The sequence below is a fragment of the Carcharodon carcharias genome, chromosome 18 (assembly GCF_017639515.1).
Source record: "Carcharodon carcharias isolate sCarCar2 chromosome 18, sCarCar2.pri, whole genome shotgun sequence".
Lineage (NCBI taxonomy): Eukaryota > Metazoa > Chordata > Chondrichthyes > Lamniformes > Lamnidae > Carcharodon > Carcharodon carcharias.
This window is the reverse complement of record NC_054484.1, coordinates 83971241-84115419: the sequence shown is the minus strand read 5'-3', so window position 1 is coordinate 84115419 and position 144179 is coordinate 83971241. Positions and strand designations below refer to the sequence as shown.

The 144179-nt window shown below is 44.3% G+C and overlaps 1 protein-coding gene and 2 non-coding genes across 3 annotated transcripts; all 3 read right to left on the bottom strand.

The window, feature by feature from the left end:
• Positions 1–6403: 6403 nt before the first annotated feature.
• Positions 6404–6476, bottom strand: trnar-ccu. The gene has a single exon. It is a non-coding gene; the product is annotated as a tRNA-Arg (tRNA).
• Positions 6477–10786: 4310 nt separating this feature from the next.
• trnar-ccu lies at positions 10787–10859 on the bottom strand. Its single transcript has one exon. It is a non-coding gene; the product is annotated as a tRNA-Arg (tRNA).
• A 39735-nt stretch (positions 10860–50594) lies between these two features.
• On the bottom strand, positions 50595–138278 carry LOC121290471 (lysosome membrane protein 2-like). The gene is made up of 10 exons (XM_041210910.1): positions 138122–138278; positions 127086–127210; positions 119654–119811; positions 113945–114089; positions 93299–93499; positions 83843–83934; positions 77563–77682; positions 65214–65383; positions 54085–54203; positions 50595–50672 (listed from the first exon to the last, which is right to left on the bottom strand). Exons 1-10 carry the CDS (start codon positions 138276–138278, stop codon positions 50595–50597), a joined length of 1365 nt encoding a protein of 454 aa, XP_041066844.1.
• Between the last annotated feature and the right edge of the window lie 5901 nt (positions 138279–144179).

Here is a 144179-nt window from a genome sequence, read left to right as displayed (position 1 = left end):
TATACAGAGATCAATTAGCTTCAGACAGGGAAATGCCTTCTACAATCAGAGAAACTTCAATCAAGGAAACCTTTGTAAAGAAACTTGCTTTTTATACGCAATCAATTGCACCAATTCTTTCTGCACAGGAACCAGTCAGATCCAACCACACATTAACTCTGTCTTTTTCTCCACAGATGTTTCCAGACCTGTTGCGTATTTCCAGCATTTTCACTTTTTAATGCAAAGGGGTCAGTCAGATCCAATTGCACAATCATTAATGGGACCTTTGGAATCAATAAAATGCAGTTCTTTGTGAAAAGAAAGGGCTGATCCATAAAAGCATTAAATCCTCCAGTGATCACATGGAGACAAAGGAGCAAATTGCAAACTGCAAGTCTTAATATGTATATCCCCAATGGCCTAATAGATACGGCACTGGCCTCCAGAGCTAGGGGTTGTGAATTCAAGTCCCATCTGGGGTGAGGTGGATTTTGGGCCAAGGCAATCATCAAAAGACTCTCTTCAATCACCATTTTATGGCAGTCAGCTTCCCTCAGGGAACAATGTCACCTGCACTTTCCAGGCAAATGGAATCAGAGTAATTTATGTTACAGTGGGAGGCCATTCACCCCATTGTGTCTATACTGGTTGTTAGTGAGTGATCCAGCCTAATCCCACTTTCCTGCTCTGTGGTAATTCATTCCTAAGGAGATGAGAGGAGAGATGCTGAACTGCATCCGTGAAAGCCATTAAGGGATTGAATCGGGCCTGAGAAAGACAAGTGCTTTACTGGCCAAACATGAGCAATGAAATCAAAGGCCACATTGGCCTGTGCGGTGTTTGTATTGAGTACCAAGCTAAACAAGCTAGAGAGCTACTGATGATGCTTGACATCCCAAAGGGATATTGAATGAAGCCGTGAGTAAACCTCTTCACTCTAGCAGGAACTGATTATCTTGTCACTGTTATTCTGACTAATGGGAGTTAGACCAGTTGACTTCAATGACGACCAGAGAAATAGCAGAATGCCTGAAAGCATATTTCAGTCACTGTGGCATTCCAAACATTGTGGTGAGTGACAATGGCACTCAGTTCACAATTGAAGAATTCAGCTGCCTCTCACAGCATTGGGAGATTCAACACTATAGACCATCTCCACACTCTCCCCAGTCGAGTGGAAAAGCTGATGTGGCAGTGAAAATTGCCAAAGGAATCATCAGTAAATCGAGCAAATCCAGCACTTGCAAGGCAATCCTCGAGTGGAGAAGCACATCAACTGAATGCATGGAAAGTAGTTCTGTTCAGAGACCAATGTCACACTGCTCCAAAACTACTCTTCTAATAGCAATAAAGCTACTGAAACCAGAAGTAGTAACAGGTGTGAGTGAAAAAATCAAGGTGAAACAGCAGAAGGCCATATCATGTTTTGACAAGGCTGCCAAGCCATTTCCAGAACTGAGCATTGGACAGCCAGTCAGGGTACAGACCTTCAATGCTCTCAACAGGATTCAGCTCCCTGGGACATGTGTGAAGAAATTGTCACCTCGATCATACACAGTGGAAGTGAACGACCAAATATACCGGCGCAACTGCAGGCATATACACACAAGCTGTTCCTTCACAGCAATCGGGCAGTCAGGAAGAAGGCATCTCACCAGCTCTACTGAGTACAGAACAACCATCAATCCCAGAGGTCCAATTGTCCCCAACAACAGCAATGGAGCAACAATAGTTATCATGGCAACAAGTGCCATGGGAGCGACACCCCCTGGACAATGAACATCAGCTAGATGAATAGCCAATGACTATGAGCACACGTACCATTAAAGGACCTGCATGATTTAAAGGCTATGTATGCAATGCAGGTGCAGTGACTGACTTGAAAAAGAAACAGTTGTTAATGCATGAAAATAGTGGGTATATAGTTGGTAACTTAGGTAACTCAACATTACACATGATAGTGCATGCAAATTTGTCTTTTGTTCATTATGAAAAGGAGGATGTTTGGGATTTGAATGCAACATTCCTATATGCCCTACCTGGCTTGCTGTAGTCATGTGACCTCTGTCATGAGGGACTCTCTCTGCAGGCAGCCATTTTACAAATAGTTCAGTAAAGTCATTCCTCCAAGAAACACTGCAGTCTTTGAGCACAAAATAAATCCAAGAATGCCAACTTTCAAAGGAAGCAACAATTTAGACTGCAATAGAGAAAAGGGTGCTGATTGGGTGGCAAGTTGACTGTGATTGGTCAAGGCATTGACATGAAAAATGTATCAGGGAGCTATTACTGCTCATGTTTTTGTTTAATTCAAAAATTCAATGCCTGTACATGTTCCTTTTACCTGCAGAGGACAGGTCCCTGCCTATGAATATATATAGTTACTAGCAAACATCAGTGATCCAACCTGTGAGCCCAACTGACAATCTCAAATTGTTTGTTGGTGTAATTATCAGCACACACAGGATTGTTCAATAAGTGCTGTCCAATTGCTGAATCACAGCTAACATTAGACACTGTGCGCTGAGTTTTGCAAGCATTGGCGGTTGAATACAGTGAGTATTCTTTTTATCGTGAATGTCCAAAGGGATGTGCTGTTTGATTCATTCTGTCAGTCCTTGGCAGGCAGGCATCACACCAGCACTGAAATTCATATACTACTGTACTCATTTGTGTGGTAGGCAGAATGTCTTTTTAGCTTAATGGCAGGAGCCTGTTAGTGGAAAATACCACTCATGCTACTGCATAGTTTTTTTCAATTCATTCACAGGATGTGGGCTTCGCTGGCTGGGCCAGAATTTAATGCCCATCCCTAGTTGCCCTTGAGAGGGTGGTGGTGAGCTGCTTTCTTGAACCGCTGCAGCCCATGTGGTATAGGTACACTCACAGTGCTGTTAGGGAGGGAGTTTCAGGATTTTGACCCAGCGAGAATGAAGGAACGGAGATATATTTCCAAGTCAAGATGGTGAGTGGTTTGGAGGGGAGCTTCTAGGTGGTGGTGTTCCCATGTGTCTGCTGCACTTGTCCTTCTAGATGGTAGTGGTAATGGATTTGGAGGTGCTATTGAAGGAGCCTCGGTGAGTACCTACAGTGCATCTTGTTGATGGTACACACTGCTGCCAGTGTGCGTCGGTGGTGGAGGGAGTGAATGTTTGTGGATGTGGTGCCAATCAAATTGGCTCCTTTGTCCTGGATGATGTCAAGCTCCTTGAGTGTTGGGGGAGATGTACTCATCCAGGAAAGTGGAAAGTATTCCATCACACTCCTGACTTGTGCCTTGTAGATGGTGGACAAGTTTTGGGGAGTCAGTGAGTTACTGCTCACAGGATTCCTAGCCTCTGACCTGCTCTTGTAGCCATAGTATTTATATGGCTAGTCCAGTTCAGTTTCTGGCCGATGGTAACCCCCAGGATGTTAATGGTGGGGGATTCAGTGATGGTAATGCCATTGAATATCAAGGAGCGATTTTTAGATTCTCAGCATCAACCTTGCAAGTAGCAGTGTGAATCAGTTAGCTTCACTTGTTTCTCCAATCCTTGAGACACCTTACCCTTCCAGGGTAACCTGAGATAGACTGGGCACTTTTCAGGTCTAAAGATGGCGGCCTTAGGCAAACGTGAGTATGTGAGATACATAATGAGCAATGATCTGATCAGGGAAGTCATTATCCTGCAGGAGAGCTGTGATGCCCCCTATTTCAGCACCAAGCTTGCACAGTCAGCAAATGACATGGGCTTTATTTATGAGATTGCCGATAAAGCCAATCTTATAGCGAGTGGAGCTTGAGGAATCCCAACGTATGTATTGACCAGTAAACGTAGGCTTGCAGACAGTAGTAGTGAACCCGTTCATGTACTTCTCAACTAGCATGTCAAGCAAGGGGAGTTTGTTAGATAGCTCCATTTCAAAGGTGAATTTGAGTGTGGGATGGAGCACATTAAGGGGTGTACAAAAATGTTAGTGAGAGCAGGGCCTAAAGGAGAACCTAGGGCAACAGCATTTATTTGGGCATAGATGGTATTACCACCTTCTCAAGGGCAATTAGAGATGGGCAACAAATTCTGCACTTGCCAATGATGCCCGCATCCCCTGAAAGAATATATAAAAATTGAATAGTCTTGTCAGCAAAATTAAAGGTCATCGGATCAAAGAGACAGTGGCAATGTGAATATGAATGTGATTAAGGGATGGGGAGCAGACAGTGATGGTGAACAGCTGCTTTTCAGACTGGAGAGAAGTATACAGTGGTGATCCTCGGGAATCAATAACAGAGACTGGTCCAGGTGGATTTGAATCAGAATTTGGTAGACAAAGTAGTTATTGAACAATAGAAGCCCTTCCGAGAGGATATAGTTTGAGGACAGAGGAGACATGTTCCCATGATTGGGAAAGGAAGGAGATTCAAAGCTGGAGATCCCTAACTAAGAAATCTTGAATATAAAGCTAGTCTCAGTAATGGTGACCATGCAACTATCATTGATTGTCCTAAAAACCCATCTGGTTCACTAATTATGTTTGGGGAAGGAAATCTACCATCCTTACCTGGCCTGACCTACATGTGACTCCAGACCCAGAGAGCATTGTGGTTGACTCGTAACTGTCCTCTGAAAATGTCCTGGCAAGCCATTCAGTTCAAGGGTAATTAGGGATGGGCAACAAATGCTGGCCTTGCCAAAAAATTCCCACATCCCATGAAAAAGTAAAAAAAATTAAGGAGGGATATACTTGCATTGGCCAGTGAAGGTTGATTCCGGGTATGAAGGGATTGTAATATGAGTAAAGTTTGAGCAGATTACACTGATATTATTTGCAAATTAGAAGAATGAGAGGTTATTTTATTGTAAGATTCTAAGGGAGCTTGACAGTGTAAATGCAGAGATGATGTTTCACCTCCTGGGGGAATCTAGAACTAGTGGGCACATATTCAAAATAAGGGGTGTCCCATTGAAGACGGGGATGAGGAGGAATTGTCTCTCTCAGAGGGTCATTAATCTTTGGAATTCTCCTCCCCATAGAGCAGTGGATGTTGGGTCATTGAATATACTCAAGGCTGAGTTAGACAGATTCTTGATCTACAAGGGAGACAAGGGTTATGGTGGGGGGACAGGCATGAAAGTGGAGTTAAGGCCACAGTCAGATCAGCCATGATCTTATTGAATGGTGGAGCAGGTGTGATGGTCGGAATGGCCCACTCCTGTTCCTATTTCTTATGATCTTAGGACACCCTCCAATCAGAGAGTCAGGATCTCGAAAAGTTATAAAGAGAAGGGCCAGGTAGCATTTGAACCTTTGTATCTTCCAGCTTGGAGGAAGAGTGGTGTCTATTTCATCCCTGAATCTGGTAACATGAATGGTATGTGTATTGTAATTGGGTGTTGACATTTCAAATTAACAACTGTGCCTGGGGTGTTGGGTGAGCTGAAGACAGGAATGAAAAGGGGGAAAGTGCATTACTCCCTCACCGTCCAAGGGCCCAAACACTCCTTTCAAGTGAAGCAGCATTTCACTTGCACTTCCCTCAATTTAGTCTACTGCATTCGCTGCTCCCAATGCGGTTTCCTCTACATTGGGGAGACCAAACACAGACTGGGTGACCGCTTTGCAGAACACCTTCGGTTTGTCCGTAAGCATGACCCAGACCTCCCTGTCGCTTGCCATTTCAACACTCCACCCTGCTCTCATGCCCGCATGTCCGTCCTTGGCCTGCTGCAATGTTCCAGTGAAGCTTAACACAAACTGGAGGAACAGCACCTCATCTTCCGACTAGGCACTTTACAGCCTTCCTGACTTAATATTGAATTCAACAATTCCAAATCATGAACTCTCTCCTCCAATCCCACCCCTTTTGTGATCCCCCTTTTTTCAATAATTTATAATTTTCTAAAAATATATTTTTCTTTTCCCTATTTTTAAATTTATTTTGATCTATTGTTTTATCTCCACCTTTTAGCCCATTTCGATCCCTTCCCCCAACCTGGGCCATTTGCCACTAGCTTGTCCTTCCTTAGATAATATCACCACCGTCAACACCCCTTTGTCTCTGACATCTCTTCTTTGCCTCCACTTATCACTGGCCCCCTATTCAGCTCTACCTGTCCCACCCCCCTCTACCAGCTAACATTTCACCCAATCCCTTAGTTGTGATGAAGAGTTATACAGACTCGAAACGTTAACTGTGTTCCTCTCTGCAGATGCTGTCAGACCTGCTGAGTTTTTCCAGGTATTTTTGTTTTTACTCCCTGAATGTTGGGTGGCTCACAGTTTAATACAAACATTGCACTGGATTGTACCAATGAGAAACAAGTGACAGAGAAGGGTGCTGCACAGGAACAGTCAAGATTGGATGATAAATTGAAAGGAAATCAATCTACCAGAGTTTATGAAAGCTTCATTGATGTTTGTTTCTGGGCCAAAATCACTCCACCCCAGATGGGACTTGAACCCACAATCCCTGGCTTAGGAGGCCAGTGCCTTATCCATTAGGCCACTGGGGCTGTGTAGGAGTCAATGCTGCAGCTATTGGATTATCCGTCTGTCTCTAGAGTCATGATGGGGCAGAAGGTCAGTTCCTGTCAAGAGTTCCTGACAAATCTGAAGGTATTTTGTGGCCCAGCACTTTCTTTTCATTCACAACCAAATTCTATCAATTCCAAAGCTCCCAACAATGATGTAACAGGATGTGATTGTCTCTTGTACATTGACAATTGGTCCAGCTGAACCTCCTTCAGGGTCTATTGTAGTCAGGCTGATTGTGTGGAAATTTCGTGAAATGATAATTTGGTACAAAATTCACAGTCACTTGGGCAAATGCAGGTTACTTAAGGGGAATCATCATGGATTTGTTTAGTGAAAATCCTGTTTAAATAACTTGGTTGAGGTTTTGTTTTGGTGAGGTAACAGAGTGTGTTGATGAGAGCAATGGAGTTGGTGTGGGTACATGGATTTGCAAAAGGCATTTGATAAATTGCCTCACAACAGACTTGTCAGCAAAACTAGAGCTGATGGAATAAAAGGGACAGTAACAGCATGGATACAAAATTAGCTGAGTGACGGAAACAGAGAGTTGTTGTGAATGGTTGTTTTTCAGACTGGAGGAAGGTTTATAGTGGAGATCTCCAGGATTTGGTGTTAGGACACCTGATCTTGGCGATACATGTTAATGACCTAGACCTTGGTGTCCGCAATTTCAAACTTTGCTGCTGACAGAAAGCTCGCTGTATTGTGAACTGTGGATAATGTTCAGCTTCAAAAGACATAGACAGCTTGGAGGAATGGGTAGACAATTGACAGATTAAACTCAATTCAGATAACATGATTCAGAATTAAGGGTCTACATTTCAAATAGTAACAGTGCCTGGGGTGTTGGCTAACTGAAGATAGGAGTTAAAAAGAATGTATTTGCCTGGAAACTGTCAGTGATATTCTTTCCTGAATATTGGGATGGTGCACAACTGGAAGATTGTATTGGACTGTGATAGCAGAAAGTAAGGAAGACAGAACAGGAGCTGCTCAGATAAGAGAAACACTACCTGTCTGTTACAGAATGTGTTGTGATATTTGGTTCAGGCCCAAACCCTGCTCTACCTGAACCCACTATCCCTGGCTCCAAAGGCTGGTCTCTTGTCCTTTAGGCCCCTGGGGATACATATGAGATAAGCTTGTAACATGTCCCTTTGTCTCTATGTCATTGCTGTAAGATTAGATGCTTTTCGAGGGCCAACCCATTGAACCACATTGTATCAAATCCAAAGATCCCAGCAATGACGTGATAGGATCTGCTCTTGTGCATTTACAACTGGTGCAGTTAATTGTTGGGGAATTGTTAGTTGCAGATTTAATAACATAGTGCAATGGATGAGAGATTTTAGTTATGTGGAGAGGCTGGCTTTTCGATAAGAAAATACTGGTACCTAATCCATCAGGCCAGAAGATGTTCACTGATAATTTGTCCCTTTGTCTCTAGATAATCACTGAAAGATTTGAAGCCTTGTTGTGTCTTGCCCTTTCCTTTCATACACACCACATTTTAGCATTGCATCAGAATCCTGGAATTGTTGAATATTACAACACAGAAAAAGACTATTCAGCCCATCATGTTTGTACTGGTACTTACCAAGACCAATCTAATTAATCCCACTCTTTCCCCATTTCCCTACATTTTTCTTTCCATTGAGTATTTATCCAATTTTCTTTTGAAGGCTCCAATTGACCTCAATCTACCACTGGATCAAGCAATTCATTGCAAATCATGACCATTTGTCATATAAAAAAAATCTCTCCTCATGTCGCCTGAGGTTATTTTGACAATGAACTTAAATCTGTATCTTCTGGTTATTGATTCAACTGTTAATGAAGCAGTTTTTCTTTATTTTTTCTTTCTAAACCCTCCATGATTTTAAACACCACTATGAAATCTCCTCTTCGCTTCTTCTCTTCTCAAGTCTATCACCATAACTGTAATCTCACATTCCTAGAGCCATTCTAGTAAGCCTGTCTGACTTCCATTATAGATTGGTGCACACACAACTCCAGGTCTCTCTGAGCTTGAAGCCCCATTAAAATACCTCTTACCGTAATGTATCACCTCACATCTTTTTGCCTTGAATTTCAGCTGCAATGTGCTCACCCAATCCACCAGCCTCTCTATCTATCCTTCTAAACTCATCTGTTATCTTCCTAATTGTCTACTACACTTCTGAGTTTCATAACATTTGTGAGCTTCAAAATTGTGCCCAGTACCTCCAAGCCATTAACCTGTATCAAATCAGCAGTGGGTCCTAACACTGAACCTTAGAAACTCCGCTGTGTATCTCCCTCTGGCCCAAAAAGAAACAGCCATTCACTACAACATTCTGTTTTCTAACCCTTAGCTGATTTCATATTCATGTTGTTACTGCCCCTTGAATATCATGAATCTCAATCTTGTTAACCAAGTTAATATATTTGGCTTTACCAAACTTCTCTTGAAAGCCCCTGTGCACATCATGAAATGCAGTGTCCTCATCCACCATGCCTGTTACCTCATCAAAAGCCTCAATCATGAACACTGAACCTGACAGACGGTTATATTTTGAAACTTAGCTTTAAACCAAAGTACATCAGAGAGTTCCGAATGAATAACTCCACTCGGAGACACGCGCATGTGATCAGGTTGCCATGGGGAGAGAAATTCAAATAGAAACCCCTGGGGGGGGGGGGGGAGTGCGGGTGGAGGCTGCTGTTGTACTACCTCTTCATAGTATCTCACAGAGTATAGGACAACTGCTGTTTGAGAGGCAGAAAGAAAGCTACTACTTTTGTGGAAAGCAGGCGAACTGTTTTTGTGTTAGCAACCAAGCAAGATACTTGTGAGAGTGCTGGTTCTGTTCAAAAGAAAGGGAACAGAATAGATGGGAACTTTGAGGACTTCAGTAATGGGGAATTGTCGAGGTAATCAGATCTGGAAAGCTCAAACAGGGGGTGGAACGATTGTCGAAGAACACTGGAAATTTGGATCTGATGTGGCGGGGAGAAGTGAACCTCTGCAGGGGACCTGGGAGTAACTGTAGGACCATTCTTGTAATGCTACATATCTGCCAGACGCGTAGCATTGTGTGAAAGAATTTAATAAGATGTATTTTGTATTTTGGTTGCGTTCTTCGGTGAATGCGAAACTTAGGCCCATAGCTTTTCATCTTCAGGGGCTGATGCCAGGAGGTACCCCTTGGGCAGGACTGCATGGGGATTGCCCAGGAAGTTCAAACTTTTCATGGGCCATTACTCTGCACTGGCAACCATCCAATACTCTGATTCTCTTAGCAGAATCGTTACCGAGGAAAAGTTAGAAGAATTAAAATGACTTCTAGCTCCTTGGTAACTATAGTACTGACCCACCCCTATGGGAACCCCAAACTATCCCATCGCCCACGATTACATTCCCCACCTCCTAACTGCCCTCCTGAGCCCCCCAAATATCCCCCACCCCCAGCTAACCTCCCAACCCACTGACTACACCCTCACCTGACTACTTTTCTGAGTCCTCGACTACACTTCCAAGCCTTACTGACCACCCGTACCCTCCACTGACCACCTAACACCTCCCTGCACTGACTACCCGACCTCCCACTGACAACTTGACCCACCTGTCCCCTCCTACCACTCCACTGGCCACCCACCACCCCCAAACTGACCACCCAGCTCTCCCAGTCACCACCCGAGAATCCCCATTCACCTCCTGACCCCCACCCCCACTAACCACCAACGCCCCCAACCCATCTTACTCTCCACTGGCCACCCAACTTCCCACTGATGAGCCAACTCCCCAACCCACTGACCCCCTGACCGATCCTACCCCCCACTGACCTCCTGACAGCCTCCAGCCCATCTTACCCCCACACTGACCACCTGACCGCCCCAGTGACCACCTGCATCCCTCCCCCCCCATCATACCCCTCGCCATCTGACCATCCAATCTCATACCCCCATCCTACCCAATTACCTTACACCATCATGAATGGTGCGTGTATTGTAATTGGGTGTTGACATTTCAAATTAACAACTGTGCCTGGGGTGTTGGGTGAGCTGAAGACAGGAATGAAAGGGACAGTATTTGCCTGGAAAGTGCAGGTGACATTACCCCCTGAATGTTGGGTAGCTCACAGCTTAGTAGAAACATTGCACTGGATTGTACCAACGAGAACCAAGTGACAGAGAAGGTTGCTGCACAGGAACGGCCAAGATTGGATAATAATTTGAAAGGAAATCAATCTGCCAGTGTCGATGAAAGCTTCTTTGATGTCTGTTCCTGGGCCAAAAACACCAACTTCACCCCAGATGGGACTTGAACCCACAATCCCTGACTTAGGAGGCCAGTGCCTTATCCATTAGGCCACTGGGGCTGTATAAGTGCACTCCTTTTTTCTCCATTCCTGGTCCATTGTGGTCAGGAGGTGGCCTCCTGACTGATCCCTGCCATTGCTGGACTACAGCAGGCCACTAGGTGGCAGCGAAACATCACTCGGCAACAGCTTATCCCCTCTAATATTTGCCATGAAGACCTATTACATTGTGCTATCACCATGGAAACAGGCCAGCCAGCTAGCCCGACTGTGATAGTGTTTACCTCCCACATGAGCAGTATTGTAATCCTAATGAACCCATCTTTTCCCAAATCCCTTGAATCATTGCATATTCTCCACTGCATCACATGAATGTGAAACTGGCCATAGGGCCTTTCTAAGAGAGAAGATTAACCCTACAGTCCAGTGCTCCTGATATCACACACTGCTATTCTGGCCTGTTTCATCATCCTCCTGACCAAACAGAGAGGAGTTTAAGAGAGAGAGAGGGTAATAAATGGAAATAGCTCACTGATTGATTCACTCTAGGTAAGAATATCAGAGATTTAGGTCATCCGAGGTGGAGACATTCACTTCAAAGCTGGAGAAATTTTGCATTGAAATAATCAAACGTTTAGGAAATTTGAATTCCCTCCTTCAACTGCCCATACCCCCACCCCCCATCCCTCACCTCCGCTATTTCCATGTGCTGGTGCAGGATTTAGAAGCCCTAAAGATACCTGCCTTCCCAGTTGGAGAGTTCATGACCACTGTGGGAAGCCCGCTAAGGAGTCAGGAAGATTCTGACAGGTAAGTGTTAAATGTTTTGACAACTTCAAATGTGATTCTGTATTTTGATGTAGATTTGCTTGAACTGCAGTGGTTCATCATAGGACTCTGTCCTGAAAAGGTGAGTCGACCATTACATTGATCAGCATTCTTTAAGTGTTGAGATGCATTAGAAAGCATTTCCCCTTGGACAAAGTTTGAAACTGTCGAAAAATGTGCTGGAAAACTCAGCTGCAATGTTGTGTTCTGCTATTTAAATGTCCAGAGATCTTTACCTTTGAAAAAAGTCATCCTCCTGTTGAAAGTTAAAAGAAGTCCTACTACCTGTTCCACCCTTTGACTAACAGGCAATCTTCTTTGAAACAGAAAAGACGTGATCTGTAGCTTAGAAAAAAGGCCATCTGTTTTTCAGTTTCAACAGGCTCCATTGTTTATATTTCCAAGACTTTGCTTTGATAGCTAGGGCTATTATGAATGCTTGGTTGAGTTTCATAAGCTCAAGAAATAATCAGTTCAGCAGGGGCCTGTGTTCATGTTTTGATTGACAGTTTTAAGAAGAGATTCTTAAAAGGTTTTCCGTCTTTGATGTGGTAATTGAATAAATATTTGTTTTTACAACAGATTGACCACTTTAGGGGATATTTTTTGAATGGATTTTATTAATGAGAGGTTTTTTTCAACAATAAGTGTACTGAATTGCTGTCCTGGAAGTTTTTTTTAATGTCAATTTCAAAGACATGGCTCTTGAAGTCTTCCCATTGGGCAGAATTTTTAACTTGGTGGGAAGGCGTGTGCCCAACCCACTCAAGTGTAAAATGAAGTGCGTTGATGTTGGCCGAGCATCCTGATGTCAATGTGCAGTCGCGCGATATTTCAGTGGGTGGGCGTGCACGGGAATCAGCAGCTCGCCTGCCAACAATTAAAAGGCCTATTATGGCCATTAAAAAGATAATTAACTTAAATTTTCGCTGCCTGTCCAACCTTACAGTTGGCGGGCAGACAAAAAGGCCAAGTGGCTTTGGTACTTTTTTAGGAAACCTCATCAATGGGCGGGATGAGGTGTCCAAAGGCAAATAAAAATAAAATAAAACATTTTACATTTCATTTATAACATATCCCTGCTCACGTGACAGAGTCACATGGGGGGACATGTTTTATAACATTTTTAAAATTTTTATTTTATATTTTGAAAATTGTCCACCGCCCTGAGGCAGCTCTGTTTGCACTCGCTCTCCTCCCCACCCCCACACAGACTGCGCTGAACGCTGCCGCTTGCATTTCACGCTGGGTAGACCTTAATTGGCCCGCCAGCATGAAATGGCTGTCCAGCCCCGATCGAGGGTGGCGACTGGCTTCCGGACAGCTCCCGCTCGACCCCGCCGAGCCTGCCCGACAAGGGCAAAATTCTGTCCAGAGTGGACAATGTGTGAGTGGCAGTGGAGGACATACAGGGAGCACGAAGGGTAGTGGGGGGCGATGACGGTGGGTGAGGGGCAGTGTTTAGGGGGCATAAGAATGATGTGAGAAGCTATCCCCGAGAGCTGGCACTTGCACCCACACTCCTCCCGCACTCCTACAGCATTGCACCAGGACTCGCTAAACCCCAGCCCTCCCCCTTCACCTCTCTCACGGACATCAAAGGGCAGGAATGGGGTTCGGAGGCAGGCTTGGGGTTCGGAAGTCAGGAATAGGACTGACTCGTATTTCCAGAGCCTGAGATGTAACTGGGATCCCGGAACTTAACTGTTTTTCAATTGATCGGAAATTTTAAAACAGTGCTCATTACCCCGAAAAGGATTTTCCTTGTACTTTTGACACTGGCTCAAGAGCAGCATTAAGATGAGGCTCAGCCTCCTTTTTGGTCAGGAGCACCGTGTCCTTGAACCACGACTGTGCAGCCCCACACCAGTCAGCCCCTACAAGTTGCTGCACTTGTGCAAAACAATTTAAAGGGCCCACGCATTTAAATAAACCATCAGCGCACAGCTTAAAGACTTTACAGAGAAGGTTGGCCAACAAGCCTGCTTTCGCCCTGGAGATATGATATAGACAGTGACTGAATAAATAAGTGAAATCCCAAGGCAATGGTTTCCATGTTAAAAGTCTGACAAAGTCCATTGCTACCGTTAGCTTGGTACAGCAGAGCAAAACATAGGGCAGGATTTAACAGCCCGCAGGGCGGGTGCACGCCTGGTCTGATCGGGCGTACAATAGCGCACGATGATGTCGGGCGAGCGTCCTGATGTCATCGCACACTCGCGCAATATTTCAGTCAGCGGGCAGGCACAAGAGTTGGCCAAGCGCATACCGACAATTAAGGAGGTCCCTTAATCAATTAATTAAAAGCAATTTTCGGGCTGGGGGCTTTGGATATCTTTTATGAAGCCTCGCCCATGGGCGGGATGAGGTTTCCAACATTAATTAAAAAGAAGTAAACATTTTTAGACATCATTTTTAATATGGTCATGTGACTGAATCGCTTGTGGGGACATGTTTCTCTCCTTTTTAAAATTCGTATTTCCTTTTCTACAAATCCTCAGCTCCCTGCCTTCAGGGGGATTCAGCGCTTGATCCCTGGCGCACGCGCAGACTTTTATGCGCATGCTCACTCCCCTCCCGTCTCTCGCCCTGACAGCACTGAGCTTCTCGGCCTGAGTTTCCTGGCAGCAGGCCGTTAATTGGCCAGCCAGAGTGAAATTGCGGTCGGGGGCCGATTGCTGGCCATTTCCCGGCTGCTCCTGGGCCCGCCCACTACTCCCGCCCACCACTCCCGCCCGGTGACCGGAAAAATCCTGCCCATACAGTATTAAAACCAAAGGCATCGGCTGTGCAAACAGTGGAGAGTGTACAAAGGGAGCAACTAAAAATAAATATAAATGTTTAAAGTAGTTGGTTCTTGGGATAATCACAGCATCATCATTGTTTCAGAATGACTGGTGTGTTTTAACTCGTATTGTTCAAGAGATGAAGTTATTCTAACATGGTAGCAGGAATAGGATTGTCTGAAAATCTTAAAGGACCATGTTTATTGGTAATTGAGTCCTATTATTGTATAGTTGGTCAACCATTTTTATCAGTTTGACTGTAACATTCCTGTCGCTGTCAAAAACACAGGCTGGATGACTGAATGTACTAATTGCAGCAGTGCCTGTCAGTCTGCATCTCCTTCTTTACTTCAGATTGGGTTTCAAGCTTCCGCAGTTTTAAAATTACAGGCACAAAATCCTAAAGTAACAAAGGAACAAATTAGACACACAGCCTTTTAACACAATAAAAATGTAAAATTCTCAATATTTTAAAATGTTTTAGACCTTCAGATAAATGCTTTGAAAGCAATAATGTGACATTGAAATCTCAAGGTATGTGCTCTTTGCTTTTAATTGGAAATCTGCCAATAAACTGAAATACTGAATTAGCTTTATATCAAACTAAATTTTTGCTGTTCAATTGCAAGAAACACATCTTCAATTATATGACACGTAAATAATTTTTGGTAATAAACGTAAATGTACCTTATTCTCTATACGTCTCCACGCAACAAATGCTAGGATAAGAGAAATCAGGCAAAGCAAAATTCCAAGCCACAGGAAAATGTAAGGAATGTAAGTCACCACCTTCATTTTATGAAGCGCTGCTTTCAGTTTGGCTGCTGATTTGTCATCTATTACAACGTTCTGTTAGACAAATGGGAGAAAGTACAACACAAGATCACCAACACTCTTTTGTACATCATCCCTTTTACCAAGTGCCAACCTTGGCTTGCCTTAATTTCCGGTTTATACTTTGAGTTCTCCATCAGTGCCTGGCTGGGTCTAAAGTCTTGATCTTTCAATTTTAAATACTGACTGCAAATCATTGCGATTATAATCTGTCAAATATGAAGTCACCCTTAGGTAAATCCATTCAGATTCTCAGGCTCTTTACATGAGCTTTATGTGAACATTTAAGTTATGAAGAGAGGTTGGATAGACTTGGGTTGTTTTCGTTGGAGCAGAGAAGACTGAGGGGCGACCTGATCGAGGTGTGCAAGATTATGAGGGGCTTGGACAGGGTGGATAGGGAGGAGCTGTTCTCCTTAGTTGAAGGGTCAGTCACAAGGGGACATAAGTTCAAGGTGAGGGGCAGGAGGTTTAGGGGGGATGGTGAGAAAAACTTTTTAACCCAAAGGGTGATGACGGTGTGGAATGCGCTGCCTGGGAAGGTAGTGGAGGCGGGTTGCCTCACATCCTTTAAAAAGTACCTGGATGAGCACTTGGTACGTCATAACATTCAAGGCTATGGGCCAAGTGCTGGTAAATGGGATTAGGTAGGTAGGTCAGGTGTTTCTCACGTGTCGGTGCAGACTCGATGGGCCGAAGGGCCTCTTCTACACTGTGTGATTCTGTGTGAATGAGGTCGGCCATTTCAAATTGAGATGAGGAAAATTTTTCACTCAGGGTTGTGGTTTGGTGTCAGACTCTGTTCTATAATGCTCCTGTGCAGCACCTTGGGGTGTTTCATTACGTTAAAGGTGCTATATAAGTATAAATTATTGTTGTGATTGTGTACAATTTTCTTTGGTCTTTTCTACCCCAGACAGCTGTGGATGTTCAGGTTATGAGTACATTCAAGACAGAGTTTGATCGGGGATATGGGGATGGAGCGGGGAGATGTGGCTGAGGTTGCAGATTGGCCATGATGTTATTGCAAGGGGAGTGGACTCAAGGAGCCAAATGGCCTATTCTTGCTAATATTTCTTATCTTCTTACACCCTGACTGCTGGAGACATTTTGTTTTTCACTGTGCACAACATATATAGGGCAGAATTTTCCATTTGTTGGGCAGGCAGGCCCGACCCAATCAGCGGCAGGCACGGAGCCAATCGCCACCAATGAAGCAGGCCGCACCGCCATTTTGCGCGGGAGGGCCAATTAAGGCCCACCCACCGCATTGAGCACTCCCATGGATAGCAGGATTTTCAAATTTGTGGCGGGCGTGTACGTACCGCCAGATCCAATGGGGAACCAACAGTCTGTATAAAGAAAGGCCAGGCAGCCTCGCTTAGGCTGTTCACCATGGCCAGCAACAGGTGCAGGGTTGTCTGCACAGCGGGCTCCGGAGGAGGGCAGGCCAGAGGAGGAGGGCAGGCTGCAGGGTAGGCCAGGGGGGGCCAATGTGTCCCGCGCTTCTCTGATGCCTGCCTTGCTGCCCTTCTTGAAGAGGTGGCAGAACGTCGGGAGGTCCTGTTTCCTGGGGATGGGAGGAGGAGGGCCCCCCCACATCTCAAAGCGGGCCTGGCAGGAGGTGGCGGAGGTGGTCAGCTCCCAAGATGCTGTCCCTTGAACAGGGACCCAGTGCCGCAAGCGCTTCAATGATTTGTTGCGCTCTAGAAGGGTGAGTACCATGTCGGCCTTGGCCATTTAACCCAGCAGGTAGTCTTAACCTTTGAGGCCCCCCCGCCCCCCCAACCCACCCACCAACCCCCCCACCCCCCCCCCCCCCCCCCGCCCCCCGCCATCTTAGTGTTGTTACTGCATTGGGCATTTGTCACACGCTGGGTGGGCAAACAGATAGTGACCATGTTTACCATGTAACCATGTTAGTGTTTGTCGCATTTGAGTAGTCTGGGGGCAACCTGCAGGGGAGGCAGCTAGACACATACTCAGGACTCCAACACATGTCATATTGAGGGTGATAAGATGGTGGAAGGGGAGCCTCAAGGTTTTGTGGCCAATCTGCTGGCCTCGGTGCTGCACCTAGCTGCGCCTCCTTGCCATGGGCGCTAAGACCCGTGTGTTATTCAAAGTGATGGACGCTGAATGTGTCCAAGGTGTCCGTTGGGGGAGGGGGTTGGGAGCAGCCTTACTATCTTCTGGGGACTGATCACCAGTAGTGTGGACAGGAGCCGCTGGAGGCCTCAGATGGGCCACTGTGGTTGGGGTGCGGCGTGCGCGTGCAGAGTACATGAGCGATCAGCCTCAATAAATCCTCTTCTCTGTTCTGCAGGCGAGAACTGAACACAATAACTAAGAGTGTTTGTGCACTGGTGGTGGCCAGGCCATGCTGCACACCATCACCCACTTCGAGTAGCCGGCCATAGAGTTGGGAAGAAGCCAAAGTGGCCAGGGCAGCAGGTATCAGTGAGGCTGGGGTGCAGTGGCCAGGTATTTGAGGGCCACAGTCCCATCCACTCTGTCTTCCCACCATCCAAAGCACTGATGGTTGCTGCAATCGTTAATGCAGCAACACTGCTCATTCACAGACTGATACAGTCACACGTGTGGGTTATACACAAAGGTCCCTCCAAAGGCACCTTCCAAAGTCACCTTGTCCCATTTGTGACCACTATCCCGATGGCCTAACATTGCCATGGCATCGCTGCTGCACAGCCAAAGGCTTATTGCATCTTAGGAGGGTTTGTACCTCCACCACCCTTTCAGCCAGTGCGTCCCACATTACTCTGTCCAAAAGGTCCTCAGCACCTCACCTGTCAACCTCATGGCACTCAACTTAAATAAATGTCACCACATTATTCATCCCTGCGCCAAGGGGAAATGTCGCCTCCTTTCCACCCGTTCTATGCCCCTCATAACGGTATGAAGGTCAATAATGTGACCTGTCAACCTCCTGTGCTCCACAGCAAATTTCACAAGTGTTTGAAATGTTTCCTCATAACTCCAATTCTCCAGGCCAGCGTGCATCCACGTCAGGAACCTCTGCACTCTCCCCACTCCAATGCCATCCCTCCCATGAAGCGCAGGTCACAACTGAACGCAGAAGTGTAGATGTGGCCTCCACAGCGTTTTCTGCACTTGCAACATGACCTCCCTTTTCCTACATTCTATTCCTTGGCTAATGAAGGCAAGTCTGGCTTTGACCTTGTGAAACGCCTTATGTTCCTGTTCTGCTACCTTAACGGGTCTGCCCAGCAAGGTCCCTGTAATCGTCCTTACTTCCCACAGTCCTACCATTTCTCCTGTATTCCCGTACTTTGTTTGTCTTGCCCAAGTGCTTAACCAAACATTTATCCACATAACATTCCACGTGGCATTCCTTAGGCCATCTGACCAGCCTGTCTGTATGTGCGTGTAATGTTTGGGCTCCTCTTGACTATTTACCACCCCACCAATGTTCGTCCCCTTAGGTTCTTGAAGGTCGAGTGCATTATGAGGCTGGGGGCGAAAGGGATGAAAGGTGTTACTGACTGAACGCTAACTGATGCACTGACCTTGTTGTTAATTTCAGCATCACCACCGCATGGCCACCAGGAACAAGTCCAGAGCCCCCCCTCCACTCCTGAGAGCCAAGACTTGCAACTTGTGTCACATCATTTCAGCCAGCCAGGCACCAGCACAGCGACAAACACTTCGGTGGGGAATATAACATCAGGTAGTGTCCCAGGGACAGCGGAGAGGGCACTTCACAATCGCTGGAGGAGTTGGCAAGGACAGAGAGTGTCGATGGTGCCAGCAGCCGGAGGACTGCAGGGGACCAGGCACATGCTGAGTCCGACAGTGATGATGTGTCTCTGGAGATGTCAGTCATGCAGCAGCTGCAGGACAAGCGGCAGGGTGCATGGGAGCACCTGGCAGTGTTGCATGAGGGTGTGTTTCATGGTTTCTGTGGTGGAGGAATCCAGGCAGAGTGTCAGTGAAGCTATGAACCTCAGGACAGAGCTTCAGGCTTCCTCCATTGAGAGATTAACGACTCTCATGGAGAGGGACTTCAATCGGATTGAGAATCTTCTGATTGGGTTACACTCTGACCTGCAAGGCCTCACAACGCTAATGGCCACAGGTGGTCATTCCCAATGTGGGAGATGTTCTGGGCACCAGGTGTCACCACTCGGTGCCCATCCATCTGCGGTGAGCAGGGAGGTCTAAAGTGACTTCATGTTGGCGCAGCAGCTGCCTTTCGTTGCTGCGAGCTCCTCTCAGGGCGCTCCAGATGAGGGCAGCAGCTCCTCCTCCCCTCTGCCAGTGACCGTTGCATCCGTTGAGACTGCGACAACTGGGGAGGTGCCAGCTGTGGAACTGGCCACTCCCTCCCAGGCGGGGTCATCACAGGCTCCACGGGCCAGAGGACACCTGCCAAGGTCATCGAGGCCAACAGGACAGCAGAGTCAGCAGGCTGTCTCACAAGCCGCTCCGAGTGATGGGGCGGCACCTAGATGTAGCACCCACAAACGTAAGCATAAGGCACGTTAGGCACTCCACGGGTTTGTCACTGGTGATTTTGTGTTGGCCCTAGATTAGGGAATATATCATTATGTACATCAAAGTGATGTTTGTGTTTTATTTTGGTGGCAATGAAGTCCAATTTTCTGACCATGGCTGAGGGTGTTTCCTTTGTGCTGCATTTGTATGTTTCACAGGTATATCATGAGTGTTTGAATGGACATTGATGTTTCTGTACTAAGCCCTTAGTTGCAGCTGATGAGGTGGAAGATGTAGCACCTAAGTGCCATGTGTGGAAGCGCCAGGCAATGCTGGTCCTGCAGATCCACGTGTGTGGAGCTAGCTGAAGGTTCTTTGGATTAAAGTGTCCCGTGTGTCCCTGCCTCCTTGGTGTAGTAGTGGGTCGGTGTGCTGTCCCTCATCATCACCCTGTGCTTCCTCATCCTCTGAGCCACTGCTGGATTCATCATGTGCAGCCTCATCCACTGCGTCAAGGTCTTCATCATCAACTGCATCCCCCCTTTCCAGCGCAAGATTGTGCAGAGTGCAGCATGCTACCACTATCACAGAGACACGATTTGGGGGGTACTGGAGTGCGCCCCCTGAGTGGTCCTGGCATCAGAATCACATCTTGAGAAGACCAATGGCTCTCTCCACCCAGCCCTTGTGGAGCTGTGGCTCCTATTGTACCAATGCTCAGCTTCTGTTCTTGGATGGTGGAGAGGCATTATGAGCCACCTTCTGAGGGGTAGCCCTTGTCACCCACCAGACAACCATCCAGCCGGGTTGGAGCCCGGCACCTGGGAGTGTCTCAGGATGTAGATGTCGTGGGAGCTGCCTGGGTACCTTGCACAGACTTGCAGAATCTGCATCCTGTAGTCACACACTATCTGCACGTTCATGGAGTGGAAGCCCTTCCTGTTGATGAAGGCACTGGGCTCACCTGCTGGCGCCTTTATGGCCACATGTGTACAGTCTATTGCACCCTGGACGCAGGGGAAGCCAGCAATGGCCGCAGAGCCTCTGGCTCGCTGTGTCTGACTTGCCCAGTCACAGTGGAAGTGGATGAAGGTCAATGCCCGTCTGAACAGAGCTTCTGTAACCTGCTTGACACAAGTGTGGACAGCTGATTGGGAGACACCGCAAAGATCACTCCCCGAGCCCTGGAAGGAGCCAGAGGTATAGAGGTTGAGGGCAACTGTGACCTTCAGAGCCGCCAGCATGGAGTGTCCACCCACACAGTTAGGGGAGATTTCAGGGCCAATCATCTGACAGATATAGTTGACTGTTTCCCTTGACAGATGGAGCCTCCTTCAGCACTGCACCTCAGTCATATTGAGGTAGCTGCTTCGCCGCCTGTGTATCCTGGCAGTAGGATGGTGGTGTCTTCTGCAGCCCCTTCCACCTTGGACAACCTCTTGGCCCTGTGCCCCTTGTGCCTGCGCCTGGCCTCCCAAAGGTGGCTCCCCTGGAGGCTGATTGTCCACTGCTGCCTCCTCCTTATTCTATCCCTCCCTTCCCCCTCAGGGGAACTGCCTCCAGTGGAGAGGTCAGAACCCATATCCCCAGGCTAAATGGAGGCCTCCGGAAAGCTGCAGGCCCGATAAAGATTACTGTCTGCAGACTACTGAGCTGAAGCTTCAAAATACAGAGAAAGCTATTGGAATTCGATCTGAGCTGGTAACAATCACACAGGCAAGTTTAAAACACTTTCTGTAATAAATACTTCACATGAAACATTGACAACCCCTCTGAGCCCACGTATCCTGCCCGCGGATGAGGTTTGTTAAAAAGTCACTTACCCGCCTGCCCACTGGGCCCGTGCACGAGGTGAAGATCGCACGGACGCCTCAAAAATTGGCGTCGATTGCCAAGTTAAGGGCCTTAACAAGCCCTTTAATTAATGGCGGGCGAGCATTGCACTTCGTCGTGCGCCCACCCAGCTAGATATCGCGATGGCGTGCTGCGACATTGAAATGCTCTCCCGAAGTCAGCGCGCGCCATTTTATGCGCTGATGTGCGGGACCCGCCGCCCACATCTCATCCATAAAATTCTGCCCATAGTGTAAAGTGACAGTTAATACTGAGGGAGTACAGCGCTGTCAGGAGATCTACCAAATGAGATGCTGAATAAAGATGGATGTAAATGATTCCATGGGCCTATTCGAAGAAGAGCAAGGGTGCATGTTCCCATGTCCAGACCATATCCTATCCCTTAACCAGCGTCACAAAATATAGATTATCTCCATGCGGCTTATTGGAACTGCTTATTTCCTACATTACAACAGTGGCTACATTTCAAAATGCTCCATTGAGTGTGAAGTGCTTTGGGATGTCTAGAGGACATTAAAGGCGCTATGTAAATGCAAGTTTTCCATCTTACTGTAACAGCCTCAGCTTATCACTCCTTCCCACACTTATACAAAACAGTCGCTGAAAAGCAGCAATGGACCATCGCCCTGCACCCTGAGCTCAAACCATTCCTATGCCAATGACACCCACCAAAACTATCAAGGATGATACAGCCTCACACAAGTAGAAACACTGCATCATGAACATTATTTCCATATGGTGGGTCAATGACATTACATTTTTACCACCTCTTGAATATTCTTTTGTGAAATTTATGCTCCAAAAAGATGACCTGATGGTATTTCTGAGCAATGACAAACCTTCCCACTCCCTCTACCCAAGATGAAACTGAACACACCCAGATCGCTTACTGGTCGTCTGAAAGTTAACACAGGTTTCACCTGGTGTTATATGAGAAGAAAAGATGGAATTCATGGTGGGGGAGAGTTTTATTTTACTTCCAATATGTTTTAGCCATGGTGAACAATGGCAAATGACGTCCCCTGCAAGTCCATCATGTGATTTAAAGTGAAGGGTATTTGTATCTCATTATCCCAACATTGGAGAAAAATGTCTCCAATTCATTCACAAATGGCTTCTCAAATTCTGACCACCTCTTCTTTTGAACAACCACTTCTGATGACATTAATACCTCTGTTGATCCACCTTCAGTATCCTCTTGCCTTTCAGTTCAGTGATGATCCCTACCCCACCAATCACTCTGCTTTAAAACCACCTCCATGGCCTCACAGACAAGCACAGTTGGCTTTACCAATCAACCAGCTTGGTTGTGTATCTTCCAGTCTGGATCAGCGACCTTAATTAACATGTACCTTATCCTGAGCCAAAACTAACAACACTCCTACCCCCAGCTCAAACTCAAAATGTGGCCATGCCATACATTCAAGTCATCCACATAGCTGCCACTGCTTCAGTCATCTCCTCGTTCTGCATCATGCCATCCATCTAGGCATTAAAAACAGGTCAATAAAGCCATTAAAAATGGGAACTAAGCCCTGGTATTTATTTCTAATGGTATAGAATTCAATAGTAGTAATGTGATGTTAAACTTGATGTACAGAAGCCTAGTCAGGCCACAGTTTTAGTCTTCATACAGGACATAGAAGCACAAGAGTAAGATCAAAGAAAGGTGATATCAGAAATGAGAGATTACAGCTATGGGGAAAGATTGAACAGGTTGGGTTATGTCTTTAGAAAAGAGACGACTCAGGGATGAGCTGACAGAGATTTTTTTAAAATTGTGAATAACAGGGTAGATGTAGAGAGAATGTTTCCACTTGTTGGAAAATCCTAAACTAGGGGCCAGATATAAAAGATAGGGACAGAAGGAATCCATTTCTCCACTCAGAGAGTGGTTAGAATATGGAACTTGTTACCACAGGAAGCAGTTGAGACAAATAGCTTTTATGCTTTCAAAAGGAAACTAGGTGATTACATGAGAGAAAAGGGAGTTGAAAGATAAGCTGAATGGTAAAGATGAGGCAGGTGGAAGATGTGGCGATTCCTGTGAATAAAAACCATTAGCACTACTTGGGCTGAATAACCTATTTCTGTGTGGTATATTCTGTGTAATTCTATGCAACTCCTGATCTATCACAGCTATTACTGCCCCTCCACTCCCAACACATGAAGCTTATTGCCTGCTCCCTTGATCCCTTCTTATTACAGCTCCTGATATTCCAGTTTCACCACGCACTAGCTGACAACATCATCAGAAAATAAACTTCCATTATATAGCCCTCACATCTTCAGGCCTCCCCTATTTAACTGTTTTGAATTGTGGTGCCAAGGGAATCTTTTACACCTACCTGAGAGGGCAGATGGCATACCAATTAATTGTCTCAATGAAAAATGGCACCTCCAGCAATGCAGTACTCCTTCAGTGCTGCGCTGAAGCAGCAACCTGGATTTTGTGCTCAACCTATCTCTTCCTTCAGGCAGTGTCCATGTTTCCTTTATCATCATCATCTTCATCTTCATCACACTATTACTCAGGGAAATCATCTTTTGGCCCTCCCATTCTCTCTACGTCCCTACTTCCAATAATCTTTCCAATGTCGTAAGTAGGTTGATGTCTCACAATATGTTTGTACCATTCCTTATTCAACACTCATTATTCAATACCGATCCAGGGAAATAATGTGGAATCAGTGAAAATGAAAAATGACAGTAGTGTAGTGGTAATGTCGGTGGGCTAGTAATCCAGGGGCCTGTGTTAATGCCCTGGGGATGTGGATTGGAATCCCACCATGGCAGCTGGTAGATCTTAAATCCAGTTAAAAAAATCTTAATTGAAAGCCAATAATGATGACCATGACAACTGTGTTTATTGTTGTAAAAACACATCTGGTTCACTAATGTCCTTTAGAGAAGGAAATCTGCTATCTTTACCCAGTCTGGCCTACACATGACTCCAGACCCTCAGCAATATGGTTGACTCTTAAGTACCTTTGCAAGTCAAATTGTACCAAGCCACTATCATCAAAAAGGAGTGAAACTGAATGGACCACCTGTCATCAACTTAGGCATTATGAAATTCAGCCCTGTTGACCCTGTAAAGTCCTCCTTACAACATCTGGGGGCTCATGCCAAAATTGGAAGAGCTGTCTCACTGGCTAGTCAAGCATCAGCCTGACATGATCATATTCACTGAATCATTATCACCACCACCATCCCTGGGCTGCCAGTGGAACAGCACATACCCAGCAGGCACAGTGGTAATGCAGTTGGGAGGAAGTTGCCCTGGGAGTCCTCAACATTGACTTCTGATCCCCTGAAGTCGCGTGGTATCAGGTAAAACAGGGGTAGAAAAGCATCCTAATGATTATCACAACTGCACTCCCTCAGCTGATGAATCAGTACTCTTCCATATGGAGCACCATTTGGAGGAAGCACTAAGGGGGCACAGAATGTACTCTGGGTAGGGGATTCGAAGTCCACTATCAAGAGTGACTTGGTAGCACCAATATTGACCAAGCTGGCTGAGTCCTGAAGGACATATCTGCCAGACTGGGTCTGCAGCAGATGGTGAGGGAATCAACAAGAGAGAAAAACCTGCTTGACCTCATCCTCACCAATCTACCAGTCACAAATGCACCTCTCCATGATAAAATAGATAGGACTGACCACTGCATAGACCAAGCCCCAAGTTCATGCTGAGCACAACCTCCATCGTGTTGTGTGGCACTATCACTATACTAAATGGGATAGATTTTGAACAGATCTAGCAACTCAAATCTGGGCATCCATGAGGTGCTGTGGACCAGCAGCAGCAGCCACATTGTATTCAAACACAATATGTAACCTCATGGCCCTGCATATCCCCCACTCTACCATTATTATCAAGCCGGGGGATCCACTCTGGTTCAATGAAGAATGCAGGAGGGCATGCCAGGAGCAGCACCAGGCATACCTAAAAATGAGGTGTCAACCTGGTGAAGCTACAACACAGGACTACCTGCATTCCAAACAGTGGAAGCATCATGTGATAGTTGCAATTCCCTTAGAGAATGATAACTTGTGAAAAGATATTTGAGTTTCCAGTGACCAACTGGAAAGATCACACAACAAGATTTCAAGTTTTAAAATTTTTACTGTAACAAACAAACCAGAAGTAACATTGTTTAAACACTGAGATAAAAACAAAAAAACTGTGGATGCTGGAAATCCAAAACAAAAACAGAATTACCTGGAAAAACTCAGCAGGTCTGGCAGCATCAGCGGAGAAGAAAAGAGTTGACATTTTGAGTCCTCATGACCCTTCGACAGAACTTGAGTTCGACTCCAAGAAAGAGTTGAAATATAAGCTGGTTTAAGGTGTGTTTGGGGGGGGGGGCGGGGTGGAGAGAGAGAGAGAGAAGTGGAGGGGTGGGTGTGTTTGTAGGGACAAACAAGCAGTGATAGAAGCAGATCATCAAAAGATGTCAACAACAATAGAACAAAAGAACACATAGGTGTTAAAGTTGGTGATATTATCTAAACAAATGTGCTAATTAAGAATGGATGGTAGGGCACTCAAGGTATAGCTCTAGTGGGGGTGGAGGGAGCATAAAAGATTTTAAAATATTTAAAAATAATGGAAATAGGTGGGAAAAGAAAAATCTATATAATTTATTGGAAAAAAAAAAGGAAGGGGGAAACAGAAAGGGGGTGGGGATGGAGGAGGGAGCTCAAGACCTAAAGTTGTTGAATTCAATATTCAGTCCGGAAGGATGTAAAGTGCCTAGTCAGAAGATGAGGTGTTGTTCCTCCAGTTTGTGTTGGGCTTCACTGGAACAATGCAGCAAGCCAAGGACAGACATGTGGGCAAGAGAGCAGGGTGGAGTGTTAAAATGGCAAGCGACAGGGAGGTTTGGGTCATTCTTGCGGACAGACCGCAGGTGTTCTGCAAAGCGGTCGCCCAGTTAACGTTTGGTCTCTCCAATGTAGAGGACTTAGTTTCATACCCTTACGCCCTCACCTCAATGAATTTCGGGCTCGGCATGATGCTGAACTCTTCTTCCGCCGTCTTCGTCTCCGGGCTCACTTCTTCGGGCAGGAGTCCTCTCCCAGTTCAACGGATCCTTTTACCCATCTCCAATATTCTCCCTCCACCTGGACCCCTCCCTTTGGATTCTTACCTTCTCTTGATCTTTTCATTGAGAACTGTCGGCGCGACATTAGTCGTCTCAATTTCTCTGCTCCTCTCACCCATTCTAACCTGTCTTTCTCTGAACTTACTGCACTCCATTCTCTCAGGTCCAATCCTGACATTGTCATCAAACCTGCTGACAAGGGTGGTGCTGTTGTTGTCTGGCGCACTGACCTCTACCTCGCGGAGGTTGAGTGTCAACTCGCAGACACTTCCTCCTACCTCTCCCTGGACCATGACCCCACCACTGAACATCAAGCCATTGTTTCCAGGACTGTCACTGACCTCATCTCCTCTGGGGATCTTCCTCCCACAGCTTCCAACCTGATAGTCGCCCAACCTCGGACGGCCCGCTTCTATCTCCTACCCAAAATCCACAAACAGAACTGCCCCGTTAGACCGATCGTCTCAGCTTGCTCCTGCCCCACGGAACTCATTTCTTGTTATCTTGACTCCCTTCTCTCTCCCCTTGTCCAGTCCCTTCCCACCTACGTCCGTGATTCCTCTGACACCTTACGTCACATCAACAATTTCCAGTTCCCTGGCCCCAACCGCTTCCTCTTCACCATGGACGTCCAATCCCTCTACACCTCCATCCCCCACCAGGATGGTCTGAGGGCCCTTAGCTTCTTCCTCGAACAGAGGCCCGAACAATCCCCATCCACCATTACTCTCCTCTGTCTGGCTGAACTTGTTCTCACGCTGAACAATTTCTCCTTCAACTCCTCTCACTTCCTCCAAAAGAAGGTGTGGCTATGGGTACCCGCATGGGCCCCAGCTATGCCTGTCTCTTTATGGGGTATGTGGAACATTCCTTGTTCCAGTCCTACTCCGGCCCCCTTCCACAACTCTTTCTCCGGTACATCGATGATTACTTCGGTGCTGCTTCATGCTCTCGTCGGGACTTAGAAAAATTTATTAATTTTGCTTCCAATCTCCACCCCTCCTTCATTTTCATGTGGTCCGTCTCTGACACTTCCCTTCCCTTCCTTGACCTCTCTGTCTCAATCTCTGGTGATAGACTGTCCACCAATATCCATTACAAACCCACCGACTCCCACAGCTACCTCGACTACAGCTCCTCACACCCCGCTTCCTGTAAGGACTCCATCCCATTCTCTCAGTTCCTTCGCCTCCGTCGCATCTGTTCCGATGATGCTACCTTCAAAAACAGTTCCTCTGACATGTCCTCCTTCTTCCTTAACCGAGGTTTTCCACCCATGGTCGTTGACAGGGCCCTCAACCGTGTCCGGCCCATCTCCCGCTCATCCGCCCTCACGCCTTCTCCCTCCCAGAAACATGATAGGGTCCCCCTTGTCCTCACTTATCACCCCACCAGCCTCCGCATTCAAAGGATCATCCTCCGCCATTTCCGCCAACTCCAGCGTAATGCCACCACCAAACACATCTTCCCTTCACCCCCCCATCGGCATTCCGTAGGGATCGCTCCCTCCGGGACACCCTGGTCCACTCCTCCATCACTCCCTACTCCTCAAACCCCTCCTGTGGCACCACCCCAGGCCCACGCAAAAGATGCAACACCTGCCCCTTCACTTCCTCTCTCCTCACCGTCCAAGGGCCCAACCACTCCTTTCAAGTGAAGCAGCATTTCACTTGCATTTCCCCCAACTTAGTCTACTGCATTCGTTGCTCCCAATGTGGTCTCCTCTACATTGGAGAGACCAAACGTAAACTGGGCGACCGCTTTGCAGAACACCTGCGGTCTGTCCGCAAGAATGACCCAAACCTCCCTGTCGCTTGCCATTTTAACACTCCACCCTGCTCTCTTGCCCACATGTCTGTCCTTGGCTTGCTGCATTGTTCCAGTGAAGCCCAACACAAACTGGAGGAACAACACCTCATCTTCCAACTAGGCACTTTACAACCTTCCGGACTGAATATTGAATTCAACAACTTTAGGTCGTGAGCTCCCTCCTCCATCCCTAACCCCTTTCTGTTTCCCCCTTCCTTTTTTTTTCCAATAAATTATATAGATTTTTCTTTTCCCACCTATTTCCATTATTTTTAAATATTTTAAAATCTTTTATGCTCCCTCCACCCCCACTAGAGCTATACCTTGAGTGCCCTACCATCCATTCTTAATTAGCACATTCGTTTAGATAATATCACCAACTTTAACTTTAACACCTATGTGTTCTATTGTACTATTGTCGTTGACATCTTTTGATGATCTGCTTCTATCACTGCTTGTTTGTCCCTACAACCACACCGCCCCCACTTCTCTCTCTCTCTCTCTCCGCCCCCCCCCCCCCCCCCCGCCCCCGGCCCCGCCACCCCCCCCCCCCCCCCCCGCACACACACACACACACACCTTAAACCAGCGTATATTTCAACTCTTTCTTGGACTTGAACTCAAGTTCTGTCGAAGGGTCACGAGGACTCGAAACGTCAACTCTTTTCTTCTCCGCAGATGCTGCCAGACCTGCTGAGTTTTTCCAGGTAATTCTGTTTTTGTTTTGTTTAAACACTATTCAGTAGGCAACAGAAAAGTTACTCATTTAACTTTTAAAATGATTGAAAATCCCCCTCCAGGGTAAAGCTTTACTCTGTCCCTTAAGTGGACACTTCATTCTCCAGGAACCAGTTCAAAACTATTCTCAGCTTCCAACGGCTTGCTTCCTTTTCCCTTTCCCAGTTGGATAACTTCTAATTCATGGTGGGGGTTGCCCTGTAGAACCCTCACTCTAGCCAAACCTAGGCAAATCTTCCAGCCTCATTTGAATCCTCACGAACCTGGTCTCTTCAATCCGAGTGCAATTTCCCATCTGCATTCTGCGAACAATAGAGACTGGCAGTCTCTATTTCTCTGCTCGTTCTCTCCTCTCTCAGATTCTTGCAGACTGATCATGTTTGTGAAGCTCAGGGATATCTCAGGAAGACCTGAAACCTGATCCTGCAATGACTTTGTACAAATTATTCCCTTCTAAAGCACAACTGCACGGCAATGTGAATTACTTGGGCATTGTATCCAGGTAGAAATGGACATTAGCTATCCTTTAGAACCCCAATTCCATTCTGTCTTGAAATTAGATAGTTTAAATTATAATGTTTTATACAACCTGACATTCTTAGCAACTCCTTATGAGACTTGAAGACTAAGGGGAGAGTTTTCCCCATGTTGGGCTGACCGTGTGGGAACGGGCGTGGACTCGATCGCCACCTGCAATTAGGTCCGCGCCGCCATTTTATGCTGACGGGCCAATTAAGGCCCGCCCGGTATAGTTCACAACTCCTGTGGATAGCAGGAGTGGGCAGGCGGCAGCAGGCGTGCACAGATCACCAGGTCCAAGAGCAACCCAGTGGCCTGTTTAAATGAAGGCCTGGCGGCCTTGGAAAGGCTGCTCACAATGACCAGGGGAAGAGCACATCAGAGAGGCAATATGCCCGATGCAAGTCCGGAGGGCAGGCCAGGCCAGAGGGTAGGCCACCGGGGCTGGCCAGGCCGGAGGGTAGGCCAGCGGGGCAGGCCAGGCCGGAGAGTAGGCCATGGGCAGGCCAGGCCGGAGGGTAGGCCACCGGGGCAGGCCAGGCCGGAGGGTAGGCCAGCAGGGCAGTTTCTCCGACGAGTGTCTAGCTGCCCTCCTGGAGGAGGTGGCAGCGCGGCGGGAGGTCCTGCTTCTGAGGGACAGGGCGTGGAGGCCTCCTCACCTGACCAAACGTGCGTGGGAGGAGGTGGCCGAGAGTGTGAGTTTCCATGATGTGGTGCGGCGCATATGGCTCCAATGCCACAAGAGGTTCAATGATCTCCTGCCTTGGGAAGGGTGAGTACCATGTTGGCTCAGGTCATTCAATGCAGCCGGCACCCTTCCCCCCAATCCACCCCTGCCTCAACCTAACACCCTGCTCACCCCCGGCAACTCTGACTACAGTAATGGTATTGAATCCTTCACAGCATGTATCTCTCGCTGGGTGTGACAGCAGAGATTGCCCATGCCCAGTTCACCCTGAGAGGGTTGAGCCAGGACGTGTTCTGCACCTGCAGCATGTGTGACACTGACACCCAGAGTATAGAATGGGGGTGAAAGTCAAGGGTCTGCACCTAGGCAGAGAGTTGGGACTGGGAAGCATGTCGAAGTCAGGATGCTAACATGCTGGGAGGGGAGCTTCCAGCTGGCAGGGCACCAATCCATCTGCTGGGCTTTGCGCTCCACGAGTTTGTGCCTCTTTGCTTAGCAAAGTAACACCTTGTAGCGCCACATGTGAAGGACGCAGCATTTGGGCAATGGGGTGGGGGGGGGGGGTCAGCCCTGGCTTGTTTGTGTGAGTGTGCGGCAGCTGAGGGGTGATGAAGACCTGGAGTACTGTAATGTCCCACTCTGGCTGGCTTGGCAGGGATGTGATGGGAATCCAGGTGCAGGCTGGACTAATCAATGTGTCTCTCTCCTTTTCATGAAGAAGACTGTGCACAATGCAAAGGGATGAATGCGGACTGGCGGAGGGCAGGCCCAGTTGGCCATCCTAACAGCTTTTGAGCAGCAGGCCGTGGATCTGGAGAGGCACCAAGCCCCCCGGTCCACTGGTGGCAGTGTGGCTGGGGTGCCATGTGGAGGTATGTTTGGCGAGCACTCAGGTCACCATGTGTGTCTCAGAAGCCACAGCACTGCTGAATGCTCAGTGATTGAAGTTAACAACATGTGTTGACCATTGATTATGGAAGGATGAGCGCATAATGATCTAGGGGAGCAGCATGCACATTGACATTGTCTGCATTGTAACCAATCAAATGTCCTTGTTCTTCCTTTCAGCATCACTGGAGCAGGGCCGGGAGGAGGAGGCAGAGGGACCACCTCTCACTCCAGAGGAAATCCACTCACCAGCGTCACACCATCTCTGCCAGGCAGGCACCAGAGCAGATACTAGCACCTCGGTGGGAATTAGATATTCAGCTAGTGTCCCGGGGCACAGCGGTAAGGGCATTTCATACTCACTTGAGGTGCGGGCAGAGACAGAGAGTGCCCAGGGCACCAGCAATCCGAGGACTGCTGGGGACCAGGTACATGCTCGGTTGGTGGCTGATGATGTGCCTCTGAAGTTGTCCGTGAGGCAGCGAGCACTGGAAGTGCAGCAGAGTGTGTGGGACAATCTGGTGGAGATTCATGAGGCTATGTGTGGCATGGTGCCCGGGCTTGAGGAGTCCACGCGGAGCATCGCCGATGCAATCAGCCTCATGGCCAAGCGCCATTCTTCCTCCATGGAGAGGGTGGCAACTCCCGTGGAGAGACTCCTCCAGGAGACCAGTCAGGGCCTCCTGGGGTTGCACTCAGACCTGAAAGCCCTCACATCGGCATTGACCTCAGCTGGTCAGTGCCAGTGTGGGAGGCAGTCTGGGCACCAAGTTTCCCAGCTCGGTGCCCACCTATCCACGGTGAGCAGGGAGGTCCGAAGCGACCTCACTTCGGTGCAGCAGCTGCCTGTCGTCTCTGCGGGCTCCTCTCAGGGCGCTCCGGATGAGGGAACCAGCTCCTCCACCCCTCTGCCAGTGATCGTGGCATCCGATGAGGCTGCGGTGACTGGGGAGATGCCAACTGTGGAACTGGCCGCTCCTTCCCAGGCAGTGTCAGCACAGGCTCCATGGGCCAGAGGACGACCACCAAGGTCATCAAGGCCAACAGGACAGCAGAGTGAGCAGGCAGTCTCAGATGCCAGTGCCAGCGGGGGGGCAGCACCAAGACGTAGCACCTTTAAGTGCAAATTTAAGGCACCTTAAGCACACAGGTTTCTCACTGGTGCTTTTATGTTGGCCCATAGTAATTTATTGAAGACTTGGTGTGATTTCCAACACCTTTTTTTGGTTTATGAAGTTACATTTGTTCCCTCAATAAATTTTGACATGTAGCCATGTCTCAGGGTGATTCTTTACCTCTGCAGGTGGATGGTTACCCATGATATTATGAGTGAGTTGTGTCACATTGAGCTTTATTGACAAGAACCTCAGTTAATATTCCTATCCAGGCAGATTTAGCACTCAAGTATTGAGTATGGAGCCTGCAGCCCTGGCGTGTGTTGAAGGTCCATCTGTGGTGTTCTAGCTAAAGGTTCATTAGATTAAAGCCTCTCAGGTGTCCCTGCCTCCCTGGAGTATCCCGGGTCAGCATCAACCTCCTCAGCATTTCCCTGTGCCTGCTCATCCTCGGACTCACTGCTGGACTCAGCGTGTGCAGCCGCAGCCACTGTGTCTATGTCTTCCTTGTCCACTGTGTCCCCCCATTTCCAGCACCAGATTGTGGAGAGCGCAGCATGCAGCCACTATCAGCGACACACAATCTGGGGGGTAGGAGTGCGCCCCCTGAGTGGTCCAGGCATCTTGAGAAGACAGATTGTTCCCTCGACCACAGCCCTTGTGGAGCCGTGGCTCCTATTGTAGTGCTGCTCAGCTTCTGTTCTTGGATGGCGGAGAGGTATCATGAGCCACTTTCTGAGGGGATAGCCCTTGTCATCCAGCAGCCACCCATCAAGCTGAGCTGGAGCACTGAAGAGCCCCGACACCTGGGAGTGTCTGAGGATGTAGGAGTCGTGGGAGCTGCCTGGGTACCTTGCACTGACTTGTAGAATCAGCATCCTGTGATCACACACTATCTGCACATTCATGGAGTGGAAGCCCTTCCTGTTGACGAAGGCACCGGGCTCACCTGCTGGCGCCTTGATGTACAGTCTATAGCGCCCTGGACGCGGAGGAAGCCAGCAATGGCCGCGAAGCCTCTGACTCGCTGTGTCTGGCTTGCCTCATCCCAATGGTATGGATGAAGGTAAATGCACACCTGAACAGAGAATTTGTCATCTGCTTGACACAAGTGTGGACAGCTGATTGGGAGACACCGCAAAGATCACTCACTGAGCCCTAGAAGGAGCCAGAGGCATAGAAGTTGAGGGCCACTGTGACCTTCAGAGCCACTGGCATGGGGTGTCCACCCACACAGTCGGAGCTGATTTCAGGCCCAATCATCTGACAGATGGAGGTCACTGTCTCCCTTGAGAGGTGGAGCCTCCTTCAGCACTGCACCTCAGACATATTGAGGTAGCTGCTTCGCCGCCTGTAAACCCTGGCAGCAGGATAGTGGTGTCTTCTGTGGCCCCTTCCACCTTGGACTACCTGCTGGTCCTGCGTCCCTTGTGCCTGAGCCTCTCCTCCCACAGGTCGCTCCCCTGGAGGCTGAATGTGGACTCCTGCCCTCCTCCCCCTTCTGGCCCTCCCTTCCTCCTCAGAGGAGATGCCTCCAGTGGAGAGTACAACTCTCATTCCCAGGCTAAGGGAAGGCTTCCTGAAAGCTGCAGGCCCCAAAAATGATTTCTACTGTATAGTCCTGACCAAGGCTGTTATTCCTTTCCAAGCAGCTGGTATGAGTTTTGAATTATTCCTGCTCACACGGGCAAGTATCAGTAACTTGCACACTTAAATACCTGAAACATCACATTCACCACCCCATTCACCCCTCTTATCCCGCCCATGGATGAGGTTTATACAAATGCCTCCCACCTGCCTGCCCATTGTGCCTGTGCGATGTCCGGAAGATCTCATGGGCTGTGAAAAATGGAGATCAATTGCTGCCTCAAGGGCCTTAACTGACCCGTTAATTGATGGCGGGCGCACATCCGAACTTATAGCATGCCCACCTTCCCAAATATCGTGATGACGCGTGGTGACATCGGGACGCACGCCAGATGTCACTGCGTGTCATTTTACACGTTGGCATGAGGAGCCTGCACACCAACGGGAAAATTCTGCCCCTAAAAATTCTATCCCCTGTCCGTACGCTGCCCTGGTTACTGTTTACAGGTGTGAACACCTTGCACCTTTTTCCCAGTAAAACAATTTGGGCCCCCCTTTAACCTTAAACAACCAAGCCATCCAAGATTGTTGCTGGGCAGGAGTCAGAGCAGGTCACATGATCCCCTGCATCCTAAATTAAAGAGACAGTCCCAAAACATGGCAACATTACAAACTTGTAACAATAGACAGAGCTAAGCGATCCCACAACTCATGGATCAGATCTAAGCTCTGCAGTCCTGCCACATCCAGTCGTGAATGGTGGTGAACAATCAAACAACTCACTGGAGGAGGAGGCTCCACAAATATCTCCATCCTCAATGATGGAGGAGCCCAGCACATGAGTGTAAAAGATAAGGCTGAAGCATTTGCTGCAATCTTCAGCCAGAAATGCCAAGTGGATGATCCATCTCGGCCTCCTCCAGAGGCCCCAGCATCACAGATGCCAGTCTTCAGCCAATTTGATTCACTCCGCGTGATGTCAAGAAATGGCTGAAGGCACTGGATACTGCAAAGGCTATGGGCCCTGACAATAATTCGGTAATAGTACTGAAGACTTGTGCTCCATAACTTGCCACACCCCTAGCCAAGCTGTTCTAGTACAGCTACAACACTGGCATCTACCCAGAAATGTAGAAAATTGCCCATGTATGTCCTGTACACAAAAAGGACAAATCCAACCCGACCAATTATCCCCATCAGTCAACTCTCCAACATCAGTAAAGTAATGGAAGGGGTCATCAACAGTGCTATAAGCTGCACTTACTCAGCAATAACCTGCTCACTGATGCTCAGTTTGGGTTCTGCCAGGGCCACTTACTTCCTGACATCATGACAGCCTTGGTAGAAACTTAGACAAAAGAGCTGAATTCCAGAGGTGAGGTGACAGTGTGCTTGCACACAAACAGAGGAGAGAGTTCATCCTGAGTGAGACACAGCCAGAGTGAGTGTGGGTATTGACAATTTGGTGCGCAGTGGGAATTGAACAGGTAAGTCTTTCTATTTAATTTCTCTTTAATTTTTGTAAGTTCAGTAGTCTAGTTAAAACGTTGGTAAGGTAGCTGACTCAGCTGACTGTGTGACTGTTAACTGTCAATCACCTGAAGCATGATTAGGGCCTGAATAGGTGTTGATTACTGTTTGAAGCTTAACTAGTGTGAGTCATCTCAGCTCACTTCTTTTTAAGAAAGCAACTATTTAGAAGTACATTACACCCTGCTTCCACATGAACAGGGGAGAGACCTCATCCTGAGTGAGACACAGCCGGAGTGAGTGTGGGTATTGGCAATTTGGTTGGCAGTGGGAATTTGGTGCAGAGGGGAAGAGGTGCTCTTTGCATTTTTTCTTTGCTATCCAATTTCTTAAATCTTCAGAGAGTGGTCTTTCCCTGCTGCAGCAGTAGAGGCTACAAGGGAAAGGAATGACTGGTAAGTAGTGGGTAAAGTCAGGTAAGTATTTACTACTTTTATCGCTTATAGTTTAAGGTCTTCTTGTGGTTTATGGTTTGTATATTCTGTAGTAACAAGGATCAGGAAGGAAGGGCCCTAGAGTAATTGATTTAAAAGGTTTAATTTAAAGGGTTAAGTCATGGCAGGAGAGCTCAAAGCCGTGGTGTGTTCCTCATGCTCCATGTGGGGAACTGGGAACATTTGCAGTGCCTGGGACCAGCTTGTGTGCAAGAAGTGTGTTCAGCTGCAGATCCTGGAAGGGTTTCAGAGCCGGAACGGCAGCTGGGGACACTGTGGAGCATCCGCAAGTCTGAAAGCATCGTGGATAGCACGTTTAGAGAGGTGGTCACACCGCAGCTGAAGGGACTTGTGGAAGGAAGGGAATGGGTGACCACCAGGCAGTCCAAGAGAAACAGGCAGGTAGTTCAGGAGTCCCTTGGGGTCCCTTTCGCAAATCGGTATTCCATTTTGGAGGCTGATGAGGGCACTGGTTCCTCCAGGGAGTGCAGAGAGAGCAAAGCTTCTGGCACCACAAGCAGCCTGTCTGTACAGGAGGGGAGGAAGGGAGGAAGAGCAATAATAATAGGGGATTCTATAGTCAGGGGAACAGATAGGCGCCACTGTGGCTGTCAACATGACTCCAGGATGGTATGTTGCCTCCCTGGTGCCAGGGTCTGGGATGTCACTGAACAGCTGCAGGGCATTCTGAAGGGGAAGAGTGATAAGGCAGAGGTCACGGTACATGTTGGTACCAATGACATAGGTTGAAAGAGGGATGAGGTCTTGCATCAAGAATTCAGGGAACTAGGCAGTAGACTAAAAAGCAAGACCTCTCGGGCTGTAATCTCTGGATTACTCCCAGTGCCACAGGCTAGTGAGCTCAGAGAATAGCACAGATGAATACGTGGCTTAAGAGTTGGTGCAGGAGGGAGGGTTTTAGATTCCTGGATCACTGGGACCATTACTGGGGAAGATGGGACCTATACAAGCGGGACAGTCTACATCTGAACCAGAGCGGGACTAACATCCTTGCCGGCAGGTTTGCTAGTGCTGTTGGGAGGAGTTTAAACTAATTCGGCAGGGGGAGGGGACACAGAATGTTAGCAGAATAGGGACACATCATAATACAGTAAAACAATAAAATCAGAGGGAGTACAGTTACATTACGTTTCGAGGGATTAAGGCAAGGCTGGATGGCCTCTATTTTAATGCCAGGAGTATTACAGGTAAAACGGATGAGTTAATGGTGAAGATTGACACGTGGAATTGTGATATAGTAGTCATCACAGAGACATGGTTGAGGGAGGGCCAGAATTGGCAGCTCAACATTCCGGGATATAGAATCTTCAGGCGAGACAGGGGAGGGGGTAAAAGAGGAGGAGGCATTGCATTATTAGTTAAGGAGTCAGTTACTGCAGTAAGGAGAGCTGATATCTTGGAGGGAGCATTGAATTAAGCTTTGTGGGTAGAGCTTAGGAATAAAAAAGGGGCAGCCACATTGCTAGGTGTTTGTTATAAACCCCAGATAGTCAGCGGGAAATAGTACAATTTGCGGAGGTGTGTAAAAACAATAACAATAGGGTAATTATATTAGGTGATTTCAACTTTCCCAACATTAATTGGGATAGACATAGTGTTAAGGGCTTGGATGGTGTGGATTTCTTGAAATGTGTACAGGAGAACTTTTTAGGTCAATATGTAGAGGGTCCAACAAGGGACGGTGCATTGCTGGACCTAATTCTGGGGAATGAAACCAGACAGATGACTGAGATGGTGGTGCGGGAGCATTTTAGTGATAACTACCACAACATGGTACAGTTTAAGTTTGTTATGTACAAAGAAATAGACAAGTTGCAAAAAAATGTTTTGGATTGGGTGGGGGTGGTGGGGGGGTGGGGGGGAAGGGGGCAGGGGCTAGATTTTAGTAAAATAAGGCAGGATCTGGCCAAGGTAGACTGGGAACAGCTACTTGTGGCAAAATCTACAGAGGAGCAGTGGGGGGCATTCAAAAAGGAAATGGGGAGGGTACAGGCTCAACATGTTCCCTCTAGGGTGCTAGGAGGGAATAATAAGCCCAGAGAACCATGGATGACCAGAGGTATTCAGGATACAATGAGAAGGAGAAGTGAGGCTTTTAGCAGGTACAAGGGGAGCAAATCAGTGGAGGCATTAGTGGAGCACAGAAAGTACAGTGTGGAGCTTAAGAAAGCAATTAGGAGAGCAAAGAGGGGATATGAGAAAGCTCTGGCTGGTAAAAGTAGGGAAAATCTCAAGATATTCTATAAGTATATCAATGGGAAGAAGATAACCAGGGAAAGAGTAGGGCCCATTAGGGACCAAGGGGGCAATCTATGGGTGGAGCCAGAGGACATCACTAGAGTGTTGAATGAATACTTCACATCCGTCTTCACCCAAGAAAATGAGGATGAACATATCGAACTTGGGGAGAGAGACTGCGAGGGTCTTGAGCAATTTGATATAGGGAGTGACAAGGTATTGGAGGTGTTAGCAGGCTTAAAAGTGGACAGATCTCCAGGTCCGGATGATTTGTGTCCCAGACTGCTGAGGGAGGCAAGGGAGGAGATCACAGGGGCCCTGACCCAAATTTTTAATTCCTCTCTGGCCACGGGGGAGGTGCCAGAGGACTGAAAAACAGCTAATGTGGTTCCGCTATTTAAGAAGGGTCGTAGAGATAAGCCAAGGGAACTACAGGCCAGTGAGTCTCACGTCACTGGTAGGGAAGCTATTGGAGAAAATTCTGAAGGAGAGTATCTATCTCCACTTGGAGAGGCAAGGTTTGATCAGGGATAGTCAGCATGGCTTTGTCAGAGGGAGGTCATGCCTAACAAATTTGATTGAATTTTTTCAGGAGGTGACCAGGTGTGTAGATGAGGGTAGTGCAGCTGATGTAGTTTATGTGGATTTCAGCAAAGCCTTTGACAAGGTCCCACATGGGAGACTTATAAAGAGACTTGTAAAATGCATGTGGGATACAGGGTAATTTGATAAGGTGGATTCAAAATTGGCTTAGTTGTAGGAGACAGAGGGTGTTGACAGAAGGATGCTTTAGTGACTGGAAGCCAGTGTCCAGTGGCTTACCACAGGGATCTGTGCTGGGTCCCCTATTATTCGTCATTTATACAAACGACATAGATGACTATGTGGGGGGGAGGATTAGTAAGTTTGCACATGACACAAAGATTGGCCGGGTGGTTAACAGTGAGGTTAAGTGTCTTGGGCTACAGGAAGATATAGACAGGATGGTCAAATGGGCAGATAAGTGGCAGATGGAATTTAACCCTGAAAAGTGTGAGGTGATACACTTTGGAAGGAGTAATTTGACAAGGAAGTATTCAATGAACGGCATGGCACTAGGAAGTTCAGAGGAACAAAGGGATCTTGGCATGTGTGCACATAGATCTATGAAGGCGGAGGGGATTGTTAGTGGGGTGGTGAAAAGGCATATGGAGCACTTGGCACATCATAACATTCAAGGCTATGGGCCAAATGCTGGTAACTGGGATTTGGTAGGTAGGTCAGGTGTTTCTCATGTGTTGGTGCAGACTCGATGGGCTGAAGGGCCTCTTCTGCACTATATGATTCTGTGATTCTGTGAGGTGAGAATGACTGCCCTTGACATCAAGGCAGCATTTGACTGAGTGTGAGTGTGGCATTAAGGAGCCCTAGCAAAACTGGAGTTAATGGGAATCAAGGGGTAGGGTGGGGAGTCGGGTGGGTGGGGGGGCCGGGGGGGGTGGGGGGGGGGGAGGTGGGGTGGGGTGCGTGGAGCTCTCTGGCTGGAGTCATATCTAGCACAAAGGAAGATGGTTGTGGTTGTTGGAGGTCAGTCATCTCAGCCACAGGACATCACTGCAGGAGTTCCTCAGGGTAGTGTCCTGGGCCTAACCATCTTCAGCTGCTTCATCAATGACCTTCCTTCCATCATAAGGTCAGAAGTGGGAACAAAGATATTTGATACAATGCTGCAGAGTAGACTTGTGAGCAAAAATAGAACTCGTGGAATAAAAGGGACAATAGCAACATGGATATGAAATTGATTGAGTGACAGGAAACAGAGAGTCGGGGTTAATTTTTTAGATTTGTAGTGGATTTCCCAGGGGTCAGTGTTGAGACCCTTGCTTTTCCTGATATATATTAATGATCTAGATCTTGGTTTACAGGGCACAATTTCAAAATTTGCAGATGATATAAAACTCAGAAAGATTGTGAACTGTAAGGAGGATAATGTAGAACATCAAAAGGACATAGACAGGTTGATGGAATGGGTGGGCAGGTGGCAGAGGAAGCATGATGCAGAGAACTGTGCAGTGATTCACTTTTATAGGAAGAACATGGAGAGACAATATAAAAGAAAGGTACAACTCTAAAGAGGGTGCAGGAGCAGAGGGACCTGGGTGTATATGTGCATAAATCATTGAAGGTGGCAAGACAGGTTGGGAGAGTGGTAGTAAAGCACACAGTAACCTGGGCTTTATTAATAGGGGCAGAGTACAAGCATAAGGAGGTTTTTTTGAACTTATATAAGACACTAGTTTAGCCTCAGCTGGAGTATTGCGTCCAGTTCTGGGTATGTACTTTAGGAAGGATGTGAAGGCATTGGAGAGAGTACAGAAAAGATTCAGAGAATGGTTCCAGGAGTGAGGAACTTCAGTTACAAAGATAGATTGGAGAAGTTAGGATTGTTTTCCTTGGAGAAAAGGTGGAAAAGAGATTTGGTAGAGGTATTCAAAATCATGAGGGGTCTGGATAGAGCAGATAGGGAGAAATTGTTCCCGCTTGTGAAAGGGCCAAGGATGAGAGGAAATGGATTTAAAGTAATTGGCAAAAGAAGCAATATTGATATGAGAAGAAATTGTTTTACGCAGTGAGTGATTAGGGTTTGGGATGTGCTGGCTGAGTGTGGTGGAGGCAGGTTCAATTGAAGCTTCCAAATGGGAATCAGACTGTTATCTGAAAAGGAAGAATATGCAGGGTTATGGGGAGAAGGTGGGGGAGAGGCACTAAATGAATTACTCATTGGAGAGCCAGTGCAGGCATGCTGGGCCGAATGGCCTCCTTCTGTGCTGTAACAATTCTGTGATCCTGTGATGTTCACTGATGATTGCTCAATGTTTAGCATCATTTATGGCTCCTCAGACACTGAAGCAGTCCATGTCTGCAGGCAAGTAACATTCACGCCACACAAGTGCCAGGCAATGACCATCTCCAATAAGAGAGAATCCAACCATCTCTCTTTGATATTCAATGGCATTACCAACACTGAATCCCCTACTATCAACATCCTCGGGTCTACCATTGACCAGAAACTGAACTGGACTCGCCATATAAATACTGTGGCTACAAGAGCAGGTCAAAGGCTAGGAATCCTGTGGTGAGTAACTTACCTTCTGACTCTCCAAAACCTGTCCACCATCTACAAGGCAGAAGTCAGGAGTGTGATGGAATACTCCCCACTTGCCTGGATGAGTGCAGCTCCAACAACACTCAAGAAGCTTGACACCATCCAGGACAAAGTAGCCCACTTGATTGGCACCCCACCCACAAACATTTACTCCCTCCACCACTGACACACAGTAGCAGCAGTGTGTACCATCTATAAGATATACTGCAGGAATTCGGCAAGGCTCCTTAGGCAGCACTTTTCAAACCCATGATCACTACCATCTAGAAGGATGTGGGCAGCAGATTGATGGGGACACCCCCACCTGGAAGTTCCCCTCAAAGCCACACACCATCCTGACTTGGAAATATATCGCCGTTCCTTCAAAGTCGCTGGGGCAAAATCCTGGAACTCCCTACCTAACAGCACTGTGGGTGTGCCTACACCACATGGACTGCAGCAGTTCAAGAAGGCAGCTCATCACCACCTCCTCAAGGGCAATTAGGGATGCGCAATGAATGCTGGCCCCGCCAGCGATGCCCACATCCTGTGACTGCCTCCACCTAGACTGCCTCTCTTCATCTTCCTCAAGATTTTTTGCCACTTTTGAAGCCATTCAGAGGTCCAGAATGTTTCAACATCTCTCTTGTACTGTTTCACATTAATACCAGTCACAATACAATGGTTTCTGCTAGGTGCCAAAGTGGTCACCAGAGAGATACTAAGAAAATGCCCCGGAGACCAACCTTTGGTCCCCTCCTCTTCACTTTGACATGTGTCCTGTTGGTGTTGTCATTCAGAAGGATAGGCGTCAGTCTGCACACAGTGTGAGATGGAGTATGTTGGGAAGAGGTTCATGTGGAGTAGAAACACTGGCATAGATGAGTTGGGTTGAATGGTTTATGTCTGTGCTGTGAATTCATTGTAATTCTACATATCGTGACAACACTAAGTCCTCCCTCTGTGTCTCCATGTTGATTAAGAAAAAAGCTCTCATTACCTTTATCAGCCATACTCAATAAATCAGATTATGATTCAACTCAAACACCAATAAAAAAATAAGCTATTGTTTTTGGTTCCTGCCTTACCTCCAGCCTCCATCAGCTTCAAATTCTGTCACCTCAGAGTGAATCAGGACCAGTGGAATCTTGCTGTGCTGCTTGACGTTAGTCTTGGCTTTGTTTCCCACATTTGTTGTGCCACAAAGAATGTTTTGTTCCACTTTTGCAGCTGTACCTCATGTTACCTTCATGTTACCCCTTCTGCTGCCAAGTCCCATGCCTGAGCCTTTGTCACCTTGGTCAGAATTTTTCCGTCGGCGAGCTGGGGGGTGGGGCCCGCTCGCCAACGTGAAAATGACGTGGGATGATGTCGGGCGGAACCCCCAGCGTCATCCCACCCCATTTAAGTATTCAGGAAGGCGGGAGGACAGCACGATCAGCCAATTGAGGCCATTGACAGGGTAGTTAAACCAGTCAAAGACCCTGCCCGTCCAACCTTAAGGCTGGTGGGCAGGCTGGGAGCCCCAGCGGGCTTCTGAAAAAACATGGTAGGCTGAGCTTTCATGTCTGTTTTTAAAAAGTTTAATAAAGTTTTTGATATTTATTAACATGTCCCATCTTGTGTGACATTGTCACATGAGGGGGACATGTTAATAATTTATTTATTTTTCTATTTTTAAATTTCAAACACTGTCAGTGATCTCCCTGAGACAGCACTTAGTCTCTGGGAGATGTGCTCTCTTTCGTGCGCATGCGTGAAAAAGCGCACTCTGGCAGCTGGGGAATCCCTCCCCCCCTCCCCTCCCCCAGCACAGGAAGCACATAGCACTTCCCATCAGGCAGCCCGCTGGGCAGGCCTTAATTGGCCCGCCCACTTAAAATGGCGGCAGGGCCCATTTTGGCGGCGGCGATCGGCTGCCTACCCACCACCGAGCCGGTGGGGCCCACCCGCCCATCAAGGGCAAAATTCTGCTCCTTGAGTTTGACTTCTCCAACAACTTCTCTGTCTAAACCATTCAAAACTTTCAACTCATTCCTAATGCTTCATTCCTCAGCCTCGCCTGCACTAGCTCCTTCGTTCTTCAAGCTTCGTTGCTTTTCCCCATTTCCACCAAATGGCTCCAAAATTTCAAATCTCTTCATGGTCTCCCCACCCCCCATCCATATTTTTGCATGTGCCCCTTCCTCCTTCGCCACCAAACCTCTCCTTGTTTTCCACTTCTCATTGCCTCTGGTCATCCCGGCTCTTGCCCGCCTTCGTCCCCCATCGGCAAACTGCACGCCTAGTTCCCCCTGCCTTGCAGCTTCCTTCCCTCTTTTTAAAGTCCTTTTCAAAACTGTCCTTTGACCCCTCATCCTAGCACTCTCCATGTCTCCTGTTTACCTTCCTAATCAGCATCGTGCTATGTCCTCCTGACTCAGAGATTATGTGAGCTTTTCTGTAACATTAGGAGCGATCTACAAATGCAAATGATTGTTAAATTAATTATTGTGCAGTATTTAATAAGCTGCTCACAAATTGTAACCAGATTGACAATTGCGTTCATGGAGAATTGAATAGAATAGTTAGCTTGGGAAATGGAAGTGGAAGATGTCACATTAGTGCAATAATTATATGCTTAATATGCAACCAAAAAAAACATATAACATACCTCATTTAAAAAGATAACTGGTAAAATCATTGTCCTTATTTGACCAGTCTGGCTGTAAACAAATATATTGAAAATGATGCATTAGAAAAACTGTTGTTAAATATTTGTGCATTTGAATATATGATATAGGAGCAGGAATAGGCCACTCAGCCCCTCGAACCTGCTCTGCCATTCAATAAGATCACGGTTGACCTGATTGTAACCTTAGCCCTACATTCCTGCCTACCCCTGATAACCTTTCACCCCCTTGCTTATCAAGAATTTATCTAGCTCTGCCTTAAAAATATTCAAAGACTCTGCTTCTGCCATCTTTTGAGGGAGAGAGTTCCAAAGTCTCACGACCATCAGAGAAAAAATGTGCTTGCAAGAAGTTGTTCACAATTTATATTATCAATTTAGAATTTGGGAATCAAGAGCACATTTTTAAAATTTGCCAATGACACCAAATTGGGAGGGATAGTTAATACTGAGGAGGACTGCAACGAATTACAGGAAGACATAAATCAACTTGCAGAATGGGCAGATAATTGGCAAATGAATTTCAACACAGATAAATGTGAGATATTATATTTTGGTAAAAGAAGAATAAGGATGTTGGTGACTACTTGGAAAATAATAACCCAAATGAGCTAGAGGAACAGAACAATATTGGATTACAAATTATAAAAAGTTGCAATGCAGATAAGGCGATAAAAACCAAGCAAAGCACTAGGTGTCTATTACTAGAAGTAGAGCAATTATGTCAAATTGATATGGAGCCTTGGTTAGCCACACGGGGACTACTGTGCACAGTTCTGGTCACGATATTATAAAAAGGATACAGAGGCACTGGAAAGGGTGCAAAAATAATTATAACAATGATACCAGAACTTTGGGGGGGGGGAGGAAGACTAGAGAGCATCAATATTAGAAATCAAATAGGGATTTCAGAAGAATTGTGGTGATAATGTGGAACTCATACCACAGGGACTGGTTGAAAACTTGCTTTTATACAGCGCTTTTCACAACGATTGGATGTCTCAAAGCACTTTACAGTCAATGAAGAGTTTTCAAAGTGTAGTCAGTGTTGTAATGCAGGAAACTTGGGAGCCAATATGAGCTCAGTAAGATCCCACAAACAGTAATGTGACCATGACCAGATTTTTTTGTGATGTTGATTGAGGGATAAATATTGGTCAAGACACACAGCGGAAAATTTGCCTGCGCTTCTTAGAAATAGTGCCATGGGATCATTGACATCCACCTGAGCAGGCAGATAGAGCTTCAATTTAACATCTCACCCCAAAGACAGCACCTCTGACAGTGCAGTGCTCCCTCAGTACTGCACTGGAGGATCAACCTTGATTTTTGCACTCAAGCCCTGGGGTGGAACTGGAACTTGGAGCCATTGTCATTCAGAGGTGAGAGTGCCCCTAACTGAGCCATGACTTACACACAATTTGAAACAAATAGTAGATTAGGGGAGGCTGGATAAACATTTAAGGCAATGGGAATAGAGTTATGCTTACAGAGTTAGAAGAGACAGGATGGGAGGAGGCTTGAGTGGAGCATAGCCAGCTAGGCTCAGATGGCCTGTTTCCATTCTGAATATTCTATATAAACTCACTCACTTATAATTGCTCCTGCTCATCACACAAGTAGCTTTCAAGTTTGATTGAACTAGATGACTTCATCGTTCTGAATTGAGCTCCAATTCTAAGTACTCATGGATGGTCTTGCAGTGCAGTGGGCTGTATCCCTGACTCGCACCCAGAGGCTCTGAGTTCAAGTCCCATTCCAGAACTTAATGGCCATGGAAGGTGCTTTCATAGTGTGATTATCAACCTGAAAATCCATCCAACACGTGCCAATGGCAGGCAGTGAAAGACGGAGAGATTCCTGACAAAGGATGTTGCAGCCTCTACCATCGCTATCCATAACTCCAGAGTACAAAGGTGCATGCTGCCCCAGCAACTCGGACTCCCTATACCATGCACGGTAAATACCTGGCTGGCTGAATGTTATAAATTCAACAAAAGCTAAAACACGTCAGATGCTAGACATCTGAAATGAAAACAGAAAATGCTGGAAATACTCAGCAGGTCTGGCAGCATCTATGGAGATAAAAACAGAGTTAACGTTTCAGGACCTGAAATACAAACAATTTCTCTCCAAAGATGCTGCCTGACCATCTGAGTACTCCCAGCACTTTTTTATTTTTGTTTTATGTCCTTTAAATTTAAAGTGGGGCCAATTTTATTCTTTATTATTCTTATTATTTTGTATGAAAATTGAATAAATACTTATGAGGGGGGATTTTGCAGGGCTACAGAGAAAGCACAGGGAGTGACAGTAATGGGATAGTTCCTTCATAGAGCACTGGCACTGGTTCAATGGGATGAATGGCCTCTTTATGTGCTGTATCATTCTATAATTCATACCAAGTCCCAACCAACATTCAAATTTAGAAAGGATTGATCTCACTGTAAATACTGAGGTGAGCATCCCAAATATCTGTTAGCTTGCTGGCGCAGAACCAGTCTAAAACCTGGATTTAGGAAAAGAATAATCCAGAAGCTGGTCCTGTCATTGAGTGTCCGAGTACGATTCTATCTGAACTGGAATTTCCATTTACGCCAAACGTCTTCTGTTATAACAGAGGTAGCACGGTCATTGGAAGGTGTTTCCAGGATGGTGAGGAGGTGGGAGGGGGTGCGGTTGCCTGAGTTTCAGCCTGCGAGCAATGGCACAGGTGGTACTTTGGGTGAAAAGGGGCATATTGACCTATTGGGGCAGCGAGTTGCCAATTGAAGTGCAAAACAGGCTGAGGGGTGACCTGATTGAGCTGTACAAGATTATGAGGGGCCATCCACTCTACCATTACCACCAAGCCAGGGGATCAACCCTGGTTCAATGAAGAGTGCAGGAGGGCATGCCAGGAGCAGCACCAGGTACATCTAAAAATGAGCTGTCAACCTGGTGAAGCTACAACACAGGACTGCTTGCATGCCAAACACAATAAGCAGCAAGTGATAGAGCTAAGCGAACCCACAACCAACAGATCACAGCTAAGCTATGCAGTCCTGCCACATCCATTCGTGAATGGTGGTAGACAATTAAACAACTCACTGGAGGAGGAGGCTCCACAATTATTCCCATCCTCCATGATGGAGGAGCCCAGCACATCAGTGCAAAAGATAAGGCTGAAGCATTTGCAACCATCTTCAGCCAGAAGTGCCAAGTGAATGATCCACCTCAACCTCCTCCAGATGTCCCCAGCATCACAGTTGACAGTCTTCAGCCAAATCACTTCACTTCCATGTGATATCAAGAAATGGCTGAAGGCATTGGATAGTGCAAAGGCTATGAGCCCTGACAATATTCTGGTAATATTATTGAAGACTTGTGCTCCAGAACTTGCCGTGCTCCTAGCCAAGCTGTTCCAGTACAGCCACAACACTGGCATCTACCCAGCTATATGGAAAATTGCCTAGGTATGTTCTGAACACAAAAAGCAGGACAAATCCAACCCAGCCAATTACCACCCCATCAGTCTACTCTTGATTAAAGTAAAGTAATGGAAGGGGTCATTAACAACGCTATCAAGCAGCACTTGCTTAGCAATAACCTTCTCACTGACACCCAGTTTGAGTTCTGCCAAGGCCGCTCAGCTCTTGACCTCATTACAGCCTTAGTTCAAACATAGACAAAAGAGCTGAACTCCTGAGGTGAGGTAAGGGTGACTGCTCTTGACATCAAGGCTGCATTTGACTAAGTGTAGCATCAAGGAGCCCAAGAAAAACTGGAGTCAATGGAAGTCAGGGGAAAAACTCTCCATTGGTTGGAGTCATACCTAGCACAAAGGAAGATGGTTGTGATTGTTGGAGGTCAATCATCTCAGTCCCAGGACATCACTGCAGGAGTCCCTCAGGTTAGTGTCCTAGGCCCAACCATCTTCAGCTGATTCATCAATGACCTTCCTTCCATCATAAGGTCAGAAGTGGGGATGTTCGCTGATGATTGCACAATTTTCAGCACCATTCACGACTCATCAGATACTGAAGCAGTCCATGTCCAAATGCAGCAAGACTTGGACAATATCCAGGCTTGGGCTGACAACTGGCAAGCAACATTCATGCCACACAAGTGCCAGGCAACGACCATCTCCAACAAGAGAGAATCTAACCAGTGCCCCTTGACAATCGATGATATTACTATCGCTGTATCCCCCACTATCAACATGCTGCGGCTTACCATTGACCAGAAATTGAACTGGACTAGCCATATAAATACTGTAGCTATAAGATCAGGTCAGAGACTAGGAATCGTGTGGCATGTAACTCACCTCCTGACTCCCCAAAGCCTGTCCACCATCTACAAGGCATAAGTCAGGAGTGTGATGGAATATTCCCCACTTACCTGGATGGGTACAACTCCAGCAACACTCAAGAAGCTTGACACCATCCAGGACAAAGCAGCCCACTTGACTGGCACCCCATCCACAAACATTCATTCCCTCCAACACAAAAACTGCAAAAACTCACCAAGGCTCCTTAGACAGTACCTTCCAGAACCACGACCACTACCATTTAGAAGGACAAGGGCAGCAGATAGATGGGAACACCACCACCTGAAAGTTCCCCTCCAAGCCACACACCGTCCTAATTGGAAATATATCATTTTCTTTCACTGTTGCTGGGTCAAAATCCTGGAACTCCCTTCCTAACAGCACTGTGGGTGTACCTACACCACATGGACTGCAGCTGCTCAAGAAGGCAGCTCACCACCACCTTCTCAAGGGCAATTAGGGATGGGCAATACATGCTGGCCTGGTCAATGAAGCCCACATCCTGTAAAAGGAATAAAAAAAAGACAGAGTGGAGAGGAAACAACTGTTTCCCCTAGCTGAGGGCTCAATTACCAGGGGGCACAGATTTAAGGTTATTGGTAGAATGATTAGAGGGGACATGAGGAACGCTTTCTTCACCCAGAGGGTGGTGGGTGTTTGGAATTTGCCCCCTGGTTTGGTGATGGAGGCAGAAACACTCAACTCATTTAAAAGGCACCTGGATCTGCATCTGAAGTGCTGTAACCTGCAAGGATACAGACCGAGTGCTGAAAGGTGGGATCAGAATGGCAGCTAGTTTTTTATTTTTGCTTTTTTGGCCAGCATAGAGACAATGGGCTGAATGGCCTCTTTCTGTGCCATAACTTTTCTATGGTTCTAAATTGTCAACACAAGACCAACCTACCCATTAGACAGCTTCGAACAATCTCGTAGTAATAATCTCAGCGTCCACTGAGTGAACAGCAGTCTAGTCGATTATTAACGGTGCCCTTGACTGCTGTGGCCATGTCTGGCCCTAAAACCGGATGTAATTTATTATGTGCACCATTTACTGCCTATAAAATTATACAGGTTTGCATGTGCTTTGTATACTACACCACTGTCATGTGCTTACAGGACAAATCTTGCTGGAAGTTAAGGATGTGTTAATGTTATATGCATCATTCAAGAACAAATTGACCAGCAGGTTCGGACAATGAAGAAATAAAATGTCAGCTATAAATCTCCACAACTTGCTGGGCAATGGAAACAATCGATATCTCATTCCTAGCCTACCCGTTAATTTGAAGAACTCACTGGGTTTGCACATTTATTCCCCAATAAATTTGATACAGCAAGATAGGACTGCAATAATTGTTAGTGTAATGCCAATCAATCTCTTCAGCCCAGAAAAAGAACAATGTCAACTGTTCAGTCTCATTTCTACCAGTAGCAAATTTTTCTTACAAATTATTAAAAAGTCAAATATTAAAATTTTGAATATTTTGAATATTTTTCTTACCTTTCTTTCTGTCTCTTTCCCTTTCTATATTTGTCTTTCTGAACCTGATTTGACTCTAATTTGGTTCTTTGCCCAGGCGCTCCTATTTCTTTCTTAGTCCTTAAATCTCATTGGCAGAGATAGACTGTTGACCCTGTTTTTCACTGAAGTCCCATATGTCCTATTGCCCTCAATGCGTCAGCCCTCACACCCAGCAAGTTATTAGGGAAGAAAGATTTTAGCTGAAGGATGCAGATAATACTCTAACTAATGAGCCAATTATGTGATGTCCCACTCCAGAAAATTGACCTATTGCACTTGAAAAGTACTTCATTCTAAAGTACTACATTTGATAAATCTGGAATATAAAGCTGGTGTCAGTAATGGTGATCATGAAATTGTCATCGATTGTTGTAAAAACCCATCTCATTCACTAATGTCCTTTGGGGAAGGAAATCTGCTGTCCTTACCCAGTTTGGCCTACATGTGACTCCAGACCCACAGCAATGTGGTTGGCTCTTAAATGCTCTCTGAAATGGCCCATCAAGCCACTCAGTTCAAGGGCAATTGGGGACGGGCAACAAATGCTGGCCTTGCCCAGTGACACCCACATCCCATGAAAGAATAAAGAAATTGTTTGAAACATTTTGGGATCTTGTAATAAATATAGCTGGAGGTTTACTTAATATAAACTTTTGCAATTGAGTCTTAAAATTCAAACAGTTGTTTTCCTAGAGAGTAAAATGTGGCACTTACACAATGTACTTTATCGCCTCTACATGAATATTGACCTGCATCCTCTTGGCTGCTCTGACAGGTAGACCGGTCATCTATGAATCAAGGAATCGCAAGGTTATTTTCCGCTAGATTGGTTCCTTTATCATTCATCTCTTTGTGAGTCAAGGTTTATGGGCACACAGGGGCACTGGCTGCTGCCAGAGGAAACAATCTGAAGGGGTTGGCAATGGTAAGCTGCAAGAGTTGGTCAAAGAAAGGGCATGATGAGTTGGGAAATGTGAGGGCAGGCAGGAAAGAGAGAGGGGCATCAATGAAAAGTGGGCAAGAGAAGGGACAGAGTGGGAGGCTGCCAAGGGAATTAGGCAGCTGTCAATGAAAATGTGGATGGGGCATGTAAGGAAGAAAACTTGCATTTATGTAGCACCTATCATGATCTCAGGACATCCCAAATCACTTCATAGTCGATATTTTTTAAATTATAGTTACCGATGTAGGAAATGCAGCAGCCAGTTTGAACACTGCAAGCTCCCACAAACAATGTTGAGATCACCCCTTCACGGTGCTGATTGAGGGATACGTGTTTGCCAGGACACACATGAGAACTCTCCTGCTCTTCTTTGCAGTAGTGCCACGGAATCTTTTAAACCCACCTGAGAGAGCAGATGGGGTTTAACATCCCATCCAAAAGGGCCACACCTTCTCAGCATTCGCTTTGATGATGTGCTCAAGGCTCTGGAGGTGGACTTCAGCCCACAGCTTCCTGATGCAGAGGAGGTGGGAGTGCTACCCTGGAGCCACAGCTGACACCACAGAAGAGGAGTTGGAGACTGCCAGGGATGACAAAGGAAGAATGGGCAGCAGGCAGCCACAAGGGATCAGGAATATTAGCTACAGCTGGGAGGTGGAAACCAGAAGCTCCCACTGCCTTCCTACTGAAAGAGGGATCTCAGTATATCGGAGGTTGAAGTTTGCAAGACAGAACCGATTATACTTACTTCTGGAGCTATTCTCAATGTTAAATGATGACATAAAAACATGACAAAAACTTATGGAAACTGGAAGTAAAGCTTTCAGACTGGAAGTGGATGCAATATATTTGTGTCTGAGTAAATATCCGGTGGGAAATCGATACAATATATAATCCTTAGATGATAATCGCTTAGAGGACAAGGATAATAGGAGCAAGGTGCAAGATTACATCAATTCTCATTCAAAGACATACGTTTGATCTTTATTGTATATAATACAATAACAACTTCTATTTATATATAGCCTTTATGTAGTAAAGTGTCGCAAGGTGCTTCACTGCATTATCAAATAAAATTTGACACCAAGCCACATAAGCTGATATTATGGCAGAGATTGTCAAAGAGGCTGGTCTTAAGGGTTGTCTCAAAAGAGAAAAGAGAGGTAGAGAGGTGTAGGGAGGGAATTCCAGAGATCATAGCACAGCCACCAATGGTGGAATGATCAGGGATGCTCAAGAGGCCAAAATTAGAAGCCCAGAGATCTCAGAGGGTTATGAGGCTGCAGGCGAATAGAGAAAGAGGGAGGGGGCGCAGTCATGGAGGGATTGGTAAACATGGATGAGAATTTTAAAATCCCAAGATGCTGTTTAATCGAGAGCCAGTGTAGGTCAGCGAGCACAGAGGTGAAAGGTGAGTTTAGGCACGGGCAGCAGAGTTTTGGATGGCCTGAAGCAGGGTAGAATGTGGGAGAGCAGGCAGGAGTGCATTGGAATATCCAAGCCTACAGGAAAAAAGAGGCATGAATGGAGGTTTCAACAGCACATGAGCTGAGGAAGGGGTGAAGTCAGGTGGTGTTACAGAGGAGAAAACAAGCTGTGTTAGTGACGATGCAGTTATGAGGTCCGAAACTCATCTTGGGACATCAAGGTTGCAAATAGTCTGGTTTAGCCTCAGACTGTTGTCAGGAAAGGGGTGAAGTTGGTAGTGAGGGAGTGAATAAGGGAGGTGAAGACAATGCCCTCAATTTTCCTGTGGTAGTGACGGTGAAGCAGGGTTTACCAGCATTACCCCACTGAAACTGACCACATCTTTGGGCGTTCATAGACGTGCAATTAAATATAGAAGTCCAATCAGTAATTCCAGGTTCCTCCAGACTGTGCTGTGTAGAGTTTCCCACTGACTTCTATCACCCCTGTAATCATAAACTGACAAGAACCCACTCTAACACTATTTTATTCTCCCTGTAAAAACCCAGGAAAAAGATACAGCTTGTTGAATGAGAACGAGAACAGAGGGCAGAGACTTAAAATAATTAGTGAAAGAAGCAAAAGCGATATGTGGAAAAGTTTCTTCACACAGCGAGTGTTCAGGATCTGGAATGCATTGCCTGACAGTGTGGTGGAGACAGCATCAATCGAGTGGTTAGGATCTGGAATGCACTGTCTGAGAGTGTGGTGGAGACAGCATCAATCGACTGGTTAGGATCTGGAATGCACTGTCTGAGAGTGTGGTGGAGGCAGGGTTAATCGAGTAGTTAAGATCTGGAATGCACTGTCTGAGAGTGTGGTGGAGACAGGATCAATCGAGTGGTAAGGATCTGGAATGCACTGTCTGAGAGTGTGGTGGAGACAGGATCAATCGAATGGTTAGGATCTGGAATGCACTGCCTGAGAGTGTGATGGAGACAGCATCAATTGAGTGGTTAGGATCTGGAAAGCACTATCTGAGAGTGTGGTGGAGGCAGGGTCAATTGAGTGGTTAGGATCTGGAATGCACTGCCGAGAGTGTGGTGGAGGCAGGGTCAACTGAAGCATTCCAAAGGGAATTATTAGACTGTTATCTGAAAAGGAAGAAAGTGCAGGGTTATGAGGAAAAGGTGGGAGAATAGCAGTAAGTGACTTACTCATTCAGAGAACCGGCACAGACAAAATGGGCCAAATGGCCTCCTCCTGCACTGGAATAATTCTGTGATTCCGTGAATGAGGTGAAATTGGGCGTTAAAAGGCAAATGAACTTCATAATTACGGCTGTAAACCTTTACTGGCCCTGAAAAGCTAATTCTATTTGCTGAACGTTAAATTTCTCCACAAGAAATAAAAATTCCACATTTTTAAAAAGATGCCTATATTTTTAAAAAATCTTTAAAAACCACTGTAGAGATCTCAAGAAGAGTGAGGAGAGGGCTTTGGGGAGATTTCAGTACACAATGCATTGTTGGAAAATGGAATACTTCATCACAGCCTGTGGCTGGGGCAGAGATCACTGCATCACTTAAAGAAAAGCTGGATAAATGTTTGAAGCAGAGGAGGTGAGTGGTTAGTTTAGGACTGTTGAAGTGAGGGTCCAGCACAAACATGATGGGGCCTAAATGGTCTCCTTCTGTGCAAAATCTTCCAGTTTTCTACGATTGTAAAGCTAGAGAAATCATACAGTTATCTGGCTTTTCATCCGAGAGGGGTGGCTTCAGGAGCTTCAATGTCATCTTTAGAGAAGTTTATGTAAAACACATATCGTACAAACGGTCAATTCCACTTACTGGCTCTATGTCAAGGAACGTTTGATGAGTTTCCATATCAGGTTTCATTCCACCTATGGCACTCACTAACCTCTGATCCCCATTGTAAAAATGAGGAAACGATATGAAAATAGGGGCTCCTGGCATTTCAAAACAAAGAGAAAAGAAGGGTTTATTTTTCAAAGAGAGATCAGTGGGTTCATTTTCGGTGAACATTGAATGGTGCAACGTGGAAGAAGCATGGGCTTAGAATGAGTGACTATTATTGGGCCCTTTGTAAATTAAACTCTGCCCACTGTGACCTCTAGAGAGGATTACACACACATGCGATGGAATCTTCCAGTCCTGCCAGCATCGAGAAGTTTGGTGGGAGACCATAGATCAGTTTCTTGAGATAAAAGCAAAATACTGCAGATGCTGGAAATCTAGAAATAAAACAAAAGTACCTGGAAAAGCTCAGCAGGTCTGACAGCATCTGCGGATAGGGATACAGTTGACATTTCGAGTCCATATGACCCTTCATCAGAAAAAAATTATTTTTTAGTTCTGATGAAGTGTCAGATGGACTCAAAAAGTCAACTGTATCCCTCTCTGCAGATGCTGTCAGACCTGCTGAGTTTTTCCAGTTTCTTGAAATGTTGGGATGAACTGTTGGAATTCTGTTCTCGAGACTTTAACAGCAGATTATAGGTCGAGCAGGATGAACAATATCGGGAAGCCCTTTTGCATTCATTAGCATCTCGTGCTTACTCATTAAAAGGCCACCTCGCTGGGATTAAATTCCACCTCTAAGTTAACTACCCTGCCAATGAGAAATTAAAATGTTCACTTTTATGACTGTGGCGTGCACCTGGTGAGGAAGGCTTCTTCCATGATGAAGGGTGGGTTGCTGCTGCATTGTCCTCTTTGGGGGGTGTCTGGAAATGCTCAAGCCGATGTTTGAGAGCTGGTGGTGGCGGTGCACGTTGTATGGAGGGTGACCAAGGAAGGGAGGAAGGGTTAGTGGGGAAGGGTGGAGTAGTGACCGGGAAAAACATGGCACCCGGACCTCCAACCCCGTGAGGTAATGGTGGGCATGGCGACATCTGTGAGTGAGCTCCTTACATTTGCATATATAATCAGCTGATCAATGCTAGGTCATGTGTGATCAACTGTCCTGCTCCCCAGCGGAAATCACTCCCAGTTCCGCGCCCGCCATTGAGCTTGGGCAGAATCTTCCATTCTGAAGTCGATGTTTCCTGAGTCTGTTCAGTTGTATAGCCATTGACACAGGCATAGATGTAACAGCAGTGTAACATCGATATAAGCAGCTGAACTACCAGGAAATTACTGTGTACCGACAGACCTGGGCAACAGACATACAAGACAGCAACATTACCTGCATCACTAGCTTTACTGCTCAGTCTAAACAACATCCCTAGCATAATGATAAAATATGAAAGGCTTGCAATTATATAGCACTTTTCACAACCACCAGATGTCTCAAAGCACTTTACAGCCAGCAAAGTACTTTTTGAAGTGTAGCCCCTGTTGTAATGTGGGAAGTGCATTAGCCAATTTGCACACAGCAAGCTCCCACAACCTGCAAATTGATTATGACCAGATAATCTGTTTAGCGATATTGATTGAGGGATAAGTATTGGCCAGGACACCAGGACACCCTGCTCTACATCAAAATAATGCCACGGGGTCTTTTATGTCTACCCGAGCTAGTAGCTGGTGCCTGGGTTTAACATCTCACCCCCGTTACAGCACCATCAACAAAGCAGCACTCCCTCAGCACCGCACTGGAGTCTCAGCCTTGATTTTTGTGCTCAAGCCCTGGAGTGGGACCTGAAGCAGCACCTTGAGACTCAGAGGTGAGAGTGTGAGCACTAGCAGTGTTACAAACAGTTGAAGGAATCTGAAGCCAGTGGATAGCAGATGATTGTAGCGTCCCTGTTAAAGACTTAGAGGCTTTCTCAGTGACACATGAGGCAGGCAAAGCATGTGCTTATATTTGTATCCATGGATAGTTTTTCCTGGGACAGGTCACTAGCCTTTCACTAGAGGCTATAGCTCAAGGGGATGCCACTCTGCATCAAGCATTGGCTGACCAGGAAACTCTCCCACTCTTACTGCCTGCCATATTGGGAGGATTTACCAGCTGATACTCAAACTGTTTGGCCTCATTATGAACAAACTTTCCATGGCCATCAAGCCCTGGAGAGGGATTCGAACCCCGAAGCTCTGATTCAGAGGCAGGGACAATAGCCACTGCACCACAAGACCTCCCACTGAAAACATTAAAATTCACTCATTCGGACCTCAAAGTCTGCTGAAACACATTGGGGGCAGGAAGTGCAGAGGCCAGGCTCTGCAGGTCACTTGAATTATTAGAGTCATAGAGTTATACAGCACAGAAATAGGCCCTTCAGCCCATCATCTTTATGCTGGCCATCAAGCATCTATCTATTCTAATGCTATTTTCCAGCAGTTGGCCTGTAGCTCTGTATGCTATGGCATTTCAAGTGTTCATCTAAATTCTTCTTAAATGTTGTGAGGGTTCCTGCCTCTACCACCCCCTCAGGCAGGGTGTTCCAGAATCCAACCATTCTCCAGGTGAACAAACCTTTCCTCAAATCCCCTCTAAGTCTTCTGCCCCTTACCTTAAATCTAGGCCCCCTGGTTATGGACACCTCTGTTAAGGGAGAAGTTTCTTCCTATCTACCCCATCTATGCCCCTCATAATTTTGTAAACCTCTATCAGGTTCCCCCCTCAGCCTTCTCTGCTCCAGGGAAAATAACCCCAGCCTATCCAGTCTCTCCTCATCCTGGTGATCCCCTCTGCACCCTCTCCAGTGCAATCATATCCTTCCTATAATGTGGTGACCAGAACTGCGCACAGTACTCCAGCTCTGGCCTAACTAGCATTTTATACAGCTCCAACATAACCTCCCTGCTCTTATATTCTATGCCTCGACTAATAAAGGCAAGTATGCCATATGCCTTCTTAACCACCTTATCTACCTGTGCTGCTGCCTTCAGGGATCTATTGGCATGTACACCAAGGTATCTGATCCTCTGTACTTCCTAGGGTCCTACCAGTCATTGTGTATTCTCTTGCCATGTTAGTTCTCCCAAAATGCATCACCTCACACTTCTCAGGATTAAATTCCATTTTCCACTGTTCTGCCCACCTTACCAGCCCATCTGTAATCTAAAGCTTTCCTCCTCACTATTTACGACATCACCAATTTTCATGTTATCTGCAAACGTACTGATCGTACCCCCTATATTCATGTCTAAATCATTAATGTGCATTACAAACAGCAAGAATCCCAGCACTGATCCCTGTGATACACCACTCGTCACAGGCTTCCAATCTCAAAAACAACCTTCCACCATCACCCTCTGCATCCTGCCACTAAGCCAATTTTGGATCCAATTTGCCAAAATGCCCTGGATCCCATGGGCTCTTACCTTCTTGACCATTCCCCCATCTGGGACCTTGTCAAAAGCCTTACAGAAGTCCATGTAGACTACATCAACTGCACTACCCTCATCTACACAACTAGTCACCTCCTAGAAAAATTCAGTCAAATTTGTTAAATATGATCTCCCTCTGACAAAGCCATGCTGACTATCCCCAGTTAATCCCTGCCTCTCCAGTTGGAGGTTAATCCTTTCCCTCAGAAATTTTTCCAATAGTTTCCCTACCACTGGTATTAGACTCACTGGCCCGTAATTACCTGGTTTATCCCTACTACCCTTCTTGAATAATGGTACTACATTCGCTGTCCTCCAGTCCTCTGGCACCTCTCCTGTAGCCAGAGGGGATTTGAAAATTAGTGTCAGATTAGTGCAATCTCCTCCCTTGCCTCACATAGCAGCCTAGGATACATCTCATCTGGGCCTAGGGATTTATCCACTTTTAAACCCACTAAAGCCACTAATACCTCCTCCCTCTCAATGCTAATTTGTTCAAGTATATCACAGTCCCCCTCTCTGATTTCTAAACCTACATTGTCCTCCATGGTGAACACAGATGAAAAATAATTATTTAAAACCTCACCTACGTGCTCTGGCTCCACACATGGATCACCACTTTGGTCCCTAATGGGCCCTACTCTTTCCCTGGCTATTCTCTTATCCTTAATATATTTATAAAATGCCGTGGGATTTTCCTTTACCTTGCCTGCCAGTGTTTTTCTCATGCCCCCTCTTTGCTCTCCTGATTACTTTTTTAAGTACCTTCCTACACTTTCTATACTCCTCTCAGGCTTCTGCTGTTTTCAGCCCTCTGTATCTGCCATAAGCCTTCTATTTTTCCTTATCCACTCCTCTATATCCCTTGACATCTAGGGTTCCCAGGGCATATTGGTTCTACCTTCACCTTTACAGGAACATGTTGGCCCTGAACTCTCACTATTTTCTTTTTGAATGACTCCCACTGGTCAGATGTAGACTTTCCTACAAGTAGCTGCTCCCAGTCCATTTTGTCCAGATCCTGTCTTATCAAATCAAAATCGGCCTTTCTCCCAATTCAGGACCTTAATTTCCGGTCCATCTTCGTCCTTTTCCATAACTACCTTAAATCTTATAGAGTTATGCTCATTATCCCCAAAATGCTTCCCCACTGACACTTCTACCAGTTGCCCGGCTTAATTCCCTAAGATTAGGTCCAGTACCGCCCCTTATCTTGTAGGACTTTCTACATGCTGTCTCCTGGATGCATTTTAAGAATTCTGCCCCCTCTGAGTTAATATTGTGGAAGTTGAAATCCCCTATTATTACCCTATTATTTTTACACTTCTCTGAGGTTTGCCTACATATCTGCTCCAACTCCCCTGACTGTTTGAAGGCCTATAGTACACTCCCAGCAAAGTGCTTGTCCCCTTTTTGTTTTTAAGTTCTATCCGTATGGCCTCATTTGGGGAACCTTTTAAGATATCATCCCTCCTTACTTCAATAATTGACTCCTTGATCAATAGTGCAATGCCGCCTCCTCTCTTATACCTCCCTCCACCACCTGGAGATGCCTGAAGATTCTATACCCTGGAATATTGAGTTGCCAGTCCTGCCTTCCCTTAACCATGTCTCTGTGATAGCAACAATATCATATTCCCATGTGTTAATCAACACCCTCAATTCACCTGTCTTACTCCATGTGTTAAAATAGATGCAATCCAGCCTTGCATTATTGCCTTGTGCCTCAACAGGTCTATATTTGCTCCGCCTTCCAGGCTGACTTAGTTTCTCTTCTATATTTGGCTGTGTTTCACCCCCTACTGTACCTCCACTCCGTCACCTGGATGGAAGGTGTCACTGGACTGACTCACAACCCCCTCACCCGCAGGACTGGCCCCAACGTGATCCTTCACTCCCAGGCCTGACCCTGACACAACTCCATCATCCCCAGGACTGACCCCAACATGATGCCCTCACCCCCAGGATTGACCCGACACAATCCTCTCAACCCCAGGACTGACACCAGCACAGACAACCACAACCTGAGGACTGACCTCAACCTGATCACATCACCCTGAGGACTGACCTCAACCTGATCACCTCACCCAGGGGCTGCTGAGTGCTGAGGCAGGCTGGATAAAAGGCCTGCCTCAGTTCTCTGGGACTTCATTCCAGATATTTTCTTAAATATTAGGCCCTTGAGCCATCACCCCCTCACCTCCCCACCCAATCCCCATGCCCATACATGCCAACTCATGCCAACCTATGCCTCCCACCCTCACCATGGCCCCTTATAACATATATACCAACTTAGTGCCAATTCATGATGCCCAGCTAACCTCATGGCCCCTTGCAGTCTCGATGCCAACTCGTAGCCCCAAACCCACCACTAAATTCTCCTGTCAATTCGACAGGTCAGTGTTCAGCAAAAAAGACCAGTTTACAGTCTAATTTGACGTTATGTGACGTTAGACCAAGTCTCGATTTGAATAACCGATTGCAAATACTACATATGAAGTCAGTGTTGGAGGGATGGATGGAGGTATTGGCTTTGCACTGTGCTCCCTTGTCCTGAAGGCACTTGACTCTGTTCTCCTCAAATGTCAAAATCACTTGATAACAGAGACTTCTCCATTTGGGTCTGTCCAAGGTTGTTTTCTTTCCTGTGTATTGGGATCCAGTTTGCAAGCTCTGAGCTTGGCTTTCAGATTGTCTTTATATCTGAATTTGGGACATCCTATAGTGCTGGTTCCCATGCCCAGATGGCGGTAGAGTATTAGAGTATTAACTTTAGTATGTGGGAATCCTCCACTGAAAGCACATGACTGGCCCAGAGAAGCTGAGCTCTGATGAGCATGCTCCCAATGCTAAGATTGCAGCACTTTGAATGAGCCTCAGTGTTGGGGATTTTGTCCTGATGTCACAAATAGATCTCAGACAGTGAAGACGGAATGCTTCTAGTTGTTTTGTGTGATGCTGGTAGGTTGTCCAAGTCGCACACCCAAAAATGTAAGAGCCAATGGCTGGTAGACCGTGATCTTTGTTCTGAGACAAACTCCTTCCAAAGTCTGTGAGTGAACCTGCCAAACGCTGAGCTTGCTTTTGTCAGGCAATGATTGATTTTGTCATCTGCCGTAGTGTTATTGGGGAGGATACTCCCAAGATAGTAAAACTGTACTGAACAGAAGGGTGTGTTGATAATGACTGTGGGATCTTGAAGTACGTGACCAGAGGTGGGTTGATACAAGATCTCTGTCTTCTTCAGATGTATTGTCAGCCAAAGTGTTCTGAGGCTAGGTCAAAGTGATCAACAGGAGCTGAATGCCCTCTGGAGTACGTGCTATGAGCACACAGTCGTCTGCGAACAAGAGTTCACTCAGTAGTTGTTCAGTAACCTTTGTGCAAACTTAAGCCTTTGTAAGTTGAAGAGGTTGCTGTCTGTCCTATATTGAATGTGTACTTGTATGTCAAGATTTTTGAGTGTGTACCAGAGATGGGCGAGAAGTATATGGTAAACAGAGCTGGAGCCAATACACGGCCTTGCTTGGTGCTGTTGGTGACAGGAAAGGCATCTGATGATGTACCATTTAGTATCACACTGGTCATCGTACTATCGTGAAATGGGCGAATGACAATGGTCATCTTTTCAGGGCAGCTAAATTTGTACAGAACCTTCCACAGGTCTTCCCAGTTTACTATCAAAAGACTTGGACAGGCCAAAGAACTCCATATAGAGGTCCTTATTCTGTTCACGTGCTGCAAAGATCATGTCCACTGTTCCCCATCCTGCACAGAAGCTGCTCTGTAATTCTGGGTACACCGAGTCAATGAGGTGAGTGACGATCCTATTATGAATAACCCTCGCAAGAATTTTTCCTGCTCTTGACTGAAGTGACATTCCACGATGATTGTCAAGGATGGATTTGCTCCCTTCCTGTCTGTAGAGAAGAGTTATGGAGGCATCCTTGTAGTCTTAGGGCTCAGTGCCCTGCTTCCAGATGGGGCAGAAGAGACCAGTGAGTTCCCTAACCATCTGAGTCCCTCCGTACTTGGATACTTCAGGTGAAGTATCATTAGCTCCTGTGACTTGCCCATAGAAAGCTGCTTTGTGACCTTTGTGACTTCTGCTTAAGAAAGGTGGAGAGCAAGCTTTTCCAGAGTGTGGTGCTGTGGAAGTGACTCAATGGTACCATTGTACACTGTGGATTGTTGATTTGTGAGGTTGCTGAAGTGCTCTGCCCAATGAGAGAGAATCTCGTGCCTCTTTATTAGGAGCCGATTGTCATCTGCTGAAGGGATGGGCGTTCATTGGTTTTGGGGTCATAGACCGATCGCAGACTTTCATGTAGAGCCTCCAGGTCATTTTTATCAGCAGCTGCTCAAAGCTCATCAGCCTTGTTTTCCCATCATCGGTTCTTCATCTCTCTCAGTTTGGCTGCAGCATGTGTTTAGCACGATGGTATCTGGGTTTCTTGCTGCTGATTTCTTGTCAGGGATGGAAGATCTGTGAGTGTCGTCCACTTTGTCTGCAAGTCTTGGTCGATGCTGAGGAACAGTCTTGGTGCTTCTGTTTAATGAATTCTAGCACCTCAGATGCTGCACTGTAAGTAACATCCTTTAACTTTTTCCAAGAATCTTCAATGACAATATTGTCCTCGGGGACATCAGCTACTCCTGTGGCTAGTTTGTGTTCCAGTTTCTTATCTCTTGGCCGTGTCTTTAAGAACAGTTACATCAAGCTTCCTTTGTGGCTTGACTCTGTGCCAAAGCATCTTAGATTTTATCTTCAAAGACACAATACACCTGACAATACTCAGACCAGCATTCTGCTCCTCTTAAGGAGCGGGTAGAATGAACATCCTTGCGATCTCTCTGTTGTTCCATAATATGGTCCAACATGTATCAGTGTTTGGATCTGCTTTTGGATCTGCAGTTTGCCTGCTTACTAGAAAACTGTGTTTGCAAGGGTTAGGGCAAACTCACTGCGCTCAGAGAGAAGGAGCTGGCCATTGGAGTTGGCTCTGCCAGTACGGTGTTGTCCGAGTACTCCTCACCCTGTATTACAGTCTGTACCCACACAGGCACTGAAATCACCAAGGGTAATGAGTTTGTCTTGGTGGGTACCCTCCTAATTATCTTGCTGAGGTCATTATAGAATGCTCATTTGACTTCGTCTGTATGTATCTTTGTTGGAGCATTGGCACAAAGGAGTGTTACATGTTGGTTATTGGCAAGATTTAAACAAAGAACCATGAGTTGACCACTGATCCCCACAGGAGGTGAATCGATCTTGTTTGCCAGTTTAGGTCAAATGGAAAAGCCCACATCTGAGTGTTGACGCTGGTCCTTGGACTGGCCAGTCCAGTAGAATGTGTAGCCTGCACCAACCTCCTCAAGTTGAGACTCCTCAGTGAGCCTTGTTTCACTCAGGGCAGCGAGGTTGATGTTGTACTTGCCCAGCATTCTGGCTATGAGGGACATCCTGCACTCTGATCTCATAATGTTGGCTAGAAGTGTTCTGACGTTCCATGGACTGAGCTTCATATGATGACTTGTTTTTTATATTTCAATCGCGGTGAATGGATGACCAGCCAGGAGCGGTAACCTGTTAGGTGCAGGGAGAACAGGCTGTGTTTAGGGTTCCTTCTCTTCCCCTTCCCTGGATTGGGGACAGCATCACTGTACCTGAAAAGATCTGCTCTGTCACCTCAGGAGGATACGAGCGCCACATCTGCCCTGATCTGTGGAGAGAGACCATTACCCTGAAACTACCTGTGTGCAGGATTATGACTGAAAACCACCAGCAGCATCCTCTACCTGTCTCCATTGTCACAGGGCTTGGTGTGTCTGATGTTTTGGTTGAGAACTCGCTGAACAACCTGTACGTTGAGTATATTGAAGCGGGTGGGGTTTGTCAGAGCCTCCTCCACTCCCTCGTCCGAGGCAGCTGATACTACACTGGTACAATGTACGCCACAAGCATAGCAGCTGAAAGGATGCAGGTTTGATTTTGGAGTTATCATTATCCTAGATGAGCAGCTGAGAGGCTGAAGAGCCTCATCTACCCTTGACATTGCTGCCCTGTCCATTGGCAGTATTTGTGACCTACCGCACTGTCAGCTGACGTGTACCTCACTAGTTAACCCATAGCTGGGAGCTTGGAAATCAGAGTTACCTTCTCCTAGGCAGACTGTTAATTAAGGCTGATGAACCCTACCAACCTGGAGCTGTCTGGCTTAGACGTGCAAACACCCACCTGCCCACAATTATAAACAGGGATCAGAGCATGAAGCCGGGCAGTAGGAGTTTGATTAGGAGAGACCATTTGAGACACTGACCATATGGGATTTTTTGTGGATGAAAAGTATCTCGACTCTAATCATCATCCCGATCCTTCCTAACACTTTGGTACCCCACCCGCCACCCTTTGCCCTTATACCTAATATCCATCATGGCAGACCTCAGGTGACATGCTGAGATGAAATAAAATAAAGATCTAAATATCTATTACATAGTTAACTATATATTAAAAAAAACACTCTAACCCATTCAATATAATTAAATTCCCTCAAGTACCTCAGTCCCTATAAAAATAAACATTTGTATTCGTAACCCCACATCAAAGACAGCTCTTTAATAACCTCTTTGAGTTGTCAATCAAACTGTGAACTTACATCCTCCAATGCTATAATGATAACACTTTTGGTTATGCCAACAAATAGTTATTGAAACTGTGAGAACAGAGTTTTCTCAATTCACACGCAGGCAAACAGCTTTTTTTCAATTTTTAAAGGGAAGGATATTTAAATAACTTGACAGCTTGACAATTCTACATACCTCATCCAATACCCAGTTCAGGGCTGCTGCAGGAAACTCCACATCCTCAGCAAGACATCACACTGCTCAGCACACTGCTTACAGCTCGTCACTTATCCTTCCCATTTCATCTCTGCCCCCCATTGGGCATCAGCACAATCCTCATTCTCTGAACCTAAGTCTCTCTCACTAGGCTTTCACTACATACTCTGGTGAAGGGACTCTTCAATAGGATACCTTACACTATAGATCGCCAGCTGCCCACACCCCCCCCCCCCCCCACCCCCAGTAATTACCTACATGCACATCTTGAAAACGCCATCCTTCCATTTAGCAACCTAGATTTCTCCATTTGAAAAAAACATATGAGCCTGTAGGCACACAGCAAGATCCCACAAACAGCAATATGAAAATGACCGGATAATCCATTTTAGTTGGTTGGTTGGTAATGTTGGTTGAAGAATACATATCAGCCAGGGCATTAGGTTAACTCCACTGCTCATCTTCAAAGGAAGACTATGGGATCTTTTACAACTACCTGAGCGAGCAGACAAGGTTTATGTCTCACCTGAAAGACAGCACCTCTGACAGCACAGCACTCTCTCAGAGCTGCACTGGGACTGCCAGTCTTGATTTTTATGGGACTTGAACCCATAATCTTTTAACCCAGGGGTGTGCTACTAATTAAGCCACAGCTGTCACAACTTCGCCTCTCCACGCTTGACCACTTGGGCCAGATGGCTTGTTTCTGTATAATGCTCTGTCAGTGCTAAGGGAACAATTATGTGCTTGTGGGAATTCCTAAACCATTCAATCTTTAGAAGGTGTAAAAAGCAGATTGTGGTGCCAGTGCCCTGGAGTGGAAGAGAATTCCAATGCTCCACCTTGTCTGCAGATGCTGATGTTTAGAACCCCTGACATAGGGCAGATTCCCCCTGGACAACATCCTTGATTACTCGGATGGTCATTTTCAAAAGCCTCTTTTGGAAGGAGAAATCGATATGCGCTGATTCCTTGCACTTCCAGCTCCTTTTCAAACAACAGATAGAATGACCTGGATGAAGCAAGAACAGTTAAAAGTCATTTTTTTGTTCAAAGCTGTTAAGTTGCCTCCCACTCTTCTCCACTTCTCCCTTCCCTCTGCCCCTCCCCTCCACTCCACCTGATCCGCTCGTCCCCTCCCCTCCCTCCTCCTGACCCTCTCCCCTCTCTCCCTCCACTCTATCTGCTCTCCCTCTCCTTCCTCAAAACCCCCTCCATTTTACTCTGACTGCTCTTCCTTTACATCCTCCCCTGCCTCAGGTATGTAATATCCTGAAGAATTCAGGATATTGCTCTGCAGCCTTGCAGTGTTCTGACCAGTGCAGCCTAATCGGGTAAATTGTGCTGTTAAAGGAGGGAGGGGAGGGGAACGAGAAGATCAGGTGGAGTGGAGGGGAAGGGCAGGGGGTGGAGGGGAGAAGTGGAGGAGAGGGGGTGGCAACTTAACAATGCCTTGGAGGGTGGTTAGTATATATGGCACTCAGAGGTGTGAGATGCATAGTGCGAAATGGCACAAGTCCCTGCACCTACCAAGGGTGGGAGATGTGTCCAGGTACCTTTGTGTACCTCAAGCTGGCTCTCCTTGGGGTGTGTTGCGAGGCTGGAATGGTGCAGCAGGTAGAGGATGTTCGAATGAATGCACTTGTGTCCTGTGAAGATTGATGTGTTTTTTATATTTTGGGAATATGGTGGTATTCTGAAAAGAAGGGTCTGAGTGTGTGTGTGTGTGTGTGTGTGTGCGTGTGTATATAAGAGTGTGTGTGTATGTGCGTGTATATGTGCATGTGTGCGTGCATGAGTGATTAATTAAACTGGGGAAGGTTAGTAAAGACAGCTTGTCTCTGGGAACTGAGGGATGAAAGGTAAAGGGGCTAGATGCACGCATTTGTAATGCAAGTCCATGGTGAAGTTGGATTTTCACGTAAATAAGTTGGGTTTTAAAATTTGCATTAGGTGATAAGTCGGGACTTGACTTTCAGCTGTTAAATTTCAAAGGCGAGTTTGAGAGACTTTTACAACTTTCAAAGGTTTCATAAGTAAAAAAGGGAAGATTATTACATTTTATTTGATCCAAAAGTGGAGACAATAGGAAAACATGAAAGATTTCTATATATGGAAAAGTTGAGTTAAAAGAGGTGATTGAGACAATGGAATCTAAAATGAAAGGGGAAAAGGATATTTAAGGAAGGATGTTTGTTGTGTTGTTGTCACTGTGCGGAGGAGATGTCCTGAGACCAGATCTGTGCTGGGAGAAGATGAGAAAAGTTATAAATTTGAAGCAGCCATCAGGTTTTCAAGCCAGAGAAATCTTTGTTTCCAGAAAGCAGCCTCTTCCTGAACCTTGCTTTTGGGTTTCCACAGCAGAGACTGAGAAATCATGTGGTGTACCTTTGCTAAAGGATAAGAGTCTTTGCCTTTGATTTTTATAGTTAAAAATCTATAAGGGAGCTATTGTCAAGTAGTTCACTTGTGCATTCTGACCAAGTGGGTTTTTTAGGGGACACTTCTTAAAAATGTTTCAACTGTGTAACTTTAATTTTCTGTGCCAAAGTTTTTTTTCTTCTTGTTAATAATTCTTTTAATTTTAAAATCCTAAAAATGTTGCTGGGATTTGATACTTTTGGGTTCAGTAGTTCTTTCCCTCATTTTCAAAGTACAAAAGAAAGAGTTATGATCAGTAAAACAAGTTTCCCTCTGAGATTTGGCTTGCTCAGTGAATAACATCAGCTGTGGCTGTAACAGTCCATACAGAAGAGAAGCCATAATGTGCTGGAGCACACACACACAGGTGATGGGGTGCCCAACATCCTGATCCTCTCCAGATATCCTGGACATGAAATGCGAGGAGCAAGGTCCACAGGGCTCAGAGAGGCTGGGGTCTCAGAGGGCAGTAAGAGTGCAGTGGGCAGATGAGAGATTGGGAGAGTGTGCAAGAAGGACAGGGTCATGGCATCTCCAATGTGAATTTCAAATCCAGAGTACTTATTGCCTGTCTGATCACGATGCCTCAGTGAGGCATATGTCCATTGTGGAAAGCAACCATCATACTTGCACCGTCACTTAGTGATGATGTCCCTAACTGACATATTCTGTTCCTTTCTCAGAAGCACCATCCTCACGACACACCGCTGACCCCAAGATCCCCCACTTTGACACCCAAGGAGGAGCGACTGATGCACCCGGGTCACATCTGCACCCTGCACCAAGAATCAGCACAGATGTGGGTGTGTTGGTGGGCAATAGTGTGTTGGCTCAGTTTGTGATGCACTGTGGTGAGGGCACCAAGATGCAGCACTCGCCAGCGGGAATTTACGGCACAAAAACACAAGAGGTGTTGTCATGGGTGATATTACTTCAGTTGAAAATATGTTCTATGTTCAAATTGTGTAAACATGACCACCAGTTAAAGATGTTATGATGTTTCATGGTCTGAATGTGTTTTATGTTTCTCATAGGTATTGGGTATGGCAGTGGTTTGTGAAAGAGGGCAAGGGCTGCAAACTTTATTTCTGAGCTAGTTAGTTGACATAAGGCTTACAGGACAGCCTCAACAGGAATGTTCAGAAAGGAGGCGTCACCCTTGCCCTCACTTTCAAACCATGCCTTGGATGCCGAGCTGAATGAACGGAGAATCAAAGCCTCCCTGGTCTCCTGCCTCCCACAAGGTTCATCACTTCTGCAGCCACATCGTCTCCCGGGGCCTCCTCCAGCTCCTCATCAGACCCATCAGTTGACTTATCCTCTGTGGCCTGTGGATCTGCCTCACTGTCTTCATCCTCCAAAAGGATCCCCTGGTCAGAGTCAAATTGTGCAGAGTGCAGCACACAGCGATAATACGTGAGACGTGCTCTGGAGGATATTGCAGTGCTGCCCCTGATTGGTCCAGACAGCGGAACCTCATCTTGAGCAGCCTCTCGATTACTGCCTTGTGGAGGCCTGACTCCTACTGTACCTTTCCTCCGCTTCTGTCCTTGAGCGGCGCGATGGGCCACCTTTTCAGGGGATAGCCTTTGTCATCCAGGAGCCAACCATCCAACCGAGCTGGAGCATCAAAGAGCCTTGGCACCTGGGAGCGCCGCAGGATGTAGGCATTATGAGAGCTGCCTGGACACCTGGTGTGTACCTGCAAAATCTGTGTCCTGTGGTCGCACACAATTTGGATGTTGATGGAGTGGAAATCCTTTCTGTTGACAAAGACACCCGGCTCACCCACTGGAGTCTTTATGGCCATATGCCTGCAATCTATGGTACCCTGGATGTGGGGAACCCCAGCAATTGTAGCGAAGCTTGGCTGGCTTCATCGGTCTGGAAATGAATGAAGCTTGTCACCTGTCTGAACAGAGTGTCAGTGACCAGCTTCACGCAGCTGTGGGCAGCAGGGTCGAGCGACACCACATAGATCACCCGCTGACCCTGGAAAGGAACCAGAGGCGAGAAAGTTCAGGGCCACTGTCACCTTCTGAGCCAATGGCATCGGGTGGCAACTGACACAGTTTGAAGTGCTCTCCGGGGCAATCTTGTGGCAAATGGAGGTCACAGTCTCCCTAAAGGGGCGGACCCTCCTTTGGCACTGGACCTCCGACCTGTCCAGGTAGCTGGAGCGCTGCCTGTAGACTCTCGCTGCAGGAAAGCGGTGTTTTCTGTGGGCCCTTCTGCCTTGGACTTCCTGCTGGCCCTACACCCCGTGAGGCTGCGCCTCTCTTCCCACAGGTCGCTCTCTGGGACTCTGCCTGCAGACACCAGCCCTCCTCTCCCTCTGGCCCTCTCCTCCTCAGATGAGGAGGAGATAGTCCCTCCAGTGGAGTAGACAATCCTCATTAGCTAGAGTGCAGGTGGTACAGGTTAATGCCCTGAAGGGTGCATTCGGCAGAAAGCCTCTAAGAAAGCTTGTGAACAAAGAGTCCTCCAGAAAACACAGAAATTGCAAATAACTCAGAAAAGCAGCTGGAACTAACTCTCACCCAAGCTCCTACATACTCACAGAGCCAGGCCACTGGTCACCTTATAGTTCACCCGAGGTTGAGTATGCATGAAAAACAAGATGGCTGCCTGCCCATGTGGCCCACGTGCCAACCCCAAAATCGCACGGGCCGCGTAAAATTCTAAACAATTGGTTTGTCAATGGCCTTAATTGCCCTTTTAATTGTTGGCGGGTGGTGCTTCTGACTCCCGTGCACACCTGCTGACTGTGGTGCAATGGCACGATGACATCAGGAAGTGTGGCCGACGCCTTGTCGCGCGATTTCACAGGAGTTTGGGTTGTCCACGTGCCCCATCAGGCCACATAAAATTCCCGCCCATGTCTCGGCCATCATCCATTCAGCTCACAAGACCCAGCCAATCGAGTCGCTGCTGACTCGAGGAGAAACATGCTGGGATCCCCGCACTCTGGTGTACGTCCATATTCAGCACACTGCCCAGCCAGGAGATACCCGATATTCATCTGAGGCAGTGCAGGTAGAAGCTGTGCAGTGGCTTATCTTGGTTTGCATAAGTTCTCCATGCTTCACTCCTGTAAGGGTGGGAGCTGAGAACAAAGCCTGGCGCACACAGAGCTTTGTATTTTCAGTAAGTTTGTTGTTCGGTCCATACTCGACTTCTCAACTTTGACATGCCAGCTGGGGCCTTGGCAATCCTGGTGCTGATTTCGGCATTGAGGGACAGGTGTTGATCCAAAGCATGTGAAGCTGTTGACAACCCCCAGAGTGAGGTTGTCAGTGTTGATGGAAGGTGGAGTCTGTGCCTTGTGGCCCAAGTCTTCCTGACACTGATTGTCAGTACATGCTCCTTGTAGGCTGGGAGAACAGATCTACAAGCTGCTGCAGGTGAGCGTCAGTGTAGGATGCCAGTGCAGCGTCATCAGCAAACAGTAACTCACCGACTAGGTCATTATGCACTTTGGACTAGGCACGCAGTCTTCCCAAGTTGAACAGCTATCTGTCGGCTATGGTTTATAGGTGGGACCCATATTTGAGTCACTGAGAGCATCCAGTAACAGCATAGAGAGAAATATACCAAAGAGAGTTGGCACCAGGACACAGCCCTGCTTTGCCCCACCGCTGACCTTGAAAGCCTCTGATGTTGCTCCATTGTAACTGATGAAGCTGTGAATGTTCTCATAGAATGAAGAAATGATGCCCAGGAGTCCAGGCAGGCAGCCTATTTTCCACAGCAGCTTAAAGAGCTTGATTGTGCTGATGTGATCGAAGGTCCTGATAGGGTCCATGAAGACAATGTAGAGTGGTCTGTGCTGTTCGTCACACTCAACCTGCAACTGCCAAAGTGAGAAAATTATGTCAACTGTCGACCTGCCAGCTCTGAAGCCACACTGAGAGTCAGGGCGTGATGCCAGGGTCGGCAATCTGGTCAGAGCATTGCGAGCAAAGACCTTCCCCACAAAGCATAACAAGATGTCTCGGTAATTGGTGCAGTCACTGTGATCCACTTTCTTTTTGCACAGGTGACTGTGTTTGCAGCATACCTGCCTTGAGGCACAAATCTTCCCTCCCAAGTTCCTGGAGATATTGCAGTAGTGCTAGTTTTCCACTTTTGATGATTTCAGGCGGAGTGCCATCATTTCCAGGGGATTTACCACTGGCAGGACAGCCAATGGCCTTGTTGAACTGTCTATGGTGAGCTCGCTGTCCAGCTCCAGGAAAGTCTGGAATAGCCTGAGAGCCTCTTCAGTGACAATGTTCTCCATTGTGTAGAGTTCGAGATAGTGCTGCACCCACCTTTCCATCTGCTTTCTCAGTTCAGTGATGATCATCCCTGTCTTTGTCTTCATGGAGGCTGATTTGGTTGCTGCTGGGCCTGTTGCTTTTTAATTCCTTCATACATCCTTCGAGTATCCTTGGGTTCAGCAGCAAATTGTTTGGTGCTGCAGAGTTTCACCAGTGCTGACTGCAGCAGCGCTGAGCAGGCTGCTTGGACTTGTCCCTGGCAGCTCTGATAACATTCAGGTTTTCGTTGCTGGGGACTTGTTTGTAGTTCATGAGGGCTCTCTCAGCTGCAGTAACTGGCTCCATTTCAGTCCAATAAACTTCAAAATAGTCAGCATTCCTTCAATCTCTCTTCCCGTAAGCAGCGAGTGCAGAGTTATAGATGGTATTGCACTAATGATCCCACTTTGACACCCACTCTGGCCTTGGGCCTAGTTGACTGAAGGAGCCTGTTGAGGGATGTTGAGGAGCTGCTGGGTCCATTTTGGGTCAGTAGTTCAGCAAGTGTGGATCCAAGGATGCCCTTTCTTCTCCGAGTATACTTTCCTTGGCTGAAGCCTGATCTTGTTGCACACCAGGGAGTGGCCAGTGTCACAGTCAGCACTGTGTTAGATACGAGTGATGAGGGCGCTGCTGAGGGCGGTGTGTCTGGTGATGGTGAGATTGAGCTGGTGCTAGTGGTGTGACCTTGGATGTCACCAGGACATCTTGTGACACAGCTTGGTTTGGAAGCAGCTATTTCTCACACTGAATCCATGGTAACAGCATAACCCCAGCAACCTCTGTCTATTTTCATTCATCTTCCCAATTCCCTGGTCCCAGCTGTGTAGTTGGCAGCTGTCCTTGCACTGCAGTCCCTGAGAAGGTACGGTCCCTCAGTGCTGGGAATCCTGCTGATGGCTGCCTAACATGTCTTAAAGAATTGACCTTTGACATCTGGCATGGAGGTGATGGTCAGGACGAGACACACACGAGGTTAACTGGGCTGTTAACAAGCGAGGAATAAGAAGTCTCTCAGAGCCTTCTGTGGGGACAGTTTAATCATTGCGAGCAGAGTGCTTTTCACTGCGAACCCCACTCCAGGCTCACATCTGGTCTCTGGAGTTTTCCCTTGCCAGAAGAACGTGTAGTGTTTCTCTTTAAGGAATCCACTTTGGTTAAGACTAGTTTTTTTTGCAGTGCAGCAACGTCAAGAGATAACTCTCTAAGCTCCAAGCACCCACTGAACCAAGCAGGCCCTGGTGGAACAACACCTAAATTGACTGGAGCTGTCCAGCTTGCGTAGTAGCTACCCAGTGAGCCATGATAATCTCTCCCATCATTGGAAGTAATCCCTGGTGCTCATGCTCTACACCAATTGAGTGAGAGCTTTTAACCGGTGACTGTTTCTTACCGTGTTGTGGAATGGAAACCGTGAAGCTGGAGACGCAGACCTGGGCAAATAGCGTGGAGACCCTCAGTTACCCAAGCATCAGGGCTCCCCTGTTAGCATTGCTAGTATTGGCCAAAGGAAAGGATGAAACCAGTGCTGTTTGGTACCAGCTGTGCTGCAGGAGTTGCCGGAAAGGTGCCTGAGAGGTGACAGATTACCGTCCATAAGGCTCCACTCAGAATTTTCTGTCAGGTCTAATCCCTTAGCCTTCTTCTCTCCCAAAACGCCCACAAGGCATTCGGGGTATTTACCCTTAGCTGGGGGTCTGGTTTGTGGGCACCAGGGTGTAACCACATGCCAGTATGGGGTCCAAGACTCCTCCGAGGAGCCACGAGGTACCCAGTTTACCACAAGGAGATGCTACATAGGACTTGCTAATGAAGAGACTTAAGCCAGGATTTTATGTCCTGCAGCGAGTCTGCGCCCAACCTGAATGGGCGTGAAATCACGTGAGGTGACGTTGGGCGAGCGTCCCGATGTCAAAGCGCACTTCTGCGATTTTTCGCTCAGTGGACAACAGTCAGAAGAGCGCTTGCTGACAATTAAAAGGGCAATTGAGCCCATTCACGGCCCAGTTGTCAGCGATTTTTCAAGGCCCTTCCAACCATACGGTTGGCGTGTGGGCCAATCGGCCAGGAGGGCTTTACATTTTTGATGAAACCTCATCCAAGGCCGGGATGAAATTTCCATTGGGATTTAAAATGTAAAAATATCTGGAGCTGTGTTTTTTATGAGATCTGCTTTCAGGTGCTTGATTGTGCTGCACTGACATTTTTTGCAGCTTTTGTGCTTTCTTTTATTATTTGGAGGTCTGCAGCTCCCTGGGGCAGCTGTCTGTCTTCAGGGAGCTCACTGGAAACTCTCACCAGCACTCGCGATGATGTCGGTGCCCACCCTCTTCCTGCCCCCACCAGCAGTGCTGAGCCTTTCTCCGGACGTGTTTCATGCTGACTGGCTAATGAGGAATCATGGTTGGGGGCCGTTCACAAGCAGAAGCACATTGCGCATCTGCTTCCAGGCCCACCGATCATGCTCCCGATGAGGGAAAAATTCAGGCCTATGCACTGGCGGGAGAGGTTTCTGTGCTCAACTCTCTTCTCAAATTGTACTTCTAACCAGCGGTGAGAGCTGAAAGCAAGAGGCGACAAGCAGACTGACCAGTGCGCACCACGCGCTATGCTAACACACTGACACATGTCATCAACCGGAGATACACATCTCCTCTATGTTTTACTGATCAAACCATTTAATACAGAGTCACCGGAGGGGGTGAATGGGTCACCGATTAGGTCACCTCACAGCCTTCTTATTTCTAGAAAAAAGAGCCCCATCTGTTCATCCTTTCCTGATAGATATAATCTCCCTGTTCTGGTGTTATCCCTGTAAATCAGCTTTTGCTCCTTATCTGGTGTCTCAATGTCCTTTTTGTTGTATGGATACTCGAATTGTATACCCTCCTCACCCTATGGAGACTTGACTTGTACACACTCCTCACCCTATGGAGACTCGACTTGTATGCACTCCTCACCCTATGGAGACTCGACTTGTACACTCTCCTCACCCTATGGAGACTTGACTTGTACAACCTCCTCACCTTATGGAGACTCGACTTGTACAACCTCCTCACCTTATGGAGACTCGACTTGTACAGACTCCTCACCTTATGGAGACTCAACTTGTACACTCTCCTCCCCCAATGGAGACTTGACTAGTACACCCTCCTCACCCTATGGAGACTCGACTTGTACACACTCCTCACCCTATGGAGACTTGACTTGTACACACTCCTCACCCAATGGAGACTCGACTTGTACACTCTCTTCACCCTATGGAGTCTTGACTTGTACACTCTCCTTACCCTATGGAGACTTGACTTGTACACCCTCCTCACCTTATGGAGACTCGACTTGTACAGACTCCTCACCCTATGGAGAGTCGACTTGTACACACTCCTCATCCTATGGAGACTCGACTTGTACACCCTCCTCACCCTATGGAGACGCGACTTGTACGCACTCCTCACCCTATGGAGACTTGACTTGTACAACCTCCTCACCTTATGGAGACTCGACTTGTACACCCTCCTCACCCTATGGAGACTTGACTTGTACACCCTCACCTTATGGAGACTCGACTTGTACACCCTCCTCACCCTATGGAGACTCGACTTGTACACCCTCCTCACCCTATGGAGACTTGACTTGTACACCCTCCTCACCTTATGGAGACTCGACTTGTACACACTCCTCACTCTATGGAGACTCGACTTCTACACACTCCTCATCCTATGGAGACTTGACTTGTACATACTCCTCATCCTATGGAGAATCAACTTGTACACACAGGAAAAGAAATGGTTGTTCAAACTGTGACAGTGGTACAGGTGAAATGTGTTCTGTCAGAACATACAGGAAAAGGGGATATGGTTCAGGATAGTCCAGAGAATCCTGATGAAGGAAGTCAGACTAACAGATGTTTTGTGTCAAAGGGAGGAGTGTTCCCTTACTCCCCAATAAAATAAGTAAGCAGATCAAAATTTTGAGAGATACAGGGGCAGATCAATCATTGATAGTGGATAATGAGACAATTTGTGTTCCAGGTAGTTTTATGAAGGAAAGAATATTAACAAGGAGTATTAATGGAATTTATGAACCTCATTTCGATTTAGCAAAGTAAAAGTGACATTTTTGTGCATTAACACCTCATTTCTTCTCTGGCCAAAATCTCTTTTTGCCATTTCAAGGATGTTGTTGAGATGCTTCATATGTTCATACAAAAACGTTTCATATTCTGCTTGGCTCGATCTTTGAGCTTTTTATGATATTGTTGTTTTTCCAGATTCCATTTCAAACAAGTCTTTTCCACTTCTTTTTGAGCAACATCAATTATATTCTCCCTGTAGAGTTTCATAGTTCATTCCAACCCTTCAATTCTTTTACATAGTCTGCGAACTATTTCATTCCACTCCTTTACAAGCTTTTCATGGTCTTTTGCAAACTGTCCACTTTGCCTGGATATTTTGAGTAATAGCACTGATGAGCACTTCTCCAGGTCATTTCGCGCTTTCAGTCATTTTTGTTGACAATTCTTGATTTCCAATTCTGCATGCCTTTTAGTTGTTTTCATAGTGTTTCCTCCAAAGGGAAGATGTTATGAAATAGAAATAGGTTAAGTAAGTTATATTTGTAGTTGTGGGTGTTAGAAATGAGTTTTAGCTTCAATTTTTAAGTTTGATTTGTATTTCTGCATCTGTTTGTTAAGAAAAGGTCATGTTGAGTTTTACTTTCACTTTAAAAGGTTCCTGCATTTCTAATGAGAGTTTTATGACTGTTGCAGTAAGGTAAACAAACAAGAGTAGAGAAACTGAGCTATTGCCTAGCAACAGGGGTCCCCGCAGGGACACACAGAAAAGACTAGAAACAGCAGCTTGCGTTGGAAGCTGTGAAGTTCTGTTGGTTTTGAAAGTAGCTGCCAGGAGACTCTGGAGCAAAGGGGACAGATAGCCAGTCCCAAGCTAAAGAAAATACACCGAAATCCAGGGGAGTGGGACAGGAGAAGTCCCAAGCAGACCTTCTAGTCAAAGGAAGGACATGAACCTGAAAAAGGCCCTGTTAAGTGAAGTTAAGAATAAGAGACAGAGAGAAAGGCTCCAAGCATCAGATTTAAAGAGACAAAATCTGCATAAAGCAGATTTAAAGCGAGAACAGCGTGCAAGAAGTCAGAGGGTCCAAAAAGACAACTGAGGGTCTGTAACTCTTTGCTGTGGGCATGTGAAGCAGTGGTGTACCGTTGACCATTGAGTCAGTGAGAGAGAGTGTGTGGAAGAAAGCTTGAATGTATGCGGTAACTCAAGTAGAGGAACATCAGAAGGAGAGTTCGAAACCATGGAGGTAAACCCTTGCGGAAGGCATCTGAGAAAAAGGGTCAGTTTGGGAGAAGATTCCAAGGCGAATACTTGGAAAGTGGAGATTGGGAACCCTCGTGTGAAAGACAGAGTTCAGTGTGATGAGTTGACTCACGGTGTAACAAGCATCTGGGGGGTATTGGGTAGAGGTCCATAGTATCTGTCTGGGGTGGCATTTGTCTCTAGGTTTCAGAGTGTGGTGTGTCTGACCATAGGTTTACTTACTGCTTTACTTACTGTGTACTTACTGCGAACATTAAAGTATAAGATAACTTTTGTAACTTGTGTTATCCTTATAAATCTGTATACTTCTGTAAAGGTATAGCTGTAGATGAAGGAATATTGTAATATATTTCATCTTTTTTTGTTTAATAAATGTTTTATGCTTGTTTAAAAGTTCATTAGCTGACTCTAGTGACTCTGTTCAGTAGCCCTTCTCCATGTATCTAAACAAACAAGTAAATTTAGGATCTATTAAGCTGGGTTCCACCCTGGTACCAGGCTTGTTCAGTAGTAACCTCTGATGTGGATCATAACAATACACACTCCTCATCCTATGGAGACACGACTTGTACACACTCCTTATCCTGTGCAGACTCGACTTGTACACACTCCTCACCCAATGGAGATTCGACTTATACACACTCCCCACCCAATGGAGACCCGACTTTTACACACTCCTCATCCTGTGCAGACTTGACTTGTACACACTCCTCACCCAATGGAGACCCAACTTGTACACACTCCTCACCCAATGGAGATTCGACTTATACACACTCCCCACCCAATGGAGACCCGACTTTTACACACTCCTCATCCTGTGCAGACTTGACTTGTACACACTCCTCACCCAATGGAGACCCAACTTGTACACGCTCCTAACCCTATGGAGACCCGACTTGTACACACTCCTAACTCTATGGAGACCCAACTTGTACGCACTCCTCACCCAATGGAGACACGACTTGTACACACTCCTAACCCTGTGGAGACCCGACTTGTACGCACTCCTCACCCAATGGAGACTCAACTTGTACACACTCCTCACCCGATGGAGACTCGACTTGTACACCCTCCTCACCCTATGGAGGTCCGACTTGTACACACTCCCCACCTTCCATTCATGCAATTACCTGCAAATATCAGATGCGAAAATGTAAAGCTTTTCATTCTTTTTTATTAAAGGGTGGAAGCTTGTTCCATCAGTTCCATTGATCATGTTGCAAAACTTTGATGGCCACCAGTTTACAGACCTGTTCAAAAGAAAATATTCAACATATGTCAATCATTCAGTCGTTTGTCTTGACTAATTCTCAAGGTGAGTGGCATTCTGACTGTAGACTGGAAGATTGCTCCCACCACAACAAATGTTAACATGAAGAACACCCAGGGAGAATTGAGGTTGCATCTAGGCTTAAAGTTTCTCCACACAATTCCACCGATACGAGTTAATCTCAAAAACAGTATGGTACCTACGTACCTATGTGCAAGAAATGAGGGGTGCATCACAACATTAAGTCCACTTCAAAAAAGACTTCATAGCTGGGAATGAACTTTGAGGCATCCCAAGATCATGAAAAGGTGCTTTGTATCTTTGGTGCACAGTTGGCTGAAATGTTGCACATTTTTTCTTTGTGATCATAGATTTATAGAATGGTTACTGTATAGAAGGAGCCCATTCTGCCCATCATGTCTGCCCTAGCTCTCTGCAAGAGCAACTTTCGATTTGAAGCCCACAGTTGAACCAGCCTCCACCACACTGTCAGGCAGTGCATTCTGGAATCTAACCACTTACTCCGTAAAAACATATTTTCTCATGTTGCTTTTGGCTCTTTTGCCAAACACCTTATACCGGGGCTGGATTTTACCGTCGGTGAGCGGGGGCAGGCGGAACTCCCGACGTCACCACACTCCACTTACATTTTCAGGTAGGCAGGGGCTCAGCAAAATCAGCAGTGCACCCGCCGACCTGTCAATGGCCAATTGAGGCCATTGACAGAGTCAATTAAGTAATTAAAGGACCTGCCCATCCAACCGAGGCAGGCCAGGAGCCCCAGCGCAAACTAGAAAAAGCATGGAACCTCATCCATGGGCGGGATTTGGTTTCATGTCGGGTTTTAAAAATTTTAATATAGTTTTTTTGGAAATTATGACGGTTATTTTCAGAACTCAGAAGGCCCTTCCCTCCCTTGGTACAATTGCTAAGCAGTTATTTGAGCCAGTCCCATTATTTTTTGCCTTGCTTGTGTGAAAGCACTTTTTCAGGCCTATGAAATGTGTGGTGCTTTGGCTATGCACCAGCTATTATTCATTGAATAGATTAGTCAAGTCAAGTGCAACTTATGTGACAATGTCCTACAGAACAGCAAGATTGAAACACACCTGAGCTGCATACATCAGGTCACATCAGTGCTGCAGGTATTTTAAGAAGCTGGTGATCCAGACTGCAATGGTAATCTCCATAAGCTTTATGCAGGCGTTGCAATTTTCCACTCTGCTTGCTTTCTACATCAGGGGCTTTGCCGTACATTATTGGGTCTAGAAATGCTGGTTTTATACAAAATGAAATAGCGGCAAATACCTTTCAAAGGACAGCGAGTTCATAAAAATATTTGCCACGTCTTTTTCATTTATCTACAGAATCATAATGCAATGTCAAGACCACTGCACTATTTTCTGTGATTTGTTGATGAAAAGTCATGGCCCTTTCCTCTTGCCATAACAACTATTGTTGAAGATGATCCCTCTTGAATGGGTGCATCCAATCGCACTTCAGATAACACTCATAGGCCTGAAATTTTAAGGATGGAGTGAGCTCAGCCTCTGCCTCCGGAGAATCCCCGCTGATTGCAACAGCCCTGCTGGCATTTTACACTCCAATGGGTGTTGATTGCGTTGGGCAGGTCTTCTACCCCACACTCGAGAGGAAGTGCCACCTTGGGGAGGTGCCAGCCAATCTCCAGTCCCTGCAGCAACAGCGCCGCAGTGGCTGGAAGAGGAACTACACAGAGCAGCCTGAGACTGAGGCCTGGATTCTCTGTGCCCTCGGGCGTTGGGTGTGTTCGGTGGCTTGAGCAGACAATATGGCGTGACAGTTTCATGATGGCGTGAAACCAGTTCGTGATCATCAGCTCAGCCCGCTGATGGCAGAGCATGTTCTCAGCCATGGGACATCGGGAACCTCACTGCAATACATCAGCATATCATTATTAGGCCTGTCCGCTGGAATCGTTCCCCACCCGCTGGATCGGCCGCCCACATCAGTGGGAAAACACGCCATTGTAGAACATGTCCAGACAGCTGTGACGTGCAGAATTCGGGACTTACCCACCAGAGCTTTTCTCACATTGTCTGAGGAGAAGAAGATGGAGCCTGACATCACTGGCACACTGGAAGAATGTCCATGGCATGCTGGGTGGATTCTCATGGATATGGCTCTGCTGCGAAGCAGCTCACGGAAATTGGAAAGTCACCGTTGATGCTCACAACGGATGATGGTTGAAGAGGTGGGAGAGGAAGGGCTAGGATTGGCTGGGAGAGGAAGAAGTGTCAGTGGGGGATGGGGGCTGAGGTTGGCAAGGGGGGGAATGAAAGTGTCAGGATGGGGTGAGGTTGGGAGGAGGGAATTAAGGTGTCAGAGCGGGGTTGGGAGGGGAGGGAGAATGGGGAGGAGGGGGTAACAGGGGAGAAGATGGCACTGGGGTGGTAGGTGTAAGGGGGGGGTGGTGGAACATGCAAGGGAAGGGGTGCAGAGAGTGGAAGGTGTCTGGGGGGAATGAAGGGATGTGGAAAGGGGAGGGTGTCCAGGGGAAGGAAGGGGTGCTTGGAGGGGAGGAACTAAGGATAGTGGAAGAGGTAAGGGTGGAGGAAGGAGTCAAGAAGGGGGAGGGACTAAGCGGGGGATGGGAGTAGTCCGGAGGGGTTGGGAGGATTGGGGGGGGCAAGGGTTCTGGGGTGAAGAGGTGCAAAGGGGAGAAGAGGTCTGGAGGGGGGTGTGCAGGCGAATGTGCACAGGAGGGGTCTGATGGGTCCATGTCTGCCTCCTGGGGAGCGAACTGAAGGGAGGCGTGGTATGGAGGAAGGGTGAGAATGACCGAGGGCAGCGTGAGGTGGTTGGGTGGGAGGATACGAGATTGACAGCAGTGATAGAAGGGATGGCGAGAGTGGTTGGTGGGGACCCAGGGGCAGACATGGACTCTGGGGATGGGTAGGAGGAGGTCGAGGTGGTGAATGTGGATGGGGGTGGGATTTTTCGGGAGGAAGGGAATGTGCACATTCACTTGGACATCCCCGAAAGAAAGGGTTGTGGCTGGAAGGTCAGGGAGGGGAGGTGGAAGGTAATGCCGGGGGGAGGTGGGGCGTATGTCAACTGTGATGGGGGAAAGGAAATGGGTGACCGGGGGAGGGTAAAAGACGGGGGAGCACACCATGCAGTAAAACCAGGCCATGAGGCCATGCTGTCCAAATCAAAAGTGAAACGAGCCCATGGTGGGCGATATGATGTGCGGCATAGGAGTGTGATCAGTCATTGGGTAGAGATGCAGGTCAGCTCAGATGGATTACTGAAAGCGAACCCCAGCAGCCGGCGTTCAAAATGCTCAGGACATTGGGATGAGCGTGAAATGTGAAGGATCTGCGTACGTGGGAGAGTGCTTGTACGAGGCTCTGAAAGGCCCTGCCACACACACACTGTTCCTTCCAGAATCACTCATGGACTGGCTGCTCCCTCTGCTGTGACAGGTCTTCCTGGCTGCTTATTTCTACCTCTTCACTGGAGGAGGAGTCCTCTTCGCTGCAGGTGATGACACGGATGGAGCTTAGGGTGAGGGTGTTGGTCCCTTGGCAGAGCTTCCTGTGAACCAAAGTAGAAATAATTAGTGCATGGCAGCAGAATCAAAAGCAGGAGAGAGAGCACTCACAGTTGCGTTGAGAGAGGGATGATGTGGTGCAGGATCTTCAGGTGGGTGTTCGCTGCTGACCTCACCGTCACCACAGGCAGGGTCCACATCCTCACCAGTCAGCACGATGGCACACTCCTCCGAGTGAGTGAGGGGCCTAATGTGGGCCATTCCACCCCCAGTCTGGGACCTCTCCCTGCTGAGGTGAGCGGGCTTCTCCTGCAAAGAAACAAAGAGAGAGTGTGAGCAGGATGCATGGCTCTGCCTGGAATGTTTGTGTGGTGAGCAGAGCCATGAACAGGATGAGGGTGCGAGCTCCAGAGGATATGAGCCTGATGGAGATGTGAGGGTGTGTGTGAGAGTTAATGTGTTGCCCGAGGTGTGAGATCCCTATGGATGTGTGATGTGTTTGTGAGTGTGTGAGTTGAGAGTGATGAGAGGAGTGAATTATCCTGAATGAGATCATTCATCCTGTAGTGGCACTGGGTGGCTGTCCTCTTTTTCAGGGCATTGGCACTGACCACTGCTGCCAACGCCTCCCTAGCCTGGTTGGTCATGCTGCGGCCCATCCTGTGGCCAGACCGGAGGTAGAGGACTTTGCCGCGGACATCCACGGTGTCCAAAAGGTGCTCCGGTGACACGTGGCTGAACCTGGGGGATTTGCTGCAGTCTTTCTGTCTTTCAGGGCCTTGTCTTCCCTGCAGCAGTCGTGGGTTGGAAGCTCTGAGATGTGTGTGCGGCTGGACTTTAAATATGGTGGGGAGGAGACAGCTGGCAGGGGAATGAAAGCCCGCTCGCCATGGAAACGACGTGTTTCCCGGGAATGCATAAATAATGAGGCAGGATTGGGACGATACAGTGTGAAAACCCATCATCGCGGTCGACGGGTAAAACATTATTTTACCCATCTGCTACCGCACTGAGTGCAAATCTGGGGCGATTGTGCCTCAGTCCCAGGAACCGAATATCCAGGTAAATGTCAGGGGTCGCAGGGCAGGGAGGGTAGAAAAGGCCTGGGGGGGTCGCGAGGGGGGCATAGGCTGGGGTGGGGGGAGGCAGGTCCAGAAGTCATTGGGCCTTAAGGGGAAGGCTTCCCCAATCAGAAGGAGGCTTCTGATGGAGATGCCCACCCCCCCGTACTTTCCCCTCCCCCCTCCCAGCTGAGATCTAACTTTCTTTATTTTCAGGTTTCCCTAGCAAAGCCTCAATCATCCTGCCAGCCTAAGAATTGAGGACACGGCTCTTAAGTGGCCAATTGAGGCAAGGGCGGGTTTCCTGCCTGAGGCCTTGCCCGCCCTAGCATAAAACTGATGTGCGACCAGGGTGGGCAGGAACCTGGGGGGAAACCAGTCCCTACAATTTCACGGTCCCCCCCACCAAACCCCGGCCCCATAAAGATTCACCGGGGGTTGGGGGCGGGGGGGGGGGGTGGAGGCGGTGGTGGGTGGCAGGGTGGGGGGCTGCGAAATTCTGGCCATAGGTTATTGGTTTATGGTCCTACCTGAATCCTTTGAATGTTACCTGGTGTCGGTGATCTTGTGTTTCCGACACTAGACTGGCCGCAGGTCAAATCCCGCTACGATAATTTAGAAGTTTAAATACTGGCAATTTGTGTGTTAGCATCCAAAAAAATACCTGTAGGCGTTACTGTAGATGCCCAACTGGTTGACTAATGTCCTCTGGGGATGCTAACCCACCCATACTGAGTCTGGTCTGCATATGACTCCAGTCTTACACTAAGTGGTCGACTTTAATGCCCTCAGGATAACTAAGGTTGAACAATAACAACCACTTTGGTGATGACAGCCACAGCCAAGAACATTTAAAAGCAGGTGCTGATGGCCTGACAACAAGGGACACCCCCCAACTCCCCCACCACCCGGAGCCCGCAAGCAAACACGACAGTGGTGGCGGAATGAGGCCCTTAAGCGGGCATGAGTTGCTCAGTTAAAGGGCCCTATTGGCGTCGGGGTGGGAATGGCCTTCCATAAACCCTTCCTGCCCCTGACTTAATTGGGGCAGAAGCAGGAAGTTGGTGGGGTCTCCATCCTGCACCTGCTAGCCCAATTAAACGCCCTCTTGCTTCCAAACTTGCCTTGGGGGGGAAAACATTAAGATCCGCCCGTTAACTCTGTTTCTCTCCCCACAGAAGCTGAGAGAGTATTTCCAGCATTTTCTGTTTTTATTTTGATCCACAGTATTGTGATTTTGTATCTGATCACCTGGCCATTTACTTCATTCATGGTTACATTTACTGTGTGATACGTTTCAAAAAGTAATTCATCAGCTTTAAAGCATTTTGAGAGATCTTGAGATCATGAATATTAATACAAGTCTACAAGGTGGTGGGTTTTGGATTTTGTTAACAACAGTATAATAGTGTGAGGCAAATAGCAACAAGAATTAACAGTACATCAAATATAAACTGGATTTGCATAGACAAACCCGCCCTCAGTTCATTCACACTGAATTAAGATTTTAGTTCTGAATATTGTGATAATGAGCAGTTGCTTACTTTTGGCCATTCCACGTTATTATTTCGGTGAATTTCATGTAGTCATTTTTGCCTGCGTTGAGTAAATATTTTCCATTATTTGTTCCATTCTTCTGAAAATGTATTAAATGCTGTTATAGAAAGTGCCTTGTGTAGATGCGCCTCATCATTTATATCCCCCCTCTTTGACCCAATCTAATGTGCTTGTATTTAAAGTTGAAACTAGGTACAGAATAATAAATGCAGCTATTTTTAAATGTTCTTGGGTGTAGCTGACAATGATTACAATGATTATTTATATCTCAGCTACAGTTCTAGAATTTTATGACTCACTCTGTGAGACCTGTCTTTCAAATTAGAAAGGAATCAATATGTTTGATTGTTTCCAATTGTGGGTGAGTCCACAACAAAAGAGTATGAACATAAAATACCTCCTAAAGATCAAATAAGGAATTTGAAAGTGGAACACATTACCACATTGACTGCTTGATGCACAGAGCGTCAATGCATTTCAGGGGGGGGTTGATGTATACATGAGGAATAATAAGAATCAGGATATTTGGAGGAAGGGTAATTAGAGTTGGAGGAGGCAGGTGTAAACTACAAACACCAGCATACGATCACTTCAGCTGAATGGCCTATTTCTGGGCTGTAAATTCTACACAATTTTCTGACTATGTCTGAAATGGCTTGAATGGTTTCAATGAGAAACGGATAAACTTTATCACAGAGAGCTTTTCAGGCGCTAGATGCTCGATCAGAATTCTCATCAGGAAGTCCCACACCACAGATTGTCCCTGCTTAGGGCTCATTGGTCAGAGCCTCCCAGAACATTACGTGACCCCTGATAGACAGCAGGAGAGGCTACACCTTCATTTATTACATTTCTTCCCCCTTTAGTATTTTTACAATTTGTATTTACAGGGAAACATTTGAATACCCAACAACATATGCATATATATAACTTCAGGTGATAAAAAATCAAGTCTCTGAGTTCCTCTCCTTATACGGCTAGAGCGGCGTGGCTCTACCACTTGAGGTTCCTCAACAGGGTCAACAGGATCTGGAACTGCAACATGAGATACATCATTAGAAAAGTGGCAGCTCAGGGTTTGGAAACTCCACAGAGACATCGGGCATGTCTACTCTAGGCCGATCTGTCACCTCAGGAATTGACGGTTCAACATTAATCACAAGCGGGATGGTTGGTTGTTGGAATGCCTCTCTAGCACGAATACGATCTATGTGCTTACAAACGATTCTATCTTCCACGTACTTGGAAGGCAAAGGGACCAGTCTCTGAAACAATGGGTCCAGGAACCCAACAGGCTCCACTTCCGAAATTTTGCACGAATACCGTGTCATCTACACTGAATGTGCGAGCTTTGCTGTGTATATCATGATTCAACTTTTGATTACTCTGATTCTGATCTACCTTCCCCTCTAAATTTGGAAGCACCAGACTTAACCATTATGTAGCCAACGTTTCATCAATAATTCAGACAGTGTTGAACCAGTAGTCAAATGTGGCATTATATAATGACTGAGAAGAAAGTGGAAAGTCAAGATTCTAGACCTTCAGAAACCTCTTCATTCCACACTTGAAAATTTGTAAAGCTCTCTTGGCTAAACCATTCGATGAGGGATGTAAGGGGCTGTTTTAATTTGTCTGATTCCATTCAGATTCATGAATTCCTGAAACTTTGTGCTGGTAAAGACTGTACCATTATCAGAAACAATGGTTTCCGGTAGGCCTTGTATACTAAACAGTGATGCAGCTTTTCAATAATTGTGCTCGATGTTGGTGTTCTGGCTTCATATACATCCATCCATTTAGAATGTGCATCTACAACCAACAAAAACATGGTACCTAAGAATGGTCCTACATAATCGATATGTAGTCTAAGCCAGAGTCAACCAGGCTACTCCCACAGGTGCAGGGGAGCGGAAAAGGCAACCTCTGTTGTTGACAGTGGAGACAGTGCCTGACCAGGCATTCAATTCACTGTCAATGCCTGGCCACCAGACATAGCTTCACGTAAGCATCTTCATCTTCGGTATGCCTGGATGCGCACTGTGAATCTCTGTCAAGAGTGGTTTTCTTCCTTGTGAAGGGGTGACAACTGTTGATCCTCACAAGAAGATTCCACCTTGACAGCTTAACTCTGAGTTTCCAGCCTGGAATGGTCCCAAACCTTCAGATACAGGTGAATTTGACCATCCTTGCAAAACAAAGTCTCTGACTATCGACAATATTAGATCTCTGTGCGTCCAATTTCTAATTTGCTTCACAGGCGAAGAATCCAAGAAATTCAGCACAAGCACAACTTCTTGTGGAACAGGTGCATATACAATGCTATCTGGTAATGGGAGACGAGTGAATGCATCTGCATTTGCAATATGTAAGGCAGGACAGTACATAAAGGTTGTATTTTATCCTCACTGAATAAACCCATTAATGGTTTACGGTCTGACACAATGGTGATATGTCGTCCATGTGGGTACTGGTGGAGTTTCTTCATCCCGAATACCACCGATAAACCTTCCCTTTCAAGCTGGGAATAACCCTTCTCGGCTGTGGAGAGGGTTCTCGAGACATAGACAATTGGTCTTTCTGATCCATTTTCCATTCTATGTGTAACCTGGCTCCTACACCATTAGGAGAGGCATCATGTGTTAATACCAGCTCTTTCGATGGGTCAGAGTGTACCAATAAACACAATGAATGCAACAGTTTCTTTACTTTCACAAAGGCTTCTTCCTGTTGCGAATTCCATGACCAACGGTGATTCTTTTTTAACAACAAGTGTAATGGTGCCAACACAGCTGATAAGTTTGGCATTAAGTGGCTATAGTAGTTGATCATATCCAGGAAGGACCTGAGTTTGGTTACATTGGATAGTGAGGGTGCATCTTTTATTGCCCAAACTTTTTTTTCTACCGAATGCAAACACATGGTGTCCACCCTGTGATCCAGGTAAGTAAATTCTGGTGCTTGAAATGTGCATTTTTCCTTCTTTAACCGTACACTGACTTCCCTGAACCTTTTTAGCCTCCTCCAGGTTGGCCAGATGTTCAGTCTTCTAATTAACTTAGATTGTGACAGTGATAGGTTTGATTTTTACAGCAGTTATGTTATACAGGGAATAAATGTTGGTATCGGCAGCTTCAGGTTCTGCTGTATTTTTTAATTCAGTCATGTTGGTTTGCTGCTTTACGGGCTGTTTTGATTTTGCTCTCCAATGCCTTACTATGTGACCTTTCTTATGGCAGAAATGGTGTTCTGCCTCCTTGAGTTTACAGGTGTCCGCGCCGTGGTCACCTCCACATCGATAACAACTTAACCTTGGAGTCGCTGCTCAAGTATTTCTACTCGGCCATTTCATGTTTCTAACAGCGGACATTGCCTCTCGCTTCAATGCTCTGGGTCTGGTTTTTGTGCCACACTCAGCGGTAGGTTTCCACCCCACATGAAGAACAGCGCCATGTTGTACGTGCTGCAAAGCCTGCGAGTATCTCACAGCACTTTCCATGGCGGGGGAGGTTTCCAGGGTGTGCTTAAAGTCGATGTTGACCTCTGTGAGTAAACGGCACTGATTAGAATCATCCTGAACTCCACAAACCAATCAGTCCCGCAGCATCTCATTTAATGTGTCCCTGAAGTCACAGTGCTTGTCAACTGCTGAAGGTTTGCTAAACAGGTTGCGATAGACTCTTCCAGTGCCCTAACTCTGGAATTAAATTTAAAACGCTGCATCATTACGGATAGCATTGGCTAGAAATGTGTTTTCACAAGGCTCACTTACTCTTTATAGGACTTAGAATTGGGCACGTTCAGGGCTGTCAGGCTGTATGTCTTACTGCCACATACACTCAAAAGGATGGCTTTCTGCTTCTCCTCCGCAGTAATTTCGTCTGCTACGAAATAAAATCAGAGGCTGTCTACATATTGGCTCCAGTCTTCCATAGTCACATCATAAGGATTGATTCTGCTGAAGAGTGGCATGACTGGTGAGTCGTCTTTTCATTTTCTTAAGGTTTGATATACTCACGGTAACAAGGCAAGGTGCAGCGTTGGATCTATTTTACCCTCGTTGCCAAATGTAATGACTCAATGGATTGGACAGGTTTCAACAAGAAACAGATAAACTTTATTACAGAGAGCTTTTCAGATGCTATATGCTCGATCAGGAATCTTGTCAGAAAGCTCCATCCCCTGGATTCCCTGTGTTTAGGGCTCATTTGTTGGAGCCTCCCAGGACATCACGTGATCCCTGATAGACAGCAGGAGAAGCTATACCTTGTATTATCTTCTATACCTTCTGTTACTACAGTGACTGACTATAAGAACATAGGAACAGGAGGAGGCCATTCAGCCCCTTGGGCTTCTGTTACACAGGAATAGCCTCTCAAGCATGATACCCCATTCAATAGGCTCAAAGCTGATTTGTAACTGGACTCCAAAAGTAACTGGATTCTGTAATCCTGTTTTTACCCCATATCCCTTAATACCATTGGAAAACAGCATTTATCAATCTCAGACTTAAAATTAACAATTGATTCTACCACTGTGTGTGCTGAAGCATTTCCTAGTTTCACCCCTGCTAGGCCCAGCTCTAATTTTTACACTATGCCTCAAGTTCTAGGCTCCCCAACCAGTATCCTGTCCCCTTATTAGCTTGAAAACTTCACCTATATCACCCCTTAATCATCAATATTTAAAGATCTAGTTTAGTTAATCTCTTCTAGTAGTTTAACCCTTGGAGTCTAGGTATCGTTCTGGTAAATCAACACTGCACTGACCATACCATCCTCCTACAATAGCCCTCATGTCCAGCTCAGCAGGAGTACCCTGGCCCGGTTCCATTGAGGCCTATCTGATGGTAGCCGTAGCATCTCCCTCAATGGCTTCTTTTCCCATTCCCATAGCTGCACTGTTACATTTGGAGTTCTCCCAGGATCTATCCTTGTCCCTCTCCTCTTCCTTATCCATATCCCGCCCCTTGGGAGCATTATCTTTAGAGACGGGCTCAGGTTCCACATGGGCACAGGTGTCAGCCAGCTCTACCTCGTCACCAGCTCTCTCTCAACTCTTCCATCGCAGCAGTGTTGTTAGGCGACCTGTCCCGTTTATAACTTTAGAAGGGCTAGCTGCTCCTTCAGGGAAGGCTGAACAAATTGGGTTGAAATTCTCTGGAGTTTAGAAGAATGAGAGGTGATCTATTTGAAACATTCAAGATTCTGCAGGGTCTTGACAGGGGAAATGCTGAGAGGTTGTCTCCGCTGGTCAGGGAATCTAAAACACGGGGGCACATTCTCAGGATAAGTGGCCAATCATTTAGGACTGAGATGAGGGGAAATTTCTTCACTCAAAGGGCTGTGAATCTTTGGAATTCTCTACCCCAGAGGGTTGTGGATGCACTGTCAGGATTTTGGTCTCTCAGGGAATCAAAAGATATGAGGAACGGGCGGGAAATTGGATTTAAAGCCCAAGATTGTATTGAATGGTGGAGCAGGCTGGGCCTAACATTCTCCTGTTCCTATTTCTTGTGCTCCTTGAGAAGCTGGATGATCAAAGTCATTGGATCTGTGGTTCACCTTGAAACACCATCCTATCTTAAAAGTGCAAGATAAATGTAAATTATTGATAAAAATTACAATCAAAATGAAAATCAAATAGGATCCAGTTAGTGTTTGGCCATTTACTGTCAAAGATGGATTTTGTCCAAAGGTAATATACAGAAACATCAAGATAAAAGCAAAAAACTGTGGATGCTGGAAATCCAAAACAAAAATAAAAATACCTGGAAAAACTCAGCAGGTCTGGCAGCATCTGCGGAGAGGAACACAGTTAATGTTTCGAGTCCGTATGACTCTTCAACAGAACTAAGTAAAAGTAGAAAAGAGGTGAAATATAAGCTAGTTTAAAGGTTTGGGGGGGGTGGGGTAGAGCTGGATATAGGGCCAGTGAAAGGTGGAGATAACCAAAGGATGCCATAGACAAAAGGACAAAGAGGTGTTGAAGGTGGTGATATTATCTAAGGTATGTGCTATCTAAGGGTAGAAAGCAGGACAAGCAAGGTACAGATAGCCCTAGTGGGGGTGGGGTAGGGTGAAGGGAAGGGATCGAAATAGGCTAAAAGGTAGAGATAAAACAATGGATGGAAATACATTTAAAAATAATGGAAATAGGTGGGAAAAGAAAAATCTATATAAATTATTGGAAAAAAGAGGGGGATAATCGGAAAGGGTGTGGGGATGGAGGAGAGAGTTTAAGATCTAAAATTGTTGAACTCGATATTCAGTCCGGAAGGCTGTAAAGTGCCTAGTCGGAAGATGAGGTGCTGTTCCCCCCAGTTTACGTTGAGTTTCACTGGAAATGCAGCAGGCCAAGGACGGACATGTGGGCATGAAAGCAGAATGGTGTGTTGAAATGGCAAGTGACAGGGAGGTCTGGGTCATGCATGCGGACAGACTGAAGGTGTTCTGCAAAGCAGTCACCCAGTCTGCGTTTGGTCTCTCCAATGTAGAGGAAACCGTATTGGGAGCAGCGAATGCAGTAGACTAAATTGAGGGAAGTGCAAGTGAAATGCTGCTTCACTTGAAAGGAATGTTTGGGCCCTTGGATGGTGAGGAGAGGGGAAGTAAAGGGGCAGGTGTTGCACTTTCTGCGGTTGCATGGGAAGGTGCTGTGGGAGGGGGTTGAGGTGTAGGGGGTGATGGAGGAGTGGACCAGGGTGTCCCGGAGGGAACAATCCCTGTGGAATGCTGCAGGGGGTGGTCGGTTGGGGGGAGGTGGGGGTGAAGGGAAGATGTGTTTGGTGGTGGCATCATGCTGGAGTTGGCGGAAATGGCAGAGGATGATCCTTTGAATGGGGAGGCTGGTGGGGTGATAAGTAAGGACAAGGGGGATCCTATCATGGTTCTGGGAGGGAGAGGAAGGTGTAAGGGCGGATGCGCGGGAGATGGGCCGGACATGGTTGAGGGTCCTGTCAACCACTGTGGGTGGAAAACATTGGTTAAGGAAGAAGGAAGACGTGTCAGGGGAACCGTTTTTGTAAGTGGCATCATCAGAACAGATGCAACAGAGGCGAAGGAATTGAGAGAATGGGATGGAGTCCTTACAGGAAGTGGGGTGTGAGGAGCTGTAGTCGAGGTAGCTGTGGGAGTCGGTAGACTTGTAGTGGATATTGGTGGACAGTCTATCAGCAGAAATTGAGACAGAGAGGTCAAGGAAGGGAAGGGAAGTGTCAGAGATGGACCATGTGAAAATGATGGAGGGGTGGAAATTGGAAGCAAAATTAATAAATTTTTCCAGGTCCAGACGAGATCATGAAGCAGCACCAAAGCAATCATCGGTGTACTGGAGAAAGGGTTGTGGGAGGGGGCTGGAGTAGGACTGGAACAAGGAATGTTCCACACACCCCATAACGAGACAGGCATAACTGGGGCCCATGCGGGTACCCATAGCCACACCTTTTATTTGGAGGAGGTGAGAGGAGTTTAAGGAGAAATTGTTCAGTGTGAGAACAAGTTCAGCCAGACGGAGGAGAGCAGTGGTGGATGGGGATTGTTCGAACCTCTGTTTGAGGAAGAAACGGAGAGCCCTCAGACCATGTGTAGAGGGATTGGACGTCCATGGTGAAGAGGAGGCGGTTGGGGCCAGGGAACTGGATATTGTTGATATGATGTAGGATGTCAGAGGAATCACGGATGTAGGTGGGAAGGGACTGGACAAGGGGAGAGAGAAGGGAGTCAAGATAGCAAGAAATGAGTTCCATGGGGCAGGAACAGGCTGACACAATCGGTCTGCCGGGACAGTCCTGTTTGTGGATTTTGGGTAGGAGGTAGGAGCGTGCCGTCCGAGGTTGGAGGACTATGAGGTTGGAAGCTGTGGAAGGAAGATCCCCAGAGGAGATGAGGTCAGTGACAGTCCTGGAAACAATAGCTTGATGTTCAGTGGTGGGGTCATGGCCCAGGGAGAGGTAGGAGGAAGTGTCTGCGAATTGACGCTCAGCCTCTGCGAGGTAGAGGTCAGTGCGCCAGACAGCAATAGCACCTCCCTTGTCAGCAGGATTGACCCTTGTCCTCACTTATCACCCCACCAGCCTCTGCATTCAAAGGATCATCCTCCGCCATTTCCGCCAACTCCAGCATGATGCCACCACCAAACACATCTTCCCTCCATCCCCCCAGGCAGCATTCCGCAGGGATTGTTCCCTCCCGGACACTCTGGTCCACTCCTGCATCACCCCCTACACCTCAACCCCCTCCCACGGCACCTTCCCATGCAACCGCAGAAGGTGCAACACCTGCCCCTTTACTTCCCTCTCCTCACTCTCCAAGGGCCCAAACACTCCTTTCAAGTGAAGCAGCATTTCACTTGCACTTCCCTCAATCTAATCTACTGCATTCGTTGCTCCCAATGCGGCTTCCTCTACATTGAAGAGACCAAACACAGACTGGGCGACCGCTTTGCAGAACACCTTCGGTCTGTCCGCAAGCATGACCCAGACCTCCCTGTCACTTGCCATTTCAACACTCCACCCTGTTCTCATGCCCACATGTCCATCCTTGGCCTGCTGCAATGTTCCAGTGAAGCTCAACGCAAACTGGAGGAACAGCACCTCATCTTCCGACTAGACACTTTACAGCCTTCCGGACTGAATATCGAGTTCAACAATTTTAGATTATGAACTCCCTCCTCCATCCCACCCCCTTTCCGATCCCCCCCCTTTTTTTTTCCAATAATTTATATAGATTTTTCTTTTCCCACCTATTTCCATTATTTTTAAATGTATTTCCATCCATTGTTTTATCTCTACCTTTTAGCCTATTTTGATCCCTTCCCTTCACCCCACTAGGGCTATCTGTACCTTGCTTGTCCTGCTTTCTACCCTTAAATAGCACATACCTTAGGTAATATCACCACCTTCAACATCTCTTTGTCCTTTTGTCTATGGCATCTTTTGGCTATCTCCACCTATTACTGCCCCTTTATCCAGCTCTACCCCCCCACCCCCCCCCCCCCCACACACACACACACACAAACCAGCTTATATTTCACCTCTTTTCTATCTTTACTTAGTTCTGTTGAAGAGTCATAAGGACTAGAAGCGTTAACTCTGTTCCTCTCCGCAGATGCTGCCAAACCTGCTGAGTTTTTCCAGGTATTTTTATTTTCATACAGAAACATCATTCTGCTCCAGGCCTTTAGGATCCTGAATGCACAGAACAAGGTATTGTTTCATTAAATGTGTTGTGGAATGGTAATTGAACGACCATGGCTATATCTAGACTACAGCAAGATACCCACTCCCCACATCCCACAACACACAAGAGCAATGCCATGGCTGCTCGACTAGTGATTATTACATTCCCTGTAAGGGCAAATGTGGCACTTTGCTTTTTTAAATTCCAATTAACCCGATTTATCCGGGGTTGTTTGAAACCCATTGCAATGCACAGATTACTCACATCATGGAAAAGTCCGAAACGGCTACCCGGGAACATGCTCGGCAACAGTTTGTGACCAAGTTTCAGTATGGGATCCTCGTAACCCCACAGCCACTCATCCACAGTGTGGGTCTGAAAGAGCGTGTTTCTCTTCAAGGTAAGTAACATTGACAGAATGACTTTGTTGACCATCCCACTGTGTTTTAGCATTTGCAGCATAGTCTGGGGAAGGAAATGAAGTGGGAAAGATTAGTCTCCTTCTCAGAAAGCCTCGCTGAAGTGAATGCAAACTGAACCCCCGTCAGCAACTAACAATCACAAGGCGTCTGCAATTATCTGAAAAAGAAAGCGTTTAACCCTGCTAAAAAGACACCAATGGTTTTATTGTGACCTGATCAAACAGAAAAGTGAATGTAAATCCAGCCAGGGTTTATCACAATGAGGGAAGTGGAGCCTTACTGAGCAGCGGATAGAAACCAGTGCCAAAGCAGCGTTACAGGAAAAGTCCCATTACTGCATGATCGCAGTGCTCTGGAACTAACCTTGCCAATAGGTTCATTAAATCGGGATCGCTTGAGAATGTTGTTATTTGCGTTTATTAATTGCAGCCCTCAAATAAAGATAAAACACCAATCACCCCCAGCAGTGTGTCCCAAATAAATAAATTTGAGAAAAAATAAGTCTGAGAAAATGAATCTTCTGGCGCCAACCCCCACTGGTGCAGGGTTATGGGGAACTGAAATGTGATAGTCTTCCACTGATGGTTAATAGAGAGGGGTTTTTCTGCCAAGAATGGTTTTTGTGGGGCTGAAACAGATGCAACGCTATCGACTGAGTGGCATACTGGTGTTTATTGCAAGGAGATTGGAGTACAAGAATAAGGAAGCTTCTGCAATTGTACAGGGCCTTGGTGAGAGCACACCTAAGGTATTGTGTACAACTTCCAGTCACCATGCCTAAGGAAGGATATAGTTACCCTAAAGGCAATGCAGTGAAAGTTCATTGGATTGATTTCCTGGGATAAGAATGGTATCATATGATGAGAGATTGAGTAAATTGGGACCAAACTCTCTGGAGTTTAGAAGGTTGAGAGGTGATCCTGTTGAAGCAGAGAGGATTTGGAGGGGGCTTGTCAGAGAAGATACTGAGAGGTGTTTCCCCTGGCTGGAGAAGGTGGAACAAGGGGCCATAGTCTCAGGATAGGAGGACAGACATTTAGGACTGAGATGAGGAGGAATGTTTTCACTCAGGGCGTTGGTGAATATTTGGAATTCACTACCCCAGAGGGTTCTGGATGCTCAGTTGTTGAGTATGTTCAAGACTGAGATCGACAGGTTTTTAAACACTAAGGGTGCTGAGGGATAGGGAGATTGGGAAGGGAAAAGGAACTGAGGTTGATGATGAGCCATAACTTGTTGAAAGGTGGAGCAGACTCGAAGGGCCAAATGGCCTCCTCCTGTTTCTTATGTCCTTGTGGATGTTGTACTCTTTCAAACATATATTTCCTTTTTAGTCCTTTCTGGGATGTGGGCATCGCTTGCCAGGCTTCCATTTATTGTCCATCACTAATTGCCCTTGAGAAGGTGGTGATGAGCTGCCATCTTGAACTGCTGCAGTCCATGTGGTGTAGGTACACCCGCAGTGCTGTTAGGGAAGGAGTTCCAGGATTTTGACCCAGCGACAGTGAAGGAATGGTGATATATTTCCAAGTCAGGATGGTGAGTGGCATGGAGGGGAACTTCCAGGTGGTGGTGTTCTTATGTGTCTGCTGCCCTTGTCCTTCTAGATGGTCGTGGGTTTGGAAGGTGCTATCTAACGAGTCTTGGTGAATTTCTGCAGTGCATCTTGTAGATGGTACACACTGCTGCTACTGTGTGTCGGTTGTGGAGGGAGTGAATGTTTGTGGATGGGGTGCCAATCAAGCGGGTTGCTTTGTCCTGGATGGTGTCAAGCTTCTTGAGTGTTATTGGAGCTGCACACAATCATTAGTTTCATGGTTTATATTAATATTTTAGAAGTAACTTAGTAAGGGAAATTAAATTTGCAAGCGTGAAATAATTAAGATTCTAGACTTTAGCAATTTCCAGTAAAGTAATGATGATTCAAAAGCTGACCTGTATTTATTTAATAAAGTTGGAATAGGGAGAGGAAGAGCTTTCAAATAGCAGGTGGCTTTGTTTAGGTAGGAAACTGGAGAGAGTGTGTGTTAACTGCATCATCTGTCTTTGTTAAAGGGATGAGCTATTCATGCAGATCTCAGGGGCAAAAGGTTTGGTTTTGAAGCTAAATGTTAATTAATTTAAATATCTAACGAACATCCCAACTACCACTGTTGCCAAGGAAATACTTAATTCAATGTGGAGCTTTGGTTGGAATTCTGGGTGTTGTTTGTGGGATTTGTCCAGAAGCTTTTGGGGTCAGAATTCTGGAAGCAACCAAGTTGGTGGGTGTAAGCCACGAAGTAAGGAAGCAGAGAAAATGAACTTGTCCAGATCTGTGGACCAGGAGGATGGAGTTATTAGAATAGAGTTATTAAAACAGAGTTATTAGAACAGATATATTAAAATAGAGCTGTTGGGACAGGGTTATTACAACAGAGTTACTAGAACAGCGTTATTAAAACAGAATTATTAGAACAGAGTTAGAACAGTGTTATTAGAATAGAGCTATTAGAATAGAGCTGTTAGAATAGAGTTATTAGAATAGAGTTAGAACAGAGTTATTAGAATAGAGATATTAGACTATAGTAATTAGAATAGAGTTCTTGGAATAGAGTTATCATAACAGAGTTTTTAGAATAGAGCTGTTAGAACAGAGTTATTAGAACAGAGTTATTAGACTAGAGTTATTAGAATAGAGTTAGCAGAATAGAATTATTAGAACATAGTTATTAAAACAGAGTTATTAGAAAAGAGTTATTAGAATAGAGATGTTAGAACAGAGTTATTAGAATAGATTTATTAGACTAGAGTTAGAACAGAGTTATTAGAACAGAGTTGATTGAACAGAGTTGTCAGAACAGAGTTATTCGACTTGAGTTATTCGATTGGAGTTATTAAAATAGAGTTATTAGAACAGAGTTATTAGAACAGAATAATTAGAATAGAGTTATTAGAATAGGGTTATTAAAATAGAGTTCTTTGAACGGAGGTATTAGAATGGAGTTATTTGAATAGAGTTATTAGTATAGAGTTATTAGAACACAGTTATTGGAATAGAGTTATTAGAACAGGGATATTAGAAGAGAGTTATTAGAATAGAGTTATTTGAACAGTGGTATTAGAATGGAGTTATTAGGATAGAGTAAAATCAGTGGAGTTATCAGAACAGAGTCAGTAGAGCAGAGTAATTAGAATAGAGTTATTAGAACATAGTTATCAAAACAGAGTTATTAGAATAGAGTTATTAGAACAGAGTTGTTAGAAGACAGTTATTAAACCAGAGTTATTGGAATAGAGCTATTAGAAAAGAGTTATTACAATGGAGTTATTAGAATACAGTTATTAGAGCGGACTAATTAGAATACAGTTTTTAGAACAAAGTAACTAGAACAGAGATATTAGAATAGTTATTTGAACACAGTTATTAGAACAGTTATTAGAATAGAGTTATTAGAACAGAGCTATTCGATTAGATTTATTAGACAAGAGTTAAAAGAGAGTTATGAGAATTATTGGAGAAGATTTGTTGGACTAAAGTTATCAGAACAGAGTTAATAGACTAGAGTTAGAACAGAGCTATTAGAACAGAGTTATTTGAATAGAGCTTTTAGAATGGAGTTATTAGAACAGAGTCCTTGGACAAGAGTTATCAAAACAGAGTCATTAGACTAGAGTTATTTGACTAGATTTATTAGAAGAGAGTTATTAGAACAGAGTAATTAGAATATAGTTATTTGAACACAGTTATTCGAACAGAGTTATTGGAATAGAGTTGTTAGAAAAGAGTTATTAGAATAGAGATATTAGAATGGAGTTATTAGAATAGAGGTATGAGAACAGAGCTATTAGACTAGAGTTATTAGACTAGACTTAATAGAATAGGGTTATTAGAATAGCGTTATTAGAACAGAGTTATTAGACTAGAGTTATTAATACAGAGTTATTAGAACTGAGTTATTAGAATACAGTTATTAGAACAGGCTAATCAGAAAACAGTTATTAGAACAGAGTAACTAGAATGGAGATATTAGTATATAGTTATTAGAACGGTGTAATTAGAATACAATTATTAGAATAAAGTTATGAGAACATAGTTATTAAAACAGAGTAACTAGAATGGAGATATTAGAATAGAGTTATTAGAACGGTATTATTAGAATACAATTATTAGAATAGAGATATGAGAACATAGTTATTAAAACAGAGCTATTGGACTAGAGTTATTAGAACAGAGTCATGAGAACAGACTTGTTAGAATAGAGTTATTGCAACAGAGTTATTAGAACAGAGTTATCAGAATAGAGATTTTAGAACATAGTTATTAGACTAGGGATAGAACAGAGTTATTAGAACAGAGTTATTAGAACAAAGTTATTAGAACAGAGGTATTAGAACAGATTTATAAGACTAGAGTTCTTAGAACAGAGTTATTAGACCAGACTCATCAGAATAGAGTTAATAGAATAGTTTTATTAGAAAAGAGTTATTACGCTAGAGTTATTAGTACAGAGTTACTTGAACGCAGTTATTAGAAAGCAGTTATTAGAACAAACTAATAAGAATACAGTTATTAGAACAGAGAAACTAGAACAGAGATATTAGAATAGAGTTATGAGAATGGTGTTATTAGAATACAATTATTAGAATAGAGTTATGAGAACATAGTTATTAAAACAGAGTTATTAGACTAGAGCTTTTAGAACAGAGTCATGAGAACAGAGCAGTTCGAGTAGAGTTATTAGAACAGAGGTATTAGAACATAGTTATTAGACTAGACTTATCAGAATAGATTAAATAGAATAGCTTTATTAGAAAAGATTTTTTAGAGTTATTAGAACAGAGTCATGAGAACAGAGTAGTTAGAATAGAATTATTAGAACAGAGTTATTAGAATAGAGTTATCAGAATAGAATTATTAGAACATAGTTATTAGAATACAGTTATTAGAATACAGTTATTAGAATACAGTTATTAGAATAGAGTTATTAGAATTGAGTGCTTCAAATAGAGTAAATAGAACAGAGTTATTGGACTAGAGTTATTAGGACACAGTTGTTGGGACAGAGTTATGAGAGTATAGTTTTAGGATAGAGTTACTGGAACAGTGTTATTAGAACAGCGGTATTAGACTAGAGCTGTCAGAACAAAGTTATTAGAATGGAGTTATTAGAACAGAGTTACTAGAACTAAGTCATTAGAACAGAGTTATTAGAACGGTTATTAGAACAGAGTAACTAGAATGGAGATATTAGAATAGAGTTATTAGAACGGTGTTATTAGAATACAATTATTAGAATAGAGTTATTAGAATAGAGCTATTAGATCAGAGTTAGTAGACTAGAGTTATTAGACAAGACTTATTAGAATAGAGTTATTAGTCTAGAGTTATTAGAACAGAGTCATGAGAACAGAATAGTTAGAATAGAGTTATTAAAACAGAGTCATTAGATTAGAATTATTAGAATGGAGTTATTAGAATAGCGTTATTAGATTATTCTATTAGAATAGATTTATTGGACTAGAGGTAGGACAGAGTTATTAGAACAGAGTTATTAGAACAGAGTTATTAGAAAAGAGTTGTTGGAATAGAGTTATTAGAATAGAGTAATTCGAATATAGTTATTAGAATAGAGTTACAAGAACAGAGCTATTAGAAGAGAGTTTTTAGAACAGGGTTATAAGAATAGAGTTATTAGAATAGAGCTATTAGAACAGAGTTTTTAGAATAGAGTTATGAGAGCAGAGTTATTAGAATACAGTTATTAGAATAGAGTTATTAGAACAGAGCTGTTTTAACAGAATTATTAGAATGGAGTTATTAGAATAGTTACAAGAACAGAGTTATTAGAAGAGAGTTATAGAATAGAGTTATGAGAGCAGAGTTATTAGAATAGAGTTATTAGAATAGAGTTATTAGAACAGAGTTCTTAGAACAGAGTTATTAGAAAAGAGTTATAAGAATAAAGTTATTAGAATGGAATTGTTGGAACAGTTATTAGAATACAGTTATTCGAACATATTTGATTGAACAGAGTTGTTAGAACAGATTGGTTAGAATAGAGTTATTAGACTAGAGTTATTCGACGAGGGTTATTCAGCTAGAGCTATTACAACAGAGAAATGAGACGAAAGTTATTAGAGTAAAGTTATTAGAACAGAATTATTAGAATAATGTTGGTAGAACAAAGTTATTAGAGTAGATTTATTAGATAAGAGTTAGAAGAGAGTTATTACAACAGAGTTATTAGAATAGAGTTATTAGGCTAGGGTTATTAGAACAGAGTTATTAGAACACAGTTGTTGGAATAGAGTTATTAGAATAGTGTAATTCGAATAGAGTTATTAGAATAGAGTTACTAGAACAGAGATATTAGAATACAGTTATTAGAACAGAGTTGTTGGAACAGAGTTATTAGAGTAGAGTCATTAGAATAGATTTATAAGAATAGAATTATTAGAACAGAGCTATTACAATAGAGTTATTAGAACAGAGCTATTAGAGTAGAGTCATTAGAATAGAATTATTGGAATAGAGTTACTAGAACAGAGTTATTAGCATAGAATTATTAGAATCAAGTTATTGGAATAGAGCTATTAGAACAGCATTATTAGACATGAGTTATCAGAATAGATTTATTAGACTAGAGATAGAACAGAGTTATTAGAATAGAGTTATTCGAATAGAGTTATTAGAACAGAGTTATTAGGATAGAGTTATTAGAACAGAGCTAATGGAATACAGCTATCAGAACAGAGTTATTCGAATAGAGTTACTAGAACAGAGTTGTTAGAACAGAGTTATTAGTTTAGAATTATTAGAATAGAGTTATTAGAATACAGTTATTATAATAGATTAATTACAGCAGAGTTGTTGGAACAGAGTTATTAGAATAGAGAAATTAGAACAGTGTTACTGAGTAGAGTTATTAGAACGGAGTTATGAGAATTGAGTATTCTAATAGAGTTACTGGAACAGAGTTATTGAAATAGAGTTATTAGAATAGAGTTATTAGAACAGAGCTATAAGAATAGAGTTATTAGAATAGAGTTGTTGGAACAGATTTATTAGAATACAGTCATGAGAACAGACTCGTTAGAATAGAGTAGTTGGAACAGAATTATTAGATAAGAGTTACTAGAACAGAGATATTAGAAGAGAGTTAGAGCAGAGTTACTCAAATAGATTTTTAGACTAGATTTATACAACAGAGCTATTTGAACAGAGTTATTAGACTAGAGTTGTTAGAACAGAGTAATTAGAATAGAGTTATTAGAATGGAGTTACTAGAACAGATTTGTTAGAACAGAGTAATTAGAATAGATTTATTGAAAAGAGTTATTAGAATACAGTTCTTAGAACAGACTTATAAGAGCAGAGTGATTAGAACAGCGTTATCAGAATAGAATTATTAGAGTAGAGTTATTACAATAGATTTATTAGAATTGAGTTATTAGAACAGTTATTACAATAGAGTTATTAGAACACAGCTATTAGAACAGAGTTATTAGAAGAAAGATATTAGAAAAGAGTTATTAGAACAGAGTTGTTGGGACAGAATTATTAGAATAGAGTTGTTAGAGCAGAGTTATTAGAATAGAGTTGTTAGAACAGGGTCATTAGAAGAAATTTATTAGACAAGAGTTAGAAGAGAGTTATTAGAAAAGCGTAATTAGAATAGAGTTATTTGACTACTATTATTAAAACTGAGTTCTTCAACTAGAGTTCTTAAAAAATAATTATTCGACTAGAGTGAGAACATAACTTTTAGAATAGAGTTACGAGAACATAGTTATTAGAACAGAGATATTAGAACAGAGATATTGGAACAAAGATATTAGAACACAGTTATTGGAACAGAGTTATTAGAATAGAGTTGTTAGAACAGAGTACTTACAACAGGAATAGTAGAATAGAGTTCTTAGAACATAGTTATTAGAACAGAATCATTAGAATAGAGTTGTTAGAACAGAGTTATTAGAATAGAGTTATTAGAATGGAGTTATTAGAATAGATTTATTCAAACAGACAAGTTAGAATACAGTTATTGGAACAGAGTTATTAGAACAAAGTTATTAGAATAGGGTTATTAGAATACATTTATTAGAATAGTATTATGAGACTAGAGTAATTAGAATAGAGCTCTAAAGCTAGAGCTAGAACAGAGCTATAAGAACAGTGTTATTAAAATAGAGTAATTAGAACAGAGTTCTTTGATGAGTGTTATTAAAACCGAGATATTAGAGTAGAGTTACTTGACTAGAGTTTTCAGAATAGAGTTATTGGAACAGAGTAATTAGAATAGAGTTATTAGAACAAAGTAATTTGAACAGCGATGGAAGAATAGAGTTATTAGAACAGAGTTATTAGAATAGAGTTGTTAGAACAAAGTTATTTGAACAGAGTTATTAGAGAAGAGTTATTAGAGCAGAGTTATTAGAAAAGAGTTATTAGAATAGAGTTATTAGAGTGGAGTTATTAGAGTGGAGTTATTAGAATAGAGCTATTCGAACAGACTAATTAGAATACAGTTAGTAGAACAGAGTTATTCGAATACATTTACTGGACAAATGTTAGAAGAGAATTATTAGACCAGAGTTGTTAGAATAGAGTTATTTGACTAGAGTTATTGGAACGGAGTTCGGAGGCTAGAACTGCTAGAAAAGAGTTATTCAACTAGAGTTAGAACAGAGCTATTAGAACAGCGATAGGAGAATAGGGTTATTAGATCAGAGTTATTAGAATGGAGTTATTAGAATACCGTTATTAGAAGTTATTAGAACAGAGTTATTAAAACAGAGATATTAGAACAGAGTTGTTAGAATAGAGTTATTAAAATACAGTTATTAGAACCATTATTAGATTAGCGTTATTAGAATAGAGTTGTTAGAATAGAGTTATTAGAATACAGTTATTAGAACAGTTAATAGATTAGCGTTATTAGAATAGAGTTGTTAGAATAGAGATGTTAGAACAGAGTAATTAGAAAAGCTTTATTAGACTAGAGTAATGAGAATAGTGTTATAAGGTGACAGAACAGAACTATTAGAACAGTTATTAGAATAGAGTTAATAGAATAGAGTAATTAGAACAGAGTTATTTGTCTAGAGTTAGTAGAAGACAGTTATTTGAACAGAGTTATTAGAACAGAGTTATTAGAACAGATGTATTAGCACAGAGTTATTAGCACAAAGTTATTAATACAAAGTTATTAGAACGGAGTTATTAGAACAGAATTATTACAACAGAGTTTTTAGATAGATTTAATAGAGATGAGTTAGAAGAGAGTTATTAGAAAAGAGTTATTAGACTAGAGTTAGAACCTAGCCATTAGAAAAGAGTTAAGAGAATGGAGTCATTAGAACTGAGTCATTGGAACAGTGAAATTAGAATAGTTTTAATACAACAGAGTTATTAGAATAGTTATCAGATTAAAGTTATTAGACCAAAGTTATTAGAATAGAATAATTTGAACTGAGTAAGTAGAACAGAGATATTAGAATAGAGTTACTAGAACACTGCTATTGGAACAGAGTTATTAGAATAGAGTTGTTAGAACAGAGTTATTAGAATATATGTATTGGACAAGAGTTAGAAGAGAGTTATTAGAACAGAGTAAGTAGAATAGAGTTATTTGACTGGTATTATTAGAACTGAGTTCTTCGACTAGAGTTCTTAGAAAGCAGTTATTCGACTAGAGTTAGAACAGAACTTTTAGAACAGAGTTACGAGAACATAGTTATTAGAACAGAGTTATGAGAACTGAGTTATTAAAACAGAGATATTAAAACAGAGATATTAGAACACAGTTATTGGAACAGAGTTATTAGAATAGAGTTGTTAGAACAGAGTACTTACAACAGGGATAGTAGAATAAAGTAATTAGAACATAGTTGTTAGAACAGAATTATTAGAATAGAGTTGTTAGAACAGAGTTATTAGAATAGAGTTATTAGAACGGAGTTATTTGTCTAGAGTTAGTAGAATACAGTTATTAGATCAGAGTTATTTGGACAGAGTTATTTGAAAAGAGTTATTAGAACAGAGATATTAGAACAGAGTTATTAGAACGGAGTATTAGAATGGAGTTATTAGAATGGAGTTATTAGAATAGATTTATTTGAACAGACAAATTAGAATACAGTTATTGGAACAGAGTTATTAGAACAATGTTATTAGAATAGAGTTATTAGAATACAGTTATTAGAGTATAGTTATTAGAATAGTATTATGAGACTAGAGTAATTAGAATAGGGCTCTAAAGCTAGAGCTAGAACAGAGCTAGAAGAACAGTGTTATTAAAATAGCGTACTTAGAACAGAGTTATTTGAATAGAGTTATTAGAACGGAGTTATTTGTCTAGAGTTAGTAGAATACAGTTATTAGATCAGAGTTATTTGAACAGAGTTATTTGAACAGAGTTATTAGAACAGAGATATTAGAACAGAGATATTAGAACAGAGATATTGGAACAGGGATATTAGAACACAGTTATTGGAACAAAGTTATTAGAATAGAGTTGTTAGAACAGAGTACTTACAACAGGAATAGTAGAATAGAGTTATTAGAACATAGTTAGTAGAACAGAATTATTAGAATAGAGTTGTTAGAAGGCAGATATTTGTCTAGAGTTAGTAGAATACAGTTATTAGATCAGAGTTATTTGAGCAGAGATATTTGAACAGAGTTATTAGAACAAAGATATTAGAATAGAGTTATTAAAACAGAGCATTAGAATGGAGTTATTAGAATAGATTTATTCGAACAAACAAATTAGAATACAGTTATTGGAACAGAGTTATTAGAACAATGTTATTAGAATAGAGATATTAGAATACAGTTATTAGAATAGTATTATGAGACTAGAGTAATTAGAATAGAGCTCTAAAACTAGAGCTAGAACAGAGCTAGAAGAACAGTGTTATTAAAATAGCGTACTTAGAACAGAGTTATTTGAATAGAGTTATTAGAACGGAGTTATTTGTCTAGAGTTAGTAGAATACAGTTATTAGATCAGAGTTATTTGAACAGAGTTATTTGAACAGAGTTATTAGAACAGAGATATTAGAACAGAGTTGTTAGAATAGAGTTATTAGAATACAGTTATTAGAACAGTTATTAGATTAGCGTTATTAGAATAGAGTTGTTAGAATAGAGATGTTAGAACAGAGTAATTAGAAAAGCTTTATTAGACTAGAGTAATGAGAATAGTGTTATAAGGTGACAGAACAGAACTATTAGAACAGAGTTGTTAGAACAGAGTTATTAGAATAGAGTTATTAGAATGGAGTTATTTGTCTAGAGTTAGTAGAATACAGTTATTAGATCAGAGTTATTTGAACAGAGTTATTTGAACAGAGTTATTAGAACAGAGATATTAGAACAGAGATATTAGAACAGAGTTGTTAGAATAGAGTTATTAGAATACAGTTATTAGAACAGTTATTAGATTAGCGTTATTAGAATAGAGTTGTTAGAATAGAGTTATTAGAAGACAGTTATTAGAACAGTTAATAGAATAGCGTTATTAGAATAGAGTTGTTAGAATAGAGATGTTAGAACAGAGTAATTAGAAAAGCTTTATTAGACTTGAGTAATGAGAATAGTGTTATAAGGTGACAGAACAGAACTATTAGAACAGAGTTATTAGAATAGGGTTAATAGAATAGAGTTATTAGAACAGAGTTATTTGTCTAGAGTTAGTAGAAGACAGTTATTTGAACAGAGTTATTAGAACAGAGTTATTAGACTAGAGTTAGAACAGAGCCATTAGAAAAGAGTTAAGAGAATGGAGTCATTAGAACTGAGTCATTGGAACAGTGAAATTAGAATAGTTTTAATACAACAGAGTTATTAGAATAGTTATCAGTTTAAAGTTATTAGACCAAAGTTATTAGAATAGAATAATTTGACCAGAGTAAGTAGAACAGAGATATTAGAATAGAGTTATTAGAACACTGCTATTGGAACAGAGTTATTAGAATAGAGTTGTTAGAACAGAGTTATTAGAATATATGTATTGGACAAGAGTTTGAAGAGAGTTATTAGACCAGAGCTATTAGATTATAGTTATTTGACTAGCGTTATTAGGACAGAGTTAATAGACTAGATTTATTAGAAAAGAGTTATTAGAATAGAGTTATTCAAACAGACTAATTAGAATACAGCTAATGGAACAGGGTCATTAGAAGAAATTTATTAGACAAGAGTTAGAAGAGAGTTATTAGAAAAGAGTAAGTAGAATAAAGTTATTTGACTAGTATTATTAGAACTGAGTTCTTCGACTAGAGTTCTTAGAAAACGGTTATTCGACTAGAGTTAGAACAGAACTTTTAGAACAGAGTTACGAAAACATGGTTATTAGAGCAGATTTATGAGAACAGTTATTAAAACAGAGATATTAGAACAGAGATATTAGAACACAGTTATTGGATCAGAGTTATTAGAACAGAGTTGTTAGAACAGAGTACTTACAACAGGGATAGTAGAATAGAGTAATTAGAACATAGTTATTAGAACAGAATTATTAGAATAGAGTTGTTAGAACAGAGTTATTAGAATAGAGTTATTAGAACGGAGTTATTTGTCTAGAGTTAGTAGAATACAGTTATTAGATCAGAATTATTTGAACAGTTATTTGAACAGAGTTATTAGAACAGAGTTATTAGAACAGAGTATTATAATGGAGTTATTAGAATGAAGTTATTAGAACAGACAAATTAGAATACAGTTATTGGAACAGAGTTATTAGAACAATGTTATTAGAATAGAGATATTAGAATACAGTTATTAGAATAGTATTATGAGACTAGAGTAATTAGAATAGGGCTCTAAAGCTAGAGCTAGAACAGAGCTATAAGAACAGTGTTATTAAAATAGAGTAATTAGAACAGAGTTCTTTGAACAGAGTTATTAGAACAGAGATAATAGAACAGAGTTATTAGAACAGAGTTATTAGAATAGAGTTATTAGAACAGAGTTATTAAAATGTAGTTATTAGAATGGAGTTATTAGAATAGATTTATTCAAACAGACAAATTAGAATACAGTTATTGGAACAGAGTTATTAGAACAAAGTTATTAGAATAGGATTATTAGAATACATTTATTAGAATAGTATTATGAGACTAGAGTAATTAGAATAGAGCTCTAAAGCTAGAGCTAGAACCGAGCTATAAGAACAGTGTTATTAAAATAGAGTAATTAGAACAGAGTTCTTTGATGAGTGTTATTAAAACCGAGGTATTAGAGTTACTTGACTAGAGTTTTCAGAATAGAGTTATTGGAACAGAGTAATTAGAATAGAGTTATTAGAATAAAGTAATTTGAACAGCGATGGAAGAATAGAGTTATTAGAACAGAGTTATTAGAATAGAGTTGTTAGAACAAAGTTATTTGAACAGAGTTATTAGAGAAGAGTTATTAGAGCAGAGTTATTAGAAAAGAGTTATTAGAATAGAGTTATTAGAATTGAGTTATTAGAGTGGAGTTATTAGAATAGATTTATTCGAACAGACAAATTAGAATACAGTTATTGGAACAGAGTTATTAGAACAAAGTTATTAGAATAGGATTATTAGAATACATTTATTAGAATAGTATTATGAGACTAGAGTAATTAGAATAGAGCTCTAAAGCTAGAGCTAGAACCGAGCTATAAGAACAGTGTTATTAAAATAGAGTAATTAGAACAGAGTTCTTTGATGAGTGTTATTAAAACCGAGGTATTAGAGTTACTTGACTAGAGTTTTCAGAATAGAGTTATTGGAACAGAGTAATTAGAATAGAGTTATTAGAATAAAGTAATTTGAACAGCGATGGAAGAATAGAGTTATTAGAACAGAGTTATTAGAATAGAGTTGTTAGAACAAAGTTATTTGAACAGAGTTATTAGAGAAGAGTTATTAGAGCAGAGTTATTAGAAAAGAGTTATTAGAATAGAGTTATTAGAATGGAGTTATTAGAGTGGAGTTATTAGAATAGATTTATTCGAACAGACAAATTAGAATACAGTTATTGGAACAGAGTTATTAGAACAAAGTTATTAGAATAGGGTTATTAGAATACATTTATTAGAATAGTATTATGAGACTAGAGTAATTAGAATAGAGCTCTAAAGCTAGAGCTAGAACAGAGCTATAAGAACAGTGTTATTAAAATAGAGTAATTAGAACAGAGTTCTTTGATGAGTGTTATTAAAACGAGATATTAGAGTAGAGTTACTTGACTAGAGTTTTCAGAATAGAGTTATTGGAACAGAGTAATTAGAACAGAGTTATTAGAACAAAGTAATTTGAACAGCGATGGAAGAATAGAGATATTAGAACAGAGTTATTAGAATAGAGTTGTTAGAACAAAGTTATTTGAACAGAGTTATTAGAGCAGAGTTATTAGAGCAGAGTTATTAGAATAGAGTTATTAGAATAGAGTTATTAGAATAGAGTTATTAGAGTGGAGTTATTAGAGTGGAGTTACTAGAATAGAGCTATTCGAACAGACTAATTAGAATACAGTTAGTAGAACAGAGTTATTCAAATAGATTTACTGGACAAGTATTAGAAGAGAATTATTAGACCAGAGTTGTCAGAATAGAGTTATTTGACTAGAGTTATTAGAACGGAGTTCGGAGGCTAGAGTTACTAGAAAAGAGTTATTCAACTAGAGTTAGAACAGAGCTATTAGAACAGAGATAGGAGAATAGGGTTATTAGAAGAGAGTTATTAGATCAGAGTTATTAGAATGGAGTTATTAGAATACCGTTATTAGAAGTTATTAGAACAGAGTTATTAAAACAGAGTTATTAAAACAGAGATATTAGAACAGAGTTGTTAGAATAGAGTTATTAGAATACAGTTATTAGAACAGTTATTAGATTAGCGTTATTAGAATAGAGTTGTTAGAAGAGTTATTAGAATACAGTTATTAGAACAGTTAATAGATTAGCGTTATTAGAATAGAGTTGTTAGAATAGAGGTGTTAGAACAGAGTAATTAGAAAAGCTTTATTAGACTAGAGTAATGAGAATAGTGTTATAAGGTGACAGAACAGAACTATTAGAACAGAGTTATTAGAATAGAGTTAATAGAATAGAGTTATTAGAACAGAGTTATTTGTATAGAGTTAGTAGAAGACAGTTACTTGAACAGAGTTATTAGAATGGAGTTATTTGACTAGATGTATTGGAACAGAGTTTTTTGAATGGAGTTATTAGAATAAAGGAATTAGAATGGAGTTATTGGAACAGAGTTATTACAATATAGTCATCAGAATAGAGTTAATAGAACAGAGTTATAAGAATAGAACAGAGTTTTGAGAATAGAGCTATTAGAATAGATTTGTTAGAACAGAGGTATTCGAATAGAGTTATTTGAATAGAGTTATTAGAATAGATTTATTAGTTTAGATTTGCAACAGAGATAGACAAACATATTTATTAGAACAGACTTATTAAAAGAGTTATTAAAATAGAATTATTAGACTAGAGTTATTAGACTAGAGTTCTTAGATCAGTGTTATTAGAATAGAGTTTTTAGAATAGCATTATTGGACCAGATTTCTTAGACTAGAGTTTTTAGACCAGAGTTATTAGACTAGAGTTTTAGAACAGTGTTCTTGAAACAGAGTTATTAGAAGAGAGTTATTAGAAGAGCGTTATTAGAATAGAGTTGTTTGAATGGAGCTATTAGAATAGACTTATTAGAATAGCGTTATTAGAATAGAGTAAATTGAATAGAGTTAATAGGCTAGAGTTATTAGAACTAAGTTATTTGTCTAGAGTTATTTGACTAGAGGTATTAGAACAGAGTTATTTGAATGGAGTTATTAGAACAGAATCATTGGAATAGAGAAATTGGAATAGAGTTAATAGAACAGAGTTATTAGAACAGAGTTATTACAATAGAGTTATTAGAATAGTGTTATTAGACTAAAGTTATTAGAATAGATTGATTAGTCTGGAGTTAGAAAGGTGTTATTAGAACAGAGTTATTAGAATACAGTTAATAGAACAGAGCTATTGCAATAGAGTTGACAGAACAGAGTTATTAGAATAGAGTTATTAGAATAGAATTATTAGAATGGAGTTATTAGAAGAGTTCTTAAACTAGAGTTATAAGAATAGAGTTATTAGACTAGTTAAAAACAGAGATAAAAACAGAAATGTGTCATCACATTTCCTCTCTCTCTACAACAGATTGACCAAACTATTTCAATTTCTTCTCAGCTGCTTTCTTCGATGCTCCCACAACCTTCACTGACCCCAATGTACTGGTTCCTAATTTTGTCCTTTCTTGTTACTCCACATTCTTTTCAGCACCCGCAAATTATTAGTATCCAATCATTGTTCCCCTCTTCTTGATGTTACTCAACTTTCTACACAAACCAACAAGGCTGTTCTCACAACTCTTATTAATTCTTCCTTTCAGTTTCAGCGATATTTTTATGTTAACTGTCATTCTATCCTCATATTCTCTCTTTGCCAATCTTATTTTTCTCTTCATTTCCCCTCTCAATCCATTGTACTTGACCTGCTACTCTCTTGAAGAATTCACTTGACGCACATCACCTTTTTTGTTTCATCATATTCTCTCTTCCTCATCATCCAAAGAACCCTTTGTATCCAGTTTGGTGCATGTTTTTTTTACTTCATTTTATCATTGGAGAAATATTAATACTGAAATTTCCACACTAATCAAACTGAAATGCAGCAACTCTACTTTTGCATCGAGCTTGAGTATTAATCTATTGTTATGTTTTATCTGGGGCAATAGTAACTGTTGGTACTGGCTGATGGGCTGGACTTAGTCTATTCAGAAATACAGATGGGAGGACATAGACTTAGCTTTGGTTTCTTCCTTTTCACAATACACATAGGGTTAATAAAAATGCATACACAGGAATTGAGAATGGAATGAGGTAACAGATCATCAGAGTCAAGTAATAGGCAAACTTTGACATTGAAGCTAGCTAGTGGTGTATAAATAGTCAACAACTTTAGGTCGTGAGCTCCCTCCCCCATCCCCACCCCCTTTCTGTTTCCCCCTTCCTTTTTTTTCCCAATAAATTACAAAGATTTTCCTTTTCCCACCTACTTCCATTATAAAAAAAAATAAAAAAAATAAAAAAAAATAAAAATAAAAAAAAAATATTAAAAAAAATTTAAAAAAAAACCCCACTAGAGCTATACCTTGAGTGCCCTACCATCCATTCTTAATTAGCACATTCGTTTAGATAAAATCACCAACTTTAACTTTAACACCTATGTGTTCTATTGTACTATTGTCGTTGACATCTTTTGATGATCTGCTTCTATCACTGCTTGTTTGTCCCTACAACCACACCCCCCCCCCTCCACCTCTCTGTCTCTCTATCTCTCTGCCCCCCACACACACACCTTAAACCAGCTTATATTTCAACTCTTTCTTGGACTCGAACTCAAGTTCTGTCGAAGGGTCATGAGGACTCGAAACGTCAACTCTTTTCTTCTCCACCGATGCTGCCAGACCTGCTGAGTTTTTCCAGGTAATTCTGTTTTTGTTATTAGACTAGTTATTTGACTAGAGTAATTAGAACAGAGTTATGAGGACAGAGTAATTAGAACAGTGATATTACAATAGAGTTATTAGAACTGAGTTATCAGAACAGAGTTACTTGAACAGTGTTATTAGAATTAGAGTTATTAGAACGCAATTATTAGACTAGAGGTATTAGAACAGAGTTATTTAAATGGAGTTATTAGAATAAATTAATTAGAACAGAGTTATTAGAAGAGAGTAATTACAACAGCGATATTAAAATAGAGTTATTAGAATGATGTTATTAGAATAGAGTAATTAGAATGGAGTTATTAGAGCAGAGTCATTAGAACAGAGAAATTCCAATAGAGTTAGTAGAATGGAGTTGTTAGAATAGAGTTATCAGAATAGAGTTATTAGAGCAGATTTATTAAAATAGATATATTAGATTTGAGTTAGAACAGATTTATTAGAACAGAGTTCTTACAATAGAGTTAGTATAATAGTAATATTAGACTAAAGTTAGTAGAATAGGTTGATTAGACTGGAGTAGACTGTTATTAGAACAGAGTTATTGCAATAAAGTTATCAGGACCGAGTTATTGGAACAGTTATTAGAACAGAGTTATTGGAATGGAGTTATTAGAACAGAGTTCTTAGACTAGAGTTATATGAACAGAGTTATTAGACTAGAGTTGTTTGACTAGAGTAATTAGAATTGAGTTATTCGAACAAAGTTATTAGAATAGAGTTATTAGAATAGAGTTATTAGAAGAGTTTTTTTTAGTTCATTTAGAACAGAGTTATTAGAACTGAGTTATTTGACTAGACGTAATGGAACAGAGTTATTTGAATGGAGTTATTAGAACAGAGTCATTGGAGCAGAGAAATTAGAATAGAGTTAATAGAACAGAGTTATTACAATAGAGTTGTTAGAATAGTGTTATTAGACTAAAGTTATTAGAATAGATTGATTAGTCTGGAGTTAGAAAGTTGTTATTAGAACAGAGTTATTAGAATACAGTTAATAGAACAGAGCTATTGCAATAGAGTTGACAGAACAGAGTTATTAGAACAGAGTTATTGGAATACAATTATTAGAATGTTGTTATTAGAACAGAGTTCTTAAACTAGAGTTATAAGAACAGAGTTATTAGACTAATTATTTGACTAGAGTAATTAGAATAAAGTTATGAGGACAGAGTAATTAGAACAGTGATTTTACAATAGAGTTATTAAAACTGAGTTATTAGAACAGAGTTATTTGAACAGATTTATTAGAATAGAGTTATTAGAACAGAATTATTAGAAAAGAGGTATTAGAACAGAGTAATTTGAATGGAGTTATTAGAATAAATGAATTAGAATGGAGTTATTCAAACAGAGTTAATATAATAGTTATTACAACAGAGTTATAAGAACAGAATTATTAGAACAGCGTTATTCAAATAGAGTTATTGGAATAGAGTTATTAGAACAGAGTTATTGGAACAAAGTTATTACATTAAAGTTGTTAGAATAGATTTATTAAACTAGAGGTAGAACAGAGATATTTGAACAGAGTAATTAGAACAAAGTTATTAGAAGAGAGTTATTAGAACAATGTTATTAGAATGGAATTATTAGAACAGAGGTATTAAAATAGAGTTATTAGAATAGAGTAATTACAACAGAGATATTAAAATAGAGTTATTAGGATGGTGTTATTAGAATAGAGTAATTAGAGTGGAGTTATTAGAACAGAGTCATTAGAACAGAGAAATTACAATAGAGTTGGTAGAACGGAGTTGTTAGAATAGAGTTATCAGAATAGAGTTATTAGACCAGAGTTATTAGAATAGATTTATTAGACTTGAGTTAGAACAGATTTATTAGAACAGGGTTATTACAATAGAGTTATTATAATAGTAATATTAGACTAAAGTTAGTAGAATAGGTTGATTTGACTGATGTAGACTGTTATTAGAACAGAGTTATTAGAATACAGTTAATAGAACAGAGTTATTGCAATAAAGTTATCAGAACTGAGTTATTAGAGCCGAGTTATTAGAGCCGAGTTATTAGAATAGATTTTTTGAGTACATTTAGAACAGAGTTATTAGTACTGGGTTATTTGACTAGAGGTATTGGAACAGAGTTATTTGAATGGAGTTATTAGAATAAAGGAATTAGAATGGAGTTATTGGAACAGAGTTATTACAATATAGTTATCAGAATAGAGTTATTAGAACAGAGTTATAAGAATAGATTTATAAGAACAGAGTTATTAGAATAGAGCTATTTGAATAGATTTGTTAGAACAGAGGTATTCGAATAGAGTTCTTTGAATAGATTTATTAGACTAGAGTTATTATAATAGATTTATTAGATTAGACTTAGAACAGAGATAGTCAAACATATTTATTAGAACAGACTTAATAGAAGAGAGTTATTAGAATAGAGTTATTAGAACAGAGTTATTAGAACAGAGTTATTAGAATAGATTTCTTTAACTAGAGTTATTAGACTAGAGTTATTAGAACAGAGCTATTAGAGTTAATCTATTAGAATAGAGTTATTATTCTGTTGAAGTCACTAGGCAGTAATTGCGAATGATTTTCAGGCTTGAGTTGGAAAGTCCCAGAGCTCACAAGACCGCTTTGGAAAACTTTGGAGTTGGTCCATGAAAGTGGATGACCTTCAAGAACCTGCTAAGAATCTAAAGATTTTCTGGTGGGAGTCATTGTAGAAAAGGGAAGGTACTGTTCAGTAATTTAGACTTCGGCATACGTGATTGTGTTTTATTGTGCTTTTCAACATAACGTATAAGTAACTCCGAAGACTGTGTAGTTAGTAGTGTTTGTTTTACTTGATTCTTGTATAGTAAAATTAATTTGTTTTAAGCTGTAGAATCTTGTGGCTTCATTCTTTCAGTAAATGCATGAATTTTGATTCTTTAAAAAAAAATGACTGGTCTCTACCTGAAACATAACAGTTACTAAATTTTATTACTTACAACAAGTGGAATGTTGATTGTTGTTACAAGGTCATTTCTTGGGTCACCTACTGACATTGCTGGTTCAAATATGAAGCTTGTGTAAGTAGTAGCTGAAATTGTGCCATTTTTAAATAATGACACTTTACCTCTGTGCCTGGGCTGCCTGTTTGAAATGAGATCGATTGGGGACCGTTAGGTAACACTCCATAATATTCATCACGCTGGGAAAATTAAACATTCTGATATGAGAAAATGAGAAACAAATAAGATGTAAGACACCTTCCACTGATTTGAACCTAAAAGCAGCAGCAATATTTAAGGCCACAGTCTTATTCTAGATATTAAAATGGAGATTATTGTTCAACTCATGATGATAGTAAAGGGACTCTGTTTTGTATCACCAATTCCCAAATTACGGCTTCCCAACCTGTGGGTCATGACCCCCAGAGAGATTGTGAGCACCGAGTCAGCAATGGCTGCCTTGGAGCTCAGACTCAGTGCTAACAGCTGCGAAGCCCCTTTTAACCCTCCCTTATTTTTTTCTGTTGGTGGGTGCGGCCTAATGGACAAATCTTTGAGGCCTGATTGTTGCTGCAAAAAAGCCTGTGAAAAGGTAGGTGTTTGTCTTTTAAAAAAAACCCCTGCAATTTAAACACTTCCCACCACGTTCAACCTCACTCCCACCCCACCTCTCACTCAGCACATGAAGACCCCCCACCCCTGCTCAGCAGATAAAGCCCCTCCACAGATCAACAACTTTCAAACACCAACCCCCACCTACCCACTACCTGACCCCACACAATTCTCACTCTGGGGTCATGCAAAGTCTGGAGCATTAAAAGGAAGTCACACTGGGAAAAAGTTTGGGAGGTATTGCCTGACACAGAGCAAATTGTGTTTTGCCTACTGCAAGATCATTAACTAATTTTTAAAGAATGCATTTAAGGGAGAAAGGAATTGAAGGACATGGTGATAGGATTGAATGAAATTAAGGAGGGGTTTTTATGGAACATAAACACAGGACAGACCCGTTAGACTGGAATGTCCTGTTGTAAACAATTCTCTTTCCTTGCATCTGTCATGGCCACTCAAGGGAATTATCTGGGCCACTTAGAGGGTGCACATCACAGAGAGGGGAGAGCCATTGGGAAACAGGTGCCATCAGCTCAGCACAGATGACAAGGAGAGTGGGCAGTAAGCACTTGGGCAGTTCAGGGGGTTTTCACCATCCTGGCATTGCAGGGGCAGGGGAGCAGGGGGCAAGACTGCCAAATACCATTGGCAGGGCCACCCAGGCACAGGGAAGGCTGCAATAATGGGGGCACAACTTTCAGCTTTTGAGCCCAGTGGTGCTGAGGAGCAACACTCTCCACAGGAAGGTCAGACAGGGTATCAGGAGAGTATGGGAGGGGAAAGATGAGTCGGCAGGACACAGGGACTATCAGGACTTGTACTACAGCCAACTGAAGAAAACCAAGACCCAGTGCCACACTAGACTGTGACTCTACAAGCAGATGGTCACTGACATCTGTGATTTTGTCACCAAAGACCCCACATCTCACAGCATTGCTCCCCAAATTCACCAGGACACAGGTCCAGCCCAATGTAAATGGTGCATGTCCTAATGGATCGGCTCACTCTTTCCTCAGTTCCATTGTCAGTGGTCCATGAATTTCCACACCACTCTTTGAGCCACACATTTACCTCTCTGTTTGATTTGGTCAACCCCATGCTAATTAATACAAGCTCAGTTAATAATCCAGAGATTATTACCTTTGAGGTTTTAATTTGAAACCTGACTCTTTCTCAACAGAACCTCATTTCTAGTTCTACCTATGTTATTAGTTCCTACATAGGTCCCAATCACTGGATCCGCCCCCTTCCACTCCAAGTTCATCTCCAGCCTTGGGGAGAAGTCCTTCTAACCTGGTGCAGGGCAGGCAACACAAACTTTCAGAGCTCCCAGTCACAGCTGTAGAGAACAGCATTTATCCAGCTGACCATACCGTCCCCTACCACTGCCACATTCCTTTTCGCCCCCCTCGCCAACGCCACTGTTCCCCCCTGCTCCACTTGAATGGCCCCCTCTGCCATGGTGCTGTGGTCAGTTTTCTCATTCACCCTGCAGACTTTGGCCTCATCCAGGCAGGCAGCAAGAACCTTGTACCTGTTGATAAGGGTAAGAGGCAAGGCTCCTCTATCACTGCATCGGGGATCCCCTTACCTGCCTGGCTGACTGTCTTACTCTACTGTCCCTGAACACTAACCACACCTGTACTACTTCCTAAACTAATAGGTGGGACTACCTCCTGGAGCAAAGTATTCAGGTAATATCTGCCCTCCCTGATGCCCTGTAATGCCTACAGCTCAGATTCCAACACTGAGCTGAAGTTTCTCGAGATATAGACATCGCCTTCAGATGTGGCTCTTTCCAACACCCTTCACAAAGTCCCACATGCTGCAGCTGTGGTATACCAGCTGCCCTGCCATCCCTATATATAACCTTGTTTTAGTTATTTCATTACTTAACTAGTTGGCTTAAATTATAGGCAGATTTAATTACATATCTACCAGTAACGCAAACTACTAAAAGTATTAGAGGCAAAACACAAACTGCATCCCTCTCTGCACTGACTTCCCACTTCCAGCAAAATCCCATCTTTTACAATCTGCCATTTAGAAACATAGGAACAGGAGGAGGCCATTCAGCCCCTTGAACCTGTTTCATCATTTAACAAGATCACAGCTGATCTGTGACCTCACCTCATGAACTCATCGTTCTCCAATTCTGTAATAAAAATCTTATCAAACTCAGGTTTAAAATTAATCGATTAAATTCAATTGGTTTAACATCAATTGTGGAAGAGAGTTCCAAACTTTTATCACATTTTTCACATAGATCTCATGTCACTCCTGAAAGGTCTGCCTCTGATTTTAGGCTATGTTCCCTATTTTTGGACTTGAGTGGATATATTTTCTCCCATCTGTTCCCCTTAATATTTTAAAAACTCCAACCAAATCAACCCTTAACAGTCTTAATTCCAAGCAATACAACCCTAGTTTGTTTAATCTCCCCTCATAACTTAAACCGTGGAGTCCAGATGTCATTCTAGTCAATCCACCCTGATAAACCCTCCAAAGTCAATACATTCTTCCTAAGGTGTGTGTCAAGAATTGCCCACAATAACTCCAGATGTGGTCTAACCAGGATTCTATATACCCATTAACAGATTCATCCATTTTTTGTGGACAGTTTCTGTTTCACCCGATTGAAGTCAACCTTACCCAAATCTACAATCTTAGTGCAGGATTTGGGGCTTGTTTGGGCCCTGTTGTCCGGGTCAAATGGGGGTCACAATCCTACTCTGTGTGAGGAACAGTCACCTGGCAGTGATTTTCCCCAAACTGACCAATTAATGGCCAGAGGGTGGGTTCGCTGTCCAATTAAGGACAGTGGGTGGGATCTTGAAGCTGGAGGGCCAATAGGAGGTCTTCTAGCAATGAAGAGGCAGCAGGCTGCCTTGTCAGGTAAGAGAGAGAGGGGGCACCTCAAAATGGAGGTGTGGTTAGTGAGAAGGAGGAAAGGAGGAAAAGATAAAGAGAGATAAAAAGGGACAACTACTGGGAAAATACAATGCAATCACACAAAGAATACTCCTGTTACATGCAGTAATTACTACTTGAATTTAGTTAATTTTAGGAATTCAGATTTGTCTGCCAAATAGCATAATTTGGTTTGCTCGGATAAAATGTCCAATCAGCAATAACAGTGGCCAGGATTTCCTAGTCCCACACATGGCAGGATCTGTCGCAGGCAGGACAGAAAATTTAGCAACCCAGCAAAATGTCTAACGTCCATCAGTGAGAATTCCCAGCCCCGCCGACTAGTGAGTGGAAAAGATTTTTAAAAAGAGGTTTTTCTCATCTAAAAACATTGTGATAAATCAAAAACATGAGGGTGTAAGATGAAGAATTGACTAGATAAGTGTTAACAACTATACATTAATAAATAAGCATACACAAGTGCACAAGCACACACACACACACACACACACACACGTGCACAAACACACACAAACAAACATACACGAGCACAAACACATGCACACCACAAACACACACACATACACAAACACACAGAAGTATGAGGTTCTTTTAGTAACAAAAAGGCAGAGTATGCTGCATTTGTAATGCAGGCCTGCAATTTCCTCCAGAATGATTCTATGAAGCAAATCCACACAATAAAGGGAATCACTAACCAGCAATGCAATGGACAGGACACAGGGAATATTGATGAAAGAAACTATTAAACTTCACTTTAAACTATGTAGAGCATGTTCATAGATTCAGATTTTGAAGCACTTTTATATTGTGCTAATGCTGCCAACTCCCAAAGTGCAGATCTCTACAGCCGATGGCATTGGCAGACTTTAAACGTAGTTTAAACACACCCCATGTGAATAATGTCTTCAGTTTTACCTTAGAAACGTTTGTAAACCAAGTTTCCTGCCAATATTAACAGAACAATGTAGAAGCTGAAATCTAACGAGAATAACGACCGAAGTCACTGATTACTTACTCAATGACCAACAGTTCAAAGAGAGCTGTGGCTGGCCCAGCTCAACTACTATGAGAACAAGAAGAAATGGAGGTACAATGTGGGCGCTCCCACATGCTCAGTCCACCTGAAGAGTTGCTTCAACATTAAAAAGAGGGCTTACTCCAAGGATAAGTGTCTGGTGACCATCTACAATGTGAGTACTTTGCCGTGGTCACTGACTGCAAGGGCAAGCAGGAGATCTGGCACCAGGCGCTGCTACAGCTGCACACCAAGAAGCCCAAGGGGCTGGGGGGGAACCAAGAGCCAGATGGCAAAGTCCCTGCTTCAGCCACTGTCATTTGGCCCATCGAGTCCATGCTGGCTCACTGTAGAGCAATCCAGTCAGTCCCATTCCCCCACTCGATCCCCATAGCCCTGCAAGTTTATTTCCCCCAAGTGAAATAATTGATCCACCAGCCTCATGGGAAGCAAGTTCCAGGTCATTACCACTCACTGCATAAAAAAGCTCTTTCTCCCATCCCCCTGCATCTTTTGCCTGTGTTCCTTAGTCCTTGTACTATCAGCCAAAGGGAACAGCTTTTCTTTGTCTATTTTATCCAAACCTGCCATAATCTTGAGCATGTCTATCACTGTCGCTGAGTCAAAATCCTGGAACTCCCTCCCTAACAGCACTGTGGATGTACCTGCACCACATGGACTGCAGCGGTTCAAGAAGGCAGCTCACCACCACCTTCTCAAGGGCAACTAGGGATGAGCAGTAAATGCTGGCGCAGCCAGGGACACCCACATCCCATGAATGAATAATTAAAACAAAATCTTCCCTCAATCTCATTTACTCCAAGGACAACAATCCCAGAACAATCCTTCAAGGTAACCTTGTAGCTAAAATCCCTCTTGTGTGGAACCAATCTGGTAAATCTCCTTGGCACTCTCAATGTCATTAACCACTAAATGAGCCATTAAGAACTTTGAAACATGACTCAACCATAACAGAATATAGCATGCATGATCATTCATTAAAAACAGAAATCTCCAAAAAGTCAAGAACAAATCCAGATTTTTTACAAATGTTGTAATCTTAATTACAAGAGTGCATTGAAACTGGACCTGTACTTATCTTTATATGACAATTGATTGGTCATCGAGCAGCAGTAACTGGCCCTTACTTGTATGTGTACGGCCCAAGTTGTTTCACGATGGCTCGCTCACCCTGTAATATTTGCAATTGGTTTTCCACATTGAAGAAGTAGAATTGCAGGTAAGCAGGGACAGGGGGGTCCTTCCAGTTCTTATATGTCTCGCTGTTCAACTTCAGCTTTGTGTGCTGCAGAGATCAGTTCAGATACTTTACAATAACATTTTTATGATGATCATCAACACAGTTCAAGTGGAATGTCATGAGCTATTGTATTTTCCAACCTAAAGTTTAAACAATAATCTGATTAAAACATGGAATTTCACAGTAGCAAGTACAGTTTCTATGAAGGTACTTTTAAATACATGTTCTTGCTTTTTGTATCTGTATATGAACATATGAATGAGGAGCAGGAATAGATTACACAGTCCCTCATGCCTGCTCTGCCAATTAATAAGATCATGGCTGATCTGATTGGAACCTCCCATCTAGTCCTGGTAGCCTTTCACCCCCTTGTTAATCAAGAATCTATCTAACTATGCATCAAAAATATTCAAAAACTCTGCTTCCCCTGCCTTCTGAGGAAGAGAGTTCCAAAGACTCACAACCTTATCTGAGAAAAATTTCTTTGTCATCTCTGTCTTAAATGAGCAACCCCTTATTTTAAAACAGTGACTCCTAGTTCTAGATTCTCTCATAAGAGGAAACATTTTCTTCACATCCACCCTGTGAAGACCCCTCAGAATCTTAAAGGTTTCAATCAAGTCGCCTCTTACTCTTTTAAACAAGCCTAGTCTGTGCAACCTTTCCTCATAAGACATCCCACCCATTCCAGGTGTTAGTCTAGTAAACCTTCCCTGAACTGCTTCCAATGCATTTACCTCCCTCCTTAAATAAGGAGACCAATACTGTACACAGTATTCCAGATGTGGTCTCATCAATGCCCTGAATAACTAAAGCATAATCTCACTATCTTTGTAGTCAATTCCCCTCACAATAAATGATAACATTCTACCAGCTTTCCTAATTACTTGCTGTACCTGCACACCATCCTTCATGCACTAAGACCCCCAGATCCCTCTGCAACTCAGAACACTGTAATCTCTTACCATTTAGATAATAAGCTTTTTTTTATTCTTCCTGCCAAAATTGGCAATTTCACATTTGCCTACATTGTACTCTGTTTGCCAGGTCTTCACCCACTCATTTAACCTATCTATATCTCTTTGTAGCCTCCATATTTCCTCTTCACATCTTACTATCTTAACTATATTTGTGTCATCAGCAAATATAGCAATCATACCTTCATCCAAGTCATTTATATCAATTGTAAGAAGTTGAGGCCCCAGCACTGATCCCTGTGGCACACCGCTTGTTACATCTTGCCAACCAGAAAAAGACCCATTTATGCCTACTCTCCGCTTCCTGTTAGCTAACCAAGCTTCTATCCATGCTAATATGTTACCCCTTTCCCGGAAGCTTTTATTTTCTGCAACAACCTTTGATGTGGCACTTTACCAAATGCCTTCCGGAAATCTAAGTATAGTACATCCACCATTTCCCCTTTAGCACAGCACATCCACAGCACATGTTACTTCTTCAAAGAACTCTAATAAATTGGTTAAATATGATTTCCCTTTCACAAAACCATGTTGACTCTGCCTGATTACCTTGAATTTTTCCAAGTGCCCTGCTATAATATCTTCAATAATAGCTTTTAACATTTTCCCTGAGACAGATGTTAAGTTAACTGGCCTGTAGTTTCCTGCTTTCTGTCTCCCTCCCATTTTGAATAATGAAGTTACATTCACTGTTTTCCAATCTAATGGAACCTTCCCTAAATCTAGGGAATTTTAGAAAATTAAAACCAATGCATCAACTATCTCACTTGCCACTTCCTTTAAGACCCAAGGATGAAGTCCATCAGGACCCAGGGACTTGCCAGCCTGCAAGTGTAGGAATTTGTACAGAAACACTTCTTCCCTGGTGATTACAATTTTCCTGAGTTCCTTCCTCCCTTCCATTTTCTGATTACAGCTATTTCTGAGATGTTACTTGTATCCTCTATGGTGAAGACCGATGCAAAATATCTCTCCAGTTCAGCTGCCATCTCTTTATTTTCCATTATTAATTCTCCAAAGTCACTTCCTATAGGATCAAGTTCACTTTGTTAACTGAGAAAGGAGAGGTTAACTACCTCTGTCTGGGTAGACCGATCATCTCAGCTTGCGCCTGCCCCACGGAACTCATTTCTCATTATCTTGACTCCCTTCTCTCTCCCCTTGTCCAGTTCCTTCCCACCTACATCCGTGATTCCTCTGACACCTTACGTCACATCAACAATTTCCAGTTCCCTGGCCCCAACTGCTTCCTCTTCACCATGGACGTCCAATCCCACTATACCTCCATCCCCCACCAGGATGGTCTGAGGGCCCTTAGCTTCTTCCTCGAACAGAGGCCCGAACAATCCCCATCCACCACTACTCTCCTCCGTCTGGCTGAACTTGTTCTCACACTGAACAATTTCTCCTTCAACTCCTCTCACTTCCTCCAAATAAAAGGTGTGGCTATGGGTACCCACATGGGCCCCAGCTATGCCTGTCTGTTTATGGGGTATGTGGAACATTCCTTGTTCCAGTCCTACTCCAGCTACCTTCCACAACCCTTTCCCCGGTACATCGATGATTACTTCAGTGCTGCTTCATGCTCTCGTCAGGACTTGGAAAAATTTATTAAATTTGCTTCCAATCTCCACCCCTCCATCATTTTCACGTGGTCCATCTCTGACACTTCCCTTCCCTTCCTTGACCTCTCTGTCTCAATTTCTGGTGATAGACTGTCCACCAATATCCAATACAAGCCTACCGACTCCCAGAGCTACCTCGACTACAGCTCCTCACACCCCGTTTCCTGTAAGGACTCCATCCCATTCTCTCAATTCCTTCACCTCCGTCGCATCTGTTCCGATGATGCTACCTTCGAAAACAGTTCCTCTGACATGTCCTCCTTCTTCCTTAACCTAGGTTTTCCATCCACGGTTGTTGACAGGGCCCTCAACCGTGTCTAGCCCATCTCCCGTGCATCCGCCCTCACGCCTTCTCCTCCCTCCCAGAAACATGATAGGGTCCCCCTTGTCCTCACTTATCACCCCACCAGCCTCCACATTCAAAGGATCATCCTCTGCCATTTCCGCCAACTCCAGCATGATGCCACCACCAAACATATCTTCCCTTCACCCCCCCATCGGCATTCCGCAGGGATCATTCCCACCGGGACACCCTGGTCCACTCCTCCATCACCCCCTACTCCTCAACCCCCACCTATGGCACCTCCCCATGCCCACAAAAGATGCAACACCTGCCCCTTCACTTCCTCCCTCCTCACTGTCCAAACACTCCTTTCAAGTGAAGCAGTATTTCACTTGCATTTCCCCCAACTTAGTCTACAGCATTCGTTGCTCCCAATGCAGTCTCCTCTACATTGGAGAGACCAAACATAAACTGGGCGACCGCTTTGCAGAACACCTGCGGTCTGTCCGCAAGAAAGAACCAAACCTCCCTGTCGCTTGCCATTTTAACATTCAACCCTGCTCTCTTGCCCACATGTCTATCCTTGGCTTGCTGCATTGTTCCAGTGAAGCCCAACGCAAACTGGAGGAACAGCACCTCATCTTCCGACTAGGTACTTTACAGCCTTCCGGACTGAATATTGAATTCAACACTTTTAGATTTTGAACTCCCTCCTCCATCCCCACCCCCTTTCTGTTTCTTCCCCCTCCCTTTTGTTTTTTCCAATAATTTATATAGATTTTTCTTTTCCCACCTATTTACATTATTTTTAAATCTTTTATGCCCCCCCCACCCCCACTAGAGCTATACCTTGAGTGCCCTACCATCCATTCTTAATTAGCACATTCATTTAGATAATATCACCAGCTTCAACACCTCTGTGTTCTTTTATTCTTTTGTCTGTGACATCTTTTGATTATCTGCTCCTATCACTGCTTGCTTGTCCCTACAACCACACCACCCCCCTCCACTTCTCTCCCCCCACCCAACCCCCCCACCCCCAACCTTAAACTAGCTTACACTTCACCCCTCTCCTTGGATTCTTGGATTCACCCAGTTCTACTGAAGGGTCATGAGGACTCGAAACATCAACTCTTTTCTTCTCCGCCGATGCTGCCAGACCTGCTGAGTTTTTCCAGGTAATTCTGTTTTCACTTTGTTAACTATTTGCTTTATTAAATATCTATAGAAACTCTTACTATCTGTTTTATATTTCTAGCTAGCTTTTGCTTGTACTCTAATTTTTCCGTCTTTATTAAACTTTTAGTCATTCTCTGCTGTTTTTAATGTTCTTTCCAATCTTCTGACCTGCTACCCATCTTTGTGCAATTATATGCCGTTTCTTTAAGTTTGATGCTATCTTTAACTTTCTCAGTTAAACACGGATGGTGGGTCCTCCCCTTGGAATTTTTCTTTCTCATTGGAATGTATCTGGTTTGTGTTTTCTGAAATATCCCTTTAAATGTCTGCCACTGCATCTCTATCAATCCATTCCTTAAACTAATTTGCCAGTTCACTTTAGCTAGCTCTGCTTTCATGCCCTTATAATTGCTCTTACTTAAGTTTAAAATACTACTTTTGGACCCACTCTTCTCTCCCTCAAACTGAATGTAAAATTCAATCATAATATGATCACTGCTACCTAGGGGCACCTTACATCTGCCCTTTGACTAAAATGAATGCTGCATACATCCCACAATCTCATCAATCTCCTCCTATTGTCATTCAAAGGAAGCCACACTCAGGGGCTCATGTTCATTCTGGTGTTAGGGTTAAACAAGGCACTTGTAGATTAACTGGCCATTAACTACTCACCCAACATTCCCTCCTACTGAAGTCAATGAGGAGGCCAATTGAGAGAGAGGTAGGAACCGGCAGCCAAACTTACATCAACTATTTAGCATCATACCCTCAAGTTAAAATTACTTGCATTGAGAAGTCCATACCACATTGCATAATCTCTGAGCCGGCATAGTCATCGGTAAACAGGAAGTTGCAAAGTATGTCTCTGGAGATCTTAGTCTCTGCCCGGTATTGTCTCAGATTGAGCAACTTCCAATCCATGCAATATCGGATTTCAATGCCAGGATCACGATGGATGGCATCAGAGAGCATGGCAGAGAAAAACTTGCTGAATAGAGTTGGCACAAGCACACATGCCTGTTTAACTCCATTAATCAATAAGGAATGGGTCAGAAGAGTCACCATCATCGAGGGCACGTGTGAGCATGTCATCATGGAACAGTTGAAAGATTCTGATGAATTTCTCAGCACAGCTGAGTTTCTCCATTACCTTCCAAAGGCCCTTATGGCTGACTATGTCACAGGGTGTAGCATCTGTGTTCTGTTCCTGGCATTTCTCCTGGAGCTGTCTAACTGCAAACACCATATCAGCGGTTCTTTGACATTTTCTGAAACCGGACTCACTCCCTGGCAGCAGATGCTGGTCAGGATGTCCCTAAGCTGTTCAGAAGGATTCTCCTGAAGATTTTGCTGGCGATGGAGAGGAGTGAGATTCCTCAATGATTGTCTCAAGATTGGCGAGTTCCTTTCCTCTTGTACTGGTGGACAGAGGCATCTTTGTATTCTTACGGGATAGTTCCTTGATCCCACATGGTGTGAAAGAGTTCAGTGAGCTTCCTGACCAAGCACTGACCTCCAGCCTTTGAGATCTCAGGTGGAATAGCATCAGCTCCTGGAGTCTCATTACATTTATTATTTCTAACAGTGTGGGAGGGTCATCAAGGGACCAGTTGATGGTAACCTGTTGGTGCATCTTCATTGGTAGATGAAAGCCAGTTGAGGATGTGGTTAAAGTGCTCTGCCCATCTTTCTAGAGTTTGGGTTTTTTCTGTGAGCAGTGTTGACCCACCAGCACTGAGGATTGGTGATGAGCCATTAGTCTGGGGCCTGTAGACAGATTTCAGAGCACCGTAGAATCTCTTCCAGTCTTTGTGATCGGCATTTTTAAAATATTATTATTCATTAATGGGGTGTGGGCTTCTCTGGCTGGGCCAGCATTTGTTGCCATCTCTAATTTCCCTTGAGAAGGTGGTGGTGAGCTACCTTCTTAAGCCGCTGCAGTCTATGTGGTGTAGGTACATGCATAGTACTGTTCGGGAGGGAGTTCCAGGATTTTGACCCAGTGACAGTGAAGGAACGGTGATATATTTCCAAGTCAGGATGGTGAGCGACTTGGAGGGGAGCTTCCAGGTGGTGGTGTTCCCATGTATCAGCTGCCTTTGCCCTTCCAGGTGGTAGAGGTCACGAGTTTGGAAGGTGCTGTTGAAGGATCCTTGCTGAGATGCTGCAGTGCATCTTGTATGACTGAAGTTCATCTGCTTCCTGAATCAGCCAAGCGTTTTGTATCTCTCTGAGCTTGCATTGGACAGTCCCACGGATGTTTAGGTAGGCCTCGTGCTTCGATAGTGATGACTTCTCAATGAGGTAAACCCTGTACAGGTGATGTTTCTCCTCCAGCAGGCTGCTTATTTTTAAACTATTGTCCTTAGTTCTAGATTTCCCCGTGAGGGAGAACATCTTCTCAGCATCTACCCTGTCAAGCTCCCTCATGAATCTTAAATGCTTCAATAAGATGACCTCTCATTCTTCTAAACTCCAATGAGTATAAGTTCAATCTTCCCTCATAAGACAATCCCTTCATCCCAGGTATCAGCCTAGTGAATCTGCTCTGCTTCCAATGTAAGTATATTCCTCCTTAAATAAGGAACCAAGACTGGTAACAAGTCAGTACAAGGCAGTTCCACCAATACTCGGTACAGTTGTAGGAAGACTTACTATCTTTATACTCCATCCCCCTTGCAATAAAGGCCATCATTCCATTTGCCTCCCTAATCTTTTGTTCTTACTTGTCACTGGGACAAATTGTTAACTATTAAACAACTCCCACGCTTTTCTACAACAACAGCCACCTTCTCAAAACAGCTCACAGCGCTCTACCTTCTTTCTTATAGGAGGAGGTGGGAGCAGATAGAGACTGGAGATGCCCCCACCGGCTTCAGACCCTACCCCCACCGTGAAGATGCTGTCCTGGCAATCGCTGCAGGGGAGTCACGGGCAACGCTGGAAGAGATTTCAGGCAGGGTTTCTTCATGCTGCCTCCTGGTTTTCCCAGCTAACTTCCATCTCTCTCAACACAGTTTACATAACATGATCCCACTACTCACTTGCATTATAACTTGCTTAATGAATGGGAGGAGTCCAAGGTTAAACCAACAGACTCTCACCCTGGAACCACAGATGTTAAATGTTTTGACAGTTTTCTATCACATTACATAAATCATCTTTGCATAAATCAGCAAAACATCTTAAATATAGGCAGCATATGAAGAGGCCTCTGCAGTGTGAAACTCGGGCTATACTGCTCATTCTTACCTCTTTGATCCGGTCTTCCACTAGATTCTTAAAAACATCTTTAACAATCAGGACCACGAATATAATGAAGCAGCACAGAGCAAACCCACTAATCAGAGCAGCTTTGTTTCTTAGCTGAGTCATAACTGTCCCAAAGAGAAATTAAGGGAAAAAAAAGAAAAAGTGAGATATCTCTGCTGACAAACTTTGATTGTCGAGACGGAGTAGCTTATCCACTGAAAAGTCTGGAATTGCTGCCGGCCTGGATGTTGTTGGGCTGACCAAAGGTCTATGGCTTACAGAAATAGGAAGGTCACTGTACAGCCAATCACAGAAGAGGACAAACTCTCCTATTACCTAACTATTTGGAAACCCGCAAGATTGTTTTCAGCTTCCAGTGTATATTTCTCTCATATAACATACATAAATCACATTTCAGTCCAAAGATTGATCCAATGTAGAGGGAATATTTTAGGGTAATATAGAAGGCAGTATCTTGGAATCCCAACATGCTGTTCTAAATGACATGTCTCACAAGGGGCACAGCAATTTTGGCACAGGCAGGCAACAAGCAGATCGCAAAAAACACCTGGAGAGACAAAGAATTCATTTCCAAGATGTGATATTTTCAGTCTGAGCACATTTGGCAAGTGGCAGCGACCAATAACTAGAGTCATCAAACCTACACTTTCTTGCTCACAGTGATGCACAGAGATCAAGGTGGAGAAGAAGATAACTCCAAAAAAGATGTCACTCTCAGTAAATACCACCTCCAAATGAAGGGTCACTCTTGATAAATACTGCAGAAGATTCTGTAATTACTAACAGTCTTGGAGTTTAATAAAGTTTTTTATTCTGGAATTGTCTTTACTTTCTTGTAATCATTAAAATGGTTATACTCCGCAGCCTCGACTTTATGCTATGGGATAGTAACATTTGAGTGCTAAGCAAGTCTTCAAATATTCCTCTTTCTGTTTTTAGCTGAGTTGATAACCCATTTCCTGTGAGAATTTATGTTAGTCGTTAAATAAAGGTTAAGAGGCACAACAGATCATTAATGGCAAAGTTGTCTGCGATTTTACGTGGCCCGTCCAACCTTACGGTTGGTGGATGGGTGAATTGGCCAGGCAGCCTTTACATTTTTCATAAAACCTCATCCGAGGGCGGGATGAAATCCCTTTTAGGAAATAAATTAAAAAGAAATATCTGGGGACAGCATTTTTATGAGGTATGCTCTCAGGTGCTTGATTGTGATGCACGGGCTTTTTTTGCAGCTTTTCGGAGCTTTATTTCATTATTGGCAGGTCAGCAGCTTCCCGAGGCAGCTGTCTGCCTTCAGGGAGCTTTCTTGCAGCGCTCACCCACGCCCGCTGCGACATCATTGGCCGCTCTCCTCCCACCCCCACCCCAGCAGCACTGAGCTTTTCAGCACACGTTTCACACTGGCTGTAGGTTAATTGGCCAACCAGAGTGAAATCGCGATCAGGGGCCGATCGCGGTCGGGGGTCCATTTCCTGGCCGCTCCCAGGTCTGCTGATCAGGCATGCCTGACAACCAAAAATTTCAGGCCTAAAGTGTTAATATCAACCAATGCAGTTTTTTTTTATTCATTCATGGGATGTGGGTGTTACTAGCTAGGCCAGCATTTGTTGCCCACCCCTAATTGCCCTTGAGAAGGTGGTGGTGAGCTGCCTCCTTGAACCGCTGCAGTCCATGTGGTGTAGATACACCCACAGTGCTGTTAGGGAGGGAGTTCCAGGATTTTGACTCAGCCACAGTGAAGGAAAGATGACATATTGCCAAGTCAAGATGAGTGGCTTGGAGTGGAGTTTCCAGGTGGTGGTGTTCCCATCTATCTGCTGCCCTTGTCCTTCTAAGTGGTAATGGTCATGGGTTTGCAAGGTGCTGTCTGGAAACCATACTATGGAATAAAATCATTAATCAATTAGACAAGTGCAGGATAATTAAGGAAAGCCAGCATGGATTCATCAAGGGAAAATCATATTTAACTTGCCGGAGCTTTTTGAGGAGGTAACAGAGAAGGTTGATAAGGGAAACACTTGTGATGTGGTGTATATGGATTTTGAAAAAAGGCATTTGATACAGTGCGACACAATAGACTTGTGAGCAAAATCCTGGGTCATGGACTAAAAGGGAAAGTAGGCACTTGGATAAGAAATTGGCTGAGTAACAGGAAACAGAGTAGTGAAAAATGTTTTTTTTCAGATTGGAGGAAGGTTTGTAGTGGAGTTCCCCAGGGGTCAGTGTTGGGACCCTTGCTCTCCCTGATATATATTAATGCCTAGACTGAGGTTTTCAGGGCATGATTTCAAAATTCACAGATGATACGAAGATTGGAAATGTTACCAACTGTGATGAGGAGGATCTTGAACTTCAAAAGGACATAGACATATTGGTGGATTGGGCAGACAAGTGGCAGATGAAGTTCAATGCAGGGATGTGTGTGGTGATTCACTTTGGCAGGAAAGATATAGCGAGACAGTATAACATAAAGGGAGAAACTCTAAAGGAGGTGCAGGAACAAAAGGACCTCACTGTATACATACATTGGTCATTGAAGATGGTAGGACATGTTGAGAGAGCAGTTAATAAAGCACATAGTGTCTTAGGCTTTATTAATAGGGGCATTGAGTACAAGAGTAAGGAGGTCATGGTGAACTTGTGTTAAATATTAATTAGGCTTCATCTGGAGCACTGCATCCAGTTCTACCTGAACCTGAGGAAGGATGTGAAGGCATTGGAGAGAGTGCAGAGGAGATTCACAAGAATAATTCTTGGGATGAAGAACTGTAGCTATGAGGATAGATTGAGGTTAGGACTGTTATCCTTGGAGAAAAGAAGGCTGACAGAAGACTTGATAGAGGTATTCAAGATCCTGAGGGTTATGGACAGGGTCAATAGTGAGAAATTGTTCCCCACTCAAGAGAACATCAAGAACTGGAGGGCACAGATTCAAAATAAATGGCAAAAGGAGTAAATGTGATTTGAGGAAAAACGTTTTCACCCAGAGGGTGATTGGAGTCTGGAACAAACTTCCTGAAAGGGTGGTGGAGGCAAGTTCAATCGAGGTATTCAAAAGGGAATTGGATTGCTACCTGAAAAGAGAGAATGTGCAAGGTTATGGTGATAAGGCAGGGGAGTGGGACTAGTTGGAATGCTCTTTCAGAGAGACAGTGCAGGATCGATGGGCTGAATGGCCTCCTTCTGCACTATAAGGATACTACGATACTGTGATAAAGAAGCTTGGTGAGTTCCTGCAGTGCATCTTGTAGGTAGTACACACTGCTGCCACTGTGGTGAGGGAGTGAATATTTGTGGTAAGGGTGCCAATCAAGTGGGCTGGATGGTGTCAAGCTCCTTGAGTGTTGTTGGAGCTGCACTCATCCAGACAAGTGAAGAGTATCCCATCAAACTCCTGACTTGTGCCTTGTAGATAGCGAACAAACTTTGGGGAGTCAGGAGGTGAGTTACTCTCTGCAGAATTCCTAGCCTCTGACCTGTTCTTGGAGCTACAGTATTTATATGGCTAGTCCAGTTCAGTTTATGGTCAATGGTAAACCCCAGGATGTTGATAGTGAGGGATTCCGTGATGGTAATGCCAAGGGCGATGGTTAGATTGTCTCTTGTTGGAGATGGTCATTGCTTGACACTTGTTATTGAATGTAACTTTGCCACTTGTCAGCCCAAGCCTGGATATTGTCCAGGTCTTGCTGCATTTGGACATGGACGGCTTCAGTATCTGAGGAGTCGCGAATGGTGCTGAACATTGTGCAATTATCAGCAAACATCCCCACTTCTGACCTTCTGATGGAAGGAAGGTCGTTGATGAGGCAGCTGAAGATGGTTGGGCCTAGGACACTACCCTGAGGAACTCCTGCAGTGATGTCCTGGAGCTGAGATGATTGACCTCCAACAACCACAACCATCTTCCTTTGTGCTAGGTATGAATCCAACCAGCAGAGAGTTTCCTCCTGATTCCCATTGACTCCAGTTTTGCTAGGGCTCCTTGATGCCACACTTGGTCAAATGGTGCCTTGATGTTAAGGGCTGTTACTCTCAGCTCACCTCTGGAGTTCAACTCTCTTGTCCATGTTTGAACCAAGGCTGTAATGAAGTCAGGAACTGAGTGACCCAGGCAGAACCCAAACTACACATCAGTGAGCAGGCTATTTCTAAGCAATTGCCTCTTGATAGCACTATTGATGACCGCTTCCCATTACTTTACTGATGATCTGCATTTGATGTCAATGTTGTAGCTGTACTGGAACAGCTTGGTTAGGGGCACAGCAAGTTCTGCAGCACAAGTCTTTAGTATTATTGCTGGAATATTGTCAGGGTCCATAGCCTTTGCGCTATCCAGTGCCTTCAGCCATTTCTTGATATCACGTGGAGTGAATCGAATTGGCTGAAGACAGAAGGTGCAATTCCAATGGTGTGTGGGATGGATTCGCTTAACAGCTACCTGGAGTTTCTTGATAAGCCAGGAAGATCAAGGAGTACGAAAGCTCTACCTGCTTCGGAGTTAGAGATGATAACACACCAACGTCTTCCAAAAGAGTAGTCCTCCTTTGCAGAGTAGTAAGGATCAGTCTGTTGTTAAGTTGATTTGCAATGAAAAAGGCTCAGAATATGCTGGACATGAAGAATGATAGAGTTGTTGTGTTGGGGAAGAATATGGATCTGCATTTTACTCAGTCATGCCCTTACTGCCTGCACTAAGGAAGCCAAGAATTACTCACCTAAAAGTTCATGAAGTTTAGTTATCTTCTGGGAATAAGAATTTGGTGATGCTGGGCACCTCTGGAGGAGGCTGAGATGGATCATCTACTTGGCACTTCTGTCTGAAGATTCTTGTGAATATTTCAACCTTATCTTTTGTACTGCTGTGCTGGGCTCCACCATCATTGAGGATGGGGATATTTGTGGAGTCTCCTCCTCCAGTGAATTGTTTAATTGTCCATCACCATTCATGACTGGATGTGGCAGGACTGCAGAGCTTAGATCTGATCCTTTAGTTGTGGAATTATTTAGCTTTATCTATCACAATCTGCTATGGTGGGATTTGAACCCAGGTCCCTAGTATATTACTCTCAGTCTCTGAGCTATTAGTCCAGTGATGATAGCCACCACACCACCACCTCCGCATGAATTTGTAGGAGTTTGTAATTAAACTCCAGATGTTATGACAGCTTTGCTTCCTCCAACTTAACTTCAGGAGAAAAAAAGGAATACTTGTATTTATATTGCACCTTTCAAAACCAGCGGGGTTTCCAAATTATTTTGCAACCAACGAAGTGAATTTAGGAAATGGATCAGCCAATTTGTGCACAGCAAGCTCCCACAAACAGCAATGTGATAATAGCCAGATAATGTGTTTTTTATGATATTGATTGAAGGAAACATATCAGTCAGGACACCAGGGAGAACTCTCCTGCTCTTCTTAAAAATAGTGCCATAGGATCTCCTAAATCCACCTGAGGGCAGGCAGGGCCTCAGCTTAATGTCTCACCCTCCAAAAGGGGAGTGTTCCCTCAGTGCTGCACTGGAGAGTGTCAGCCTCGGTTTTGTGCTTAAGTCCTGCAGTGGGACTTGAGCCCACAAACTTGTGACTCCGAGATAAGACTGTTACCATGTGATTCCAGTTGACAGTCTGCAGATTGCTGCTCCCTCCCATTTTTCACTGAGTGCATCCTTAACCCTGGCCACTGCCTGTGGAACGTTGGCTGTTCTAGAGTTCACTTTAACACTGAGCTGAGTTTTGGGCCCAATTTTGTACCACCACAAAGACCACTTTCTTCCAAAACATTACTTACCACTTCTGGGTTTCATTGAGCCCCTCTGCTGCAGAAACTGTTTTTCATTCTTTTGTCAAATCAGACTCAATGGAGGTTACATTGGATAAGACCTGAACATGGGATCCCATTAAATGTAGCCATTCATCCATTCATTAAATTGGTGCTATCTGCTGGATTAAATGATTGCTCTGTGCCCATGGACAGCACACATGTAACGGGAGGGGCCTGATAGCACTAGTTGTTAACGCTTTTCGTTCACTGACAGGCTGTGAGGGTCACTGACAAGGGCCAGCCCATCGCTAACTGGTGGAGAGCCACTTTCTTGGACCACGGCAGGGAATCCAGTGTTGGACTTGTCTGTAGCAGTTTGATGCAACTGAGGGCAGAATCGTCCCAGATTAACACTGAGTGCGGTAGCAGGTGAGAAAAGGAATGTTTTACCCGCCGGCCGCAATAGCAGCTTTTCGCACCGTCTCATCCCAATCCCGCCGCATTAATCCCTCATTCCTGGGAAATACACCGTTTCCATGGCGGGCGGGCTCTCATTCGTTCGCCATGCCACCACCTCGCCGCTTCCTCACGCTGGGCGCCTTATTTACAGTGCAGCCGCGCGCGTATCTCTCAGTGCTTCCAGCCCACGACTGCTGCACAGGAGACATGGCCCCAAAAAGCAAGAAAACTGCAACCCCCTCCGGTTTGGTAATGTGTCCCTGGAGCACCTTCTAAATGCCATGGAGCTCTGCTGTAATGTCCCCCACCCTGCTCTGGTTGCAGGATCACCAACCCGGCTTGGGAGGCGGTGGTAGGAACTGGTCAGCACCAACACCCTGCAAAAGAGGACAGCCATCCAGTGCCAAAAAAGGATGAATGATCTCCTCCATTCCACCAGGGTAAGTCACTCTTCTCATCACTCCTAACTCACACACCCACAGGGTCTTGACTCACTGCCAGTTCAAGGGGCATCACCATTCACGGTCTCAAACTCATCGTCGTTGTCCTCATCCCGTCCATGGGACCACTCACCACCCACACAGGCCAGGCATACTTATCATCTGACCTGGCAGGCATCCTGCTTACACACTCTCCATCTCTATTCATACAGGACAAGCTGGCACAGAATACCAGGGAGAGGTTGCAGACCGGTGGAGGAATGTTTGAAATCAAGGTCCTCATGGACTTTGAAAACAGAGCCATCCAGCTGGCCGGCGAGGATCTGGATCAGTTCTGTGCTGACGGTGAGGTCGGTGCTGCGCTACCAAGTGAGGATCCAGCAGTGTAACATCCATCAGACAACCATGCTGTGAGTGATGTGTCCTGTTTCACAGGTCACTGCCATGCACTAATTATCTCTCTTTGCTTCCATAGACACATCTGCCAAACAGCCAACATAGTCCATGACCCAGAGCCTCCAATCAAACCCCAAAGAAACCTCTGAAGAGGAATCTGAAGGCACTCTCCCTGAAGTCCCATCACAGCGCATACCCACACTCTCCACCAGCACAGAGACACACACCTCCATATAGCTTTAGAGTACATACCTTTACAATAGCCTTGAGATCACGGTCTGGTGAGCACATCGAACTGTCCGATCCACAGCAGGCAGTGGCAGAGACTTCCCAGAGGACTGCTGGAGGCCAGAAATCTGCTGAGTCCGAGTCAGATAATGAGCCCCTGGACTCGGTCATGTCACAGTTGCTAGAACTGCAAAGGCGAGCTCGGGAACGTCAGGAAGGGATGTCCACTGCACTCCTCAGATTGCAAGGCACGATGGAGGAGTCCGTCCGCCATCAGTCTGAGGTGATTGCTCCGGCATGCCAACACACCGAGGTCAACACTGGTAGGATGGTGGTCGCCATGGAGACCTTGGTCCAGGACAACATTCCTGCACTGCTGCATAGGCTCAACTCCATCACTGATGCCATCGTTGGCCTCCTACAGTGTGTACATGAGAGGGGTGTGGGGCAGCTCGATCTCACTCCAGTTTCCCCTTCTCCTCAAGGAGTCAGCCTGGGGCCCCTGGGCACCCATAGGGAGGAGGATCAGCAAGTGCACACCCCGGGGTCCAGGTGACTCCAGGAGTGTTGGGCCCATCCAAATCCCCTCTTCCTGTGACCCAAGCAGCTCCAGCTCCACAGGCCAAGGAAGGTACCACTGCCTCACAGCAGGAACCCAAAAGCAGGCTGGAGCCCTCCAAGTCTCGGCCCTCCTGAGGACGTCTGCCAAGGTCATCACAGACAGGGCTTCACAGTCAACAGGCTGCCTCCACCTCCACTGTGGATGTCCAGAGAGCACCAAGACATAGCAGCAGGGTTAGGAAGGTTAAGAATATGTACTTGCACAGCCTGGGCACAGGTGTTAATCACTTGTACATAATGTTCGCTCTCGTCAATAAACTCCTAATAATGTCTCTCTGCCTGTGGCTCCTTGTTCTGATGAGCAGTGTTCTTGTCACTCAGATGTGAAACCTTTCTGCACAAGATAAAGGCAGCTGTCTCAGTCAAGGGTCTCTTCCCTGTGCTCTGTGCAGCCTTCAGATCACAATGATGGTCCAGCCTCATACTCCCTGGAAACATTCCTAATGATTGCACCTCGATGGTGCTGGTCAGTACTGCCAGGATGTCATGGGCAGGTGTCACAGAGTTCCATCATTCTCTCTGTTTGCTCTCAGCACCTTTAAGGTGGGGCTGGCCCCCATCACAACAGCTGTACTCCTGAAGGGTTCAGGTTCTGAAGGCAGACAAAGGATCAGATGCTTCTAAAGTTTCATGGCTGCTTCTCTATGATATGACCCTGATCACAGAGCGTAAGCGAGCTGCCCTCAGCCAGGCAAGACTCAGACATTCTCAGAGGCGATGTGAAGATATATGGAGTATCCTCAGTGCATGTCATCATCCTCCACAAATCTAGCAGCTATGAGGGCCTCCCGAGCGCGCCAACCTAATCTGGCTAGTGTGAGGACCTCATCCCCGTCATTGTCGCCTCCGAGGACCTCCTCACCCTCATCCCCATTGGTGTCCTCCTCATCGGAGACCTCCAGCTCCTCCATCTCCTCCTCAGCCAGCTCCTCTCCCCATTGCAGCGCCAAGTTGTAAAGGGCGCAGCAGCAGACGGCGATGATGTGTGACACCCTCTGCGGACTGTATTGCAGGGCTCCACCAGACCGGTCCATGTACCAGAGCTTCATCTTCAGCATCCTGATGCTCTGCTCCACCAAGTTGTGAGCTGCAGCATGAGCCTCATTATACCATCGCTCTGCTGCAGTCTGAGGCCACCACAAGGGTGTCATCCCGTCTCTGTGGGTAGCCCTTGTCCCCGAGGAGCCAAACCTGCAGCTTCTGTGGACCCTGGAATACTTCAGGGATTGGTGACTGACTGAGGATATAGGAGGAGTCCCTGGAAACCCTGTGCAGACCTGTAGGATGTGTTTCTGGTGGTCACAGACCAGCTTCCAGAGTGGAACCCCTTGCGGTTGATGTTATTCACCATGTGTAGCGATGGAGATCTGAGCACCACGAGTACAGTTGATGGTACCCTGCCCTTGTGGGAAACCCGAGATCTGGATGAATCTAATCAATCTTGTATCCTGGATGTCCCAATCCCGGGAGAAATGCACAAAGTTGAGTGCCCTCGTGAGGATGGCATCCGTGACCTCATGGATGCATTTTGGGTGGGAGCTTATGATATCCCACAGAGGAAACTTGTGGAGCCCTGAAAGGAGCCACTAGCATAGAAATTGAGCATCATGGCAAGAGAGCCAAAGTGAACCACTGAGGAGCTGGACGTCTCACTCACCTTTCCAGAACACAGAAGGTCACAAAACCTCTTGTAGTGGATGCCCTCCATGTCCACATAGCACCAAATCCTGCAACAGCTGGCAGATGTGACCAACAAGTTCCCTGGACATGCGCAGTCTTTGGCGATACTGGTCGCACCATATGCAGATCTCTCTCTATTCTAGCCTCTGTACATAGTGTCAGTCTCTGAGTTTGTGACTCTGCATGCTTTCTAGGCAGCTGCCTAGGCACCCTTATGCTCAGAGAGTCAAACCTGCCTCAACTTTCCCACACCCCGGGTACATGGTGGGATTCTGGGTGACAAGGGCTGCTCTCTGAGGAGGTGGTTCCCGACAGCCCTGCAAAATGCACAAAGCAAGTCCCAGTGTGGTTACAATGGGAGACCCCTGCACACCAGAACCCTCACAGACCAGGCCATTAGTTGTTGTCCTGCTCAAATTAGGCTCCCGATACTTTGACCGCTCTAGTGGGGCCCTATAATACACACCTTCTAGGATCTCCTACATGGTTGTCACGTGCTGCACGCTGCACAACACGGCGCAGTAAAGGGGAGTGAGGCTTGAGGAGGCCGAGTGTGAGGGAGGCTCAAAATCATCGGAGGAGCAGGACGAGAGAAGAATGTCTCGGGTCTCAGAGGAAGAGGACCCAGCTGTGCAGGCTGGACTGCAGAGACACAGCAGTGACCAGCCCTGGGAACTGAGAAAATTATCCATGCAGGAAGCCACTGAGAGGGATCTACTGATCCAGCAATGGTTCAGCTGTGGGATCCTGAGGAGTTGAATACAGAACACATGCCAGGCAATGCACCAAGCCTAAGTCTCCATTAGGATGTCAACCATGCTTCACAACCTGACCCTCACATAGGGACGGACTCTCCTGGTACTGCAAAAAACACTGACTTTAATTACATCATGAGTGAGGTGAACTACCATAAATTACAGTGTATAAGTCAACCTGGTGTATAAGATGACCCATTTTGCGAGCTGCAAAAATCATGTTTTTGCATATTCTCAGTATATAAATCAACCCCCCCCCCCCCTTTCAGCCATAATATGCTTTACTCACATTAGTAGTCAACCTCAATCTTTCACCCCACAAATGCATGTTTTACTTATTGGTAACTTATAACTGGGAGTACAGGATCAATCAGGCGATATGGGCTGTGTTGCAAAGATGCACAGGAGTTTAAAACACACCCACTCTTTGTGTCAGATGTCATTGCAAAATGGCGACCTCCCACAACCACACCAGCAGTTCACTTTTATACTCGGTATAAGTGGACTCCTGGCTCTCCGTGAGTTTGGCCACTGTCTCATGGGATGAGCTCATGTGCTTGAAGCCCTGAGGCATGGTTCAGCCTATCTGCTGCATATTGACAGTGCATGAGATTGCAAAGCTTCAGGGAACCCTGCCAGAGGGCCATACATCTGCTGCTACAAGCCCAAACATGGAGCTCCAATCTGAGACTCCTGGGTCCCATCCTCATTGCCCAGCAGCACATCGCTGTGATTGTCCTCCCTCCTCCGAGGGGGACTGTCCACAGATACCTCTGCCTCAGCCACCTCTTCCAGCACACGAGTGCCCCCAACTCTAATGTCAAGCATGATCCCGACGAGGTGCCAGTATCTGTGCTGGTGCCTGCTGCACTAGAGTTCTGAAACACTGCATCCTCAGCTTTCCCTCGCCTTGATGGCCCAGGGATTCCTCGTGCAGGTGGGTGCACACTGCTGGGATCTGTGTGAAACACAAGAGAAGATCATTAGAGTTGGGCTTGGTGACCCTGTGACTTCTGCAATGATGGGGTGGGGTGGGCGCGGGGTGGGGAAGGTTGGCGGGGGGGACATTGCATGCCACCTAGTGCTCAGGATGCCATCAGACTAAGTTTTCAGCAGATATGCATTGCCACCCATCCAGTGTCTCCAACCCCCCCACTGCCACCAAGACCATTACCCCAAACAGCCTCCCCAGCGTCACACCCTACCCACATGTGCCTGTCCCATGGCCATGTACACTTGGACTGGGGTCTCACCATCTCCAACGCATTTTTGCAAAGGGTCGCTGACAATGTCCATAATGATCTCATCCATGCCCACCCTGCCCTCAGTAATGATGTCCCACCTCCAATTTGCACCATCTCCCAGGTATTGTGCACCCATTTCTCTGGCAAGCACAAGAGGGAGAGGGAGATAAGGTGGTGCGGTGCGGCTTGGGGAAGATCAACTCCTCCACATGGTTTGAGACAGCATTTATTCATCAGCAGCTGACCTCATAAGCACTGGACACACACTCCTGCAAGGCTGAGGGGCAGCATTTACCTTGTGCCACCCCCACCCCCACCCTGATCTCCACGCTGCTTGCACATTGCAGCCTGAGAGCCAAGGTGAACCACTGAGGAGCTGGAGGTCTCACTCACCTTTCCAGAACACAGCAGGTCATAAAACCTCTTATAGTGCTGCGCCTCTGCTCACCATTTCTTCACCACCTCTATGATTTGCACAGGGGAGGTGATGGCGTTGTGGTATTGTTGCTGGAGTAGTAATCCAGAGTATGACTCTTCATCATACGGATTCGAAACGTTAACTGTGTTCCTCTCTGCAGATGCTGTCAGACCTGCTGAGTTTTTCCAGTATTTTTGTTTTTGTTTCAGATTTCCAGCATCTGCAGTATTTTGCTTTTATCTTAATGCTCCGGGGGAGCAGGGTTCAAATTCCGCCAGATGGTGGAATTTGAATTCAGTAAAAAATCTGGAATTAAAAGCATCAACGGTGACCATGAAACCATTGTTGATTGTTGTAAAAATCCATCTGGTTCACTAAAGACCTTTAGGGAAGGAAATGATGCTATCCTTACCTACATGTGACTTCAGATCCACAGCAATGTGGTTGATTCTTAAATGCCCTTAAACAAGGGCAACTAGGGATGGGCAATAAATGCTGGCCCAGCCAGTGAAGCCCACATCCTGTGAATGAACTTAAAAAAACGTATCCTCTTGGTGAGGATCAGGGACAGCCTGTGGTCTACCAGATACCGTATTCCTGTTGGTGACCACCTGCATGAGAGATCGAGGTTGCAGAATCTTGGTGCTATTACAGATGGGGAGAAAGAAACCTTTCCCCTTGTCTCTCAGTTGCCTGCAATAAGATATGTTCAGAGGGAGTGATTTTCAGTAATAAACACGAAGCAGTCCTTTGAGTAAGTTTAATTCTAAAGCAAAGGATGGTGTTTAATCACACAACACTCCGAAATATAGCCACAATGAAATGCACTCACTCCCTCACAGACACACACACAAGTGAAAATGAATTCAAGAGGCAAAGCATGCGTTTAAGTATTAACAAAAAGCATTAACAAAAAAAAAACAAGAAGTAAATCACATGGACGAACAGGCATTTAAGGTGCACACATCACAGCCTGGACAGATTCTCTCTCATGGCTCTTTAGCCATGAAAGTCTCTGGATTTCCAGATGAGGTCATGGTCGAGTTTCTGTAGAAGTGAGTCTTTGCAAGTAAAAATGAATTAGTCCCCCTCGCACTGCCTGGGTCGACTGGCTGTTAGGCAGGGTTGTGTTCTCCTGGTTGGAAGAATGGTCCTTTTTGTCCTGTGGGTTTGCAAAATGTCTGGCTTCCCCTTGGCTCTTGGGGTAATAAGATTTGTTATATGTAACCAGTTTCGGTCACATGATCAATATTTCTATTGTCCACCTAGAATGATTTAGTTAGAAGCCATTGCTGTACAATGGAGAATGGATGATGGTCTTTCATACCTACTTATGAATTGACTAGTATCCTTACAGCTCAAATTGGTAAGTTTCGAGCTCAGGGACAGTAAGTCTAGGAGTCCATAGATTTTGAGTTTTGGGTCAGCCCACAAACAATAGAAGGTGTGACTTCCAAAGATGGTTTACAGTAACATCTTACTGTTTACATCTTGGTATGTCCATACAAGGGAGGGCACCCCACCAAAGGTCATTTACATTTAAAGAACTTTCAGGATGCATGTTCAGACATGAGTTAATCCTTTGTGCAGAAATCACAAAAGGTCACCTGACCCTTGGTGGCCAACTTGGGTCAAGGTATATTGTCCATATGTCATGTTTCTCTTTTCACTTTAATGTAAAAAATGTCCATTGTCTTCAGATGCTTGCGGGCATATGACACAAACGTGACAGTGCTGGGGAGCCCCAGCTCTCCTGGCTTCTGCATTACTATGACATTCTAACATTGGAGGAGCTGAAGCAAATGGGTTAGTATGTATGTTCACCATGGGTCCGGGTCAGCATTAGTTTGTCGTGGTTATCCGAGAGTGAGGGGCTTGTGACTTCTGGGTTGAATACTAGTGACAGGTTCCCCGTGTGTAAATTTGACAGCTTCACTGTTTGTATGTGAATGCCAGTGTGGCAAGGGTTCATACTGTGCAGCAATGTTCTAGCCAGAGCAACTGTATTGGGAAAATGTGAGGCTAGGAATAGCCAGGGGATTGCACTCAGTGTTTAGGTTGTAATTGAGTGAGACATTTCATTTTGCTTCAAGCCCCATCCCCCCACCTCCCGCCCCCCGAACCCACCCCTCCCCCCACACCCCGTCATCTTCTGCAAGTACAAGGTTCATCATTCCTGTCATGTAGAGACATCCTGAAAGCATCATTCAGCACAGAGACAAATAGTTTCCGTCATTTTCCTTCTGCATCAGCTGCTTCTGTGGGCACTTCCCTACAGACTGTGTCGCCCTACAGACAAGAGGCTTTTATGTCGATTGACCTTTGGTGCTCTCTCACATAAGCATCAAGATTGATTCGATTAAAATCATGAGGTAATCCAGAAATTACTGGAGAAGAAACATTGCCTCTACAGGGTTGACCTCAATGAGAAGTCATCACTATCCAAGCACGAGGCCTACTTAAACATTCGTGCGACTGTCCAGTGCAAACTCAGAGAGATACAAATTCAGGAAGCAGCAGACAAACTTCAGTCATATGCCAATCACAAAGGCTGGAAGAGATTCTACGATGCTCTGAAATCTGTCTACAGGCCCCAGGCTCATCTCTGCTCCTCGGTGCTGGTGGGGTCAACACTGCTCACAGAAAAGGCCCAGATTCTTGAAAGGTGATCAGAGCACTTTAACCACACCCTCAACTGGCTTTCATCCATCAATGAAGGAGCACCAACAGACTGCCATAAACTGCTCCTTGGATGAACCATCCATGCCAGGGCAGCTACCAATTTACAGTTTGGATGATCAGATATAATTTTATGCAGCATTTTATCGACCACCACATGATTCCTTTCACAGAGCCCATTGTTGACAGGACTTCTTTTTTATCCATTCGCGGGATGTGGGCTTCACTGGCTGGGCCAGCATTTATTGCCCTTGAGAAGGTGGTGGTGAGCTGCCTCCTTCAACCGCTGCAGTCCATGTGATGTAGGTACACCCACAGTGCTGTTAGGGAGGGAGTTCCAGGATTTTGACCCAGTGACAGTGAAGGAACGGTGATATATTTCCAAGTCAGGATGGTGAGTGACTTGGAGGAGAACTTCCAGGCAGTGATGTTTCCATGTGTCTGCTGCCTTTGTCCTTCTAGATGGTAGAGGTTGTGGGTTTGGAAGGTGCTGTCTAAGGAGCCTTGGTGAATTCCTGCAGCGAATTCCTTTCAGCTATGTTATTCAGGACCACGTTGTTCATGTTTTCATACACATCTCCATTGCTAATGGAGGAGAATTTGCCAATTGGAAACTTTGCTGGTGCCCTAAGTCCAGTCCTAACCATTTCTTATTATTTTGTCTAGAATCACTCTGTTGTCCTTATTGTATTATTGTGGAAAGACTAACCTGGTTGTCAGGTCAACAAAATTTAGAATGAAAATATTCCCCTCTCCTCCCCATACCTTTAGATCCAGGGCAACCTTTGAGAATGAGCAAGTTGTTGATAAAACTTTAAGATAATTTGTTTTTTATTCTTTCTGATTCTCAGCACCTGATGCCATTAATATTTGTCTAACACTTTGAGACACATCAGATTTTGACAAGGGAATGCTGTAATATCCTGACTGATGAGCTGGTACAAGGTTCTTGTTGTTGGTGTGCATGTGAACAAAGTCAGCAGGCAGCATGGTCAAACTGATCTTGACACCATGGTGTAGGAAGCCATTCAAGTGGGGGGATGTAAAGGAGTGCAATAATGACAACAGACAGTATAATTAGCGGGATAGACACCATCCTCTGTAGCCACGAGTGGGAGTGTTGTGTTGCCTACCCAATGCCAGGGTTAGGGATGTCAACTCACAGCTCGACAAGAATTGGAGTGGGAGGAGGAGGATCCAAGTGCCAGTGCCTACCTAGGAGACCATGACATTGGTAAAAGAAGGAATTAGCTTCTGCTGAGAGATTTTGAGGAATTCGGACCCAAATTAAAACGCAGAACCTCAAAGGCAAAAATGCTTGGATTATTAGCTGAGCCACGTGCCAACTGGCATAGGGTCAGGGAGTTTGCAGGATTAAATACTTGGCTGAAAGAGTGGACTACAAGCCAAGGGTTTTAATTCTTGAGACACTGACAGCAATACTGAGGAAAGAGAGATCTGTTCCATTACAACAGGCTCCATTTAAACCGGGCGAGGGCCAGTGTTCCGGTGAATCGAACAACTAGAACAGTAAATGGGGCTTTAAGTTTATAAGAGGGAGGGAGGATTCACACAGAATCACAGAATCACACAGTGTAGAAGAGGCCCTTTGGCCCATCGAGTCTGCACCGACACATGAGAAACACCTGACCTATCTACCTAATCCCATTTACCAGCACTTGGCCCATAGCCTTGAATGTTATGACATGCCAAGTGCTCATCCAGGTACTTTTTAAAGGATGTGAGGCAACCCGCCTCCACCACCCTCCCAGGCAGCGCATTCCAGACCGTCACCACCCTAAACTTCCTGCCCCTCATCGTGAACTTATGTCCCCTCATGACTGACCCTTCAACTAAGGGGAACAGCTGCTCCCTATCCACCCTGTCCATGCCCCTCATAATCTTGTACACCTCAAATAGGTCGCCCCTCAGTCTTCTCTACTCCAACGAAAACAACCCAAGTCTATCCAACCTCTCTTCAGAACTCAGGAAAGGTTACACCTATAAATCTGAAGAGAAACATCAAAGCCACAGAGCAGAGTAGTGATTTGTGTCAGGAGGGTTTCATAATGGCAATAGGGCCATATCAGAGAAAAATAGTAAAAAGTTATCAATAAGGATGCTATATCTGAATGCATGAAAAATTAGTAACAAGATCAATGAATTTATGGCATAAATAGAGGTAAATGGGTTTGACCCAGTAGCCTTTGCAGAGTTGTGGTTGCAATGGAATATTCCAGGTTATCTGACTATAAAAAGATAGTTAAGATGAAAAAGGAGGTGGGGTAGCCCTGATAATAAAGGATTAGAGAAAGTAGTGACAAAGGAACTTCAGCCAGAAATATCCAATCAGGAACAGTTCTGAAAGAACAAAGGATAGAAATGACT

Coding starts and splice junctions, on each gene's coding strand:
- LOC121290471 (XM_041210910.1), bottom strand. CDS start 138,278: ATGCTTGACATTAGAGTTGGGGGCACTCGTGTGCTGGAAGAGGTGGCT. Junction 127,211..138,121: donor GTCTCAGATTGGAGCTCCAT/GTTTGGGCTTGT, acceptor TCTTTGGGACAG/TTATGACTCAGCTAAGAAAC. Junction 119,812..127,085: donor TGGAAGACCGGATCAAAGAG/GTAAGAATGAGC, acceptor TGATCTCTGCAG/CACACAAAGCTGAAGTTGAA.